At 39.8% G+C, this 144,179-nt stretch overlaps 1 long non-coding RNA gene across 1 annotated transcript; it reads left to right on the top strand.

The window, feature by feature from the left end:
• Nucleotides 1–1,398: 1,398 nt before the first annotated feature.
• LOC133253398 (uncharacterized) lies at nucleotides 1,399–90,500 on the top strand. Its single transcript, XR_009738294.1, has 4 exons — nucleotides 1,399–1,424; nucleotides 2,672–2,884; nucleotides 3,548–3,595; nucleotides 90,192–90,500. It is a non-coding gene; the product is annotated as an uncharacterized LOC133253398 (long non-coding RNA).
• Nucleotides 90,501–144,179: the final 53,679 nt, after the last annotated feature.

The raw sequence follows: 144,179 nt of genomic DNA on the forward strand, positions 1-144,179 counted from the left end.
AAAATACTGGCCTAGAGACCTCTTATGCCTCCTCTTAGCTATGAAAAGTGTGTGTGTTATTTGCATAGCCACTGCCATGGAATATTCTTAACCTCTATCCATTTTTGATGACCATGAGAAAATTTTATTTATCATATTGGTAAGGAATGGGAATATACATTGTTTAAGAAATGTGAATCTATTCACTAGAAAGTGGAGTATGGTCAAATTGAAGGTTAACTGTCACTGGAACAAATAGTTATTAAGTGGTGAGGGCATTCATTTTTTTTTGTTTCCCCTAAATAGGGGATTCTTCAACAGCATCCTCATATGAAGACTAATGCGATAACTAGAGAGTAATTGAAAACATCAAGGACCATCACAATAAAGCTCTTTACTCTGCGCCAGAGAATGTACTCTGCTTTATAGCTGCTAGCTCATTTAAACATCATAGAAACCCTATGAGGTAGACCTTATGAGACTCATTTAATTGTTAAGGAAACTTAAGATTCAAAGAGATTAAGTAATTTCTTAAAAGAGAGAAGCATCCTGGTTGAACAACTAGGATTTCTCCTCATATTTGCTTTAGCTAGTCCTGAGAAAACTAAGCAGCTTCTTCTACTCATAGTACAATGAGATATTTTAGTATTCTAGAATACAAATGGTATATTTATGATGAAAAGAGAATTCCTAGCCAAATGCTCTTCCTCATTGTTCTGAGGAATGGTAACAATGACGATGATGATGATAATAGTCTAATGTCTTGTGCTAAATATTTCCTACATCTTATTGCATTTGAGCTTTGCAATAATTCACTGAAGAATCATCAGCCCTACTTTAGAGATGAGAAACTGAGTCAGTGAGGTGAATGGCTTGCCCAAGTCCCTAGAGTATGTCTCTGACTCCCTAAACTGCAGACTTCTCTCTATATCATAGTGATGTTAACTTACCTGTTTCTTGAAAGAGTAGTCTTCTCAAGATTCGATCACTGGTGTCCTAAGCACTATCTACCCACTGTAGCATCCTTTTGTCTCTAACTTTTTTATGATGGGGGTATTGTGGGATGCAATAAACTTGCATTTGGAATGATTCTTTTGGGCTATGTTTGAGAACTTTTTCAAAGATTCTGTCTGGACAGTATCTTACGGATCCTTTTCTTCCAAAATATTGCCCTTTACTTCTGATTCATGCCACAGAAACAGAACATTTCTAAATAAACAAGCAGAAAGTACATCAGAATGACTTTATGCCTGAGTTTCTGATTGCTCAGATGACAACCCAGTTCTATCGCACCATGCATTATGTTTTGAATCATTTCCCTTAACCTAAGTATCTCTGGTAACCAAATTATAGTAACATCCCCAAGGCAACCTGAGGTTTGGAAACCAAGTGGGTAGTTCCGAATTCTTAGTGGACCATTCCAAGGCGTGCAACCAAGAGCTAAGGTCAGAGCCCGCTAGAAGAGGGTGGGGAAAGAGGCTGTGGGAAAGAGATTCATGGCTTTCCATTGTACTGGAATCTAACTGGAATGAGTGAAGGCAATTTCATTTAAGAATCCCTTCCCCCTGTCACCTCATTAACACCTCCAATGAAAGGCAGCTGTGAGACTGTTAACTCTTTGCTTGCACATTCTTGAAAGTGCTGTTGGCTGAGATCTCTTGTCCTTGTGAGAAGATACCCTGCTGTCACCAATCTGGGTATCTGTAGCATTGAAATAAAGGTTTTTCCAAGACTCATATTTATACCCCAATAGCACACCATTCTGTGGAGTGAGACATGCATTTCTGCCAGGTTTTGTATATTTTCAACTACTACTCCATAAGCTGCAGTATGTTGGGTTTTTTGAAATTTGGCTGCCTCAAATTCTTTTTGGAATTAAATGAGAGCGTATGTGAACATTCATTAAGTTATTAACTCATTCATTTACTTACACTTATTGTGAGTCACATTGGATGAGTGCCTGTTATAGGTCAGGTGACACGTCAATGTCAGGGGTCCAAACATTGTACCTTCCTTCAAGGAGTGTACTCTTGAATGTGAGTTTAAATCATTATTCCAGTGTCATGTGATAAAATCATGGCAAAAGTTACAATGGGAGCATAGAAAGGAGAGGCAGTAAAGCAGAGTCATCTAAGGGAGGCCAGGGAAGATGGGAGAGAAGGTATTGGGTTAGCCAAAATGCTTGTTCTGGTTTCTCCATAACAACTCCCAGAAAAATCCAAAAGAAATTTTGGCTAACCCAATACTTGTGCTGTTTTGGGCAATAAGTGGGAGTTAGCTATCTGGAGAAGAGCTGAGATGGAAAAGCAACCTGTGAAAAATCAGGAAAGGATGGTTTGGGCATGATGTTAGAGACCAGCTTCGTGTGCAGTGTAGTGGACGCTGTAGTCCACAGCCCAGACACCCTCTATGGGATGCAGATGCACATTCTCCCAGCTACTGGGAATGTTGATGGCTTGAAAAATCTCAGCTGAATCCCTTTAGGAAATTGCCCTCAACTAATTGCCTCTTCCCCGGGGACAGTATGCATCGAAGACACAGAGGTCTAAAGGCCAGTTCCCCTTACTTCAAGATAGATAATTCTGACTGCGTACCCAGTTAGAAGAGCTGGAGAGTTCCCAGTAAGATCTTCTGAAGCTTCTTTTGCAACTGTACCACATTTCACCTTCTCCCTGTGATCCTGCTCTCACAGCTGGTGTCCTCTGGCATCTGGTACAAGAGGGACTCAAAAAGCTCACATCTGGATGTGACACAACCTTTCTACTCTCATTGGGAGGACTTAATTTCAGGTCATACCTAGCTACCAAAGATGCTGGAAAGTGTCATTTCTAGCTTATGTGCATAGTCTCAACTCTATCACAGACAAGAGAGAAAACTTGCTTGGTGCACAACGCTTCCAGTACAGGTGAGCTATCTGGGGAGGGAAGCAGAAATCATTTCATGTTAAACAGAATGCTAAGCCAAGGTGTTAGAACTTGCTTCTGCAAATCATGGGGAGCCAGTGAGTAGTGCAGAGATTGGATAGTGAATAATTTACCAGAAGGAATTTTATTGTTAGGCGAGCCAAACAACTATACAACTCTTCCTGTGGCAATATTGTTTTATCATGGTATCTTTAGCAAAGGATAGGATCTCTGGTCTGAGCCTAGTTGATGTTTCTGCTCCCCACTTTCTTGTCACCTGAGGAAAAAAATGGACATTGCTCTGTCAGAACAACTGTGGATGAACTGTTCTCAACCTTTCTTTTTAAGAAGAATTGACAATGCAGTTTCCTCCCTCCTTCTCCCCAGAAGCACAGGTGCAGGGCCTAAGGGTGAGATTTAGCAAGTTTAAAAAAAAATAGAATGTCATCATCTACTTAGAGATGGAGATGGGATAATGTGGAAGAGTGAGGATTCGTCTTTTGGGTCTAGTCAAGAGATGTGGGCTTGGTCTTGTGCTGATTCTGTCTCTAGATTGATGACTTTTTTCACATTGCTTGGATTCTCTGTCACTCACCTTTAAGTTAAGTGACTTGATAGAATTAAGAAGTTGCCCTTCAGCTTAAAAACTTAACTGTATTTGATAGGCTTGAAACCTGAAGTTTGGAACCAGCTGACATTGGAGCTCTAGAAAGGTATGTAGAATTTAATTAAAGTTTCTATCTTAATTTTAGCAAAGTCAATCACTGCCTGACAACAAACAACAGTCTAGTAATCGTTCTGTGATCTCTCATAAACTGAGGAGATGAGTTTTATTTTTTTTTTCAGCCAATTCCGGATTCTGATTCCCCTGAATATTGAGCAAGGGGGAAATTTCAAGAGAAGGTCTCTGGTTGGTTCACAGCTGTAGGGCATATCGTATTACAAAGGCTTAGAAAGAGTTCACAGGAGATTGACTAACGTGTTCTTTCCTCATGTCTGCATGTGTGCTAAGTTGCTTCAATTGTGTCTGACTCTTTTCAACCCCATGGACTGTAGCCTACCAGGCTCCTGTGTCCATGGGATTCTCCAGGCAGGGATACTGGAGTGGGATGCCATTTCCTTCTCCAGGGGATCTTCCTGACCCAGGGACTGAACTTGAGTGTCTTATGTCTCCTGCACTGGGAAGCAGGTTCTTTAAAAGTAGTGCCACCTGGGAAGCCCCATTCTGATGTCTATGGGAAAGGGATTATGTGGGAAAGGAATTATGAGAGTTGGCATTTAACTTGGGAGCCAACCAGATTGCTCTGGATTGGCCTTGAGCTTGGGCAGCAGAACACACTCTCAGCTGCCTTGGGAGTAAAGACACATTTCCATTGTCTGGGCCCGTTTTAGAGAGGAAGTGGTTACAGTCGGTGATGGCAGTAGCTTAAGGAGATAAGGAAAACAGAGGTGAGCAATTCGGGCAGAATGCAATGAACTGAGCTGGAAATTCACTGGAATACCAGGAGTCCCATTGGCCAAAAGAACCACATGACCTCTTCTGCCGTCACGTGACCATGACACTCATTTCTCCACCTTAAAAAAAAAATAGGGTAGCACCTGCTAGAGGTTCAGTCTTAAGTGACTTCAGTCACCCATAGCTGTTGGCTGAAGGGCAAGAATCTTGTATTTGCAATTGGAATCAATGGGTAGCGAGGTGTGCACACAAACCGTCAATGCTTTGATGGCAAATCCTCCCTTTTCAGATAGTTTTGAAAGGCCAATTTACTTAGAAAGTCTTATTTCCCCCAGATTAGCAGTCACGTCAGCACTTCAAATGCTAGCAGGGAGCAAGAATCAGTATCATGTTTGTCTAGAATATGGGAGGTGTCAGACACCTGGGCCTCTGTTCATCCTGGGACACAGTACGGAGGGAATGGGGGCACAATGCAGTTCTTATTCTGAATCTGCATCCATCTGCACTCTGCAGCGGGCAGACAAAAGAGGATTGTTAGCACTTCAAGCTACCTTGACAGAGCCATCCCACTTGACTCTTTATTAATTGCTCCATCTGCTAAGTGAGCACTCTCTGACACAGGTTGGTCCAGCCCTCTTAAAGCCCTTCGTCTGCTTCCTATTGGTTCCACATGTGTTTGTATTTGTTCTCAGTAGGCAGAGATTCCAGAGAGAAAATGAACCGCTGCAGATCGATTGCAGTATCAGTCATGCAGAAGACGTGGTGCAGCGTGCCATTTGATTTTGATCTAGTTTTAACCCTTGCAAGACAATGGCCCTGGCTTCTTTGGTTTTGTTGACCTCAGTTTCTGTTTGAAGTCTCAGAGGCTAAAGGTAAGAGAAAAGGCAGTCTGAGGCTTGGAGGTGGCATTTCCCCTTTAAGTTGAAATCTTTTTCTATCTTTCTGAGACAGGGCAATAGAAAAGCCAGAAAGCATTCATGTGGTGTGTGTGTGTATGTAATAATGCTGCTGCAAAAATATATGCCTTGTTTTTGTAGCCAATGATAACTCCCCGCAAAAGTACACTGACAGCACCTTCAGACTCTGTGCCCACACTGACAAAAGACCGGCCAGCCCATCTCAACGGTTTACTTAGGCGACCTAGTATGATGTGTCTTTGTCCTTTCTTTTATTTTGTTTTAAAGAGATTCAATGAGATCGAGTTAAGGATGTAGTGTCTATTTCAGCCTCAGCTCTGCAATTTCCAGATTTAGCCTGGATTATGTTACAGCCCTCATGATACGGAGAGATTTTCCTATGGACAACATGGAGATAGAAGAGAGAAACAGGAAGGGTGTGGTGTCTCCTCGAAAACTTTCTTTATACTGGGGTCTGAGGGTTGCATGGATCTGTGTGTGTTTACATGTATGTGTGGATGTGTGTATGTGTGTGAGGGAGAGGGAGAAAAGGGAAAGAAGTACTGCACAGGAAACAAAGCTTTTGCTCCTTGATGTTGTGCCTTAACTTCTCAATCAGGATTTTTGAGCTCCCTACTATTTATTGAAACTCCAGGAACATAAAGATGGAGACCTTGGAGGGAGGCATGAGCCCTTGTCTCACTACACAGTGGAGAACCTGAGGTTTTGGAAGGACTTAGTACTTTCTTCAGAGAAGGCAATGGCACCCCACTCCACTATTCTTGCCTGGAAAATCCCATGGACTGAAGAGACTGGTAGGCTGGAGTCCATGGGATCGCTAGGAGTCAGACACGACTGAGCAACTTCACTTTCACTTTTCACTTTCATGCATTGGAGAAGGCAATGGCAACCCACTCCAGTGTTCTTGCCTGGAGAATCCCAGGGACGGGGGAGCCTGGTGGGCTGCCGTCTCTGGGGTGGCAGAGTCGGACACGACTGAAGCGACTTAGCAGCAGCAGTACTTTCTTGTTAACCCCTGAAATCTCATTTTCTGCCCTGTGCCCCTGACTTAGATTCTGAGCTCTACATTGCTGATTGAAGCTAGTCTGTCTGTCCCTCTCCTGTCCTGTCTTCCTTGGAAGGGAGAACTGTATCTCTTGGGATTCCTGCTGTTGGAGGCAACAGAAAATAGAGTCAAAACTGGCATACATAAAAAAGGTGTTTTACAAGTTTACAATACATGTGGGGGAGGGGGAGGACTAGCTTTGGCCACGCCTGCATTGTTAAATTGCTTCAGTCTTAAGTCGCTTCAGTCATGTCAGACTCTTTGTGAACCTATGGACTATAGCTCGCCAGGCTCCTCTGTCCATGGAATTCTCCAGGCAAGAATACTGGAGTGGGTTGCCATTTCCTTCTCCATGGCAGCGTTGAGGGACTCAAAGCCCTTAGGTGTTAGTCCATTTCTATCTTTGAATCATCTCTGCTCTTTCTAAGTCTTGCTTCCCTCTCAGACTCCATATGTTGGTATGATGACTGCATTAGTGCCTTCCAATTTCATGTCTGGGTAGAAAGAGAACTTTTTTTTTTTTTTTTTCCAGTGCCCTAGAAAATGTCTCACTGGGTCTGGCATGGATTAGTTCATTTGTACAAACAGGAACCAACCCTGCGGCCAGGGCATACAGTTCTCTGGCCTGGACTGAAGCTATCGTTTTCTTGGAGCTAGAGTAGAAATCAGTCTTAAGTTCATTAAGGAGAAGGTTTTGTTTTCCTAAGAGAAAAATGCGAGTACTGTTATCAAAGGAAGACAGAGCAGAGATGCCTGTCTAAAGAACAGTCCAAAGTCATAGAAGTTTAAAGAACAAAAAAGTAATTTGGTCAATTAGCGGCATTATGTACGTTGGTACATCTGTATGTATTATGTATGTATGTGTCATTTCTATTTCTTTCTCTCTGGTGTGTGTATGTGTACTCATAAGGACACTGGTCAAACATACTGATTTTGAAATCAGATATCCTGGGTTCAAATCTTAATTCCAACAGTTCATGGACTTTTGGATAAGTTACTTAAAATCTTGGATGGCTTAAAATTTAGGCCATAAAGAACTGTGATTGTGTTCAGTGAGTTCAGTCGCTCAGTGGTGTCCGACCCTTTGAAATGCCATGGACTGCAGCATGCCAGGATTCCTTGGGCATTAGCAACTCCCATAGCTTACACAAACTCATGTCCACTGAGACAGTGATGACACCCAACCATCTCATCCTCTGTTGTCCCCTTCTTTTCCCACCTTCAATCAATACCGGCATCAGGGTCTTTTCCAGTGAGTCAGTTCTTTGCATCAGGTGGCCAAAGTATTGGAGTTTCAGCTTCAGCATCAGTCCTTCCAGTGAATATTCAGGACTGATATCCTTTAGGATGAACTGGTTGGATCTCCTTGCAGTCCAAGGGACTCTCAAGAGTCTTCTCCAACACCACAGTTCAAAACATCAATTCTTTGGTGCTCAGCTTTCTTTATAGTCCAACTCTCATATCCATACATGACCACTGGAAAAACCATAGCCTTGACAAGATGGACATTTTTTGGCAAAGTAATGTCTCTATTTTTTAATATGCTGTCTAGGTTGTCATAGCTTTTCTTCCAAGGAGCAAGAGTCTTTTAATTTTGTGGCTGCAGTCACAATCTGCAGTGATTTTGGAGCTCAAAAAAAAAAAGTCTGTCACTGTTTGCACTGTGTCCCCGTCTATTTGCCATGAAGTGATGGCACCAGATGCCATGATCTTAGTTTTCTGAATGTTGAGCTTTAAGCCAACATTTTCGCTCTTCACTTTTATCAAGAGGCTCTTTAGTTCTTCTTCACTCTTGGCCATAAGGGTGGTATCATCTGCATATCTGAGGTTATTGATATTTCTCCTGGCAATCTTGATTCCAGCTTGTGCTTCATCCAGCCCAGCATTTTCATGGTGTACTCTGCATATAAGTTAAATAAAGAGGGTGATAATATACAGCCTTGATGTACTCCCTTCTGATTTGGAACCAGTCTGTTGTTCCATGTACAGTTCTAACTGCTGATCCTTGACCTGCATACAGATTTCTCAGAAGGTATATCAGGTGGTCTGGTATTCCCATCTCTTTCCGAATTTTCCACAGCTTGTTGTGATCCACACAGTCAAAGGCTTTGACGTAGTCAATAAAGCAGAAGTAGATGTTTTTCTGGAACTCTCTTGCTTTTTTGATGATCCATCAGATGTTGGCAATTTGGTCTCTGATTCCTCTGCCTTTTCTAAATCCAGCTTGAACATCTGGAAGTTCACGGTTCATATACTGTTGAACCATTGGCTTGGAGAATTTTGAACACTACTTTACTAGCATGTGAGATGAGTGCAATTGTATGGTAGTTTGAGCATTCTTTGGCATTGCCTTTCTTTGGGATTGGAATGAAAACTGACCTTTTCCAGTCCTGAGGCCACTGCTGAGTTTTCCAAATTTCCTGGCCTTTTGAGTGCAGCACTTTTGCAGCATCATCTTTTAGGATTTGAAATAGCTCAAATGGAATTCCATCACCTCCACTAGCTTTGTTCTTATTGATGCTTCCTAAGGCGCACTTGACTTCACATTCCAGGATGTCTGGCTCTAGGTGAGTGATCACACATTGTGTGATGAAGATCTTTTTTGTATAGTTCTTCCAGAGATAATTTAGGAGTTTGGAAATAACATATACACATACTGCGGTGCTCTTGCCTCGGGCACCTAAAGAGTTTGGTAAATATTTTGGTGCTGAAAGGTTAAAATGGCGTTAATAGAAACCTTTTTGAATATGTTTTGGGATTGGGGATAGATTATGGTATAAATTTATTGGCTGCTATTTAAATGAAAAAAATTACAATGCATTATAATGTTCGTTCTAATCAAGTAATGCTTGAAGATTGAATTTCAGACTGCAAATGTGGTGCACACATTTATTTCTGAATAAGACTTTGTGTCCCAGCTGTTGAAACATTTGTGGGAAGGTGAAAGATTTGTGGACTAATAGATATCTGTGGCAGTGCATAAGCTTAATACAGTAAAAGATGTTTTCACTGAAAAGATAAATCATTTCATTTTTCATATATACACAGTCATTCTGGGTTACACTTATGCAAAACATCCACCCATGAAGGGTCTCTGACAGTGGGAAAGAGGTACCTGGGAAAGAAAACCAGTTTCTCTTCCTGAAACACAAAAATGAGACAAGTAGAATTTTGGATAACTCTCAACATGCTAGCTGAGAGTACATCAAATGTTTTCAAGAAATTATTCGATTATCATGAAATACTATTTTTGCTTGTGGTGGAAATAAGAATAGACAAATGGGTTTTTTAAAAAGGTAGTTACCTGTTTCTTTAAAAATTATGCGATTTAACCCAACCAGTATGCTGAAGAAGTTGAAGTTGAATGGTTCTATGAAGAACTACAACACCTTCTAGAACTAACACCCCAAAAAGATGTCCTTTTCATATAGGGGGACTGGAATGCAAAAATAGAAGTAAAGAAATACCTCGAAAAACAGGCAAATGTGGCCTTGGAGTATAGAATGAAGCAGGGCAAAGGTTAATAGAGTTTTGCCAAGAGAATGCACTGGTCATGGCAAAAACCCTCTTCTAACAACACAAGAGAAGACTCTACACATGGACATCACCAGATGGTCAACACTGAAATCAGATTGATTATAGTCTTTGCAGCCAAAGATGGAGAAGTTACATACAGTCAGCAAAAACAAGACTAGGAGCTGAATGTGGCTCAGACCGTGAACTCCTTATTGCCAAATTCAGACTTAAACTAAAGAAAGTAGGGAAACCCACTAGACAATTCAGTATGACCTAAATCAAATCCCTTAAGATTATACAGTGGAAGTGACAAATAGATTGAAGGGATTAAATCTGATAGACAGAGTGCCTGAAGAACTATGGATGGAAGTTCATGACATTGTACAGGGGACAGGTATCAAGACCATCCCCATGGAAAAGAATGCAAAAAGGCAAAATGCTTGTCTGAGGAGGCCTTCTAAATAGCTGTGAAAAGAAGAGAAGCAAAAGGCAAAGGAGAAAAGAAAGATCAGTTCAGTTCAATACAGTCGCTCAGTCATGTCCGACTCTTTGATACCCCATGAATTACAGCACACCAGGCCTCCCTGTCCACCATCAACTCCCGGAGTTCACTCGAACTCATGTCCATCGAGTCAGTGATGCCATCCAGCAATCTCATCCTCTGTCGTCCCCTTCTCCTCCTGCCCCCAATCCCTCCCAGCATCAGAGTCTTTTCCAATGAGTCAACTCTTCACATGAGGTGGCCAAAGTACTGGAGTTTCAACTTTGGCATCATTCCTTCCAAAGAATACCCAGGACTGATCTCCTTTAGGATGGACTGGTTGGATCCCCTTGCAGTCCAAGGGACTCTCAAGAGTCTTCTCCAACACCACAGTTCAAAAGCATCAATTCTTCGGCACTCAGCATTCTTCACAGTCCAACTCTCACATCCATACATGACCACTGGAAAAACCATAGCCTTGACTAGACAGACCTTTGTTGGCAAAGTAATGTCTCTGCTTTTTAATATGCTATCTAGGTTGGTCATAACTTTCTTTCCAAGGAGTAAGCGTCTTTTAATTTCATGGCTGCAATCACCATCTGCAGTGATTTTGGAGCCCCAAAAAATAAAGTCTGACACTGTTTCCAATGTTTCCCCATCTATTTACCATGAAGTGATGGGACCAGATGCCATGATATTCGTTTTCTGAATGTTGAGCTTTAAGCCAACTTTTTCACTCTCCACTTTCACTTTCATCAAGAGGCTTTATAGTTGCTCTTCACTTTCTGCCATAAGGGTGGTGTCATCTGCATATCTGAGGTTATTGATATGTCTGCCAGCAATCTTGATTCCAGCTTGTGCTTCTTCCAGCCCAGCGTTTCTCATGATGTACTCTGCATATAAGTTCAATAAGCAGGGTGACCATATACAGCCTTGACGTACTCCTTTACCTATTTGGAACCAGTCTGTTGTTCAATGTCCAGTTCTAACTGTTGCTTCCTGACCTGCATACAAATTTCTCAAGAGGCAGGTCAGGTGGTCTGATATTCCCATCTCTTTCAGAATTTTCCACAGTTTACTGTGATCCACACAGTCAAAGACTTTGGCAAAGTCAATAAAGCAGAAATAGATGTTTTTCTGGAACTCTCTGCTTTTTCAATGATCCATTGGATGTTGGCAATTTGGTCTCTGATTCCTCTGTCTTTTCTAAAACCAGCTTGAACATCTGTAAGTTCACAGTTCCCATATTGCTGAAGCCTGGCTTGGATAATTTTGAGCATTACTTTACTAGTGTGTGAGATGAGTACAACTGTGTAGTTGTTCGAGCATATACCCATTTAAATGCTGAGTTTCAGAGAATAGCAAGGAGAGATAAGAAAGCCTTCCTCAATGATCAATGCAAAGAAATAGAGGAAAACAATAAATGGAAAAGACTACAGACCTCTTCAAGAAAATTAGAGATACCAAGGGAACATTTCATGCAAAGATGGGCACAATAAAGGGCACAAATGGTTTGGACCTAACATAAGCAGAAGATATTAAGAAGAGGTGGCAAGAATACACAGAAGAACTATACAAAAAAGATCTTCACAATCCTGACAATCACGATGGTGTGATCACTCACCTAGAGCCAGACATCCTGGAATGTGAAGTCAAGTGCGCCTTAGGAAGCATCAATAAGAACAAAGCTAGTGGAGGTGATGGAATTCCATTTGAGCTATTTCAAATCCCAAAAGATGATGCTGCAAAAGTGCTGCACTCAAAAGGCCAGGAAATTTGGAAAACTCAGCAGTGGCCTCAGGACTGGAAAAGGTCAGTTTTCATTCCAATCCCAAAGAAAGGCAATGCCAAAGAATGCTCAAACTACCATACAATTGCACTCATCTCACATGCTAGTAAAGTAGTGTTCAAAATTCTCCAAGCCAATGGTTCAACAGTATATGAACCGTGAACTTCCAGATGTTCAAGCTGGATTTAGAAAAGGCAGAGGAATCAGAGACCAAATTGCCAACATCTGATGGATCATCAAAAAAGCAAGAGAGTCCCAGAAAAACATCTACTTCTGCTTTATTGACTACGTCAAAGCCTTTGACTGTGTGGATCACAACAAGCTGTGGAAAATTCGGAAAGAGATGGGAATACCAGACCACCTGATATACCTTCTGAGAAATCTGTATGCAGGTCAAGGATCAGCAGTTAGAACTGTACATGGAACAACAGACTGGTTCCAAATCAGAAGGGAGTACATCAAGGCTGTATATTATCACCCTCTTTATTTAACTTATATGCAGAGTACACCATGAAAATGCTGGGCTGGATGAAGCACAAGCTGGAATCAAGATTGCCAGGAGAAATATCAATAACCTCAGATATGCAGATGATACCACCCTTATGGCCAAGAGTGAAGAAGAACTAAAGAGCCTCTTGATAAAAGTGAAGAGCGAAAATGTTGGCTTAAAGCTCAACATTCAGAAAACTAAGATCATGGCATCTGGTGCCATCACTTCATGGCAAATAGACGGGGACACAGTGCAAACAGTGACAGACTTTTTTTTTTTTTGAGCTCCAAAATCACTGCAGATTGTGACTGCAGCCACAAAATTAAAAGACTCTTGCTCCTTGGAAGAAAAGCTATGACAACCTAGACAGCATATTAAAAAATAGAGACATTACTTTGCCAAAAAATGTCCATCTTGTCAAGGCTATGGTTTTTCCAGTGGTCATGTATGGATATGAGAGTTGGACTATAAAGAAAGCTGAGCACCAAAGAATTGATGTTTTGAACTGTGGTGTTGGAGAAGACTCTTGAGAGTCCCTTGGACTGCAAGGAGATCCAACCAGTTCATCCTAAAGGATATCAGTCCTGAATATTCACTGGAAGGACTGATGCTGAAGCTGAAACTCCAATACTTTGGCTACCTGGTGCAAAGAACTGATTCATTTGAAAGAGTCTGATGCTGGGAAAGATTGAAGGGTGGAGGACAAGGGGACAACAGAGAATGAGATGGTTGGATGTCATCACCAACTCAATGGAAATGAGTTTGAATAAGCTAAGGGAGTTGGTTATGGACAGGGAAGCCTGGTGTGCTGCAGTCCATGGGGTCTCTAAGAGTCGGACATGACTGAGTGACTGAATTGAACCTCATCCCCCACTTTATCGTGTTTGGTAACCATAAGTTTGTTTTCTTGTCTGTGAGCCTAGTTCTGTCTTGTAAGTAATTTCATTTCCATCATTGTTTAGATTCCATGTGTAAGTGATATCATCTGATATTTGTGTTTCTGTCTGACTTACTTAACTTAGTATAATCTCTATGTCTATCCATATTCCTGAAAATGGCATTATTTCGTTATATTTTATGGCTTAGTAATATTCCACATATATAGGAATATTCATGCTGCTGCTGCTGCTAAGTCACGTCAGTCGTGTCTGACTCTGTGCGACCCCATAGACGGCAGCCCACAAGGCTCAGCCGTCCCTGGGATTCTCCAGGCAAGAACACTGGAGTGGGTTGCCATTTCCTTCTCCAATGCATGAAAGTGAAAAGTGAAAGTGAAGTCAGTCAGTCTTGTCCGACTGCTAGCGACCCCATGGACTGCAGCCCACCAGCCTCCTCCATCGATGGGATTTTCCAGGCAAGAGTACTGGAGTGGGGTGCCATTGCCTTCTCCTATGAATGTGCATATACACACCTAAACTTTATCCATTTATCGGTAGACATTTAGGTTGTATCCATGTCTTTGCTATTGTAAATTGTGTTGCTATGAGCATTGGGATGTATGTATCTTTTCGAATTAGAACTTTCATCTTTTCCAGATATATGTCAAGGAGTGAAACTGCAGGATCATATGGAAACTCTATTTTTAGTTTTTTAAGGGACCTCCATACTGTTCTCCATAGTGGTTGCACCAATTTATATTTTGCACCTCTTTTTTGAAGGAGAGGTAAAGGCATATTGAAAATAGATGTGCTTTCCATATAGAAGCAATTGTGGCCACTGTTTTAAAATGCACCAAAGAAGCAAAACTATCTTCAACAAGCCACTTAGCATGGCTGAAATCTGTTTCCCTATTTGAAAAATAGGGATAATAACCACTTCTAGGGTAGAGAAATAAGTAATATCAGACTTCTAAAGTGCCTAGAGCAATGGTATTTAGTCACCATTAATTCTATCTCCAAAGTTCTCCCCAATTCTATCATACATGGCAATTCCTGCAAATCTCTTCATGATCCTCTGAAACTCCCACTGATGTTCCCACCCAATGCTTCTGCTCTTTCCTTTATTTGAAACTTTTTCTCTTCACTGCTTAATCTATAAAACTTTATTCATACTCTAGGATATCAAGTCCCATTCCTTCGTCACTCCTGGACTTCTCTGGCCATCATGACTGCTTCATTTTCTAAATTCTGGCAGCTCTTGTGATTTATGCCATTATGTAACCATTTGTTTATAAGGGCTTCCCTGGTGGCTTAGGTGGTAAAGCGTCTGCCTGCAATGTGGGAGACCTGGGTTTGATCCCTGGATTGGGAGAAGGGAATGGCAACCCACTCCAGTATTCTTGCCTGGAGAATCCATGGACAGAGGAGCCTGTCGGTTATAGACTCCCGTGACTTTTGCATAGCCTTATGGAATCGTTTGGACTTCCCTGGTGGCTCAGGTGGTAAACAATATGCCTGCGATGCAGGAAACCAGGATCGATCCCTGGGTTGGGAAGAACCCCTGGAGAAGGGAATGGCTACCCTCTTCAGTATTTTCACCTGGAGAATTCCATAGACAGGAGAGCCTGGCAGGCTACAGTCCACGGGGTCGCAAAGAGTTGGATGCACCTGAGCGACTAACATTTCTACTTCACGGAATTATTTGATATTAATATTCTCTAATTTGTGAACTGCATGTCACCAGCTATGCTGTAAGCCCTTAAAAAATGGAGACAGTAGGACAGAATGGTGAAAAAACAAAAGACTTGAAAGATTGGCCACATGGCCTCAGCCGTTTTAGTCCTTAATGCTTACTAGCTGAGTGGACATGAGCAAGTCATTTAACTTTTCTGAACCTTAATTTCAGAATCATTAAAATGATAATATATATGCTTAGCATTGTTGTTATAAAGATCAGATAAGATTTACAGAGGAACATTCTTTTAAGTATTGTAAAGTATCACATAAGTATTTGGCCTGTTGTTATATGTTTAATGAGTATTCATTAAATAAATACTGGACACACAGGAAACATAAGAAACTAGATCTATTGAGTTTATTTGCAGGAACATGGATGTTCTTTTAATTTACCCCCCAAAAGGAAACTAAAATACCAGGGTTTTGGCGAAATCAACTTGATGGGTTCCAGTTAAACGACTCTACCATGTCCAATTACAATTCTAGTTTTTAATATAGTTCAGCAAGAGAAAAGACATGAGTGGTGGTTCAGTATTATTCTAAAATAGTTTCTGTTAAAAAGTTTCTTTTAGAGGGAACATTTTGGAGGAGCCTACATTTTGGTCAGCTGTTTCGTCTATGGACTGTTAATGTGGTTGCAATTGAGTGAACTTTCAAGCACATTATGGAGAAGTTTGTTTTACTCACACCCTACATGAAAAGTGTTCCATCCCAGCTCTAATGCTAATAGATTAAGTCCATCAGAGCAAGGTTAAAATCGCAAGATTGGAACTTGTCAGGCTCCATGCAAAACTATTCCATGCAAACCTCCAAAGAGCCGCCTGTTTATATTAGATTTAAATATTTCTAGGGAGAGAGAGCTATGAACTTTCCATGTCTATCACATTTATCTTTAAGAAGATCATCTCGTCGCACACCAAACTCTCACTGCCAAGTGAGACTTGTTTTCTTTTGTCCTAAATGGGGATATTGAACAGCTGGTCCATGTCATTTTTATGACAAGTTTCATACACTTGAATTCAGTTAATAGGTTGCCTCTCTTATTTTCCTTCATCCCAGCTTTCTTAACCTTCCTAGAGAGTTTTGTTTTTCTTTCCAAAAATCATTTTTATTACCATTTTCAGGGCTCAGAGAATTCAGGCCTTAAACTGGACAGAAAAATAAAGTAATTCTTGAGTTCCTGGCCAGTGTTTGTCATGACATTATTTCTTGCGTTCTTTGTATGTGTGTTTGACACTGGTGGTAATATGTCTGGACATCATATATTTTACTGTTGATTCAAATTCATGTCATGGACTGTGGCGTATTTCTTTCTTTGAAAAAAAATGGTTCTTCAGTTTTTTGTTTACATATTTTGGAATTTATAAATAAGCACATGAGGAAAAAAAATTACATACTCTCCATCTATTTAGGAATAGCCCCCCCAGTTAGATGCTGGCTTCATGACTTCTAGGGCACGAAAGGTTGGTTTTCTGTTAGGTTTGGCCTCTTCCTGCTGCAGGCCTTTATCTATAGCAGACTTGCTATGATCCAAGGTAGATAGTCGTGGCCCTTGGCAGTGGAAGAGTAAGTTGAAAAGTAATTGTGTATTATCAAGAACAAAAAGACACTAAGTTAATTCTGCAAATGGTGGAAAATGAATATTATCTTTATAGAGGGATTTTGTAAATATTAAATATACACGTACATATAATTTTTAGAAATATGTCTGAACATAGTAAGAACTGAATAAATGTTAACTGTTATTATTTCAGTTGTAATAGCTATTGTTCTTACTGCTCTTATTGTAGTCTTTGTCATCATCATGATTAAATGCTCCTACAGACTGAGCCTAGCTCTGAGGCCTGGGAAACTATCTCTAGAATCTTTTGGTTTGGTAGGAATGACAGATAAGAAATTTTATGATTGAAGTCTCCAGCAGATGTTTCATTCTAAACCAGAATGAAACAAAACACACAAACAATTCTTTGATCTGTATTAGCTTCTTAGTTTCCCTAAAATACCTGCCTCCAGGCTCAACTACACATTAAGTCTTTTGGTCATTCTCTGCTCTCCTACAGTAATTTATCTACTTCTTATTTCATTATCTCATTCATTGTTTTGTAAGCACTGAATATTTCCAGAAATAAAGATGATGTTCAGGGCCCCGTTTTTTCAATATCATTTATTATCTTTTTTTTTTTTTTTTTAATCCATTCATTCAAGAAGGAGGTTCTTCCCTTATTGGCCCACTTTTGATGGCTATAATTAAGCATTGGTCCCATGACGCTCCCAGAATTTGCAATATACCATTTGCTTTTTTATGATAATAAACCAATAGTCAGCCTCATCAAAACAGTGAAATAAATCAGTCAAGCTGGTTGTTAAATTTGAAACAGTATTTACATTGTCATCTTCGATTTGACATCCCTTCACTTTCTCCCATGTGACTTGGTAGGTCTCTTTTGAGAATTTTCTTTATTTCACACAGCTTCTATTCTTAGAGACATTTGACATTTTACACAGATAGATGGCAATGTGGTATGATCTACTCTCTATCCTTCTTCAATTTTGTCAGCTATCACATAGTACAGATTAGGGGATTTTGTTAATGGAAGAAAGGTCTTGATCTTTAGGGAAGCACTTGAAGAACTGAAAGGGAATCCACATGTATTTGGTGGTAAACTCTTCTTCCTCTCACTCTCCCTCACTCACTTTTTTTCCCTTGGGTTATGTCTTTGATTTTATGTTTATGAAGTGGAGAGTGACTGGGACAGGGAGTGCAGTGGGAAGTTATGGAATGGGATGATATATACACACATATACATGTGTATACACATATATATTATCCTGTTGATCTCTACTAATTTATAGACGATAATATCTGGAGCCACACTTTGCAAATGAGAAAACTTAGATGGAGGAGGATGATTAACTTGTCAGGGTCACCCAGCTACTGGGTGCAAGATCTGAAGGCAAAACCACATGTGTCTTACTCCTTCAGATGCTGGCTTCTCGAAGAAGCAAAGCCCAGATCTTAACAGAGAGTCCCACTGCTGGCTTTGTCTGCTGTGGTGGCTTGTGCACAGAAGGTGTTAAGAAAATGTGCCTGAAGTAGCTTTGAAGAAAGAATAGGGACAAGAATGTTTTAAAAGCTATCCGTTGATGAGGAGTCCTGGGAATTGAGAAATCCAATACCATGGGTGGGAAAGTCCAAAGCAATTACATCTGTGAGTGTTAAAAACGTGTTGTGTGCTTTCTTTCTCTGCTGAAGGAGAAGGCTGTTTACATTATGGGGGATTGTTCCGGTCTGTACCAAAGAGCTTGTTAAGGGTGACAGACAGGTTTGTGGCACGAATGTGCACTCCAAATTAGATGAATGGTGAAATGATGAAGCAATCAAATGGCAAAGCTTTTAGCAGACTGCAGTACATTGCCCTGTTTTGCTACCCCTAGGCCTGTTAGCATAAAAGAGGCTATAAAGATAAAGTGCACAATATTATTCAAGTCTCCGAGTTCAACAAACACAGGCAGCCGGCACTTGATGACGAGCATCCTCAGGATGACTCAAAGCTGCTTCACGCCCCCGAGGGCTGATTCAGAACCACCTTTCCCCTTACTAGGACAATATTTGGGGGTCTAGTGTGAATTAGGAAGAAGAAAGAGAAACACCTCGTTCATTTTGACTTCCCTCCTCTCCTTCTTTCACAGTGGTCAGGGGAAGGAGAGTTGGGTAGGCTAAACCTCCCCTTGGCATGAAGGAGTGAATGATGAGGGGTTTGGGTCTCAGTCTACTGGCTTCTCTCCATCAAGAAGGGAAAGGAAAGTGCCTCTCCCATTGCAGGGTGGGGGCTGCTCCTTAAGGGGAAAGAGATGAGACTCCAAAAGGAGACCCAAAGAACTGTTGGTCCAAACCTCTCATGTTAGATGTGAGATGCAGAGATAGTAGGTGACTTGTCGGAGGCTGCCCAGCTTGTCCATTTCAGTGCTGTTTCCCCACAAACATTTTAGAATGGGGGTGGGAGGATGATCTTTATATATCTTCTCCAATGGGATGTAACTCAGAAGCCCAAAATGTCACAGCATGGCATGCATGCTCAGTCATGAACAACCCTTTGCAACTCCATCAACTGTAGCCCACCAGGCTTCTCTGTTCATGGAATTTTCCAGGCAAGAATACTGGAATGAGTTGCTGTTTTCCTACTCCAGGGATTGAATCCACATATCTTGTATCTCCTGCATTGGCAGCCAGATTCTTTACCTCTGACACCAACTGGAACGCCCAATATGAGGACGTTACAAAGCTACTTTGGTTGAAGGAAGACATAGGAGTAAGGTGGCGGGTGGGGTCCTGGAATCCTATCCTCTCAGCCTCTCTTCACCCCTTTTGTCTTAGAAGATAGGCTTTAGAAACCCCAGGATTCTGGGGAAAGCTTCAGCACCAGAATATTTGATGTTTTGTTTTTCCCCCCTTTCCTGCCAATCCACTAAAAGTTATTTATTTAATTTTTCCCTGACTCTTCTCATCTTACCCAATGCAAACACTTTTCCCATTATGAATTCCACCTTTGCAGGGGCTGGTGCCACAATTACGGCTGAGCAGCCTTTGCTGACCTTGATCTTGTTATCCTGACCTGACAGCCAGAAATGGAGGCTTTGAGAGGTTAAGTGACAGCTAGGATGTGGCAGAGCTGGAACCTGACACCAGAGCTCTCTGATCCTGAACCCACGCTTGTGTCTTAATCCTGCTACTCTGCTTCCAGAACAGACGGCTGGGCTGTAGTTTTGCAAGTTGTCCGCCCTGTATCTTCAGATGTTTTTTTCCCTAGGAGGGGAAATGATGATAGTAGTCTAGATGAGATCTAGAGCTCTTTCTTCTTGAATGTTCTGCAGTTCAGTATGGATTATAGTTGAAGCTAATAGTTCACTTAAAAGGAAGGGAGACTGTCCTCCCTGAAATGTTTGGACGTTGAGATTCTGGAGGCAATGGCCCACATCTAGGAGTTTTTGCTTGATTGTCCTTTTTACAGATCATTTTTAATACAAAACCATGTGGAGGACCCTTTGTTCTTTACGAATCTGTTTGTAGTCTTCTATCTCTCCCATGCCCAACCACATTCTAAATTTGGTCTGTAACTGTGAGGGATCTATTTTATAGGGCTTATTAGAAATAACAGTCAAATAGTTCTATATGGTGCCAAGTCTTGCTGATGTAGGAGGCCCACCAATTTGCAGTAGCATGTAGCATGGTTAACAGTGGAGCCATCTCCATGAACCCATCTGTACGGGATGATGGCTGGTTCCTGACACCATACTCTCCTGGGACAAAGTGAATAATTCTGTCCAGTGGGCAGATGTTTGGTCCACAGAATGGCAAGCTCTATGAGAGTTAGTGAGCTCTTCTTTTTTTTTTTTTTTTGTAAAGTCCCCTTCCCCCATTCCACTGTCTCCATTTCACAAATCTGCTTTTAGAATATGCTTTGGAATTTGATAGGCACAGTGGAAGTGTGGGAGGAGATGGGGTTTAGGGCCTAGTTCCCTCCCTCACCCATTATGAACAGGAATGCTGATTACTGTCTGACTTAGCTGTTTGCTCTCAAGAAATAGGCATTCATCATTTATAGAACTGTGTGATTTGTCCTTCAGAAAGAAACAAAACCAAATCCCATTGCTATTTTTAGAGGTGTTTTTTTCTTGTTGTTGTTGGGGGGTGGTGGGCTGGGAGTAGGAAATGAAAGAACTCTGCAAGTAAGCCTGCCCAGCCAGGAAGACTCTCTGTGAGCTTTCCAAGTCAGTCCGCTGAAGTAGGAATTTGAAAGGCCCACCACAAATTGCTTTTCACTTCAACCAGAATGCTTATTATGATGCCCTGGCTCCATTCTGCTCTCCTCTGACTTACACATGAATTCAGTTACCCTGTATTTTAATTATATGTGTAGAGCAAATTTTGTGTTCTCTGACAACTCATAAACTTCCCAGAGATTCCCCCCAAACCATATTGTTCTTAAAATAGACTTTGCCTCCTATCCTTGGACCAAACGATACTCTCTCGACCCAGCCCTGGCTGGTATAAGTGCATTCAGGATCCTGGCAGGCACGTTCTCCTAAGCCACAGTGTAGTCCGAGTTAATCTTGTCCCTGGTCGTGGAGCCCTATTCCTAAAACACATCATACGTGACTCATGTGGTCAGTAACAGGCCCAAGGTGGATTTCAGTGGCATCCTTTGAGCCTGCAGGTGCTCATGTTTGAATCAAAACCTCGAGTTTCAGGGCGGCGTTTATTTTTGCTCATTAGCTGTGAAGAAAAAAACACAGGATTTCACATGCTTCCACCCCCAAGATATCTTTTCCTGTGCTCTGTGCCATCTCTTTGTGGTTGCAAAGTCACAGGATGTAACTTGTGTAATTACCTGAGAATTGTGATTTCAGCAGACCTGAAAGTCCAGCTGCAGTTCTAAATGTCACACAGAACTTCACACTGAGAAGCTGTGTAAAGAGACATAGTATATCTTATAGTGATTATACTGTACAATGACTCCTCCCTCCCCTCTTTTTTTTTTGCACAAAATTATTTGACTGTTATGGGAAGCAATATAATAAAGACATAAATCAGTCTCTGGCCACATCACAACTGCTTAAGTCTTCCTCCTGCTCTCTAAAAATACAGAAAAGAACATCATCCCTCTAGCAGATTGTTGATAAATCAGACACTAGCAATAATATTTCTGGTGACATGGCCATAAAATATGCATCCTGAATGCTTTCCTTCCTGAAATTTCACTAATTGTAACATAATTCACCAACACAATGTTTTTCTAAAATTCGCATAAACAGACCAGCTCAAAAGGCTGTTTTAATAAAGGAGTAATATCACAAGCCTGTATTTTTTTAGAAAGCAAACATTATTGACCCAGCTGAGTGTCATTGGCGGGTAAAGGGCCAGAGTTCTGGACTGCAGGGTTCTGAAGTGTTTCTTTAATTCACTGTGGCTCTCTGGGGGATGAACTTGTGATGTACATCTCAGACAACCCAAGGATCATAATGAAATAGTTTTAAACTGGTGGTGAATCTTGGAATTTATCCTTATGTCACTACACAATTGGATAGAAAGAGAAAAATCCAGCAGATCCTTTTTATCTTTGGTGTTCCTGGAGGCCAAATCACCACGGACAAATGTTTTGTAACCTCCTCCCCTTCACTCCAAAATCCATGACTTTGACAACTTGTTTAAATTTCGTGTACGGGTTTGTGAATATTTTCAAATTCCTGAGTCTTCGATAGTAATTCTCACTGATGAAACCTCTTTGGAAAGAGGAATTCAGAACAAAAACAGATGTTTAAAAATTCATGTGTTTGACAATAATTTTTCTTTAAAATAACAATAAAGCCCATAGGTCAATGTCAGGGAAGCTCATATCAGTGGTTCTGATGAGAAACACTTGGATATTTCTCGGATGGTGTATCTTAGCAGTAGAAGGGCTGATGACACCTGAAGATGAGTTGAGTTATGGCCCGTAGATAAGTAACTGGTTATCCAGTTTTCTTTTGCTCTGAGATTTGTTGAAAAGTCTCAGTTAAATGAGCCTGAAGGTTTCCAGGTATGCATGTGAGGTATGTGGAGATTGCTCACTGTCCAGAGAGCCACAGATTGGAGCCCCTGTGTGCAGCAGAGCATCGGCTTCTGCCATGTCCTGTGCTGGAAATTCTGGGTCAGGGCCTAGAGTTGTTCTGAAGTCTTTTCCTCTTGTGGTTGCTTGGTTTCTAATTTTGGTTTCTAATTGTACCAGCCATATTACCACAAGACCACAGATGTAAGGTGGCAATTGGACAAAAAGAAATAAGTCTGTCAGTTATCTCCCCTTCTCGTTAGATTAAATGACTACACTCTACATTAACCGTGAATTTTGAACCTGGAAAAGTATTTATATGCCATGTAGCTTATGTCCTCGGATTCTCCTCCATACTGCTCTTTAATCTAAGCATCCAAATGTCATTGATGAGAAATAATCCAAAGAATCAAAAGTACATGTTCAAGTTAAAGGAAGTTATTTTTATTTTAATTTTTTTCTATTTAGCCAGAAAAAAAGAGAGGTTAAGCTTGGTTCAGATGAAAAAGCATTTGGAGCTAGAAAGTACCATTCAGGTAATTTTTCAAGGTGTAGGTTTCTTCACATATAGAAAGAAGACTAGAGAAAATCTTCTAGTGCTAAGATTCTGTGGTTGGTTGGGGCTTGAGAAAATCAAATGGAATTTGACAAGAGGAGCAAAAGAATGCAAGTATGAGGGTAATTGTGCTGAAGTAAGAAATTGTAATGCTCGAGAATGAGCAGAGACCTGGAAACAGAGCCTTGAGTTGAGTTTTTCAAAAAGACATGAAACTCATGGGAAGTAGCATTGGTTCTTTTCCTCAGAAAATGGTGGAAGAAGTTATAAAGATATTTAAGAAATGAACTGAATACATGAAATAAAGATTGAAGTATAAACTTGACCAATGGAGATTAAGAATTTTTTTAGCTCCTAAGTATAGATCGGCTTCCAAGATGGTTCTGTGATAAAGAATCCACCTGCCAGGGCAGCAGACACAGGTTCGATCACTGGGTCAGGAAGATCCCCTGGAGAAGGAAATGGCAACCCACTTCAGTATTCTTTCCTGGAGAATCCCATGGACAGAGAAGACTGGTGGGCTACAGTCCATGGGGTTGCAGAATCGATCACTGCATAGAGATCAAACAGCAACAGCCGCAGAAAGACGGATACAACTTTGCTAGGGTGAAATTTTACTTTGTTCAATGTCTTCTCAGGATTTCTATTTGAAAACATTGATAGTACAAGGTAATTAATGGTCCAATTCAGATGTAATTGATGACTAGAAGGGAATTTCTTAGAGTAGTTACTTGAATGATGATGAAATGTTTGATCTTTGAGAATAAATTGCTCAAGTTGTTTATAAAATTTATAAAAAGAGTTATATATGCATTAATTTTCATTATTCCCCACCTAAGAGATGCCTAATACATTACATCCATTTCCTTCCACATCCAGTCATACACAATGGTTCCATGTATACTATGGAACCAGTGAAGTCAGAGAATAAAGCAAAATTGGGATGAATACTGCTAACCCAGTGATCAACAGGAAGGAAGCTAAAAACACTCCAGTTATATTATGACAAAACCCAAATACTTGGTTGTCTTTACTCATGAAATAAATTTGCCAAAATATAATTTACCCTCTTCTTCCCCTGTTCCTTACATGTCTAATGAAACATTTTGATATAAGCTTGGAATGGGCTGATATATATCGCCTGACAAATGTCACTCTATACAAATCTTATTTTGATCTTGATAATTTTGCATGAATGAAGATGTTGGTCATCCATATTGTATCGTCTCTATGCTCTGAGCTTTATGTTAGTTTCTTTACTATTCACAGTGATTTGCTAGATAGATATCCTTCCCATTTTATTGATGAAGAAACAGAGGTTCAGAGAATTAGTGTAACTTGCCCAAGATTACTCAGTCAATAGAGTTTGGAATAAAATGTACATGATGCCAAAATATTTAGACTTTCCAAGTTATTCATTGGAGCTCAAGGAATTCAGGAAAGACTGTGAATATAAGATCAACCATTTTCAAGGTGTTGGAGACATTTTCAAGCAAATCATTAACTCATCCCAAAGCCACTTTTTAGGAAGCTATTTATAGTTACATACCCAAGAAATGGTTTTCTTCTCCTAAAGTCATTTCTTCAGTGATCTCATGCCAGCAAAACCATACAAATGAGTATGATCCTGTTCTCTTAGACCCATGCTCTGAAATGTTTTGAATCCAACAATTATTGCATATATGGCCATAAAATATGTAGAAGAGGAAACAATTAAAACACATAACAGTTACTTTCTTAACCTGTGGTCAAATCAGCAACATCACCACCACCACAAAACCTCTCAAAACTGGAGTTAGAATCCTCAGAGGAATGGTTTTCAACCTTTTTTGTTCTAAGTAAGGAAGCAGGTATTTAAAGTACACTGCATATAAATTGCACTTTCTCATGGAAGTTCTGTACCAGAGGCTGACAAGCAGGGATCTAAGGAAATAATAGATTGAGAGCTACTGAAATGTGAATGAGCTTCAAAGGCATTCTGCTGTCTATTGGGAGGCTATGCTTTTGCTGAGATAGCCCCTTCCTTTGCTGATAAACTTAGGAAAGAGGAAGAAACAGACATACTCTCTTTCTGACTTCACAGCCTGACTTAGAACCGTAAGGACTTTTAGCTGGAAGGAATTTTTCCAGTCAACTCCTTCATGTTAGAGATAAGGCCTAGAGAGGTAAAGCAGCTTTCCCAAAGTGATAGAGTTAGTTAATGGAAGAGCTGGGGCAAGAAGCCGGAACTAATGAAGGCTCAGTTCACTGTGTTTTTGGATGAGCTTCGTGCTATGAATCCAAGGGAGAGGAGGCTTGGGCAGAGAGGGGGAGTAGTCTGTGATTTGAAGGCCAATCTAAAGCAGATGCAAGTGAAATAACAGGTTTCTAACAAGTTTCAGTGCCACTAAATAAGAAGAGGCAAAGTCACTAACCTTACAAATAGAAATTTATAAGCGTTGACTAAATTTGACCTTAAGGCAGTCATGCCTTGCTGTTTTCCAGCATCCCAAGAACATGCTCACACATGTCCACATACAGGCACACACAGCTCCACTTCAGACTCCTTTTTGTGAAAAGATGACCTGGAGACACACAGCAGGAAATGTGGATAAGATTTTCTAATAAATATTGCATTTTTTTAAAGAGTAAAAAATAATTTGATGTCATCAGTCATTTGCAGAAAAAATCTTAAATGATTCATACTTAAATACTTAAATAAAAGTATTTGCCTACAAATTAGAACTCCGTCACAGGTTAATCGTCCCCTGGAGGTTGGAAATACAAACTCTTTATCTTCTCAGAAGGCAGTCTTGCTTCCTGATTCCCACAGTCCTTCTTTCTTCCTGGGCACATGGGAGAATGAACTCTCTACCCTAGGAAGTTAGTCTTGGCCATCATAAAGCTTGCCTAGGATGAGGCAGTGAGAAAACTGTGTCACTACCGGACTGCTTGAGTCAATGTGTAAGTTTCCGTCATCCCCTCTTCCTGTTACATGGACCGACGGCTGCTTCACTAGCCCAAGACCCATCAAATTGACATGCCACAGAACAGAGCATCTGTCAACCTGGGACAGACATAGAATGTGAGCAAGAAGTAATGTTTTGTGGTTTACAGTACCTGCCAGTGGCGCAGACTCAAGAGATGGAGGTTTGACCTCTGGGTCAGGAAGATCCCCTAGAAGAAATGGCAACCCACTCCAGTATTCTTGCCTGGGAGATCCTGTGGACAGAGCCCAGCAGGCTACAGTCCATAGGGTTTCAAAAAATTGGACACAGCTTAGCGACTGAGAACACACAGAGCATGTTGAAATTCCACAAAGTATTCTTAAAAGCCAACTTGGTTTCTCATTTTAATAAAAGCCCAAAACAGACTTTTAAAGTCTTTTTCAACAGTTTGTACAGAATATAGTTATTCATTCACACAATATCTTTTTACTGACCACTTGCGCTGTGGCAGGTGCTGCGCTCAATTCTGGGGTTGTTATAATGCCAAAAGCATTTCTTGGAAATTCCAGAAGCAGTGGCACATGAGCCTTGTTTCCTTTACCAATGGTGCTTTCTTCTGTCATCATCAATAAATACACTTGTTCCCATAGACAGAAATCATTGAAAGACTCAATTATTCATTCTCAGTATAGATCTAAAGCTTTAAACATTCCTTTAGAGGGTTGATTGTAGTCCTAGTCTCAGTTTGGGCAAGGGAGCCTTTTGACAGTGCTTGCAGACAAGGCAGTGTCCACATTTGCAGGTCCTCCTTCTTGAATGGGGAGGACGCCCTGGGTTCTTGGCCCCCACATGCCTGGGGAGAAAGAACGCTCTGCCTAACTGCTGTGGCTTCACTTGAATCATTAGGCACCAAGTAAATTCTTAAAAAGAAGAAGGAAGGTAAAATCCTCACTGGCACATGGTGTGAGTCACAGTGTCATGGGGGTGAAGTAGCATGGGTATCTAGAGTCCAAAATCCCTGAAACATTGGTTGTTCAGGGATTGATGTTTGCTAGTGAAGTGACGTTGGGCAAGACACTTAATGTTAAGCTACCTATTCATGTGCAAAATATTGAGGATCATAATAATTATACCTCTTGACTCTGGGAAGTGCTTTATAAGCTATGAAATAATCTACGCTACTTCCGTTATTCCCTATCTATGAGATCCCTGACAGCAAAGTGCTGGTGATCCTTTTTAAACCTTTCATAGCTGTAGGACTGCACCTAACAATTAGTAGACGTTCATTACTACTAACAATATTTCACATTGTTGAAAAACTACTGCAATACTTAATAATAATGATAATCTCTGACCGCCTATCTTCTTGTACCTGACATTGTCCTAAACACTTTATTGAATTTTGATTTCTTATAGTGACTCCATATGGTGAATATTATTACCCTATTATACAGGTGAGCACACTGAGGCACACAGAGTAAGTGGCAGAGCTGGAATTAAAACCCACACTGACTGGCTAACTGCCAAAATTTTTTGCCTCTCTATAAGAACTGTGTATTGATTTACTTTTTATTCATTAGGAGAAATATAGGCAGAAAGAAAACAAATAGTTCTTATGTTGAATTAATAGGTACTTTTTAATTTTTTTATTTTAATTTTATTTCTTTATTGTTGACTGTGCTGGATCTTCCTTGCTGCACCTGGGCTTTCTCTAGTTGCAGAGAGCAGGCTCTGCTCACTAGTTGTGGTGAGTGGGCTCCTCGTTGCCATGGCTTCTCTTGTTGGGGAGCATGGGTTCTAGTAGCTGTGGCACGTGGGCTCAGTAATGATTCCTGGGCTCCAGAGGACAGGCTCAATAGTTGTGGTACACAGGGCTAAGCTGCTGTGTGGTATGTGGGATATTTCTGGATCAGATATAGAACCTATGCTTCCTGCATTGGCAGGTGGATTCTTTACCACTGAGCCACCAGGGAAACCCTGGGTACTTCTTTTAAATGAGTTTTTATCCAATATCAAACAAACAAAAATACTTCCCCCCAAAAACCCTTGAACCTCCCTCCCCCAAATCTCATTAATCCATGTAAAATCATACTGAGTCCTCTTCAGCCTTCCTTTCAGGTGGATGAGCCCTGGATGGTTGCTTATTTAGGATGCTGGTGTGAAGCTGAGGGCTCTTTGTCTTGGAGAATTTCATCTTAGAGACAAGAAGAGACAAGTTGTGAGTTGTCAGCTGTGCTTGAAAATTATCAATATTTATGCAAACCAATGGGTTTTAGTTGAATCTCTTGGCTGAAGCCTGCCTATCTTCTGTCACAGTGAGCTTATAATGACAGGAAATGAATAAATTAAAAGACTAGAAAGACCTACAGAACAGGCAACTGGCAGAACATTTCTGAAAACTTGGTAAGGAAGGGGAAAGGAAGATGAAAAAACTAGCTTTTCTTGAATGCAATTTCTGCTAGATCTGCATAAACTTATTTAAGCTTCAACCCAGTGAGTTAGGCAGGGCTAAACACATCTAGCACATAAGGAAGCTGAAGCTCAAAGAGGTTAAGCAGTGTTTCTAAGAAGCACTCTTTAGTGAGGTTCAAAAGCAGATTTCACCTACCTGCTCCAAATCCTGTGGATTTTTCATTCTGCTGCAGGTATATTCTACCTCTACTGCTGGTAGCCTTACCTGATTGTTATAACTAAACTGCAGAACTGGTTGTAAGGAGCTACTGGTAAGTCAGAAGACAACTACACAATGGCCAAGCAAATGTTGCTATTATGTTGGGGAGGGGGAAGAAAGAGCAACAAATGGGCTGAAAGAAAGAAGGAAAGACCCATGGATATCACAAACTCTGTGAGTCAGAGAAAAGCTTTTAAGCTTTTGCCAAAGTATAGAAAGAAGAAATGAGTACTCCTAAAGCGTGAATTTTTCAGAGTATAGGTTTCTGATTATAATAATCCTACTAAGAAGCAGAGGAAAGCTCCAGGAAACCTAGATAGCCCTTCTCCAAAGATAGCTGCTTGTTCTTTCCCCTTTGTCCATCCCACTCAACTCCCTTTCTTTTATTCAGGGTCACTGGTTTGGGACCTTTCTGCTCTCTCTGGACCATGAATTAGTCTTTGAGTTTTTAACCCCATCCTTTAATCAGTGGTCTGGCTAAGATTAAATTGCCCAAGATGTTTGGATCAGCATCACAAATGTTGATCCAGAGCTGGGACGTGGACCTTGATGAGGTTGTCAGTGCTCTGTGGTGGAGCAAGAAAAACTGTAATGAGCCAGTGAGCTATTCACAGCTAAACATATTCAATACGGACCATCTTTTATTGTAGATAATGTTCTTCTTCCTTGTATAATGTTTAGGTGTTTTTGGTTTTATGAAATGTTGATGAGATCAGTTCAGTTCACTTCAGTTCAGTTGCTCAGTCGTGTCTGACTCTTTGTGACCCCATGAACCACAGCACTCCAGGCCTCCCTGTCCATCACCAACTCCTAGAGTCCACCCAAACCCATGTGCATCGAGTCGGTGATGCCATCCAACCATCTCATCCTCTGTCGACCCCTTCTCCTGCCTTCAATCTTTCCCAGCATCAGGGTCTTTTCAAATTAGTCAGCTCTTCGCATGAGGTGGCCAAAATATTGGAGTTTCATCTTCAACATCAGTCCTTCCAATGAACACCCAGGGCTGATCTCCCTTAGGATGGACTGGTTGGATCTCCTTGCAGTCCAAGGGACTCTCAAGAGTCTTCTCCAATACCACAGTTCAAAAGCATCAATTCTTCCACACTCAGCTTTCTTCACAGTCCAACTCTCACATCCATACATGACCACTGGAAAGACCATAGCCTTGACGAGACAGACCTTTGTTGGCAAAGTAATGTCTCTGCTTTTGAACATGCTGTCTAGGTTGGTCATAACTTTCCTTCCAAGGAGTAAGCGTCTTTTAATTTCATGGCTGCAATCACCATCTGCAGTGATTTTGGAGCCCCCAAAATAAAGTCTGACACTGTTTCCACTGTTTCCCCATCTATTTGCCATGAAGTGATGGGACCAGATGCCATGATCTTAGTTTTCTGAATGTTGAGCTTTAAGGCAACTTTTTCACTATCCTCTTTCACCTTCATCAAGAAGCTTTTTAGTTCCTATTCACTTTCTGCCATAAGGGTGGTGTCATCTGGTTCCTCTGCCTTTTCTAAAACCAGCTTGAACATCTGGAATTTCACGGTTCACATATTGCTGAAGCCTGGCTTGGAGTATTTTAAGCATTTACTTTACTAGTGTGAGAGATGAGTACAATTGTGCGGTAGTTTGAGCATTCTTTGACATTGCCTTTCTTTGGGATTGGAATGAAAACTGACCTTTTCCAGTCCTGTGGCCACTGCTGAGTTTTCCAAATTTGCTGGCATAGTGAGTGCAGCACTTTCACAGTGTCAACGTTCAAGATTTGAAATAGCTCAACTGGAATTGCATACCTCCACTGGTGAGATCAGATTATTTCATATTAAAAGAAATCTCAGTGGGTTTTGTAATCCTTTCTTAGTCAATTTCAGGCAGTCATTTGTCTGATCCATTTGTAAGAGTCTGGAGATAGAAACCGATGAAAACTCAGAAAAGTATCTTAGTGAGGGAGCAACTGGCATGTTTGATAGATGAGTCGTAGGTTGTTTAGAGATTAAATTAACAGTTATAAATTACTATACAAGCAACAGAGATTTACTGTACAGCTCCCGGAACTGTATTCAATGCCTTGTAATAACCTGTAATGGAAGTAATTTTAGTAAACTAAATCACTTTTCTGTACACCTGAAAGTAACACAATATTGTAAATCAATTCTATTTCAATTTTTAAAAAATTAAAGAAAAAAATTTAAAGATTTAATTCAGTTAAGTCACTCAGTCATGTCTGACTCTTTGCGACCCCATGAATTGCAGCACGCTAGGCCTCCCTGTCCATCACCAACTCCCGGAGTTCACCCAAACTCATGTCCATTGAGTCGGTGATGCCATCCAGCCATCTCATCGTCTGTCATCCCCTTCTCCTCCTGCCCCCAATTATATTATTGTAATTATATATATAAACATCCTACTCTAGCATCTGGTGTATTATTGGTATTTGAGCAAATACTTAAGAAGTCTTCTTTTTCTCCTTTAACTCTCTTGTCTTTGAGGTAGATCTGTGCATTGTATAACTTTTAGCCTTCCTGGCCCTGACCTACTAAATGTCAGTTCAAACTCCCAGTTTCACTTTTGATGACAAAAAGATCCTCACACTTTGGTCAACCTTCCCAACGGATGGTATCATCATCAAAATGAGAATTACTGAAGGCCCAGTAAGGATTGCCTAGAAAACCTTATAATGACTTATCACTATCCTCCACTCCCACTATAGATGCACAAACACGTGTAGATACAGATGATATCACCCAATCTGGGTCACCAGACATTGACTATAATACCATACTTAAACCAGGTAATACCCATGACACCCTTAAAATTAGAGTGAACATGTGATTTGGAAAATATTTTTCTCATAAAACGTTTATAAATGAATCTAAGCTTTGTCACCATTTAATGTTATAACCAGTCTTTGTTTCAGGAATTGCTTCTGCTTTGAGTCCTACCATGATAGAATCAATTTCCTCTGTGCTGCGTTCCAGAGGAAGGTATATACTGGAATGAGCCAACGTTTGTGAAACATCTCTTAGAGAGTCTGCCCATGTAGCTGGTAACTAGATGAATGGCCATTGCTCAAATACAGTATCAAATGTGTTTAATTGAATTCAGTATCAAATGTATTCTACTGGGGACTATCCAAAGGATGCCCACGTGGATGCAGGAGAGAAGTTCAGACTCATTTATGTACCACTCACCCATAAACCCCCAAATCCACATCCAATATCAAGAAGGTGAATTTACCTCCTTTCCACACAGTTCTCTAGTTGAATGTTGCGTCTTCATTTGTTTGGTCTTATTTTACCTTTGCACAATAAAATTGACTCTATTTTGAACCAGTTTTGCCTGTTCCTGAGATTATGTTGAAAGAAGAAAGGGTATATTAATTTCCTTTTTCTTGAACCCTGTGAGAGTTGATCCTTTCCATGCCTGAGCCTAAATGCTTTTCACCTGTTTTCTTTTCTGAGTTTAGGTCAGGGGTGAGCATGGAGGAGGTGAGGACCTGCAACGTTTTTTCTCCTTCTGCCCCAAAGTCTATACACACACTCACAAGATTGGTTCAGAGATCTTAGATCAGATGATCCATTGGTTCAGAGATCTTAGAACACACAGAATAGGCATGAAAGAACTCAGAGTTTAGGCACTGTCAAGAGTCCAGCTGCACGGGGGCTCAGCGATCTAAGCATGGAAGAAGAAAATCTATAGTTACTGTGCTCAGCCCTGTACTCGGTACTTTTAGTACATTATCTCATTCTCTCTCCAAAGAACTCCGGGGTGTTATTATGAGAAACTAGAGGAGGGGGAAGCCAAAGCCTAGCCTTTGTTGACCACAACACAACTAGCTCTTGTTGTCAACACCTTTATATAAATTCACGGCTCTCTGAGACAATTACATGATTGTCTTTTTGCAGATGTGGAAATGGAAACTCAGAGGGGTTAAATATCTCATGCAGGATCCCCAAGTGAGAAATGAATAAAGAGAGATTTTGAACCCTGTTTGCTGACTTGTGCATTTTTACTGTTTTGGATATTTACCTCTTGCTCGTGTTTTTGTTTTTGTTTTTTTTTTGTTTTTTGGTATTTGCTAGTATATTATTCCATATATGTATTATATTTACTAGTATGTTATTCCATATAAAGTTCCTAACGGGATAGATCTCCCCCCCTTTTTATATTAGAGCATAGTTTACTAACAATTTTGTGTTAGTTTCATGTGTTCAGCAATATGATTCCGTTATACATATACATGTATACATTCTTTATCAAATTCTTTTCCCATTTAGATTATTATGGAATATTGAGCAGTCCATGCCCTGTGCTATACAGTTGGTCCTGTTGGTTATCTATTTTAGATATAGCAGTGTGTACATGTCAATATGAAACTCCCAATCTAATCTCCCCCCACCCATCCCTCCCTCCCTCCTTGTAACCATAAGATCATTTTCTAAGTGCCTGAATCTGTGTTCTATAAATACATTCATTTGCATCATTATTTTTTAGATTCCACTTATAACCGATATCATATTTGTCTTTGTCTGACTTACTTCACTTAGTATGATAATCTCCAAGTTCATTCATGTTGCTGTAAAAGGCATCATTTCATTTTTTTTAATGTCTGGGTAATGTTCCATTGTGTGTGTGTGTGTGTGTGTGTGTGTGTGTATACATATATATATATGTATATACACACCACATCTTCTTTATCCATTCCTCTGTTGATGGATATTTAAGTTACTTCTATGTCTTGGCTATTGTAAACAGCACTGCAGTGAACATTGGGGAGCATGTGTCCTTTTGAACGTTTTTTTCTGGATATACGCCCAGGAGTGGAATTGCTAGATCATATGGTAGCTATAATTTTAGTTCCTTAAGGAACCTCCACAGTGTCTTGCTCATTTTTAAAGAAGTATGTTTTCACCTGATGCTTTTGCTTTTCATTAAATGGTATCCTTATATTTATCAGTGTACATTCTCTATTCCTTAGAATACATTTACAGGCCTGCTTGGCCAATATGGGTTTTTGTGCTTTGGCATGCATTTGAAACCAATTTACCTAAGTCTCCACTTCTTGGTATAAACCTAAAAGTGATTTATTTTTCCCCTAGTTTTCCAACTGTGTTGTGTTGAAAAAATTGTACTTTCTAAAGGCGGCATCTTTCTTAATGCCATCTTGAACAGATCCTACCAATTTCAGCTTCTTTTGTCATTTGGGAAATCTCATCCTGACATTTATTTACTTTTAAACTTTAGCCTCAAACTTGCTTTGAAACATTTCCTCTCCTCCCCCACCCCACTCCAGAATAAGTGGGTCCATTTATGGTTGAGTGGATACAGTTATAATGAGGATGGAAGGAGATGAAGGGATGCCAGAGTTGCTCTTTTACACCCTCCATGCCTACCAAGGTGATCATACATCTTGGTTGTCCAGGACTAGTTTCAGTTTGTACCTATTTAACAGTTTGTACCCATTAATAGCAACTTCCTTCTATCTCAAATTTACCCTGCTTGTGTGACAAATTATAAGACCACCCAACCTCTTCCTCTTCTCTGTTCTGCCCATCTGTTGTCAGAGTGTGGAGGTGGGATAGGAAGGCAGACATTGACATCTCCTTGGTGAGGCTGGTTGATCAGATTCCATCCATGGACTCTGCTACACATCTCCAAGTGCTTGTGCACTGCTGGGTGAATTGTTTGTCTCTTCCAAGGACCTGCAGAAGCTTCCCACTCCAGGTTCCCTGATTTGGGAGCTTTGATTCCAGCCTGTCTTCCTCCACATAGAATCAGATTTTGTCTCCTACAATGCACTGCATGATAGCTTCTGGCAAAGCATTCCTCTCCAACTAGGAAGAAGTAGTGTACAACATTTTTATAATGAGGCAGGAGGAATGAACCTGTATTTGCCAATGCTACCCTCCCACAGAAATTCAACTTCCCTTAGCCCTCAGCCTTCCTTCCATAGTGACTGGTGTGGAAGGAGAGAGGGGTGTCATATGCAGGGCTGCCTCTGATGTGGTGCCTCTTGGTTAAATCTTAGGCAAGTGGCTGGCTTCTAATTCTTTGAAACTAGAATGTGGGGAATTTACCTGTCATGTGCTCAAACTGCACCTTAGCTGAAACCTAGAGAGACAGGTGAAGTCTTCCTTTACCTCGATATGTATTACTAACAAGTACCAGCTTTCATGCATATGGCAGCATCAGTCGTATTGGCACACCAGCCATGCTGTCGTGGTGAAGTTCAGTGGGAAGTGGTACGCTGCTAGTTCCATTTTTGTTCTCCACTCACCTTTTAAAATTTTGCTTTCCTCTAATGATTTTAGTTACAATTTAGAAATGGTGTGGCTCCTTCCTTCCTAGTAGTCTTGGCAACAAAAGACTCTTTTTTTTAATTTGAAAATTAAAATGTTATTTATTTAATTAAAAAATTGAAGTATAATTGTTTTACAATACTGTGTTAGTTTCTGGTGTATATTTCCCTGTTCTATAGCGTCAGACCTTGTTGTTTCATACATAGTAGAGTGTATCTGTCAAACTCTTAATTTATCAACCCCCTTCCTCTTTGGTAGCTATAAGTTTGTTTTCTGTGTCTGTGAGTCTGCTTCTTTTCTAAGTAGTTCATTTATATCCTATTTCATTTAAGTATCATGTGATATTTGTCTTTGTCTGTCTGACGTTATTTAGTATGATAATCCATCCATGTTGCTGCAAATGGCATCATTTTATTATTTTTTATGTCTGAATAATATTCCTTTGTATATCTACACCTCATTTTCTTTACCTCTTCATTTGCCAGTGGACACTTAGGTTGTATCCATGTTTTAGCTATTGTAAACAGTGCTGCTATGAATGTAGGGGTGCATATATCTTTTTGAATTTAAATTTTCAGTTTTTCTGAATATACCCTCAGGAGTGGGATCATATAGCATTTTTAAGGAATTCCATACTGTTCTCCATAAATGGCTTCATGGCTTCACCAATTACATTCTAAGCAACAGTGTAGCAGAGTTCTCTTTTCTCCTGACCCTCCCCAGCATTTATTACTAGTAGAATTTTTGATGATGGCCATGGCCTGCCGTCTATGGGGTCGCACAGAGTTGGACATGACTGAAGCGACTTAGCAACAGTAGCAGCAGCATTCTGACCATTGTTAGATGATACCTTATTATATTTTTGATTTGCATTTCTCTAATAAACAGCAATGTTGAATATCTCTTCCAAGTATCTGTTAGCTTTTTATATCTGTATATAAAAAGACATTTTCTTTTCTTGACAAGCCACTTCAGACAATTAACAATATAGCTTAAGAAAACAGAAAAAACAAGAGTAGATCTAAGGGCTTCTGCTGCTGCTAAGTCGCCTCAGTCATGTCTGACTCCGTGCGACCCCATAGACGGCAGCCCACCAGGCTCCCCAATCCCTGGGATTCTCCAGGCAAGAACACTGGAGGGGGTTGCCATTTCCTTCTCCAAAGCATGAAAGTGAAAAGTGAAAGTGAAGTCACTCAGTCGTGTCTGACTCTTCGCGACCCCATGGACCACAGCCCACCAGGCTCCCCCGTCCGCTTCTCCTTAAATACCAGCAGTCAACATGGCCAGCTTTCTTTTCCCTATGATTTCTCTAAAACCAGATTAAAAGTTCCTCAAATGGCAGGAGCCATGTCTTATCTGTCTTGGCATTTCTGGTGGCTAGCACATTGTCTGACACCTTAGAGCTATTAAAAAATAATTTCCCCAGTTACTTTTTTATTTGTACCATCCACCAGGGCCTAGCACAATATTGTGTATATATTAAGTGCTGAGCAGTTTTATTATTGTTGAAATACTGTGGAGTCCATTTGCTTCTTTTAGATTGCTTTAAAAAAGAAAGAGTTCATTTAGAGAATGAAACACATTTCTCACAAGTTTGCTTTCTTTGCACTAATGCCAGAACATTATCATGGGAAGAGCCTTGAACAGGGCTTGGAAAATGGTCTTCACACCTCAGTCCCTTTTAGAGACCCCCTTGGATGCCAGTGTTTCTGTCTAAGCAGCCATTGGAAACTTTCTTTTTATTAATTCTTCAGCGCATGCCCCTTCCTTTGTTAGCACTGTTCTCCCCTCTTCCCCCATCCCCAATCCCTGCAGGACTCCCAGGTGGGAGCGGCCTGGTCAGGAGTCAGGCTCAAGGCTTCAACTGGACTCATAAATGTGGAAATAACAAAATGTGTTCCCTGAAGCTTTGCAGTGTTGTCAGGAAATGGGCTGCTTGCATGCTGCACCTCCACGGATCTGGAAATTCTGCCCAGCTTGGGTTGACTCCAGAAAAAAAAGTTTAAAAGTGTTCAGGGAAGAGAGGAATTAAAGCGGGCCATTAGCTGGAGACACTAGTACTCCTGCTGAGTCTGTGTCTTGGCCGGCTCCTTGGAAGGGAGCAATGCTGGTTGGGGTGGAGAGAGAGAGAGACTGTGTGTGTGTGTGTGTGTGTGTGTGTGTGTGTGATGGACTGTGGCAGCGACATTTGCATTTCTAAGATTGGGGCTTTGCACAAACTTTCCTTCCTGCATTTTTCTTATCCTAGATTCCTGCGTGCCATCTTTGGGAAGGAGTTGAGGGTAAGTATTATTTCTGGTTGGAAGACAGCAAGGCACAGAGAGGAATAAACTTGGAATGCCTTCATGAGTAGATGTTAGCTCTTAACTGGCTTAGCATTAGCCTGGCCTAGGATTTCAATAAATGTGTGGATTAAGTGTCTGAGTAAAAGTGATTTCTCTGATGGTTCCTAGTGTCAAAGGCAAGGCCTGAGGGCAGCTTTAAGTCTCTTTGGGTACCCTGAGCTCTGCAGATGATCTCGGAGGCACGAATGATGGAACACAGCACCGATTTTCCTCAACTATGTTGCTGACACAAACTCTTCCTCAGATTCTAAAATCAGGAAGGACTGCTCTGATTTTTGCAAAGGTCAAAATTGAGTTTTCAGGTCAGATAATGGAGCTTTTGTCTGAGGAAGATGGAGTTTTTGTTGGTGAAACATAAATTTAAAATTGTTTTCCATCTTGGTGGCTGTTGCTGTTCTCCTCACCACCAGGGCTGTGCGACCCAGAAGGGAGGGTGTGAGGACCAGTGGCCTGGAAGTCTGGTGACCTCTAGCCTTTGCCTTAATTCAGGCCCTAAGGAAATGAGTTCAAAAGGCTAACCAGTTACCTGGCAGAAGCGCTGTCATTTCTAGACAGTTGGTGTTGTTTCTGTTAGCTGCTTCTCAGGAATTCCACAAATTGATGGAATTTGACCATCAATCCAGTGAAAAAAAAAGAAGCAACTGGGGCTTCGGCCTTAGGGTAAATGCATTTCATTATATTTTTCCATGATACAGTTTAGGAAGGATTTGGGGGAGGGGTGGTTTTTCCACTGTCCAAAGGAGCCTCCACTGTGAGAGTCTCTTGACCCACATTTCTTGTGTTCAGATCCTGGCTCTGTCACTTACAAACTATGTGACCTTGAGCAAGTTACTGATCCCTGGGAGTCTCAGCTTCCTCAAATGGAAAAGTGGGGATGATAATAAAACTTAAGTCACAGGCCTGTTATGTGGCTTTAATGAATTAATGCATGTAAAATTCTTAAAATGGACTTCCCTGGTGGCTCAGTGGTAAAGAATCTGCGAGCAATGTAGGAGATGCGGGTTCAATCCCTGGGTCAGGAAGATCCCCCTGGAGAAAGAAATGGCAACCCACTCTAGTACTCTTGCCTGAGAAATCCATGGACAGAGGAGTCTGGCAGGCTACAGCCCATGTGGTCACAAATAGTTGACTTAGTGATTCAACAACAACAATAACACAGTTCTTAAAACAGTGTATATGTGCTAGCTAAGTTTATTGTCATTTTGCTGAAGCACCATCAATCACAAAACTTGACATGGGGGCCAAAATAGGTATTTTTCAAAACTGACACTTTTGTAGAGAGTCCTGTGTGGAGGCTGGAAAATGAACTAGTTGAACTCTCCAGGTTTTCTTAGCAATAATAGGCGCCTGTGAAAATGCTGATTTCAGTCTTTGTTACCTTCACAACTAGTTATTGAACTATTCTTGGCTCTCATATCGCAGGTTCTTTATAGAGCAAACTGTACTAGTGCTCCATATAATCTCCAGGCAATTTGAGTACATTGGTTAATATTTTTGAAATCCTCAAGTGAAAGGCTCAAAGTGTCTTTTCAAGAACACATCTCTGTGCATCTCTTCTGCTTTGAGTGCCAGTTATGAAACTGAAGCTGGGATTAAACTGTAGAATGTCAGCAAATGGTTTGGAGTCTTCTGGAGTAAATTCTTGCACTGTAAGCACTTGTCTCTAAATTATTTTTTAGAAAGGTGGGAGGGAGTTGGCTCACATCACCCAGGGAAGGCAATTTTCCATGAACACTGCTATCCCAATGCACGACAGGAAACTTATTGAAAAGTTAGTGGGTTGGAGAAAAACAGTAGCTAGCTCGACAGAGAGTGTCAAGAGAAGACAGGGAAAGAATGAAGAGGGCAAGACATTACCCAGAGAGCAACATTACTTAACGTTGCTCTGTGTAAGGAGAATTCTCTGTGAAGTCATGGCTGGGAATGTTTAGTGTCTAGAAGGGAGTTCACGTACATGCACACACACCCACAGTCAGGCACACACACATCTGGCACTTGAATTGCAGATAACCTAACCCAATACTCACCTTGGCATGGCTACAGAAGTAATATTTTTACCAGGATGATCTGTTGTTAAATAATTCCTCCACTGCCTTAGTCATGCTTTACTTTAACTTGAGACAGACAGGTCTTCTTTCTTTTAAACTCATTTGAATGTGCACAGCTTTCTGATTTGATCTAGGAACAGAGAATACTATCACTTCTGAATGCCAGAGTTATTCATGTACTCATAGAATGTAAAAGCAACCAAATGCCCATATCAAAGAACTATATTTAGTAAAATAGATAGGCCTATCTTTTATGAGTTCCATTGAATCACCAGAATTGGTCATCACAGAATCACTTATAGAAACAGAATTAGAAAACAGTGGTGAAGTCAGCATATTGCTTTGGACACATAATAACATTATTCAGCTAAATCAATGATTTACTGAAGAAAATAGGAGTTAGAGTACATCTGATATTGCTATTTTATCCTTATTTTATTAGAATTTCTTTTGAAGACCTGTAAGTAATTTGGTATTTGTCCATTGGATTTCCATAAGTGGTGAAATAATGATGACTTTTTTGAGGGCCTATGTCTCAAGCATTATATTTAGTGTGATTTAGCTATAGTGTTAAAGCAGTGGTTCTCAAAGTGAGTGACCTTGATGTATTAGCATCACTTGGAAACTTGTTAGAAATTCAAATTCTTTTAAAAAAATTTATTGAAGTATAATTTAAAACATTGTTTTAATTTCTTTTGTAGAGCAAAGTGATTCAGTTATACATATATATTATTTTTCATATTATTTTCTAAATGTTTATTACAATGGTTATTGAATATACTTCAGTGTACTCTTAATATATAGTAGGACTTCATTTTTTATTCATTTTATATATAATAGTTTGCATCTGCTAATCCAAACTCCCAATGCATCCCTGCCTATCACCATCCACCCTCCGACCTTGCCGACCATAAGTACGCTCTCTGTATCTGTGAGTTATCTGTGAGTCTGTCTGTGTTTCCCAGATAAGTTCGTCTGTGTCATGTTTTAGATTCTACATATCAGTGCTGTCACATGGTATTTGTCTTTGTCTTCCTGACTTACTTCACTTAGTGTGATAATGGCTAGGTCCAGCCATGTTGCTGTAATTGGCATTATTTCATCTTTTATGACTGAGTAGAGTCGGACACGACTCAGAGCCTTCACTTTCACTTTTCACTTTCATGCATTGGAGAAGGAAATGGCAACCCACTCCAGTGTTTTTGCCTGGAGAATCCCAGGGACGGGGGAGCCTGGTGGGCTGCCGTCTATAGGGTCGCACAGAGTCGGACACGACTGAGGTGGCTTAGCAGCAGCAGCAGCAGCCGCAGTATTCCATTATAGGTATATGTGTGTACACAAACACACACACACATCACATCATCTTTATCCATTCATGTAAATGGATATTTATTTAGGTTATTTCCATGTTTTGTCTACTGTAAACAGTGTTGCTATGAATATAAGGGTACATCTATTTTTTTGAATTAGAGTTTTGTCCAGATACATGCCCAGGAATGGGATTGCAGGACCTTATGGGAACTCTATTTTTAGTTTTTTAAGGAACCTTCATACTGTTTTCCAAGGTGGCTGTACCAATTTACATTCCTAGCAACAGTGTAGAAGGGTTCCATTTCCTTCACACCATCTCCAACACTTTTTTATTTATAGACTTTTTAATGATGACAATTCTGACTGGTGTGAGGTGATACCTTGTTGTAGTTTTGATTTGCATTTCTCTCATAATTAATGATGATATTGAGCATCTTTTCATATGCCTAATGGTCATCTGTAAGTCTTCTTTGGAGAATTGTCTATTTAGATTTTCTGCTCACTTTTTATTGGGTGGATTGACTTTTTGTTATTGAGCTGCATAGGCTTTTTTTATATTTTGCACTTTAAACCTTTGTCAGGTACATAATTTACATATGTTTTCTCCCAGTCTGTAGGCTGTGTTTTCATTTTGTTTATGGTTTCCTTTGCTGTGAAAAACCTAATAAGGTTGACTAGTTTTCATTTTGAAATTTTTGCTGTGGTAGTAATACAAATTCTCAGGCCTCAGATATACTGCATAAGACACTCTGGGGAGGGAGCCTGGTAATGTGCATTTTAATAAGCCCCCCTGGGTGGTTCTGATACATGCTCATATTTAAGAATTAGTGAGGTAGTTAAGATAACTAACTACTGAACAGTAGGTAGATAACTACTCTCACTACTGATCTTAAGTTAGCTTGTTATAACAAAGAGATTTAACAGGTATATCATCTAATTTAAGTCTTGCCAAAACTAATGAAGAATGATTCTCACACCCACTACATAACTGAGAGTTGTTGTTCAGTAACTAAGTTGTGTCCAACTCTTTGAGACTCCCTGGACTACAGCACAGCAGGCTTCTCTGTTCTTCACTGTCTCCCAGAGTTTGCTCAAACTCATGTCCATTGAGTTGATGATACCACACAACCAAGTCATCCTCTGTCACCTGCTTCTCCTCCTGTCCTCAATCTTTCCAAGTATCAGGGTCTTTTCCAATGAGTCAGCTCTTTGCAGCAGGTGGCCAAAGTATTGGAGCTTCTGAGAGAATTAAGAGATTAAATTCACATGGCTAGATTCCATTCCAAGCCAATATTTCTTCATTCTTTTCACTAGTCTGTGGGACCAACAACTGTATCCCTCTACAAAGACAAATTTATTTAAAAATGATTTACAGAATTTTAGATATATAGGTAATCCAGACAGAGAACTAGATATATTATTTGCCTTTGTTCCACAGAATCTGTTTCTTTCATTAATTTGCCACATGAACTGAATAAATAACTTAGAATCTTACTTCCCTCATTTGAAATAGGATAATAATGGTTCATCTCACCATGTGTCTGGTGAGAACAAAGGAGATGACTTCCAGGGGACTTGGAGCTCCTCAGATAATACTATGTCATTTGGTTGTATTTTACTAACTATATAACAACATGAAAAGTTGCATAAAAATGAAATTTCCTCAGTAAGGCATCTTTGAATATGCCAGAGAAGGCTCAATATAAAATATTACAACCCCTAATTGGAGCAAAAATAACATTTTTTGATGCAAACCATATCCTCCAATGCAGTATGTTTTGCCAAGGAGCAATAGGAGAACTCTCTGGAAATCATGCATCATAGAACAAATGCTTCAATGGGAAAAGAAAGGATCAAGGGTTATGCATTTCAGAGGCACAGCAGCAAAATTACTATTATTATTGTGAATACAGGAATTTCAATAATACAGGTGCATTTTGGCTGTAAGTATATGGTTATAACACCTTAGCATCCCCTGACTGTATCCAATATTTGATTGCACTGAGTTTTTCCTAAAAACAATAGCCTTAATTTCCCAAACATAACTAGCATGTTTCTTAATACAGGCTTTTTTTTACATATTTACTTTAAAAAAAATTTTTTTTTAATGTCTTTCATGTAAAATTCTATGGATAACAGATGTTTGATTTTAGCTTCTTAGTCTCTAACTGGGAATTTTTTTTTCTTTTTTTTTTAAATTTAATTTAATTTTTTAACTTTACAATATTGTATTGGTTTTGCCATATATCAAAATGATTCATTTTGATACATATTTTCAATCAACTTTTTTTTTAACCTTTTGTTAAACACACAAAAGTCCCATACTTTTCAAACTAGACACTAAGCTATAAGTACAATGATTCTTTTTCTACTTCCATATTAGTTTGCAAAAGAGCATCATTTTAAATAATTATGTTACTTTTTAAATCAGTTGGATTAAAACAACTTCAGTTCAGTTGCTCAGTCATGACCAACTCTTTGCAACCCCATGAATTGCATCAAGTCCGGCCTCCCTGTCCATTACCAACTCCTGGAGTTCACTCAAACTCACGTCCATGGAGTGAGTGATGCCATCCAGCCATCTTATCCTCTGTCATCCCCTTCTCCTCCTGCCCCTAATCCCTCCAGCTTCAGAGTCTTTTCCAATGAGTCAACTCTTCGCATGAGGTGGCCAAAGTACTGGAGTTTCAACTTTAGCATCATTCCTTCCAAAGAACAACCAGGACTGATCTCCTTTAGAATGGACTGGTTGGATCTCCTTGCAGTCCAAGGGACTCTCAAGAGTCTTCTCCAACACCACAGTTCAAAAGCATCAATTCTTCGGCTCTCAACTTTCTTCACAGTCCAACTCTCACATCCGTACATTACTATTGGAAAAACCATAGCCTTGGCTGGACAGACCTTTGTTGGCAAAGTAATGTCTCTGCCTTTGAATATGCTATCTAGGTTGGTCATAACTTTCTTTCCAAGGAGTAAGCGTCTTTTAATTTCATGGCTGCAATCACCATCTGCAGTGATTCTGAAGCCCTAAAAAATAAAGTCTGACACTGTTTCCACTGTTTCCCCATCTATTTTCCATGAAGTGATGGGACCAGATGCCATGATCTTTGTTTTCTGAATGTTGAGCTTTAGGCCAACTTTTTCACTCTCCTCTTTCACTTTCATCAAGAGGCTTTTTAGTTCCTCTTCACTTTCTGCTATAAGGGTAGTGTCATCTGCATATCTGAGGTTATTGATATTTCTCTGGCAATCTTGATTCCAGCTTGTGCTTCTTCCAGTCCAGCATTTCTCATGATGTACTCTGCATAGAAGTTAAATAAGCCGGGTGACAATATACAGCCTTGACATACTCCTTTTCCTATTTGGAACCAGTCTGTTGTTCCATGTCCAGTTCTAACTGTTGCTTCCTGACCTACATATAGGTTTCTCAAGAAGCAGGTCAGGTGGTCTGGTATTCCCATCTCTTTCAGAATTTTCCACAGTTTATTGTGATCCACACAGTCAAAGGCTTTGGCATAGTATATAAAGCAGAAATAGATGTTTTTCTGGAATTCTCTTGTTTTTTCGATGATCCAATGGATGTTGGCAATTTGATCTCTGGTTCCTCTGCCTTTCCTAAAACCAGCTTGAACATCTGGAAGTTCATGGTTCACGTACTGCTGAAGCCTGGCTTGGAGAATTTTGAGCATTACTTTACTAGTGTGTGAGATGAGTGTAATTTTGTGGTAGTTTGAGTATTCTTTGGCATTGCCTTTCTTTGGGATTGGAATGAAAACTGACCTTTTCCAGTCCTGTGGCCACTGCTGAGTTTTCCAAATTTGCTGGCATATTGAGTGCAGCACTTTCACAGCATCATTTTTCAGGATTTGAAATAGCTCAACTGGAATTCCATCACCTCCACTGGCTTTATTCATAGTGATGCTTTCTAAGGCCCACTTGACTTCACATTCCAGGATGTCTGGCTCTAGGGTGAGTGATCACACCATTGTGATTATCTTGGTTATGAAGATCTTTTTTGTAAAGTTCTTCTGTGTATTCTTGCCATCTCTTCTTAATATCTTCTGGTTCTGTTAGATCCATACTATTTGTGTCCTTTATTGTGCCCATCTTTGCATGAAATGTTCCCTTGGTATCTCTAATTTTCTTTAAGAGATCTGTAAACAACTTAGGTAGATGAAAATGTGTTGCCAGAAAAAAAGATACCTAAATAAGTTTATGGTTAGAATCATTAAGAGTCACACACCTGTGTTTTAAGACTTAAAATTGTTGTTTGTTGCTGTTTAGTCAGTAAGTCGTGTCTGACTCTTTGTGACTCCATGAGCTGTAGCCCACAAGGCTCCTCTGTCCGTGGAATTCTCCAGGCTAGAATACTGGAGTAGGTTGCCATTTCCTCCTCCAGGGAATCTTCCCAACCCAAGGATCAAACTCACGTTTCCTGCTTGGCAGGGTGATTCTTTACCACTGAGCCAAAAGTTACATATAGGGATAAATTTTTGGATTTTTAAAAGTTCAGAAAGTGAAAACATGGACTCGCATTTCCTGAGGCTCGCTGATTGAAGCAGCATAGCTTTTAGTGAATTCAAGGAGAACTTGATTTCAATGTATAGTAGAGAGCAGGGAAACACTGGGGCATAGAAGTTGCAAACCCAAAGGGTTATAGAGGCCAGCAAGCTAAGTGTGCCATGTGGACTTGACATGTTTTGAGGTATGGTAGGGACAGTGGCAAAGCCAAGGGGTTTGTAGGGGACCTTGCATCTCAGCTCTAGTTGGTTGTTGCCACGTGAAACATATGTCTTAAAAGAGCTAGAGATATGATTTTCTATGTGACTTACTAATTTTCAAATGTTAATCCCCAGGCTTTTGTAACAGTATGGTTACTGACATACAAACCAAATGAAGCTCATTTGTGAGCTAGGTTTGGCTCAAATACTGCCAGTTTATACCCTCAGGTGTAACAGAGGTGGTGTGTGTGTGTGTGTGCAGGCAGACAAGGTAGGGTAGCACTGGTGATGGGGTTATATTTAATGTGTTGATTAAATATGTACATAGATAATTTTGGATAACTGGAAGCTAGTGTGATATAGTCTTTAACTTTGCTTTTATTTTAGGAAGGGTTGTGCTGGGTGTTAGTTGCTTAGTCATGTCTAACTCTTTGTGACCCCATGGACTGAAGCCCAACAGCCTCCTCTGTCCATGGAATTCTCCAGGCAAGAATACTGGAGTGGGTTGCCACTTCCTTCTCCAGGGGAACTTTCTGACCCAGGGATCGAGTCCATGTCTCCTGCATCGTAAGGATGGGCACATCTAAATCCCAACTCAACACTCATGATATATTCTTATGGAGTCATAAAAAGAGGTGAATTGAACCATTCTCTATTATTTTGACTGATTAATTAGGGTCATGTCAGTTGCTAGGGTATAACCACAAAAAAACCCTCCAAATCCCACTGCTGGGCATACACACTGAGGAAACCAGAAGGGAAAGAGACACATGTACCCCAATGTTCATCGCAGCACTGTTTATAATAGCCAGGACATGGAAGCAACCTAGATGTCCATCAGCAGATGAATGGATAAGAAAGCTATGGTACATATACACAATGGAGTATTACTCAGCCATTAAAAAGAATACATTTGAATCAGTTCTAATGAGGTGGATGAAACTGGAGCCTATTATACAGAGTGAAGTAAGCCAGAAAGAAAAACACCAATACAGTATACTAACGCATATATATGGAATTTAGAAAGATGGTAACAATAACCCTGTATATGAGACAGCAAAAGAGACACTGATGTATAGAACAGTCTTATGGACTCTGTGGGAGAGGGAGAGGGTGGGAAGATTTGGGAGAATGGCATTGAAACATGTAAAATATCATGTATGAAACGAGATGCCAGTCCAGGTTCGATGCACGATACTGGATGCTTGGGGCTGGTGCACTGGGACGATCCAGAGGGATGGTATGGGGAGGGAAGAGGGAGGAGGGTTCAGGATGGGGAACACATGTATACCTGTGGCGGATTCATTTCGATATTTGGCAAAACTAATACAATATTGTAAAGTTTAAAAATAAAATTAAATTAAAAAGAAAGAAATGATAATAAAAAGAAAAAACAAACAAACAAAAAACCCTCCAAAGCTTAACTGAAGTTTAATACATTTAAATTGGTTTTGAGTTAGGTTGGTAACAAGTGTAGGCGCAAACACAAGTTTGTATTTGTAATTGAGTTGTCCAGTAGACATCCTTAGGGCATGATTTCACCATAAGATATGGAAATAGGGACAAAATGCCCTTTTAATTTTCATTCCACTGGGGAGACCTACATAATTTAGTCATGGCAGTGTTCTGCTACTTGTGGTTGGTGCGGTTCCTTTTGCTCATAAAAATAAAAACCATTTCACATCATCTCGATTGTCTCGTAAATGTAAATCAAAGCCGGGGCGGGGGGTGGGGGGAGCTATAAAACAAAACAAACATAAATACCCACATGATGGGCTAAGAAATAATGGACTGGGATTATTCCTTAACGTACTTAAGTATGGTACTTTGCATAACAGATATACCTCTCCTTAGTCAATAGATGGATTCTTAAAAAGTTACTTGTAAATCAATTGTGCAAAATGAAATCTTGTATTTTAAATGCATTAGATAAGTTTGTTATTTAAAGGAAAGCTAGCATGAATCTTTTTGGAAAGCAAAAAAAAAAAAGTCTGTTTTTAAAATGAAATTTCAATTCTAATATATCTTGGCTCCAATTTCATGGAGCCACTGAGTGTATTAGTTCAACTGCTGTACTCATCCTCTTTCTTCTCTAGTGCATTGTACCTGAAGACCTCAAAAGCCTTTGTGAGTAATGTGTTTTGAGTGTTGCTTTTACATTCAAGTTAGATTTATATATCCATGAGTACTTGAATCAAATATAGAAATGCTTAATAAGTTTGCAAACAAATGAATTTGTAGGCAGAGGAGAGGCTATATCTGAGTCAAAGTTGTTGCATCTGTACATTTGAGGCAAGGCTCTATGGACTCTAATAAAATGGTCTTTAATCCCTATTTTACACTATGTAGAATTGAAAAGATTAGACCAAGAGGTCATGCCTACCTCTACATTTGGTTCCTGCTGCTAGAAATTAAGTCCATACCATAATAAGTAGATGTGAATTCAGCCCATAGCACCATCTCTTTAAAAATTCACATGCAAACAAAGGATGCATAGGTATGGAAGACAGGAGGGTAGAATGTAGATAAGGGGTGGGTTTGCATTGTAGCAGTTCAGTTCAGTTCAGTTCATTTCAGTCGCTCAGTCGTGTCCGACTCTTTGCAACCCCATGAATCGCAGCACACCAGGCCTCCCTGTCTATCACCAACTCCCGGAGTTTACCCAAATTCATGTCCATTGAGTTAGTGATGTCATCCAGCCATCTCATCCTCTGTTGTCCCCTTCTCTGCCTGCCCCAGTCCCTCCCAGCATCAGGGTCTTTTAAAATGAGTCAACTCTTCGCATGAGGTGGCTAAAGTATTGGAATTTCAGCTTCAGCATCAGTCCTTCCAAAGAACACCCAGGACTAATCTCCTTTAGGATGGACTGGTTGGATCTCCTTGCAGTCCAAGGGAATCTCAAGAGTCTTCTCCAACACCACAGTTCAAAAGCATCAATTCTTCCGTGCTCAGCTTTCTTCACAGTCCAACTCTCACATCCATATATGACCACTGGAAAAACCATAGCCTTGACTAGACAGACCTTTGTTAGCAAAGTAATGTCTCTGTTTTTGAATATGCTATCTAGGTTGGTCATAACTTTCCTTAGCAGTAGAGAATGTCAATCTGAACATTAAATGTGACCATGATGTAAAGGGGAGAACACCTTCACTGCTGGGGAATTTAAATGCACTCTGTGAAATCTTTCAGCCTTGAGTGATCTTCATAGCTGTTCTTATTTTTTCCTCTGCTTCTTCTTTTTATTAATTCTTCTTCAGAAAAAATCTGCTGTTGCAGAGTAGTTGAGCATTTTCCTTTGTTACCTTAACACCAGCCAGGTGTTTGGATTTCACTTTCCATCCAAGTAGTTCATCAAGGTATTTTTCAAAAGAAAGACAATTTCCTCTTTGAAATTTTTCAAATAATAGAACTTTCACCCCCACATCAAAAGAAACAAGAGACTCCTACTTCAAATTAGCTGAGTATAATGAAGAAACCTTAGAAATGATGATTAGATCAGGGAGAATCTCCTAGATCCTAAGTATAGGAAAAGTGGCCTGGTAAAGATTAGAGGAAAAACTGGAAGGTGGTGAAGTCAGTTGATCTCTGGTCCTTCCTTGCTCTCTCTGAGGCTACATGCCTTTCGTATCACATTATCTATTCACACTTTCCCATTTCTCTTTAAACAGGCTAGGTCTGCTTCTTTATGTGAATAGCTACTCCACAGCTCCCAAATTCATAGAAGCTAGTTCCAGACACCATCTCAGATTTTCTAATATCCTCTGCGCCCTTCCAAATTCCCTGGTGAGAGAATCTGATTGACAGCGTTGACTCCCATGCCCATCAGCCATGGAGGGAATGGGGGATAAAAAAATGCAAGGTTCATGTGGTAAAAATAAAGGCTGTATGTGCTTAACACTGAGAGTGGAAAAGGGATAGATTTTAGAGAACAGGGTGAGCTGGGTTCACTCTTATATAGCAGTCAATAGCAGATATTATCTGTAGATATTTGTAGATAATATTAAATATGGCATTGCTATAAGGTATCCCAGGAAGTCCAGAGCATGAAGGCATGATGAGAGGTCTTGAAAGTAAAAGAAAGAAAATGAGAGAAAAAATAACCTTGATTCCAACCAGTAGTTCATGTAAAGGTAGAGCATCATGAAAGGAAACAAATTGAAAATAACTTCAAAAGGCAATATGGTTTTTCGACAAGAAGAAGGTAAAGTGCAGACATGAATTAAGCCAATTTTACCTGTGAGAAACTGAGGGAATAGCTTCTCTTCTATGCACTGAGTGTCATGGGAGATAAGGGCTCAAGAGGGACTAACACAGAGTGTCAGAAGCATGAAAAGTCATGGGGGAAGAGGCCAAGTGCAGGCAGAAGGCTTAAGGAAGCTTCCTTGATGACTTTTACCTTTTCCTGCCACCTCTCTGTAAAACCGGAAGAGGAAATAAGCCCTGGTTAGAAAGCAAAGAGGAACTAAAGGGCCTCTTGATGTAGGTGAAAGAGGTGAGTGAAAATGTTGGCTTACGACTCAACATTCAAAACACAAAGATCATGGCATCTGGTTCCATCACTTCATGGCAAATACATGGGTACTGTGACAGACTGTATTATCTAGAAACTGTGATAGACTTTATTATCTTGGGCTCCAAAATCACAGTGGACAGTGACTGATGCCATGAAATTAAAACGTGCTTGCTCCTTAGCTATGACAAGCCTAGACGGCATATTAAAAAGGAGAGACATTACTCTGCTGACAAAGGTCTGTCTAGTCAAAGCTATGGTTTTTCCAGTATTCATGTATGGATATGAGAGTTGGACCATAAAGAAGGCTGAGCACTGAAGAATTAATGCTTTTGAACTGTGGTGTTGGGGAAGACTCTTCAGAGTCCCTTGAACTTCAAGGAGATCAAACCAGTCAATCCTAAAGAAAATCAACCCTGAATATTCATTGGAAGGATTGATGCTAAAGCTGAAGCTCCAATACTTTGGCTACCTGATATGAAGAGCCAACTTATTGGAAAAGTTCCTGATGCTGGGAAAGATAGAAGGCAGGAGGAGAAGGGAGGGACAGAGGACAAGATGGTTGGAGGGCATCCTTGACTCAACAGACATGAGTTTGAGCAAGCTCTGGGAGATGATGAAGGACAGGGAAGCCTGGTGTGCTGCAGTCAATGCGGGTAGCAAAGAGTCAGACACAACCGAGTGACTGGACAACAAGAAATAAACATTTTGTTAGTATTTAACCATTTAACAAATGACCATAATTATGATGTGTCATCGCATTACCAATGGGAGATATTCTCTTTGGGGTAAATGGGAGCCAGGAGAAGCTAAGACAGATTCACGAACTCTTACACAAGCTCCTCCTTTCTTCTGTTGTTGCTGCTGTTTAGTCACTCAATTGTGTCTTTGCAACCACAGGGACTGTAGCATACCAGGCTGCTCTGTCCACTGGATTTCCTGGGAAAGAATACTGCAGTAGGTTGCCAGTTTTTTCTCCAGGGCGTCTTCTGCATCCAGTGATCGAACTAGCATCCCCAGTATTGGCAGGCGGCTTCTTTACCACTAAGCCATCAGAGAAGCCCTTCTTCTATTAGATGGCATTCAGTTCAGTTCAGTCGCTCAGTCGTGTCCGACTCTTTGCGACCCCATGAAGCGTAGCATGCCAGGCCTCCCTGTCCATCACCAACTCCTGGAGTTTACCCAAACTCATGTCCATTGAGTCAATGATGCCACCCAACCATCTCATCCTCTGTTGCTGCCTTCTCCTCCTGCCCTCAATCTTTCCCAGCATCAGGGTCTTTTCCAATGAGTAGCTCTTCACATCAGGTGGCCAAAGTATTGGAGTTTCAGCTTCAACATCAGTCCTTCCAATGAACATTAAGGATTTATCTCCTTTATGATGGACTGGTTGGATCTCCTTGCAGTTCAAGGGATGCTCAAGAGTCTTCTCCAACAGCACAGTTCAAAGGCATCAATTGTTTGGTGCTCAGCTTTCTTTGTAGTCCAACTCTCACATCCACACATGACTACTGGAAAAACCATAGCCTTGACTAGATGGACCTTTGCTGACAAAGTAATGTCTCTGCTTTTTAATATACTGTCTAGATTGGTCATAACTTTCCTTCCAAGGAGTAAGCATCTTTTATTTTTATTTATTTAATTTTAATTTTATTTTATTTTTAGACTTTACAAAATTGTATTAGTTTTGCCAAATATCAAAATGAATGCACCACAGGTATACATGTGTTCCCCATCCTGAACCCTCCACCCTCCTCCCTCCCCATACCATCCCTCTGGGTCGTCCCAGTGCACTAGCCCCAAGCATCCAGTATTGTGCATCAAACCTGGACTGGCATCTCGTTTCATACATGATATTATACATTTTTCAATGCCATTCTCCCAAATCTTCCCACCCTCTCCCTGTCCAACAGAGTCCATAAGACTGTTCTATACATCAGTGTCTCTTTTGCTGTCTCGTATACAGGGTTATTGTTACCATCTTTCTAAACTCCATATATATGCGTTAGTATACTGTATTGGTGTTTTTCTTTCTAGCTTACTTCACTCTGTATAATAGGCTCCAGTTTCATCCACCTCATTAGAACTGATTCAAATGTATTCTTTTTAATGGCTGAGTAATACTCCATTGTGTATCTGTACCACAGCTTTCTTATCCATTCATCTGCTGATGGACATCTAGGTTGCTTCCATGTCCTGGCTATTATAAACAGTGCTGCGATGAACATTGGGGTACATGTGTCTCTTTCCCTTCTGGTTTCCTCAGTGTGTATGCCCAGCAGTGGGATACACTGCAGTTCTATTTCCAGTTTTTTAAGGAATCTCCACACTGTTCTCCATAGTGGCTGTACTAGTTTGCATTCCCACCAACAGTGTAAGAGGGTTCCCTTTTCTCCACACCCTCTCCAGCATTTATTACTTGTAGACTTTTGGATCGCAGCCATTCTGACTGGTGTGAAATGGTACCTCATAGTGGTTTTGATTTGCATTTCTCTGATAATGAGTGATGTTGAGCATCTTTTCATGTGTTTGTTAGCCATCTGTATGTCTTCTTTGGAGAAATGTCTATTAGTTCTTTGGCCCATTTTTTGATTGGGTCATTTATTTTTCTGGGGTCGAGCTGTGGGAGTTGCTTGTATATTTTTGAGATTAGTTGTTTGTCAGTTGCTTCATTTGCTATTATTTTCTCCCATTCTGAAGGCTGTCTTTTCACCTTGCTAATAGTTTCCTTTGATGTGCAGAGGCTTTTAAGTTTAATTAGGTCCCATTTGTTTATTTTTGCTTTTATTTCCAATATTCTTGGAGGTGGGTCATAAAGGATCCTGCTGTGATGTATGTCAGATAGTGTTTTGCCTATGTTCTCCTCTAGGAGTTTTATAGTTTCTGGTCTTACGTTTAGATCTTTAATCCATTTTGAGTTTATTTTTGTGTATGGTGTTAGAAAGTGTTCTAGTTTCATTCTTTTACAAGTGGTTGACCAGATTTCCCAGCACCACTTGTTAAAGAGATTGTCTTTAATCCATTGTATATTCTTGCCTCCTTTGTCAAAGATAAGGTGTCCATATGTGCATGGATTTATCTCTGGGCTTTCTATTTTGTTCCATTGATCTATATTTCTGTCTTTGTGCCAGTACCATACTGTCTTGATAACTGTGGCTTTGTAGTAGAGCCTGAAGTCAGGTAGGTTGATTCCTCCAGTTCCATTCTTCTTTCTCAAGATAGCTTTGGCTATTCAAGGTTTTTTGTATTTCCATACAAATTGTGAAATTATTTATTCTAGCTCTGTGAAGAATACTGTTGGTAGCTTGATAGGGATTGCATTGAATCTATAAATTGCTTTGGGTAGTATACTCATTTTCACTATATTGATTCTTCCAATCCATGAACATGGTATATTTCTCCATCTATTAGTGTCCTCTTTGATTTCTTTCACCAGTTTTTTATAGTTTTCTATATATAGGTCTTTAGTTTCTCTAGGTAGATACATTCCTAAGTATTTTATTCTTTCCGTTGCAATGGTGAATGGAATTGTTTCCTTAATTTCTCTTTCTGTTTTCTCATTATTAGTGTATAGGAATGCAAGGGATTTCTGTGTGTTGATTTTATATCCTGCAACTTTACTATAGTCATTGATTAGTTCTAGTAATTTTCTGGTGGAGTCTTTAGGGTTTTCTATGTAGAGGATCATGTCATCTGCAAACAGTGAGAGTTTTACTTCTTCTTTTCCAATTTGGATTCCTTTTATTTCTTTTTCTGCTCTGATTGCTGTGGCCAAAACTTCCAAAACTATGTTGAATAGTAATGGTGAAAGTGGGCACCCTTGTCTTGTTCCTGACTTTAGAGGAAATGCTTTCAATTTTTCACCATTGAGGATAATGTTTGCTGTGGGTTTGTCATATATAGCTTTTATTATGTTGAGGTATGTTCCTTCTATTCCTGCTTTCTGGAGTGTTTTTATCATAAATGGGTGTTGAATTTTGTCAAAGGCTTTCTCTGCATCTATTGAGATAATCATATGGTTTTTATTTTTCAATTTGTTAATGTGGTGTATTACATTGATTGATTTGCGGATATTGAAGAATCCTTGCGTCCCTGGGATAAAGCCCACTTGGTCATGGTGTATGATCTTTTTAATGTGTTGCTGGATTCTGATTGCTAGAATTTTGTTAAGGATTTTTGCATCTATGTTCATCAGTGATATTGGCCTGTAGTTTCCTTTTTTTGTGGCATCTTTGTCAGGTTTTGGTATTAGAGTGATGGTGGCCTCATAGAATGAGTTTGGAAGTTTACCTTCCTCTGCAATTTTCTGGAAGAGTTTGAGTAGGATAGATGTTAGCTCTTCTCTAAATTTTTGGTAGAATTCAGCTGTGAAGCTGTCTGGACCTGGGCTTTTGTTTGCTGGAAGATTTTTGATTACAGTTTCAATTTCCGTGTTTGTGATGTGTCTGTTAAGATTTTCTATTTCTTCCTGGTCGAGTTTTGGAAAGTTGTACTTTTCTAGGAATTTGTCCATTTCTTCCACATTGTCCATTTTATTGGAATAAAATTGTTGATAGTAGTCTCTTATGATCCTTTGTATTTCTGTGTTGTCTTTTGTGATCTCTCCATTTTCATTTCTAATTTTATTGATTTGATTTTCCTCCCCTTGTTTCTTGATGAGTCTGGCTAATGGTTTGTCAATTTTATTTATCCTTTCAAAGAACCAGCTTTTGGCTTTGTTGATTTTTGCTATGGTCTCTTTTGTTTCTTTTGCATTTATTTCTGCCCTAATTTTTAAGATTTCTTTCCTTCTACTAACCCTGGGGTTCTTCATTTCTTCCTTTTCTAGTTGCTTTAGGTGTAGAGTTAGGTTATTTATTTGACTTTTTTCTTGTTTCTTGAGGTATGCCTGTATTGCTATGAGCTTTCTCCTTAGGACTGCTTTTACAGTGTCCCACAGGTTTTGGGTAGTTGTGTTTTCATTTTCATTCGTTTCTATGCAAATTTTGATTTCTTTTTTGATTTCTTCTGTGATTTGTTGGTTATTCAGCAGTGTGTTGTTCAGCCTCCATATGTTGGAACTTTTAATAGTTTTTCTCCTGTAATTGAGATCTAATCTTACTGCATTGTGGTCAGAAAAGATGCTTGGAATGATTTCAATTTTTTTGAATTTGCCAAGGCTAGATTTATGGCCGAGGATGTGATCTATCCTGGAGAAGGTTCCATGTGTGCTTGAGAAAAAGGTGAAATTCACTGTTTTGGGATGAAATGTCCTATAGATATCAATTAGGTCTAACTGGTCTATTGTATCATTTAAAGTTTGTGTTTTCTTGTTAATTTTCTGTTTAGTTGATCTATCCATAGGTGTGAGTGGGGTATTAAAGTCTCCCACTATTATCGTGTTATTGTTAATTTCTCCTTTCATACTTGTTAGCATTTGTCTTACATATTGCGGTGCTCCCGTGTTGGGTGCATATATATTTATAATTGTTATATCTTCTTCTTGGATTGATCCTTTGATCATTATGTAGTGACCGTCTTTGTCTCTTTTCACAGCCTTTGTTTTAAAGTCTATTTTATCTGATATGAGTATTGCTACTCCTGCTTTCTTTGGTCCCTATTTGCATGGAAAATCTTTTTCCAGCCCTTCACTTTCAGTCTGTATGTGTCCCCTGTTTTCAGGTGGGTCTCTTGTAGACAACATATGTAGGGGTCTTGTTTTTGTATCCTTTCAGCCAGTCTTTGTCTTTTGGTTGGGGCATTCAACCCATTTACGTTTAAGGTAATTACTGATAAGTATGATCCCATTGCCATTTACTTTATTGTTTTGGGTTCGAATTTATACACAGTTTTTGTGTTTCCTGTCTAGGGAATATCCTTTAGTATTTCTTGGAGAGCTGGTTTGGTGGTGCTGAATTCTCTCAGCTTTCACTTGTCTGAAAAGCTTTTGATTTCTCCTTCATACTTGAATGAGATCCTTGCTGGGTACAATAATCTGGGCTGTAGGTTATTTTCTTTCATCACTTTAAGTATGTCTTGCCATTCCCTCCTGGCTTGAAGAGTTTCTATTGAAAGATCAGCTGTTATCCTTATGGGAATTCCCTTGTGTGTTATTTGTTGTTTTTCCCTTGCTGCTTTTAATCTTTGTGTTTGATCTTTGTTAATTTGATTAATATGTGTCTTAGGGTGTTTCACCTTGGGTTTATCCTGTTTAGGACTCTCTGGGTTTCTTGGACTTGGGTGATTATTTTCTTCTCCATTTTAGGGAAGTTTTCAACTATTATCTCCTCAAGTATTTTCTCATGGTCTTTCTTTTTGTCTTCTTCTTCTGGGACCCCTATGATTCGAATGTTGTAGCGTTTAATATTGTCCTGGAGGTCTCTGAGATTGTCCTCATTTCTTTTAATTCGTTTTTCTTTTATCCTCTCTGATTCACTTATTTCTACCATTCTATCTTCTAATTCACTAATCCTATCTTCTGCCTCTGTTATTCTACTATTTGTTGCCTCCAGAGTGTTTTTAATTTCATTTATTGCATTATTCATTATATATTGACTCTTTTTAATTTCTTCTAGGTCCTTGTTAAACCTTTCTTGCATCTTCTCAATCCTTGTCTCCAGGCTATTTATCTGTGATTCCATTTTAATTTCAAGATTTTGGATCAATTTCACTATCATTATTCGGAATTCTTTATCAGGTAGATTCCCTATCTCTTCCTCTTTTGTTTGGTTTGGTGGGCATTTATCCTGTTCCTTTATCTGCTGGGTATTCCTCTGTCTCTTCATCTTGTTTGAATTGCTGAGTTTGGGGTGTCCTTTCTGTATTCTGGCAGTTTGTGGAGTTCTCTTTTTTGTGACATTTCCTCACTGTGTGTGGGTTTGTACAGGTGGCTTGTCAAGGTTTCCTGGTTAGGGAAGCTTGTGTCGGTGTTCTGGTGGGTGGAGCTGTATTTCTTCTCTCTGAAGTGCAATGAAGTGTCCAGTAATGAATTATGAGATGTCTATGGTTTTGGGGTGACTTTGGGCAGCCTGTGTCTTGAAGCTCAGGGCTGTGTTCCTTTGTTGCTGGAGAATTTGCTTGGTATGTCTTGCCCTGGAACTTGTTGGCCCTTGTGTGGTGCTTGGTTTCAGTGTCGGTATGGAGGCGTTTGATGAGCTCCTCCTTTCGAAGACTTGGGTTGCTTTTCTGGGTGCCTGATGTCCTCTGCCGGCATTCAGAAGTTGTTTTGTGGAATTTACTCGGCATTTAAATGTTCTTTTGATGAATTTGTGGGGAGGAAAGTGTTCTCCCCGTCCTACTCCTCTGCCATCTTGGCTCCTCCCCACAAGCATCTTTTAATTTAATGACAGCAATCACAATGTACAGTGATTTTGGAGACCAGAACATTAAAGTCAGCCACCGTTTCCACTGTTTCCCCATTTATTTGCCATTAAGTGATGGGACCAGATGCCATGATCTTAGTTTTCTGAATGTTGAGCTTTAAACCAAAATTTTCACTCTCCTCTTTCACTTACGTCAAGAGGCTCTTTAGTTCTTGTTCACTTTCCACCATAAGGGTGGTGTCATCTGCATACCTGAGGTTATTGTTATTTTTCCCAGCAATCATGATTCTAGCTTGTGCTTCTTCCAGCCCAGCGTTTCCCATGATGTACCCTGCATATAAGTTAAACAAGCAGGGTAACAATATACAGCCTCGACATACTCCTTTTCATATTTGGAATCAGTCTGTTGTTCCACATCCATTTCTAACTGCTCCTTCCTGACCTGCATATCGGTTTCTCAAGAAGCAGGTCAGGTGGTCTGGTATTCCCATCTCTTTCAGAATTTTCCACAGTTTCTTGTGATCCACACAGTCAAAGGCTTTGGGATAGTCAATAAAACAGAAATAGATGCTTTTCTGGAACTCTCTTGCTTTTTCAATGATCCATTGGATGTTGGCAATTTGATCTCTGGTTCTTCTGCCTTTTCTAAAACCAGCTTGAACATCTGGAAGTTCATGGTTCACATATTGCTGAAGCCTGGCTTGGAGAATATTTAGCATTACTTTACTAGTGTGTGAGATGAGGGCAATTGTGCGGTAGTTTGAGCTTTCTTTGGCACTGCCTTTCTTTGGGATTAGAATGAAAACTGACCTTTTCCAGTCCTGTGGCCACTGCTGAGTTTTCCAAATTTGCTGACATATTGACTGCAGTACTTCATAGCATCATCTTTTAGGATTTGAAATAGCTCACCTGGAATTCCTGTCGTTTTTGAGGTTGCATCCAAGTACTGCATTTTGGATCTTTTGTTGACTATGATGGCTACTCCATTTCTTTTAAGGGATTCCTGCCCACAGGCAATGGCACCCCACTCCAGTACTCTTGCCTGGAAAATCCCATGGATGGAGGAGCCTGGTACCCTGCAGTCCATGGGGTCGCTAAGAGTCAGACACTACTGAGCGACTTCACTTTCACTTTTCACTTTCATGCATTGGATAAGGAAATGGCGACCCACTCCAGTGTTCTTGCCTGGAGAATCCCAGGGACGGGGGAGCCTGGTGGGCTGCCATCTATGGGGTTGCACAGAGTCGGACAGGACTGAAGTGACTTAGCAGCAGCAGCAGCAGCCCACAGTAGTAGATATAATGGTCATCTGAGTTAAATTCACCCATTCCCATCCATCTTAATTTGCTGATTCCTAGAATGTTGATGTTCACTCTTGCCATCTCCTATTTGATCACTTCCAATTTGCCTTGATTCATGGACCTAACATTCCAGGTTCCTATGCAATATTGCTCTTTACAGCATCCATCCTTGCTTCTATCACCAGTCACATCCACAAATGGGTGTTGTTTTTGCTTTGTTTCCATTGCTTCATTCTTTCTGGAGTTATTTCTCCACTGATCTCCAGTAGTATACTGGGCACATACTGACCTGGGCAGTTCTTCTTTCAGTATCCTATCATTTTGCATTTTCATACTGTTCATGGGGTTCTCAAGGCAAGAATACTGAAGTGGTTTTCCATTCGCTTCTCCAGTGGACCACATTCTGTCAGACCTTTCCACCATGACTTCTCCATCTTGGGTGGTCCCACATGGCATGGCTTAGTTTCATTGAGTTAGACAACCTGTGGTCCATGTGATCAGATTGGCTAGTTGTCTATGATTGTGGTTTCAGTCTGTCTGCCCTCTGATGCCTTCTCCAACAGCCTACTGTCTTACTTGGGTTTCTCTTACCTTGGACATGGGGTATCTCTTCACGGCTGGACCAGTAAAGTGCAGCCGCTGCTCCTTACCTTGGACGTGGGGTAGCTCCTATCAGCCACCGCCCTTCAGCTTGGGTGTGGGGTAGGGACGCCTGGCCACTCCTTGGACGTGGGGTAGCTCCTGTGCCTTTCCACAGCTGCTGCTCCTGTGCCGTTGCGCAGGCACCACTTCTGTCACGGTAATCCAAGTCTATGCCCCGACAAGTAATGCTGAAGAAGCTGAAGTTGAACAGTTCTTTGAAGACCTAAAAGACCTTTTAGAACTAATACGCCAAAAATATGTCCTTTTCATTATAGGGGACTGGAATGAAAAAATAGGAAGTCAAGAAATACCTGGAGTAACAGGCAAAATTGGCCTTGGAGTACACAATGAAGCAGGGCAAAGACTAATAGAGTTTTGTCAAGAGAACTCACTGGTCATAGCAAACACCCTCTTCCAACAACACAAGAGAAGACTCTACACATGGACATCACCAGATGGTCAATACCAAAATCAGATTGATTATATTCTTTGCAGCCAAAGATGGAGAAGTTCTATACAGTCAGCAAAAACAAGACCAGGAGCTGACTGTGGCTCAGATCATGAACTCCTTATTGCCAAATTCAGACTTAAATTGAAAAAAGTGTGGAAAACTGCTACACCATTCAGGTATGACCTAAATCAAATCCCTTATGATTATACAGTAGAAGTGAGAAATAGATTTAAGGAACTAGATCTGATAGATGGAGTGCCTGATGAACTATGGATGGAGGTTCTTGACATTGTTCAGGAGACAGGGATCAAGACCATCCCCAAGAAAAATAAATACAAAAAAGCAAAATGGCTGTCTGGGGAGGCCTTACAAATAGCTGTGAAAAGAAGAGAAGTGAAAAAGCAAAGGAGAAAAGGAAAGATATACCCATTTGAATGCAGAGTTCCAAAGAATAGCAAGGAGAGGTAAGAAAGCCTTCCCCAGCAATCAATGCAAAGAAATAGAAGAAATAGAATAGGAAAGACTAGAGGTCTCTTCATGAAAATGAGAGATACCAAGAGAACATTTCATGCAAAGATGGGCTTAATAAAATAAATGGTATGGACCTAATAGAAGCAGAAGATATTAAGAAGAGGTGGCAAGAATACACGGAAGAGCTATAAAAAAAAATATCTTCACGACCCGGATAATCATGATGGTGTGATCACTCACCTAGATCCAGACATCCTGGAATGAGAAGTCAAGTGGGCCTTAGGAAGTATTACTATGAACAAAGCTAGTGGAGGTGATGGAATTCCAGTTGAGCTATTTCAAATCCTGAAAGATGATGCTGTGAAAGTGCTGCACTCAATATGCCAGCAAATTTGGAAAACTCAGCAGTGGCCACAGGACTGGAAAAGGTCAGTTTTCATCCCAATCCCAAAGAAAGGCAATGTCAAAGAATGCTCTAACTACCACACAACTGGACTCATATCAGTTCAGTTCAGTTCAGTCACTCAGTCGTGTCTGACTCTTTGCGACCCCATGAATTGCAGCATGTCAGGCCTCCCTATCCATCACCAACTCTCAGAGTTCACCCAAACTCCTGTCCATCGTGTCGGTGATGCCATCCAGCCATCTCATCCTCTGTTGTCCCCTTCTTTTCCTGCCTCCAATCCCTCCCAAAATCAGGGTCTTTTCCAATGAGTCAACACTTCACATGAGGTGGCCAAAGTATTGGAGTTTCAGCTTTAGCATCAGTCCTTCCAATGAACACCCAGGACTGATCTCTTTTAGAATGGACTGGTTGAATCTCCTTACAGTCCAAGGAACTCTCAAGAGTCTTCTCCAACACCACAGTTCAAAAGCATCAATTCTTCTGTGCTCAGCTTTCTTCACAGTCCAACTTTCTCATTCATACATGACCACTGGAAAAACCATAGCCCTGACTAGAGGGACCTTTGTTGGCAAAGTAATATCTCTGCTTTTGAATACGCTATCTAAAGTAATGCTCAAAATTCTTGAAGTCAGGCTTCAGCAATACGTGAACCATGAACTTCCAGATGTTCAAGCTGGTTTTAGAAAAGGCAAAGAAACCATAGATCAAATTGCCAACATCCTATGGATCATCAAAAAAGCAAAAAGTTCCAGGAAAATATCCATTTCTGCTTTATTGACTATGCCAAATCCTTTGACTGTGTGGATCACAATAAACTGTGGAAAATTCTGAAAGAGATGGGAATACCAGACCACCTGACCTGCCTTTTGAAAAACCTGTATGCAGGCCAGGAAGCAGCAGTTAGAACTGGACATGGGACAACAGACTGGTTCCAAATAGGAAAAGGAGTATGTCAAGGCTGTATATTGTTACCCTGCTTATGTAACTTCTATGCAGAAGTACATCATGAGAAACGCTGGGCTGGATGATGCACAAGCTGGAATCAAGACTGCCAGGAGAAATATCAATAACCTTAGGTATGCAGATGACACCACTCTTATGGCAGAAAGTGAAGAAGAAGGAAAGAGCCTCTTGATGAAAGTGAAAGAGGAGAGTGAAAAAGTTGGTTTAAACTCAACATTCAGAAAACTAAGATCATGGCATCTGGTCCCATCACTTCATGGCAAATAAATGGGGAAACAGTGGAAACAGTGTCAGACTTTAATTTTTTGGGCTCCAAAATCACTACAGATGATGACTGCAGCCATGAAATTAAAAGATGCTTACTCCTTGGAAGGAAAGTTATGACCAATCTAGACAGCATATTAAAAAGCAGAGACATTACTTTGTCAGCAAAGGTCCATCTAATCAAGGCTATGGTTTTTCCAGTAGTCATGTATAAGTGTGAAAGTTGGACGATAAAGAAAGCTGAGCGCAGAAGTATTGATGCTTTTGAACTGTGATGTTGGAGAAGATTCTTGAGAGTCCCTTGAACTTCAAGGAGATCCAACCTGTCCATCCAAAAGGAAATCAGTCCTGGGTGTTCATTGGAAGGACTGTTGTTTAAGCTGAAAGTCCAGGATTTTGGCCACCTGATATGAAGAGCTGACTCATTTGAAAATACCCTGATGTTGGGAAAGATTGAAGACAGGAGGAGAGGGGGACAACAAAGGATCAGATGGTTAAGTGGCATCACTGACTCAATGGACATGAGTTTGGTTAAACTGCAGGAGTTGGTGATGGACAGGGAGGACTGGTGTGCTGGGATTCATGGGGTTCGAAGAGTTGTACATGACTGAGTGACCGAACTAAAGTGAACTTAACGTGGAATTCCATCCCCTCCACTAGCTTTGTTCATAGTGATACTTCCAAAGCCCACTTGACTTCACATTCCAGCATGTCTGGCTCTAGGTCAGTGATCACACCATCATGATTATCTGGGTCATGAAGATCTTTTTTGTACAGTTCTTCTGTGTATTCTTGCCACCTCTTCCTAATATCTTCTGCTTCTGTTAGGTCCATACCATTTCTGTCCTTTATTGAGCCCATCTTTGCATGAAATATTCCCTTGGTATCTCTCATATTCCGGAAGAGATCTTTAATCTTTCCTATTCTATTGTTTTCTTCTATTTCTTTGCATTGATTGCTGAGGAAGTCTTTCTTACCTCTCCTTGCTATTCTTTGGAACTCTGCATTCAGATGCTTATATCTTTCCTTTTCTCCTTTGCTTTTTGCTTCTCTTCTTTTCACAGCTATTTGTAAGGCCTCCTCAGACAGACATTTTACTTTTTTGTATTCCTTTTTTTTTTTGAGGGTTATCTTGATCCCTGCCTTCTGTACAATGTCATGAACCTCCATCCCTCTTTTTACAAATGGAGCCGTGCATCTTGAGCTCCAAATTTTGGAGGCAAAATATATCAAATTTTTCCTTGAATATTGTTTTAGTAATGTCCAAAATTTGCTAACAAACCCAATTTCACTTTTATAGCACATTGGCTGGTGAACACTAAAAAAATAATGCAGACCTCATCTTACTCCACTAGGGATTCAACCTGGCCTATTTGAATTTGAATGTTCTCTGGGCTCAGGTCACATAAAGATATTATCATCACCTCATTGTTCAGAGCACCTGGCTAGGGAACCTGGAGTGTGAACAATTGCTGAATGACAAATGCTGTAAGCACCAGCCTGCCTTGCCTAATTATACAGCTGTCATGGTGCACTGGGCAATTTTTCTTTCCAGGATCTCCTCCCCTCTGCCTGGCTTCAAACCACAGAGTAAAGAGAAGAATCCACAGAGTCTGCATTAGGGTTTTTGGAGCGACCACAATGGAATCAGTATCAGGCTGCAGGAGACGCAGAAGCCATTTCTAGAGTGCGGTTGACTCGTATGTTGCACTTGGGTTGTCCTATGCGTCAGACAAAGGTGCTGTTAATCAGGGCCATGTGTATAGAGGACTTTGACTCAGGCTCCCTGGATCATTTGCTCTGTGTTCAGTTCCTAGCTTTGTCCTATACCTCTTTAAAGTGGCAGAAAGGAGATTGTGACTCTACATGGTTTGTCAAAGAGCTGAGGTAGCGGGGTGGGGGCGGGGGGGGGGCAAAGTTGAAAGTTCAAGTCCTAAGCTTTCTAAGATATTGTCGGGACCAGTAAAGCACTGGGCACTGTTGCAAGAGTGCCTGGAAGTATAAACCAAGGGCAGGGGAAGACTTTCTTTGGAGGTGACTTTAACCTATATTATGAATCTTGATTATTTGCTTTCATTGGGAACCATTGTAAACCTCTTGTGATGCTGAGAGCGTAATCATAGAAAGAAAAGTTCCTACCACCATGGGCAGTATAAAAAGGCCTTTGCAGATAGGCAACACTACGTGGTTCAAGTTGATGGAAATCTGTGGATTCTGGCCAAAAAATGGCCAGAGATTAGTAAACAGACTACATCTTCTGTACCTTGTTTATTTCCATTTAACTGTGTATTGGTTCTTGCCTGCCTGTTGGTGCTTATCTTAGAAAGCTAGTAGCAGAAGATGGGACTGGTGATATTATTCGTCTCCTGACATTGGTTTTAAAGTATTCCTCAGGTGATCAGCTTTAGGATTCAGAATAGTATTAACCATGTATTATATTTTCTTCTATTTTCTTACGATCCATTAACTACACCCTACATACTAGAGAAGCTTCATAAACACTTGCTAATTAGCATGTGACAAAATGTTTTATTAAAGTCATAATGTCAACAAACATGTGTGTGTGTGTGTATAATTTCCATTTACTCAATTCTTCAGTTAATATGTATTTACTAGGCATCTACTTGTGCTAGGATTTTTGCTCAAATCTGGAATGTATTAAGTTGTAAGAAATTATTACAATATTGAATTTGACAGAAATTCTGTAATGTAATAATCTAAATATATATTGACCAAACTATGATTGCTTATTCCAACATTATACTTATTTAGGAGTTACCATTTTGTTCTTGCATGAGTATACCCAAATTCAATTATGCAGAGACTCAGAGAATGAAAACTTAGTTTTCTTGTGGAAACAATACATTTTCCCTCCCTTCTTTCTGCTTCTCTTTATATTATCTGACTTTAATCTGTGGTTTATTCTCCTAACATATCAAAGACTATGAATACCAGAGGGTCACATACCTTTTTTTCCTTGAATTTTTTTTTTTATGCAATACACTTAACTTCCTTAAACCACTATTTTTCATTTTAAGTCTAAGGAACTTTTATGATTCCAATGTTTTTGAAAAGCTTCCCTGGAAGCTCAGTGAAGCTATGGGTAAACCCAAGCCAACATATGTAAGATGGGTGCTGCTTGGCAGGTGTATTTTAAAGGGAGCATTCACAAAACTCCTTGTTTCTTCCTCCATTCTCCTGCTTGGAACACGGCTTTGGTGTGTGGAGTCCTAGCAGCCATTTTGAATCATGAGTAGAAGCCCCACTTCCTAGGAATGATGGCATAAAAGTGAGATGAAAAGAGCCATTGTATCAGCTGAGATGCCTATCTCCCTGACTTCTTCATGTGAGGGAGGAAACTTCTGTTGTCTTGTTTCAGTAACTTTGTTTTGGGTTTCCTGTCACTCAATTGAATCTAATTATAACAGATGCTTCAGTTCAGTTGAGTTCAGTCGCTCAGTCATGACTGACTCTTTGCGACCCCGTGAACCGCAGTACGCCAGGCTTCCCAGTCCATCACCAACTCCGGGAGTTAATCCAAACTCACATCCATCGAGTCGGTGATGCCATCCAGCCATCTCATCTTCTGTCGTCCCCTTCTCCTCCTGCCCGCAATCCCTCCAAGCTTCAGAGTCTTTTCCAATGAGTCAACTCTTTGCATGAAGTGGCCAAAGTATTGGAGTTTCTTCTTCAGCATCAGTCCTTCCAATGAACACCCAGGGCTGATCTCCTTTAGGATGGACTGGTTGGATCTCCTCGCAGTCCAAGGGACTCTCAAGAGTCTTCTCCATACTGCCTTTCAACAGCATCAATTCTTCTGTGCTCAGCTTTCTTCACAGTCCAACTCTCACATCCATATATGACCACTGGAAAAACCATAGCCTTGACTAGACGGACCTTTGTTGGCAAAGTAATGTCTCTGCTTTTTAATATGCCATCTAGATTGGTCATAACTTTCCTTCCAAGGAGTAAGCATCTTTTAATTTCATGGCTGCAATCACCATCTGGAGTGATTTTGAAGCCCCCCAAAATAAAGTCTGACACTGTATCTACTGTTTCCCCATCTATTTTCCATGAAGTGATGGGACCAGATGCCATGATCTTAGTTTTCTGAATGTTGAACTTTAAGCCAACTTTTTCAGTCTCCACTTTCACTTTCATCAAGAGGTTTTTAAGTTCATCTTCACTTTCTGCTATAAGGGTGGTGTCATCTGCATATCTGAGGTTATTGATATTTCTCCCGGCAATCTTGATTCCAGCTGTGCTTCTTCCAGCCCAGCATTTCCCATGATGTACTCTGCATATAAGTTAAATAAGCCGGGTAACAATATACAGCTTTGACGTACTCCTTTTCCTATTTGGAACCAGTCTGTTGTTCCATGTCCAGTTCTAACTGTTGCTTCCTGACCTGCATACAGGTTCCTCAAGAGGGAGGTCAGGTGGTCTGTATGCCCATCTCTTTCAGAATTTTCCACTGTTTATTGTGATCCACACAGTCAGAGGCTTTGGCATAGTCAATAAAGCAGAAATAGATGTTTTCTGGAACTCTCTTGCTTTTCCGACGATCCAGCGGATGTTGGCAATCTGATCTCTGGTTCCTCTGCATTTTCTAAAACCAGCTTGAACATCTGGAAGTTCATGGTTCAAGTATTGCTGAAGCCTGGCTTGGAGAATTTTGAGCATTACTTTACCAGTGTGTGGCATGAGTCCAGTTGTGCGATAGTTTGAGCATTCTTTGCCATTGCCTTTCTTTGGGATCAGAATGAAAACTGACCTTTTCCAGTCCTGTGGCCACTGCTGAGTTTTCCAAATTTGCTGGCATATTGAATGCAGCACTTTCACAGCATCATCTTTCAGGATTTGAAACAGCTCAACTGGAATTCTGTCACCTCCACTAGCTTTGTTCATAGTGATGCTTTCTAAGGCCCACTTCACTTTACATTCCAGGATGTCTGGCTCTAGATGAGTGATCATACCATCATGATTACCTGGGTTGCGAAGATCTTTTTTGTCCAGTTATTCTGTGTATTCTTTCTACCTCTTCTTAATATCTTCTGCTTCTGTGAGGTCCATACCATTTCTGTCCTTTATTGAGACCATCTTTGCATGAAATGTTCCCTTGGTATTTCCAATTTTCTTGAAGAGATCTCTTGTCTTTCTCATTCTGTTGTTTTCCTCTATTTCCTTGCATTGATCACTGAGGAAGGCTTTCTTATCTCTCCTTGTTATCCTTTGGAACTCTGCATCCAAATGGGTATATCTTTCCTTTTCTCCCTTGCTTTTCACTTCTCTTCTTTTCACAGCTATTTGTAAGGCCTCCCCAGACAGCCATTCTGCTTTTTTGCATTTCTTTTCCATGGGGATGGTTTTGGTCCCTGTCTCCTGTACAATGTCATGAACCTCCGTCTATAGTTCTTCAGGCACTCTGTCTATCAGATTTAGTCCCTTAAATCTATTTCTCACTGCCACTGTATAATCATAAGGGATTTGATTTAGGTCATACTTGAATATTCTAGTGGTTTTCCCTACTTTCTTCAACTTAAGTCTGAATTAGGCAATAAGGAGTTCATGATCTGAGACACAGTGAGCTCCCGGTTTTGTTTTTGCTGACTGTATAGAGCTTCTCCATCTTTGGCTGCAAAGAATATAATCAATCTGATTTTGGTGTTGCCCATCTGGTGATGTCCATGTGTAGAGTCTTCTCTTATGTTGTTGGAAGAGGGTGTTTGTTATGACCAGTGCGTTCTCTTGACAAAAGTCTATTAGCCTTTGCCCTGCTTCATTCCGTATTCCAAGACCAAATTTGCCTGTTACTCCAGGTGTTTCTTGACTTCCTACTTTTGCATTCCAGTCCCCTATAATGAAAAGGACATCTTTTTTGGGTGTTAGTTCTAAAAGGTTTTGTAGGTCTTCATAGAACCGTTCAACTTCAGCTTCTTCAGCGTTACCTGTTGGGGGAGAAGGCTTGGATTATTGTGATATTGAATGGTTTGCCTTGGAAATGAACAGAGATCTTTCTGTTGTTTTTGAGATTGCATCCAATTACTGCATTTCAGGCTCTTTTTTTGACTATGATGGCTACTCCATTTCTTCTAAGGGATTCTTGCCCACAGTAGTAGATATAATGGTCATCTGAGTTAAATTCACCCATTCCAGTCCATTTTAGTTTGCTGATTCCTAGAATGTCGATGTTCACTCTTGCCATCTCCAGTTTGACCACTTCCAGTTTGCCTTGATTCATGGACCTAACATTCCTGGTTCCTATGCAATATTGCTCTTTACAGCATCGGACCTTGCTTCTATCATCAGTCACATTCACAACTAGGTATTGTTTTTGCTTCTCTGCATCCCTTCATTTTTTCTGGAGTTATTTCTCCATTGATCTCCAGTAGCCTATTGGGCATCTACCGACCTGGGGCGTTCCTCTTTCAGTATCCTATCATTTTGCCTTTTCATACTGTTCATGGGGTTCTCAAGGCAAGAATACTGAAGTGGTTTGCCATTCCCTTCTCCAGTGAACCACATTCTGTCAGACCTCTTCACCGTGACCTGCCCGTCTTGGGTGGCCCCACATGGCATGGCTTAGTTTCATTGAGTTTTACTGTCTCATAATTTATGCTACTGTTGTTGTTTAGTCACTCAGTCATGTCTGACTTTTTTGTGACCTCATAGACTGTAGCCCACCAGGCTCCTCTGTCCATGGGATTTCCAGGCAAAAATAATGGAGTGGGTTGCCATTTCTGTCTTAGAGGGATCTTCCCAACCGAGAGACTGAACCCACATCTTCTGCATTGGCAGGCATATTCTTTACCACTGAGCCACCTGAGAAGCCCATATTTATGCTGGCATTAATATTTAAAGTTTTAATATTTAAATGTAAAAAAAGTCATGAAAAAAATGTTCCTCAGCACTGAAAGCTGGAGATAGAGTTATTCAAATGCCTGAAACTATGAGAAATTCTTAGTGGATTTAATGGAGGTTATATAAAAAGTATTCCCCCACCCCAAGGCAGAATACTAACTGCAGTGGAGTTTTGTGGGTTTGTAAAAAACAAGAACAAGAAATCCTGGACCTTAAGGACACTGGTAGAATTTGGCAAAAACCGACTGGAGACAGAGAGGGGTGTAAAATGATGAAGAAAGCAGCAACTGGGGTCAGCAGAATTGAGGTGAGAGTTTTGGGTGGCTGGATGAACTGATCAGAAGCTTCTAGAAGCACTGGTGACAGCTGCTCTGGAAAAGTCATTTCCTGAAACTGAAGTGATCTTAATTGATGCAGCAGGAAGCTTAATGGAGAAATCTGACCTGCAGATTCATGGATGTAAGTTGTCATTGTTCATTTGGTCAGTCATGTCTGACTCTGCAACCTCATGGACTGCAACATGCTAGGCTTCCCTGTCCTTAACTATCTCTCAGAGTTGGCTCAAACTCATGTCCACTGAGTCAATGATGCCATCCAACAATCTCATCCTCTGTCTCCCCCTTCTCCTTTTGCCTTCAGTCTTTCCCAGGTTCAGAGTCTTTTCCAGTGAGTCAGCTCTTCACATCAGGTGGCCAAGAAATGGAGTTTGAACTTCGGCATCAGTCCTTCCAATGAATATTCTTGGTTGACTTCCTTTAGGATTGACTGGTTTGATTTCCCTGCTGTCCAAGAGACTGTCAAGGGGTAGTTATATCGAAATGCCAGCTTTTGCAGGTGTAGTGGTTCTAGAGAAGCAGCTTCCTGAGAGAGTATGTTTCTTCCCTGATGTGGTGTGAGCTGCTGATAAGAATCGAGCCTGGGATCTTCAGGCACTGGATGCAGAGGGTTGACATAAATGGTAAAGGAACTCTCCTTGAACAGTTAGGGAGATTATTCCTGTTCCTGGAAGGATGTAGCCTCACAGCTGGTCTGATCTTGGAATAACAGCCTTACCAGGAACTCAGGTTGAAACCCATTCCCCTACCTCTGTCACTATGACCTTCAAGCCCATCACCTGGAAGTCTGAAATGTATCCTCTAACTGAAGCGGAGACAAATCCTCCACCCTATTTCTGAGGGAAATATCAGCCCTGGATAAGCTTCTTACTATTTCAATATGAGAAACTAGAGGGAAAAATGGATCCTGTAAATAATTCTGAATCATAAAGAAATGAGCATATAGTTTAAATAATCTGAATCTTAAATCTGAATGATCTGAATCTTAAATATTTTGAGTGTGTTCTTTTTAGCTTTCCTTTATTGTAAATTTAAATTTTTGTCTAAGTAATGTATTTAGTGATAGTTTAAAGATTTATAATTCCCCTCTCCTTTCCTCCTTTGCCAGTTCTCATTCCTCTAAGTCAAGCGCCTATAACTCTTACTAGCTGCGTCCAAATGTAACCACCACATTATGCTGTTCATTTTTAAGGTTTAGATATTATTTCCTATTGTTGGATATAAGTTCTTTCGCCCACATCTCTCACTGCAGTCATAGCAGCGCTTTATTAACCAGGATTCACACTATTCTGAGTATGTAAATAATGTTCACCGTGGAGCCACTTTTGTATCGTTTGTATTATTTTCTTTTTTGTACAACTTTGTGTTTTAGCTAGAGGTAATAATTACCTTCTTTCTGTTTATTTGCTTAGCATCTATGACTAAGTTATCACTAAACTCTCCAAATAAAAAGTAAATCTCCTTATTTTAGGCAAGCAGTTTTGGCACAGGCCTTCTGGTCACTCCATTCTCCTGTCCCCATCTAGGTTCCTTGTACAGTTGTCATCCTGGGCTCCCCCTCTACCATTTTTCTGGATTTCCCATAGTTTCTAACTGTATGGGACTTCCAGTTTCCTAATTTCTGTTTCTATCTTTCATGGTTTATGTCTATGTTTTGATAGAGCACACCCACAAATGACTTCTTGCAAAGAACAAGAGAGAGCATTTTTTTTTGAGGCCCAGAGAGTCTGAAACTGTCTTTATTTGGCTTCAACAAATGATTTATAATTTGGCTGGAATGAAGGTTCTGACTTGGAAATAATTGCCGAAAGAATTTGGAAGACCCATGTGCATGTGTGCTCAGACCTTCCTCCTTTATCATTTATCTCCGGATGTTGCTAAGTCAAATGCCATTCTCACTTGCCATTCTTCTAAAGCAACCTGCTATTTTTGGGTGGGACCTTTTGGCTCTTCTCTTTCTTCCTGGTGTCCTGAATTTCACAAAGATGTTTCACATCGTGGGTCTATTCTTTATAGGACACTTGGACTTTCATAATCTAGAAACCCATTTTCCGTAAAGAGGGAACTTTGTATTGTATTGTTTCTCTGATAATTACTTGCTCTTTATAAGTTAAAAATTTCCTCTTTCTGAAATGCCTATTATTTTGATGTTGGACCTCTGGGATCCCTTGTCTGATTGTACTAATTTTCTTTCTTCCTATTTCTCATATTTTCTTGTGTGCTTGCTTTACTTTCTGGAGACTTCCTCAGCTATCTCATTATCTTCCTCCCCCCTCCCCCCCCCCTTTTTTTTTTTAACATTTTTAAGTTAATTGTTCTCTGAGAGTTCCCCTCTAAATGGCAACGTGTTCTTATTTCATGATGCAGAGATCTCCTCTGATTAGAGACTAATAATACTGCTTTTTAAATTTGAAAGTCTTTTTCTGCTTGCTGCATTGTCTTTATTTCCTCCCAGTATATTTTATTTATTTATTTTGGTGGATCTTTCTTGTTAGATGCTTTTCTCCAATATGTGGTGAACTTCAGCCATATATTCACATTTAAAGTGAGGAGGCCTGTAGGCTGGTGGGCTCTAAGTATCACTATATGAAGCTGTTTTGGGGGGAATCATTTCTGTGAGGAAGCCCCCAGGTTCTTGCCTGGATATTGGAGGTTTCATAGCTTAACACATATTGTTTGCTCGGATCCTCAACCCCATTCTCAGCATGGTATCTCATGTTCACCTTCAGCTATGCCTGAGGTCTCAGGATATGGGTTCTGGCTGATTTTCTTTCTCCAGGACATAATCTCCTCTAGGAGCATCCTTTAGGGAAGGATAAGGTTCTTGACTGAATATATGGAGTGTCGGAGCACATCTGTGGGAGAGATGTTCAAGTATTTCTTCTGTTTTTAATTTTACCTTACAATTCTGCTTTTGCAATACCTGGATGAATCAATTTATGAGACTCTCTAGGGTTGAGGGGTACAAAATTATCTCGTTGGTTCATTTTGTTATTTTCCCGCAGTCTTAGGTTTCAGCTTTTTTAATTCACCGTACACACAGTTAGGATCATACTATTGATGCAGAAAAGCATATTTTAAAAATTAGTAAAGGAAAAAGAAATACATTATATAAACTATTTTTTGATCTTGCATCTATTAGTAAAACATGGGTTCAATAAAATAAAATCTGCAAGATGAGATGATAATACAATAGATTTGAAACTGGAGCTGGTTTGAAAGATGAGCAGAAACTTGAAATGAGTTACAAGAAAAAAAATAGCTAAAGTAAACATTTAAGAACAGCATTAAAAAAGGCAATAAGAGTATAAATAACACCACTGTAAATTTAACCAAAATTATTGAATATATAGTGGGCTTCCCTGGTGGCTCAGCCAGTAAAGAATCTGCCTGCAATATAGGAGCTGCTAAGCTGCTAAATCACTTCAGTCGTGTCTGACTCTGTGCGACCCCATAGATGGCAGCCCACCAGGTTCCCCCGTCCCTGGGATTCTCCAGGCAAGAACACTGGAGTGGGTTGCCATGTACTTCTCCAATGCATGAAAGTGAAAAGTGAAAGGGGAGTCACTCAGTCGTATCCGACTCTTAGCGACCCCATGGACTGCAGCCTACCAGGCTCCTCTGTCCATAGAATTTTCCAGGCAAGAGTACTGGAATAGGGTGCCATTGCCTTCTCCGGCAATATAGGAGACCTGGGTTCAATATCTGGGTCGGGAAAATCCCTTGAGAAGTGAATGGATGCTAGATATATGCTATCATAGATAAAAATCTTCCAGGATTCTGAGATAATGACCAAGAAATAAGAGATGAAATAAGTAATTTGAAGGGTATATTACCGAGATCCCACTTATAGAAAGTAAGTGTTACTGAAGGAGATGTCAGAATGAGTAGAAAGGAAGACATAATTAAAAAACTAAAGAACACTTGGCTGGGCTAGTAAATACAGCTCTGATTTTGCAAACTGTATGAACTCAACAAATCACAGGAAATATTAATGAAAATATCTCAACACATAAATGTATTCTGATCAAAGTCTTAAACTTTAAGATAAAAAACAAAACAAAACAAAGAATAATCTGATATGCATCTAGAAAGACAAGACTGGTCATCTACATAAGAAAAAAAAGCCAAGACATCCAGCCTCAGATTTTTCTTCTGTAGTAAGAAGCACCATAAGACTATAAAGTGATTTTCTAAGAGTTTTAAAGGGGAGAAAAGGTTGTAACAGAAGATTTCTATGCCATAGCAAGGTTTTATTCACATACAAAAGTAACATAAACACTTTATTGGCTATACAATGACTCACTCCCATGGCATAAATTACATGTGCACAAAGTTTCCTAACAACTAAGAGATGAATCAGTTCAGTTCAGTTCAGTCGCTCAGTCATGTCCAACTCTTTGCGACCCCATGAACCGCAGCACGCCAGGCCTCCCTGTCCATCACCAACTCCTGGAGTTTACCCAAACTCATGTCCATTGAATTGGTGATGCCATCTAACCATCTCATCCTCTGTCGTCCCCTTCTCTTTCTGCCTTCAATCTTTCCCAACATCAGGGTCCTTTTAAATGTCAGCTCTTTGCATCAAGTGACCAAAATACTGGAGTTTCAGCTTCAACATCAGTCCTTCCAGTGAACATCCAGGACTGATTTCCCCTAGGGTGGACGGGTTGGATCTCCTTGCAGTCCAAGAGATGAATAGCAGACACAAACTCAAGAATAAGGAATTAATGAAATACAGAAAGAAGAGGGCTATTATCATGGAAAATATTGACCTTAAATGGTAAATTAAATAAACAATAAAATGTTAATAATTCTTAAAATACATGTTTAATGTAAGAGTGACTCTTTGAAAGCAAGAAACTAGACCTCAAACACTGGATTATACCACAAAAAGTGGTAGGAAGAAGTGAAAGTTGTCACTTTCTCATCTAAGGAATCTATCTAAAGTTAATAATTAGAGGAAAACACATTTTTATGCACAGTTGAAAAATGTGCAACCGCTAGGTTAATTTCCTTATAAATATTGAGAATGGGGAGAGGGAGAGACATAACCTGGATAAAATAGAAAGCAAACAAAACATCAAGGGAGGATTGAAAACACAGAACATATCAAAATTGACAGAGCACAAAACTTGTATGGAAACATGTGCTATAATGGAAAACTCTGCCTTGTCTCCAGACAGCATACCTTTCTGGATTGTTTAACTCTAGCCTTGCATTTTCTTTGTGTTATTTTACAACTCTAAGTTGTAGCTAAATAATAGCAAAGCAAATTAATTCTTGTCTATAAGCATGCAAATTCTGTCCTGACCTGGACAAACTGCTTTTCTAGGTCTCCCCCTTTCCCCACAAAACATTACTTTGCCTCCATTTATACATTCATGTCAATATCTCTGATCCGTAATATCTGTTCTTCCTTCAGATCCTCTTTTGAACTGGTCATGACTATGTCTGTGTCCCTCATGAGTTAAATAATATCTTTAACTCCTGCTCCTTTCTCTGTTTCCCTGGGAGTCAGGATTGAACTTGTTTGGAAATTTTTCTTTTGGTGAAACTAATTATTTTAGATTAGTATATATTGAACAGAATCTTGGGCATGTCAGACAGAAAAAACAGGGTGGGTAATATTGCTATATGACTGACAAGAATTGATGGCAACTAATAATAAACAGTTTGGGTTTCCTGAGTGACTCAGATGGTAGAGTTTGCCTGTAATGCAGGAGACCCCGGTTCAATCCCTAGGTCAGAAAGATCTCCTGGAGAAAGGAATGGCTACCTACTCCATAATTCTCAACTAGAGAATTCCATGGACAGAAGAGCCTGGTGGGCTGATGTCCATGGGGTCACAAGGGGTTGGACACAACAGAGGAACTAACACTTTCACTTTTTTCAATAATAAATAGTAAAAAGAAAGTCAATGTAAGTATTTGAATTTTCAATCTGCAGTGAATTTATAATGAGTTCTAAATATATTATTAAAATAGATAATGCAGAAAATGTCAAAAAGCAAGGAGAACTGATGAGGTATAATAGTAGTATGAATCTCTATTATACCTCTCCTTTGTACTTGAGGCATGAAACCAGCAGAATAAATAAATAAATATCCAAGTAATACTATTGAGAATATTGATTTATTGGTCATATATAGAACTTTGCATTCTATAAATGGGTAATGACATAGCCTTGAAGTTTTCCCTCTGGTAAAGGAACTTTGCAGTCTCAGAAAGTTTGATGGAACCAGAAGAACAGAACCCACTAATTTCATTTAAAAATATATATACTCAACTGACAACCTCATCGTACCCTGAGTCTTAATAGGTTCTCAAATATTATCTTTAACTTTCTCAGCTTGGCCCTCATTGAAGCCATCCTAATGACTAATAGATTGATAAATAAATCCAAGAGATGTTTCTATGAAAAAAAAAAATAGAAATTTGTTCAGTTCAGTTCAGTTCAGTTGCTCAGTTGTGTCCGACTCTTTGTGACCCCAGGAACCGCAGCATGCTAGGCCTCCCTGTCCATCACCAACTCCTGGAGTTTACCCAAACTCATGTCCATTGAGTCAGTGATGCCGTCTAACCATCTCATCCTCTCTCGTCCCCTTCTCCTACTGCCTTCAATCTTTCCCAACATCAGGGTCTTTTCAAATGAGCCAGCTCTTCGCATTAGGTGGCCAAAATATTGGAGTTTCAGCTTCAACATCAGTCCTTTCAATGAACACCCAGGACTTAAAGGATTTCCTTTAAGATGGACTGATTGGGTCTCCTTGCAGTCCAAGGGACTCTCAAGAGTCTTCTCCAACACCACAGTTCAAAAGCACCAATTTTTCTGTGCTCAATATCACTGATGAACATAGATGCAAAAATCCTTAACAAAATTCTACCAACCAGAATCCAGCAACACATTAAAAAGATCATACACCATGACCAAGTGGGCTTTATCCCAGGGATGCAAGGATTCTTCAATATCTGCAAATCAATCAATGTAATACACCACGTTAACAAATTGAAAAATAAAAACCATATGATTATCTCAATAGATGCAGAGAAAGCCTTTGACAAAATTCAACACCCATTTATGATAAAAACTCTCCAGAAAGCAGGAATAGAAGGAACATACCTCAACATAATAAAAGCTATATATGACAAACCCACAGCAAACATTATCCTCAATGGTGAAAAATTGAAAGCATTTCCTCTAAAGTCAGGAACAAGACAAGGGTGCCCACTTTCACCATTACTATTCAACATAGTTTTGGAAGTTCTGTGCTCAGCTTTCTTTATAGTCCAACTCTCACATCCATACATGACTACTGGAAAAACCATAGCCTTGACTAGATAGATGGGCCTTTGTTGATAAAGTAATGTCTCTGCTTTTTAATATGCTGTCTAGGTTGGTCATAACTTTCCTTTCAAGGAGTAAGCATCTTTTAATTTCATGGCTGCAATCACCATCTGCAATGACTTTGGAGCCCCCAAAAATAAAGTCAGCCCCTGTTTCCCCATCTAAAATAGATAACCCCTAGATAATACAATAAAAATAAAAATAGAAAATAAAATGACCTTGTGTATATTTATTTCTTGTTTAATTTGAAATGAAGAATGCAGATGGTAGCTAGACTTATCCTGGTGATCATTTTGCAGTGTTTAGAATTATAAGATCACTATGCTGTGTAACAGGAACTAACACAATGTTGTAGGTTAATTATGCTTCCAGAAATAAACAGAATCAAACACATAGAAAAAGAGATCAGATTGACTGTTACTAGAGGCATTGGTTGGGAAGGGGTGAAATTTGACAAGAAAAGTAAAGAACATGATATATATACAATGATTTATGCCAAAGAAGCTTTATTAGAGCAATGGTTTTAAGTTATAAAACTGAAATAATCAAAATGTTCAACAGGCTATTATATTATACTGTATTTTTATTTATGTAATCAAATCTTATCCTGCCATTAAGAAAAATATTGTAGAGAAATAATTAGTAACATGGAAAATATCCACAGTAGGTTATTAAGTAGAAATATATGACTGAAAAGTGGAGGGTATAATTTTGTATTTGTAAAAGATATAAATATGTGTATAAAATATGAGAAAATATATACCAAAATATTACAAATCTATTTTTTTCTGAATAGAGATTAAAAATTTGTTTTCTTTACATTCAACTGTATGTTCTAATTTTAAACTATAAAGACAGATGATGAAAATGTTTAAACTTGATACCCCATTAGTCATGTCCTCTGTTTTCTCCTTGCTCCACTTTCCTTTCCTTAGGAGTTTGTCTGGATCACTCATGAGTGAGTGAGTGGGCACCTTGGCATCTCTTGTCAGGTAACAGCTGATGGGGCCAGAAGTACACAGTTGCCCCAAGCTGGGCTCATTAGACCCTCTGTCCTGAGAATTTCAGATTTGGAAGAACCAGTCAGTTGGGTTTCCCTTGTGGCTCAGATGGTAAAGAATCTGCCTGTGATGCAGGAAACTTGGGTTTGATCCCTGGGTTGGGAAGATCCCCTGGAGAAGGAATGGCTACCCACTCCAGTATTCTTGCCTGGAGAATCCCATGGACAGAGGAACCTGGCGGGCTACAGTCCATGGGGTCTTAAAGAGTCAGAAATGACTGAACAACTAACACACCCTTGTAGTCAGTTAACTGTGAGAAGAAGGAAAATAGAAAAAGAAATAGAAAAAGCTGGGGAGCTGGGAGCTGTCATTGGAGTGCAGCTATTCAGCAGTTAGCTGAATAATTATTAGTTAGCTGAATAATAGCTATTCAGCTATTAGCACTGAGCAAGCAGGTGAGTTGGTCTGCAAAAAAAATAATTGACAACAAAACAATGTATGCCATTTATTGTGTGTTCATCATGTGACAGGTGTTCTTGTAAGTAAGCACCCTCTGTGAATCAAGTCATTCATAGGCAAGTCAAACCCTTGAGGTAGATTTTTTTTTTTACTACCGTTTTTCTCATTTTATATATGAAGAAACTAAGGCACAGAGAGATGAGATGAATTGAAGAAGGATACAGAGGTCAGAGAGATGAATGACCACACGATCTCAGGAAAAACGGGAGGAGAAGCGTGACTCCCTTGGGCCTCTGTGCTTTGCAGGTCTTAGTTCTCGTTCCTTGTGGGACCCAGTTTTATTCCCCAGCATCTGGTTCCAAGAAATGCCTCTGATTCCTTAAGCTATACTACTTGTCCTTTACAAGCCTGAATGGATAACAGCCTCATGAGGTCTACTTAACTGTGGCTAAGAGGGAATGGATGCTGTGGGTGATTATATATATATTTATATATATATGATTATATATATAATTATATATATGATTATATATAAAGTGTCTTTGATATGTTTGAATTTTTTCATTTTACTTTTCAATACAGCCAAAAACTGGGAATAAGCTCTGTATGATCAGTGGCATCTGTTCTCTCAATTCACAAATAATTATAAAGAATATTCAGAATATGCCCATTAAGGAGAAGGTACTCATTGAAAAATAGTACTTGACAGATTAAATCTCTAGCTACTCTTTCTCTTCCCCACCTGATGCATAGTCATGTCAATGTTTATACACAATTTTAGGGAGAGCTAACATATTTTAGGGTGGTTACCAACTTCCAGAGCTGCTTTTTTTTTAAATTGCATTTTCTTTAGTTTACATATTGGATGCATGTTGAATTAACTTCATCTAACCAGAATGATAATAAACATTTTACTATATCCATCTTCTAGACTAGCTTTGTCAGTTTCTGGATACAAGGCAATTGGTGGTGGTCAAAAGAGCATTGCTAGGAAAGGAATACAAAGATGGGAGCCTCATAAATTACTTTTAATGGCATCAAAAATACTTTTGTTGTTGTTTAGTCACTAAGTCATGTCTGACTCTTTTGCAACCCTATGGACTCTAGACTGCCGAGGTCCTCTGTCCATGGGATTTTTCAGGCAAGAATACTGAAGTGAGTTGCCATTTCCTTTTCCAGGAGATCTTCCTGACCCAGGGACCAAACCCGCGTCTCTTGCATCTCCTGCACTGGCAGGCATATTCTTTACCAGTGAACCACATGGGAAGCCTCGAAATACTTTTATAAGTTGTGAAAACTGGATAAGAAACTTGCTTCTTTGAGATCAACACTTGGATTCTTCTTCCTAGATTTTTATGATATACTGGGCTGTGAAGTTTTTTTTTTTTAATGCAGGATTTTAATTCTGGAGATAATTTGTGTTTGAGAGTGGTGAAATTATTGAAAAATGATTAGTATTTGCCTTGGAGAATTGGGTAGTGTTTCTTTCCCTTATTTTGGTATAAAAATGGCCTGTAAAACAGCTGGATGGCTATTCTTACCTAGAGGACTCAAAGAATATTTAGTGGCCAAATATTCAGATGAAAACGGAAGCTTTCAGTTAATCATCTGGATGTTTTGTCTACATGAGGGAAAAATTTGTGGATGTTTCCAAATGTTGGAAAAAAAAATATTTGGGAACATCCAGATGTTTGACCTAGTGCAGTTCAAATATCCAGTTGTTGGACCAAATTTTCCCAACCGCATGTTTTGGCATCAAGTAAACCCAGCCACGGTTACAGGAATTCAAAATTGCTACCAAGTGTCACAGAAAATTATTTGGGGGAAAACATAGTGCACCAAAGTGTGAAGGTTCTAGATGAACATAATTATTAAGAGTGGGAAGAATAGAGGAGGGGATTATACTACTGACCAATTAGGTGGTGTCACTCTTGAGTATTAGTCGCTCAGTCGTTGTCCAGCTCTTTGCGACCCCATGGACTGTGGCCTGCCAGGCTCCTGTGTCCATGGAATTCTCCAGGCAAGAATACTGGAGTGGGTTGCCATCCCCTTCTCCAGGGGATCTTCCCAACCCAGGGACTGAACCCAGGTCTCCTGCATTGTGGGCAGATTCTTTACCATCTGAGCCACCAGGGAAGCCAGGTTGCATCATTACTAAATTGTCAGAAATAATGTTCTCTTGTGGAGGGTCTAATAATTAGGAATAACAAACATAAGCTGGTGGCCCTTACTAATTAAAAGGAAGCCAGTAGCACTTGCAGTGTTTACAAAACTTGAAAGATGTGGAAAGGGACATCCTCTGCTTTGAAATGAGTTGAAAATTCTAAGCTTCATGGAAAGGAGCTAGGAGAGTTTAGTTTTCTCCACTCATTTTATTGGGCTCAGACTAATGTGACCCTGAAGTGTCTCCAATTACAATGTTCTTAACTTGTGGGAATCAGCCTAATAAAAATACTGTAAAGAAATATAGCTCATCCTGCAGCTGTGGGCCGGCTGTGTGCATTACCATGGTGCAGGAGTAAGGGTCGGTCTCCAAAGAGCAGATTCCATTTTCTGCACGGCAGTAACATGAACTTGAATGGAGGCGTTAAATAAGAAGACAATGTTGGGATTCTGATTAAGATCCTAAAATCTGATTTTTAGCCAACTTGTTATTGGCGAAGAACAGCAATGCCATAAATAAAATAGCCACAGATGGGTCTGGATATCTGTTATGAGCAACCATCAAGAAAATGCTTTTATTTTAATTGATTGATACTGAACAAAAGTAGTATTCAGCCAAAACCTTACTGCTAGTCCTGTTGTAATTATTTTTTTAACCAGTTCACCACTGCATTCCAGGGGAATGTCAAGACCTCCTATGGAGGTGCCTGGTACAATGTCTGCACCTGATATGTGTTTGGCTTTGCATACCACGCCTGAAATTGTTCAAGAAATTAATCTCTCTTTTAGTTACAAAAGCATAGCTTGTTAGAAAGTAACCTAGATGTGATATGTGTTTCTTTTTTCAAGCTAACAGTCTTCAGAGAACCTGGGGTTGGGTTAAATTCAGGAATAATATGGGCTGTCATTGTTTGTAGGATGGGAATGACTGTTTGAAAGCCAGTGTTGACTTTCCAAGGAATTTATCTAGAGAATGGAGGAGGAATTGCTTTTCTGAAGAATTAGACTCTGGCTTAATTTGAAAAAGTGTCTTAAAAAACTCTTCATACTACAGCTAAAGTTACCCAAGTATGATTCAATTTATATATATATATATATATATATATATTTGTGTGTGTGTGTGTGTGTGTGTGTGCACCTATCTATATGGGCTTCCCTGATAGCTCAGCTAGTAGGGTCAGGAAGATCCCCTTGAGAAGGGATAGGCTACCCACTCCAGTATTCCTGGGCTTCCGTGGTAGCTTAGGTGGTAAAGAATCCACCTACAATGAGGGAGACCGGGGTTCAATTCCTGGGTTGGGAAGATCCCCTGGAGAAGGGAATGGCCACCCACTCCAGTAATCTGGTCTGGAGAATTCCATGGAGAGAGGAGCTTGGCAGGCTTGGCAGTCCATGGGTCGCAAAGAATCAGACATGACTGAGTGACTTTCACTTCATTTCACACACACACACACACACACACACATATATGCATATACACACATGGGCTACATCATTGTAATGCTCTCCATTATTTATATGCCAATGATAACATCCAACATTGTTTAATTTTAACAGAAACAGGAAACATGACTTTGGTTCTGATAATGTTTTCATGGGAGGCGGAGGAAGAAATACAATGAGTAGACAAATTTTTTGGTACCAAGTGAGATGCTAGCCATGATTTTTTCCTCTGATGAGAATGGTGCTTTATACCTTTACATACCAACTAACTGGAAAAATATTCCTACAATACTGTATCTAGATTTGTTATAAGAGAACTGGAAATGATGAGGATCAGTGAGAGACCGTGGGCATTATTGGGAATGCATATTATAGTGGATAAGGGCAAACTAGAGGCAAGTGGCTTGGGTGAGAATCTGGGTTTTAGCTCTTCTGGCTGTTGGACCTCATAAGCGCTTTAAGCCTCAGTTTTCTCATCTGCAAAATGGGGATGATAATAGGAGTCCTAGTTCCTAGGTTTGCAGCAAAGATTTTAAAAAGGGGTACAAGTAAAGCTCTTAGATCAGTGCCACATATGCAAAGATCTTCTGAAGCCAAAGTACACAAACCCAAGAGCATTGAATCAAAAGGTGTGTGAATCTCAGATGGGAATAATGGGAACAGAAGAAGCTATATAATAAGATGTTATGATCAGAAATAAAATGAGACATGTTTTGACACTTAATGACATTCTAAAAAATTGGGTGGCAGCGAGATGCACACATGTGTCTGCAGAAAATGTGGTGAGGAGGTGGGGGGAGGGTTGGGCAAGGCAGATCAATCTCACAGCTTTCAATTAGCAGCCCGTGGGCGGGGGAGAAGTTCACAGGGAAGGAACTGGCTGATATTATTATTATTTTTTGATGCAGCATTCCAGAAAACATAATCAATGGCATCCGTCCAGTTCCCATTTAGTAACCAAAGAAGTAGCTGCAGCTGTTTTTTGTGCCTGGTGGTGCCAGTTTGATAGTGTATAATCATATTTGCATAAAGATAAAAAGGAAGGTGTTATAGAACACAGTTAAGCCTATGGTTTCACCATGAATTAAAGGTAATTTCAGACTAATTAGGTATAATTTGTTAAGGAATTCTTCCCAGCAATGATGACTCTGATTTTGTAATTACAGGACAATGCTTACTGTGGCTTTCAAGGCAGGGGAAAGCACACCCGAGGGGGTCATGTCCCACACTAGGAGGATCTAATGGTGCCACAAAAGACAGGTGTTTTGTCAGATTTCAGCCACACACTTTCACACCTGCAACGCATTAACCACAGCAGCAACATTAATGAAGGCCAGGTGCCTGTTTTCTAGCTCAAATGAGAAACTGGCAGGAAGTTTGCTGTTTGCTACCTGAGGGCTACCTCAGTCTCTGAAAGCCGGCCTTCTGGGTGATGGAGACGCTGAGCAGGGTGAGTAGGCTTTGGGGTGGCTTGGCCCTAGTCCCTTTTCTCCTGAGTGGGAGGATGGATGTATTGCAATGTTGACCTTCGTGGGGTGGTAGTTCCCTGTTTTCTCACCCACTGCGTCACTCACCAGATTAAGCCATAAGATGGTGGGCAAGACTCTTATAGCACGAAGGGTCCTCTGGCTTTCTGAGCTGCTACCCTTTTCCTGTGGAATTCAGCCTCTAAGAGCCCTGAAAAGAACTGAGCTGCACAATCTACGGAATGGATTTCTGGAAAGTGCAGTGTTATCAGCTGCTACCAGGGAAAGTTTGATTATAGTTACTTGAGTCTTTTCAGACTTGAAGTTTTGCCATTCTATCCGGAAATGAGTAATGGAGGCCTTGAGCGAGCGTTTTCATTTTAATAAAACACAAGGTTTTCATTGTGTGTGGCTATGTCGTTGTAATGCTCTCTGCTATGAAATATAAAATCTTTGTGTCCCTCCCTTAAACAAATCCCTTAGCAGCAGAGAATTCCCCTGCTCTTTTTCTCTACTTTCCTTTGTTTCGTGACTTTTAGCTGCCGTTGTTTGCTCCTTGTATTGTCCAGCAGTTAAGTGAAAAGTTAATATTGTCTCAAAAAAACCACACAGAAACCACACACTTGAATTGAAAGTGGAGAAAAGAATGGGCAAGGTCTGGGTTCTCAGCAGCAGGAATATAATTATCAGACTCATTACAAGTGACTTCTGTCCGGTGAGAGTCCTCTAACAAAACAGCCTCTTTATCTTGGGAGATGGAAGGGTGGACAAATATCAAAATGTTTAATGCTGTATTTAAACCAGCACTAATTAAGCTGGAAAAGAATGGAATTGTAGACTTTTAGAGCAGCAGATGTAAATCTTGGACTGGGAAGGAGCTCTCAACGCTGGAGTTTTTTAACTCTTAAATCCCTGAAGTAAATGCATTGTCATCTGGGCCAAACCTGCAGAACCTATCTATTGAAGTGACCTGCTAGGAACCCAGATCCAAATCATTCTTTCCCACTAATTTTGCAGTGTTTTTCAAGGTGCATTCCGAGTGAACTTGAGAGAAATTTTTAAGAGGCACTCCAGAGGTACCAGTATGGCTGGATGGGGAGGTGTTTCGAGAAACTCAGGACTTGGATTTTCCCTCTCTCCCACATTCTCCTAACCCACAAGGAAAGCAGTTTTATTTTCTAATTTATGAATTGGAAAATTTTATTTCTTAGAGCAGTTTCAGATCAAAGAGAAGTTTTAGAGAAGTTTTAAATCAAAGAGAAGGTATAGAGATTTCCCATGTACCCCCCTGCCCCCCAACATATATAGACTCCCCCATTATCAACATCACCCCCTGCCCCGTGCGGTCCATTTATTACAGCTGGTGAACCTATACTGACACACCATAATCATCTAAACTCCACAGTTTACATTAAGGTTCACTCTGGGTGTTGTGCATTCTATGGGTTTGAACAGATACATAAAAACATGAATCCACCATTATAGTATCATACAGAGAAGTTTCTCCACCTTAAAAATCCACTGTGCTCTGCCTATTCAACCCCTGCCGCCCAATCCCAGGAAACCATTGATTATTTTACTGTCTCAGTAGTTCTGCTTTTTCTGTAATGTCATATATTAGTTGGAATTATACCATATATCATCTTTCAGATTGGCTACTTTCACTTTTAATATGAATTTAAGGTTCCTCTGCATCTGTTAATGAGCTGCTAGCTTTTTTTTTTTTTTTTCTCTTTTTAGCACTAAATACTTTTCCATTGTGTTGTCTGGATGTACCACAGTTTACCCAGTCTATGAAGGACAGCGTGGTTGCCTCCAAATTTGGGCACTTATGAATAAACCCAGTATAAACATCCATGTCTAAGGTTTCCTGTGGACATAAGTTTCAACTCCTTTGGGTAAACACAAGGAGCACAATTACTAGACCATAGAGTAAGAGTATTCTTAGTTTTGTAATAAACTTCCCAGCTGTCTTCCAAAGATTTTCCTCTCCTCTGTTTCTTCCTTTTCTTTATTTTACCACTTTAAGCTTTTGCTGATGGTGCCCTGCAATTTTTAGCAGTATTTGAAAAGTGAATATCATCAAAAGCCCCCTACCAAATTCATAAACAGATTGGTGATTAAGATAGATGGGAGTGGGTGGTGGGTGATGAAATGAAGGTGGTTTAAGAAAAAGATATATTTTTTTTGTATCTTCACCAGCATTGAGAGTTCTGTATTTTCACTAGCATTTGATATTGTCATTTTATTTCCTTACTGAGTTAGCTCTGACTTTGGGTGCAGTGTTTTATAGGAGTGGTGAACCAGAACATCCTTGCTGTGTTCCTTTTGATTTCTTTTATTGATTTGTCATTCATTAAAGACTTCATATGAAGAATGGTGGTAGCTGCTAAAAACTAGCTTGAAAATCTTCTCTTATGGCAGAAACCCACTGTTATCTGAACTCAAGCATTCAAGCAAATCCAAATGCTTTTGGAGGACTATGTTGGCCATACATGCAGATTGTTCTGAAGGCCGCTTCTGGGCAGAGGTGTTGAGGTTTCTCATAAAGTAACAAATGATGTTTTTGGTGCTTTTTGCAAGCCTATTCTAAAGCAAATGAGTGTCTTTTCCATGAACACTTATGGTAGTTTAGACTAGAGGTACTCAGCCTAGAGCTCAATTTCAAACTAACCTCTTCTCCAAACTTAACAGAAGTCTCAAATTGATGTTTAAGAGATTGTCTCACACCTTGCTAATTGATGTGTGGTGTATGAATCTGTAAGAATAATCTAATGTGGGAGCTTGGTAGAAACGAGGAATCTCAGACCCTAACGCTGATGTGCTGAGTCAACTCATTTGTGTATTAAATTTTGCCCAGCACTGGTCTATGAAATTCTGTGACCATGTGTTCCTCTAGATCAGACATTTTTAATTTGAGACTCTCTTGATCCACAAATCTGTCTCAAGCTTATAAACTCCCTGCTATTGAAGGCAAAATTGAATCTGTGTGAGGGCATATGTGTTTGTGTTTACAACCATAATCCATTTTTTGGTGGGCAGGTTTCATACACTTTCAACTTTTAAAAATATTACAAACTATTTGCAAAGAAAGAATTACTACAAGTACTTGGCAAGTACTACTCCTATGCTAGGTCAGAACTCTAGACTTAGAAATGCTGCCATAAAATTATAATTGAACTGAATTTTTGCAGCTGCTGCTGAATATAGGTAAAGTGAAATCATTTTTTGTATCGTCAGCAATTGCTTGTTCAAATTTGTCCAAGTGTGGTCCAATATCACTTCTTAGAGTTTTAGGGCACTAAAATGAGTTCCTGATTAAATATACGTGTTTTTTTTAATCAGAAAATGAATGCTGTACAAATCAGTATCCCACTGCTGTTCTTCCATTTTATTTACTACTAATGCTGCAAGTTGGGATGACATAAGTAGGGTACTCATTTAACAAAACTTTCCAAAGGCATAAATGTGGGGGCAGATCTGTGATGTAGTTAATGACTATCACACAGAGGTGGTAACAGTTGAACTGTGCTGGGAGGATAAGAAGAATCCCTTTTCAGGCATGAAAAACTAGAAGGATGTTATGAATTCAGAGACCTAAGAACTAAACGACAAACCTATTGTGGGTTCTCTGTGTCTTTTTGGCTATTCTCTATTCTGCATCAAGTACAGAGCCAGGTGACAGGAGCTTGGCTTGCCAAATGGACAAGCCAATTTAACAAATTCTGAATGCCAACTATGTGGTAATGTGGAATTGTAGTTAAGAAAAGAGAAGTCATAAGTCAGTCTGTCTGGGTTCCCGTTTCCCCTCCACCACACAAAGCTATGGGACCTCTGGCAAATTTCTTCTTCTTCTTCTTTTTTTTTTTTCTGGCAAGTTTCTTTATCTCCTCATGCCTCAGTGTTTCTCAAATATAAACTAGGGATAATAATGATGCCTAACTCATAGGGCTCTGATAAGGGTTACTTCGGTTAATGTATGTAAGCCCTTAAAACAGTGACTAGCACTTACTAAGCACTCAATAGTGATTCTATGTACCATACAGTTTTTCAGGCTCTGAGAAAATGGTGAAGAAAAACACCATTCCAGCCCTAATGAGTCTTACCAGCAAAATTAGGCATTAAATACTTAGTTTTACAGTTAGTTACTTTGTCTTGGCATATGAACTATGAATGGAGAAGTACCAGGTGGCTTTAGGAGGACCTGTTAGCTACTCTAATGAGTTTAGGTTCAGGATGTAGTTGAAATGGAGAGACATGCAGATCCAGTGGGCAGTTGTGCCTGAATCCAGCATCCAGATCCAGCCCAGCCAGTGTTGGGTGAAGGGAATGAGATGAAACTGACAAGATAGACAGGGCCTGCATCACAGAGCCTTGTGAAAGATTTTAGCCTTGAAGGACTGTGAAATGTCCAAAAGTTAAAACCTAAAGTCAAGGGTGTGAGATGATTGTGTTTTCATTTTGGATGAACCATTCCAACAGGCATGTGGGAAATGGGTCAAAAGTGAAATGAGTGAATATTAGATACTCTCCATATCTTATATACTAATACTTTCCTCTATAGGCCTGTTCCTATTTATTTCAGAAGGAAATTCACTTGTGCTTATTAAGACAAAGGTTCTATACTTCTCTGTTGATACTTTAAAAGTATTTTGAAATCCTTTGAGGTGTCTGGAGTGGGGCTAGATAGACTCTTACTTATGCTTTCCTAAGAAAGAATGCAAAATATGATATAAGCTGATGGTTGAGATATACAAACTTTGTCACCACCCTCCCCACCCCCCCGCCACTTAAACTGTGTAGGTGGTGATGGAGAACAACTAACATCAGAAAACCTTGCTCTTGTTTTCCCTTGGAAGTGCAAGAAGTAAAGAGTCCATGGATCCAGAACCTCTAGTTTCTTGTTCTTTGTAGGGGTTTCCCACATTCAGTCTTAATTCAAGCCTTCATCTTCTTTATCTCATTCTGGAGGGGATGGCATGATGACAATTGTTATTTCACCCCCAAAGAAAGACTACAGTTAGAATTAAAAGAGGGGCTCAAACTTATCAAGTAGGTTGTAATATTTGGAGTAATAAAGTGATAATCACAAGTGATTGTCACAGGGGCTACCATTCATTGACCACCTACAAGGTGCTTCCCAGGTGGCGCAGTTGTGAAGAATCTGCCTGCCAGTGCAGGCGAGGCAAGAGATGTAGGCTCAATCCCTCAGTCAGGAAGATCCTTTGGAGGAGAAAATGGTTCCTACTCCAGGATTTTTGTCTGGAGAATTCCATGGATGGAGGGGCCTGGCATGCTGCAGTCCATGGTGGTCGCAGAGTTGGACAAAATTGAGTAACAGAGCATGCACACATCCTAGGTGCTACATCCATCTTCTGAGCATTATTATTCCCCATTCCCTAAGAAATAAAGGCAATATATTGTTAATGTCGGCTCTGATCCTAAAGCAGCACCGACGCCTTGATTTCACATGATTCTCCCGGCTCGGTTCCACCCTACCCCCAAGAATCCCATGCCTCTCTGTTTCCACCTAGAACTGCCTGTCCTTAAATATTGTTTGTCTTCACTTTTTCTCCTCCAAACCATTTTCTTCTGCCCTTACTCTGTACCCTTGGGCCGTTTTCCTTAAGGTGATGGCCAAGGAATCAGAGAAAGGAATGCAATACTGAATATGAGTGTTCTCTTTCCTTTTGCCTATGGATCACCTGGGGATACAGTGAGGGAACCCCAGGGTGTGCCTCTCAGAGACAGGCAACCCAGCACAGGAGGGACACAAGGTTTTTCAGACCCCATAAAATGAAACCCTGGGTGTGGCATCAACTGATCGATATGTGGAATTTCCCATTGCTCGGCCATCTTTTTTTTCCTTAAGCAAATAAGATGTGGGCCTTAGGCTCTTGGCCCTCTCCCAGCCCGAGTTTGTACCCCTGAAGTCCTGAGCTGAATTGTGCCATCTCTCAGTGACGCTTAATTGTTTTTAATTATCCCTCCACTGAAGCTGAACCATCCTTCACCCAGGTCACAGCACAGAACATGGCTCATAAGTTTTACGAGCCACCTTGTGTATCCTGCCCATGTATGCAGCCACCTTTCCTGACAGTGAGCCATCCATCAGGCAGGTCCCCTGTCCTGACAGGGTCTGGATGCTCAGAGCTGGGGCGGGCTGTGATCTGTGTTAGTATGTTGACCACCATTATACTGAGAAGCTGGGGACTGGGCTGGAGACTCAAATTTCATATCTATAGATAGTTGTATGATTTGTGAATTTGAGCTTTGAAATGTCCTTTTTCCCCCACCCATGGTCATCAGATTTGACAAACTATAGGGGTTTGGGATTTCCTAAGTCCAGTTGTTTCTCTACTAACCTATGAGTTCTCCTTCTGAGATTTTAGTGAGATCCTGGGCGCAGGTCCAAGTCCTCACTTGAACACCATACTTAGGGAATAAATGAAAAGCCCAGGGTTTAGGGGCAGCTTGCTTAGAGAGGGTCATTACTAACAAGTGGATTTGCACTTAGATGTGAACTCTAAAATGCGACACAAACGAACCTATCTACAAAATAAAAACAGACTCACAGACACAAAGAACAGACTTGTGGTTGCCGAGTCACGGGCGTGGAGGGGTGGATTAGGAGTTTGGGGTTAGCAGATATAAACTATTACATATAGAATGGATAAACTGCAAAGTCCCACTGTATAGCACAGGGAATTATATTCAGTATCCTGTAATAAACCACAATGGAAAAGGAAAAAAAAAAAAAACAAAAACCCAACTGGGTTTGGCAAAAACCTGTAAGATCCAAAATGTACTTCCTGTTGACCCTACTGGTGGCTCAGATGGTAAAGAATTTGCCTGCAATGCAGAAGACCCAAGTTTGATCTGTGGGTTGGAAAGATCCCCTGGAGAAGGCAATGCCTACCCACTCCAGTATTCTTGCTGGAGAATCCCATGCACAGAGGAGTCTGGTGGGCTATAGTCCATGGAGTCACAAAGAATCTAATACGACTGAACAGCTATCACTTTGACCCTTCTCAGAATCTGAAATCTCTCTATTCCTTTCTTTCTCAGTCTATAAATCTTGGTAGAGGGTTACTAATCAGAGGAGCTAAGTGGCTTAATTCTGAGAATTTTGGCTTTTCTTCTTTTTTCCTCTAGACTGACCATGAAGGCATCCAGGATTATGGAGCTGTTATTTGAGGATGCTAGGTAAAGACCTGGCTGATGGACAACCCTCACCTCAAGTTGACTAGATAAACTGGTTAACTTAAGTAGCCTGAGATAAAAATAGTGATTCCCAAAGAGAGGTGTAAAGCAAGATGGCTATTGGAGGTCACTAAATGAATGCATTTTTATTCTAATCTAGTATTTATTTTAATATTCCCTTCTATTCTTTGCAAGTGATACTAGTTTCCAGGTAGTAGGGATGAAAAGTTCCTATTAAAAATTCATGAATTTAAGTTAAAAATCAAGTTAGTAAAATAAAACAAATAATAAAAATATGATATCCATGACAACCGATCAAAAATCATGAAGGATGGTACATGAATTACTGAATTTCTGGACACATGGAGATGTGAGGGGGCTAATAAGAGCTATGAGAAGGTGCCCTAGGGAGCTGTAGGTACAGGGCACCCAGTGATGTGGGATGGGAATGAAGGACAGCACAAGTGACTGAGACCAGTAAGCCTGCTCACTCTTGGAATAGGACTAATGTAAGAAGGGAGGGTGGAGAAGGCAATGGCAACCCACTCCAGTACTCTTGCCTGGAAAAATCCCATGGATGGAGGAGCCTGGTAGGCTGCAGTCCATGGGGTCGCTAAGAGTCAGACATGACTTAGCAACTTCACTTTCACTTTTCACTTTCATGCATTGGAGAAGGAAATGGCAACCCACTCCAGTGTTTTTGCCTGGAGAATCCCAGGGACGGAGGAACATCGATGGGGTCACACAGAGTCAGACACAACTGAAGCTACTTAGCAGCAGCAGCAGAAGGGGAGGGGAGCCTGGCAGGCCTGGTGTAATGAGAGAAACCCCCAGTATCCTGAGATCCAGCTCCCCTGGAACTGGATCTCCAGCCCTGGGATTTCTCCACCTGCCTGCTTCCCCACCCTTGCCTCCACTTTAACTGCCTCTTGTTCATGTCCACCAGAGGAAGAGATTTCTCAAGGCTTTGAGAGTTTCAGATAAAATGATTTGGATGCCCAAATTGGTCCACAGCAACTGTCCTATTCCCTGGAAATAAGGCCTATTCTCACTTGCTTCCTGTGTCCTTTCAAATGTCACTGGAAGAGGAAGGGGACTTGGCAGAAGGATGTATTTGGTTTTGGCAGCAGCACCCAAAAACCATGGTTCGCCTGACTGTACAAACCGTGGGAGTGTCCTCTCACTCTGAACCCACATGCATCTCTGGGAACCAGGGCGTGAGGGTATGGGTATGGGCATGGATATGTGTGTTTGTGTAAAGGGTGAAAAAGAATCTTTGCTGGAATAAAGAAAGGAATGCAACGGGGAATCAGCTCAATAGCCAACCTGAGGGAGCGGGGGAAGGGAGAACTCCAGGACTCCCTTCCAAATCAGTAAATGCAAATTGCAGCAGGAGCCTGACCTTTTACTGTAACTGATGTCAGCTGCACGTTGTAACCTCATGCCATTAATTATAACTCAGCATACTTCGGGTGGGCTCCCCTATTGGCCTTGGTTCCCTCTCCCTCCCTCCCCACCTCCTCCCTCCTCATCCCCACCCCCACTGAAAGGCTCAGGTTGCAGGCTGCACTCAGAGATGAAATGTTTTGATAAATAATGAGTTTTATACAGCCAGAGTCCACTCTGTACATTTGAATTTTTCTTTTCACGAAAGAGATTTTCTTGTATTGGAGCCTGAGATAACATGAGAGGGCCCGTTCCCTGCCCTCCCATCCCCCCAATTTAGGAACAACTTAGATGTACAGACTCCACAGCAAAAAAAGGAAAACATTCATCAAGTGAGGCTGGAATGGAATAAAGCATCACTCATCTTCCTTTTGGGAAAAGTTTGCAAGTATTTTGTTGCATGATTGGGAGCCTGGAAAGGAGTAACTTAAAAGTAGATCTAAAAATTACAATCTGGAGTCTGTGCACAGGTCAGGAAAGAAATTTGTATCACATGTCTAAGAAGAATTTTTAAATTCTGGACCCATCTTTCTGTTTCCTTTTTTGGTGAGTTTGCTAGAAAATCAGTGTTCACTTTGTATGAGAATCTTCCTTTTTCTAGATCAAGCATGAAAAACTACAGACATTTCATACAGACAGTGATGGCTGCGTGGGCTGTGACATGTGAGACCCACAGGTCCCTTTGCTTAGGGAAGCCTTCCACTTGGTTTAATGCTCTGCTCTTACCATACTGAAACTCTTGATAATTTTAAACAAATGGCTCCATGTGTCAGCTTGAATATTATATTATTATAATATATATATATATATATATGAATATTATATTATTCAGCCACTCCTGAAGAGGAGCATTGGAAAGCAAAGCATATAAATGGTAGGTAGAGCTAATGCAAAACTTTGAAAATAGGTTGATGTCTCTTAGGCCAAGATTTTTTCAGGAAATAGTTGTATTTTGAATAAAATATGTATTGAGGCTTATCTTCCTCTGAAAAGTCTAAAGTTGCACAATTAACTGAGCCATTTTTCACATTCTGAATAATTAGCCAGAGGGCACCAGATTTTCTCTACTTTGCTTTGCTTAATTGGTCTAAAGTTTTTTAAATATTTTCCTATTTTAGTTCATCAGTTCATTTAGTACATAAACATTTAATATGATGAGGATGGTATTTTAAAATTGCCATAGAAATGGCAAAGAATGAAACACAGCCATACCCATAAAAATGTTTCTCTCTAGAGATATCAAAACATTAAAAAAAATCCCCAACAACAACAAAACATATAACAATAACTTGAAAGAATAAATGCATTAATTGAGCTATAACAGTGTTCTGGGAGAACAGGATAAATCTGATTGGGAGGGTGAGGAGAGGCAGGGCAAATAAATTGTCCTATCTAATTTCAACTTATAGAGAATGGGCCAAAGAATATTCTGAGGGCATAGAATGACTTCAAGTGGGGATATGGCAGAATTGTGGGTAAATTCAAACACCATTGGCTAGAGCCAAGGGCCTACTGTTTGAGATACAGGAGGAAGATACCACTGGAAATTAGGCTAGGGCCAGCCAGCTGTTGTGTGGACCATTTGTTTAGTGACAAGTGCTCGTGGAACCAGGGCAATGGGAGGGATGCTCATAGCGGTCAGCTACCTTTATACAGAGAAAAAAAATGTATCATAGAAACTATAACTCTAGACTTATCAGGTTATTGACATAATGAGCCAAGAGATGCCATGCAGGGATATTGGAAGCCCCAAAACAGAATTACAGTGCCTTCTATAATTGTGGAGGTCAGTTCTCAGCGTGACCTTACTGGGAGGTGAAGAAGGAATATAAAAAACAAAAAACTGCTTATAGTTATAAAAATAGCAATGTACAAACTGTATATACATTACATTTATGTATCTTGCACATAAAATAGAAGAATGGAAAGATGGATGGATTGAAGCTGGTATGAAGCAGACCAAAATTTAATCATGGCATTATCTTTGCAAGCTGAGGTTATAGGTATTTATAAATTTTGCTTAAAAAAAATTGGACATTATTTGACCATTTGTTTCAGGAAAATAATTCAATAATTCACTGGGTACATTTTGATGGTGGGATTTCAACTAGTAAAAATCTCATTTTAAATTTTGGATATAGAATTTACTATTGCTCCAGAATTACTTGGAAAAGAATGTAAAGAGTTCTGTTTTTCTTATGAAACATAGTCAGGGAGATGAATTACTTTTCCATGCCATGAACTCGGCTGAAAAGAGAGATGCAGTATCAGCGGTGACATGACTGCTCATTTGGGGATGGTCCACTCAACCGACATGAACAATTTCCTGTGTTGTGTCTTGGGCCAAAAAGCTATTGAAAGAATATGATCTCAAGAAAGTAATATCTTCTGTGAAATATCAACTATTGACAATATATTCAGCAGGCTTATATATTGATTTGATTTTAGTCCAGGGTCACATACTGAACTCCTGATGCTTTTAATTGCATTACCTTAGTTTCTAGTTCCTAACCTATGGTTTTTAGTTGATTGGTTATTTTGATAAACATCTATGTATTGGACCAGATCATATGGTATTATGGGTGGTTCAACTTTTAAGAACTTCTTAGTAAATTCTTTTGATGGGTAATCATGAATTGCTTACATTCGGCCTTATTGGCTTTACAATTTCCTCAGTACATTCACATATTCTGAAATATTTAAGAGCAAGTTGGGGACATTTTTCCCTCTTAACCTCTAAGTACTATAGTTTTTATTTCTTGGAACAAGGACATTCTCTTATAAAACCACAGTACCATTATAAAACCAGAAAATTCAGCACTGATACAATGTGATTATTTAATTCACAGTCCAAATTCATTCTGTTGTCACTTGTCTCAATATCTTTTTCAACAAACTTTTCCTGGCATAGGATCCAGTCCAGAGTCATGCTCTATTTATATTTCTGTAGTCTAATTTGGAGTGGTTATTTAGCCTTTCTTTGTCTTCCTTGACCTTGTCATATTTTAAGAGTTCAGGCCAGTTGTTTTGAAGAATAACCCAATTTGGGTGTGTCTGATATTCCCTTATGATTAGATTCAGTTTATGCTTTTTGTAAGAGATACCGCAGAAGTGATATTTTGTCCTACTCAGTACATCCTATCAGTTGCCAGGTGATGTCAGTTTGTCCTCTTGTCAATGATGTTACTTTTAATCCTTGATTAAGGTGGAATCAAGTTTCTCTACAGCTATCATTTTGCCTTTATAATTAGGAATTTGTGGAGCGAAGCTTCAAGACCATGTAAATATCTTGGTCCTCATCAAACTTCACTCATGCATTGATGATTTTCTAACCCTATTATTTTGCATTCCGTTATTGGTTGACATTGAAAACATAAGAAAGTTTCCCTTCTCCATGTGTTTATTCATTAATTTACTAGTATTAGCTTCATATTCACTAAGTTTTGATCTTTACAATGGCTGTTTTATGGGGTTCAACTTGATACTTATTGCTATGCTTTTAGAATTGGAGGCATGTCATGCATGTATCTTTATATCCAGTTATATTTGCAATATCAAAACTATTTGCCTATTTGATGAATATACATATATTTTTATTGATAGTTTAAAATTATTGCACTCTCTCTCACCTGGTGACTGTTAGTCAACAATTTCACTTATCAGTATAGAAATCTCTACATATTCTCTTTACCTGAAATAAAGTATTTTACTCAGCCTATTTGAAACAGCTGCAAGACCTCAGTTTAGTCTTTGTTTTAGGCAGTGTGAGTTGTAGATATATAGATATGATCAATGTCTTTACTGTCCATTTGAATATTTTGTTTATTTATGCTCTAAATAAATGCTCTACTTTTAAAACTTAGTTGTTTTGATAACCAAGATTTTAGGGAAGTTAGAAATAATTTGAGCTCATCTAGAAATAAATGCAGAAAACAAACTTCTTCAGTCAGTTTATCTGCATATTTATGTTCAGTTCAGTTCAGTCGCTCAGTTGTGTCCAATTCTTTGTGACCCCATGAATCGCAGCACGCCAGGCTTCCCTGTCCATCACCAACTCCTGGAGTTTACCCAAACTCATGTCCATTGTGTCGGTGATGCCATCCAGCCATCTCATCCTCTGAAGTCCCCTTCTCCTCCTGCCCCCAATTCCTCCCAGCATCAGGGTTTTTCCAATGAGTCAAATCTTCACATGAGGTGGCCAAAGTACTGGAGTTTCAGCTTCAGCATCAGTCCTTCCAATGAACACCCAGGACTGGTCTCCTTTAGGATAGACTGGTTGGATCTCCTTGCAGTCCAAGGGACTCTCAAGAGTCTTCTCCAGCACCACAGTTCAAAGGCATCAATTCTTCGGCACTCAGCTTTCTTCACAGTCCAATTCTCACATCCATACAGAACCACTGGAAAAACCATAGCCTTGAGAGTCCCTTGGACTGCAAGGAGATCTAATCTGTCCATTCTAAAGGAGATCAGCCCTGGGTGTTCTTTGGAAGGAATGATGCTAAAGCTGAAACTCCAGTACTTTGGCCACCTGATGTGAAGAGTTGACTCATTGGAAAAGACTCTGATGCTGGGAGGGATTGGGGGCAGGAGGAGAAGGGGATGACAGAGGATGAGATGGCTGGATGGCATCACCAACTTGATGGACGTGAGTTTGAGTGAACTCTGGGAGATGGTGATGGACAGGGAGACCTGGCATACTGCGATTCATGGGGTTGCGAAGAGTCAGACACGACTGAGAGACTGAACTGAACTGAACTGACTAGATGGACCTTTGTTGGCAAAGTAATATCTCTGCTTTTGAATCTAGGTTGGTTATAACTTTCCTTCCAAGGAGTAAGCATCTTTTAATTTCATGGCTGCAACCACAATCTACAGTGATTTTTGGAGCCCCCCAAAATAAAGTCTCTCACTTTTTGCACTGTTTCCCCATCTATTTTCCATGAAGTGATGGGACCAGATGCCATGATCTTAGTTTTCTGAATGTTGAGGTTTAAGCCAACTTTTTCACTCTCCTCTTTCACTTTTGTCAAGAGGCTTTTCAGTTCCTCTTCACTTTCTGCCATAAGGGTGGTGTCATCTGCATATCTGAGGTTATTGATATTTCTCCAGGCAATCTTGATTCCAGCTTGAGCTTCTTCCAGCCCAGCATTTCTCATGATGCACTCTGCATATAAGTTCAATAAGCAGGGTGACAATATACAGCCTTGATGTACTCCTTTTCTTATTTGGAACCAGTCTGTTGTTCCATGTCCAGTTCTAACTGTTGCTTTCTGACCTGCATATACGTTTCTCAAGAGGCAGGTCAGGTGGTCTGGTATTCCCATCTCTTTCAGAATTTTCCACAGTTTATTGTGATCCACACATTTATATTAGATCATAGCAGTGTTCAAAATACTACTATACATAATTATTTAGAAGCATTGTCATCAAATCGAATGAATTGGCTTTAAAGCTTTTGTTCTCATGTCTGCAAGCTAAGTTATTTAAAAAGTTAGAAGTACATAAGACTGTTTTGAAGATGCTACATGTGGTCTTTTAAAAACTTTTTTTCAGAGTTGCATCTCCCGGATAGTGGGGTTTATGTATTTAAAGGAAGAAAACAGTCAAGACAGTTTCACACGTATTAGCTAACAGGCAGGCTAGTTTCATGACACATCTGTGAAAGGTGGGGTGTGAATCATTATCCATCACTTGTCACTTTCCTGTGAAGAATGAGGTGTACGAAATGGTCTAGCCAGAAAATACCGACATACAAGGGCACTTGTGGTGGATCCCTTGAATGAAAGAATGAAGCAAAAAGGGAGGAGGTTCAGAATCGGGAGAGGCAAGAGGCAAGATGAGAAGGAGCAACGCATCTTGATGAATGAATTAGAAGCTGGTTCTAATTCTGCTTGTGGGAACCTTAACCTAGAATGAAATGCTGGTGCAAGTACTTTACCATCTTCAGGGGTGTGTTCGTGCCATTTAAAAAAACTGACCCAAACTGGATTCTCAAGGACCTCTGAGTCTCAGTTTCCAAACTGTAAAAGAAAGAAAATTCCTATTTACAAAGTTGTTGTCTAGACTCTGGACCTGGTGCCTATTAGGCACTCAAAAGCATTTCTTTCAGCCCTACCCTTTTTGCTGTCAGTAACAACCTACATGGTTTTCTAACTTGCTGTGCTTCCTGACACGGCTTATGCCGTAGTTCTACTAACAGATGTTTGAGTCCGTCGCTGGTCCCGTTGTTGCTTGTCCTGGCTGAAGGTGGTTTGCACAGGAAGCAGTGGCTTAGCGTCCAGGAGAGAAATTGTGAAGGGACAGCAGTGGCATTAGGCAGGAACCTGGATGAGCAGCTTGAGTGGTAGCAGTTTGGCCACAACCCCACAAATGAGGAAGATCCCATTGTTGGAAGATCCTTGGAAGATGAAAAAAAATTCTTTGTAAACTTGTTTTCAACAGTAGAATGGGAAGAGAAGAAGGTTGAAAGGTAGAGCATAGTATGATGGAGGAAAAGTCTTAGAATTGCTGGGGGCAGTTACTAGAAGCAATGAACTAGATGATAGAATCAGTGGAGAGAAAGAAGAATGGAACCTCTCTGAGAAAGAAGGCATTGATGCAGAAATTAATATATCCAAGTTCAACTGCTCAATTCCTTGCTGAACTTTAGTTAACAGCAGATCTTCTGGGTTGAGATATTTTGTTCAAATAGCCACATTTTCTAAAAATCCAATTTTGATATAAGGTGAAAGGCTTCAGTCCTAACATGACAAACAGAGCCAGATCTCATCTATCAGACTTTGGATATTAAGCTTGTCTGTGGCAGGGAAATTTATTTCACACACATACTAATTTGCATCTGAGTTTTGCCTGATTTTCTCTGACATAAAAATTTTTAAAAATTTGCCTATGGTGGAAAAAAATTGTTCAAATTGCAAGATTATTGGAGCCATTCTTAAAGTGAGATTTATAGGGAAAAACATGTTGGGAGCAGAAGGACTAGATTTTGGTCCTTGGGCAGTTACCAATTAGTTGTGAAACTGCAAATGTCCTCTCCTTTTGTTGAATAAATGTGATGAACACAGTATTGAAGTGTCGTTCAGATTTGAGGGTGGAAGATGCTAGGCTTCTGCCCCGACCTCAGTGAGGAGCCATAGATTACTGTGATAATTATACTAACATTGGGAGTAAGCTGGCTAGAGAGCTCTGCTCTCTTTGATGTCACCTGATCAACTTGGACATTCTATTATTTGGAATGTTTGGAATAAAAATATTATTTTCTTAAGTAGTCTTATTTTCCTTGTCAGGTGAATTTATAGCAGTCAGAGGCATTATCAAACATCTGAAAAATACATTGTGTAGATTTGAGAGCTCATACACGCAATTGCACCCTCATCTGTTCACTTAAACACTTTCTCCATATTCTGCCTGTGTGCCACAGGGAAATTGGAAAATGTCATTAGAATGACTCAGAAACAGGGGCCTTGGCTTGTCAACTAATTTATAGCTTCTCTAAAGTTTTTAAAGTATATGCTTTCTTTTGATATTTCCAATAAACATTATGAAATGTATAAATTAGAATCCCAGATATTAAAGACTTCATTATATCTTCCTTTCCAATTGCTTTTTGAACAAGTGGTAAAAAAAAACCATCACTGGAAAGCTATGAATCTTCAAAAATCTGTTTAGAGATTATCATTGTGCAATACACACTGAACATCATTTCATTTTATCTTTTCACTTGCTACATTATACTACTTCTTAAAACTATCTCCTTTGGGTTTAAACCTATTTAACCTTTTGGTTTGGAAATGATAACTGAATGAAGCAACCACATTCCTCTTTTTCTTTGAACATGATTTTTATTCTTGTGATATCAATCTTTCTTCCTTCTGTGCAATAACTTAAGTTGTGTAATGTGGAAAGAACTAGCTAGGAGATTCAAAGACTTCTGGTTTTATTTGCACTATGCTCTCTATTGTTAAGCAAATCATTTAAGCTCTGTCAACTCTTATCTCCAATGTGGTGTGATGGAATAAGATAAAATGTATGGTTCCTTCTCCTCTGATATCCTTTGATTTTACTAGTCTTTGGCTATGGACAAATTGAACTGAGTTTCATACTCAATAAGACAGTTTAATCAGTATGAAAGGCAGTCTGGATAATTAATCTCCACAATGCCTTTATTCTCAACAGTATGGTGAAAATTCTCTTTCTCTTTGGTTTAGCTGCATAATTTCTTGAATTCTACTGAATTCTATCCAGAACAACTTTACAGTAGAATTTCAAATTTCAATTTCCACATAATCTCATTGTCATTCTACTTCATTCACTTCTAATCCTGATCTCAGATCCTTTTTTTTTTTTTTTTTGCTTCATCTAACAGTCTTCTGGGTCTCCGAACTCCTATGGAATTGGCCACAGCCTTAACAATGAACATGCCCATTCCATTGAGAGTATTGCTTTGGTTCTGGTTCCTGTTTTTATTGCATGCTAAATGTGTTCACTGAGTTCATTCATGGGACTCATGTGGAAGCTTCTATGACTACTTTTAAACCAGCTGTTTCTTTTCCTTCATCTCTTTAAACCATGGGGGAATTGCTTGGAATATCAAATTTATTTCCCGGCAATTCCTGGCATGGGGCGACATTGAAATAGAGCGTGCACTCAACTTTCCTAGATGAGGGGAATAAGAACGAATAACAAAACTTTGATACCACTGTGAGTGGTAAAATACACATAACATAAAACTTACAATTTGAACCATTTTTAGGTATATAATTCTGTGGCATTAGGTATATTCACATTGTGCAACCATCACTTTAATTTCCTGGACTTTTCCATCTTCCCAAACTAAATTTTATACCCATTAAACAATAACCTCCCATTCCTCTGTCCCCTCAACCCCTGGAAACCACCCTTCTGTTTGTGGTCTCCATGAATTTGACTGCTCTAGGTACCTCTTATATAAGTGAAATCATACTTTGTCCTTTTGTGAGTGGCTTTATTTCACTTAGTAGGTCTTCAAGCTTCAGCCACATTTTAGCATGTCAGAATTTCATTTTTTAAAAGTCTGTTGTATGGTTGTTCCACATTTTATCTATCCATTTATTTGTTTGTGGATTGGATTGTTTCTTCTTTAATTATTATACCTTAATTATTCATTGGGTTGTTATGAATAATGATGTGCTGAACACTGGTGTGCAAATACTGTTCAAGTCCCTGCTTTCAGGTCTTTTTGGGTATATACCCAGCATAGAATTGTTGGCTCATACGGTAATTCTATGATTGAAATTTTTAAGGAACTTGCATACTGTTTTCTACAAAGGCCATACCATTTTACATTCCCACCAGCAACACATGAGTTTATGATTATTGTTCTTTCTTCCATTCCCCTTCCCTTCTTCCTCCATCTCTCCCTTTTCTTCCCACTTTCTTCTATCTCAACCGAAGCTTGCAAGTTACTCACCACTGAATTTAGGAAGTTGAATTGCTTTATTAGTACAACTCAGTGATAAGTTATTTCTGAAGATGGTCAGGAAGGTAAGGTGAACCCCAGATTTTGAGAAAACAGTGGAATCAGTCCATACCTATTATGATTTTATGTGCCCAGGAACTTAGCTAAGTCTCAGACTGTATCAATAGTGTCAACACAAAAACTAAAAATAGACCTACCATATGACCCTGCAATCACAGTCCTGGGCATATATTCGAAGAAAAACATCCATCTGAACGGATATATGCACCCCAATGCTCACTGCAGCATTGTTTACAATAGCCAAGACATGGAAACCATCTAAATGTCTACCGGCAGAGGAATGGATAAAGAAAATGTGGTACATATATACAATGGAATGTTACTTAGCCATTGAAAAAAATGAAATAATGCCATTTGTAGCAAAAAGGATGGACATAGAGAGTGTCATACTGAGTAAAGTCAGACAGAGAAGGAGAAATATTGTATGACATTCCTTTTGAGGAATCTAAAAAGAAATTATATAAATGAACTTACTTTCAAAGCAGAAACAGACTTACAGACTTTGAGAATGAGCTTCTGGTTGTGGGGCTGAAGGATGGGGGAAAGGACGGGGGTGAAGTTAGAGCGTTTGGGAAGCACATGTACACATTGCTATACTTAAAATGGATAACCATCAAGGACCAACTCTGTAGTACGTGGAACTCTGCTTAATGTTATGTGGCAGCCTGGATGGGACGGGAGTTTGGGGTAGAATGGATACATGCGTATGTATGGCTGAGTCCCTTTGCTGTTCACTTGAAACTATCACAACACTGTTAATCAGCTGTACCTAAATACAAAAAAAAAAGTTTTCAAAAACAATGTCAATACACAAAGAGGGAGACCAGTTTGTAAGAAGCTATATTAAGGCTATAAAATAGTTTCTTTTACAACCTGAATGTTTAAGGGATAGTTATGTCCCAGATCCTTTTCAAATCTATTAGCAATGAATTTTGTTCTGTATATAATATTTCTTCTCAACAATTGATAACCCAGGAAAGCAAACTCTCTGAAAGTGAGGACTCAAGGGAGGAGTTTACAATCACCAACTTTAACACACACACAAAAAAATTCATCAAAATCTTAAATGATCTCAGGATGTTGGACTTAGAGGAGACTTCAGAGACATCTAATTCAACCCATTCATTTAAAAGTGCGAAAGTGTTAGTCGCTCAGTCATGTCCAACTCTTTGAGAGCCCATGGACTGTAGCCTGCCAGGCTCCTCTGTCCATGGAATTTTCTGGGCAAGAATAGTGGAGTGGATTGTCATTTCTTTCTCCAGGGGAATCTTCCCAACCCAGGGCTTGAATCTCCTGCATTGCAGGCAGATTCTTTACCATCTGAGCCACCAGGGAAGCCCTATTCATTTAAAACACAGAGAAACTGAGACCCAGAACGGGTCTGGTGATAAGAGCTCAAATTTAAGACTTTATACTCTGTCTATTGTGTTTTTTTTTCCTACCAAAATATCTAAGTTGAATTCTTAAGAATTCTGATATAACCTATCCTTAATACCAAAGAACACCTAAAACGTACAGTTTAATTGAAACTCCAGTGTCCCCCCTTTATAAAGGCATACATGGAGAAATCAAAGTATAAACTTACAGCTAGTACAAACACATACAAAAATATATTTAATTTTCTCAAATTATATTGTTGTTGATAATGCCAATTGGTACCGATATTTTTGTAATCTTTATCAAATATATTGATACCATGTTGATGAAGCTATATCATGGGACCCTTCTTCTGGAACAATCTAAGTACAAATACAGTGATGATTCTGGACTTTGCTTTGCATGGGAATTTCAGTGAGTGCTAGCCTACAGAAACAAACTGTGTCATAAGATCAGACTTCTAAAAAAACAAGTTGCAAGTTGCAGTGGTATGAAGATAAGGAATAGTTTTAGACTGAGCAATGGAGATAGTTAAGTTGATGAGGGTTATCGGGTTAAATTGCTGCTTTAAATGTGGTTGATTCCAAGGGCTAAGCAAGCCAGCAATAATGAGCTTTTGCCTATGGATAGTGTCTTTAATTCTTGCCTGTTTGTGGGAAGCATGAGATTCTATTCAGTGAAACATTAAATTAGCAATAGCTGAGCAAGTGGATAAAGGAAGTATGTATCTAACTAAATATTTAAAATAAGAGTGAAATACATTATTGAAAATATTGACAGCTTATTTAAAAGTCTGTAAGTGATTATAATAAAGCCAGTAATTTTCTATTCAAATTCAGCCTCCTCAAGACAGAGACATTACTGGTGTTTGTTTGGCAATGCTAAAAGGAATTGAAGAAACCCAGAAAGAACGTCTAATATCTCTAATAATACTAGCTTCACATCCTATCTAGATTTGTTCTTAGATGGAGACTATTTTAAATTAAAAGCATGTTCAGGGCATTTGCGTGGTATCATCTTAAAAAGGTAAATAAAAGATGTTTATATCATAATTCAAACAAAAAATGTCTCAAGACTGAGACCACTTCCTTTTTAATGACATAGATATTCCTCAGCGCAATCTCCATATGTAAGTTTTTTCAATTATAAAAGAAGGATGACGATACTCAAATAGTTTTCTCATGAGAATAACGTATGAGTCCTATCATAAGTTATGAGTTCACCAGCGTAAACTTCAGTCCTCTCTTTTGGATGTTTTAATAAATGATGCTAAAAACACAACACAATAATTAGTCAAGATTATAACCCATTTGCTATCCAGAAAGTGTCAGCCTTGTAAATAACATTCTGTTCAGAGATTCTTTTGGTTTGTTCTTATGTCTACTCTCCTATTTTTTGCTTCTTTTTTTATGTTGTTTTCACTGTCTTTTACTAGCATTAATCCAAGAGATTTAGCCTGGGTTAATATCTGCTAAAAACAAAGAGGATTAACAGATAAACCGAGCCTTGTCTCATTTGCCCACACATTATTGGCATTTAAACTATGATAGCCATGTTACAAATATCTTTTGGATATCTCAAGTTTTAAAACACATCAAATATCTCTGATTATTAATTACTCTGTTGATAATATCCATAATAGAGTGTGAATTATAGTTATTTAATATAAAAGCATTTTCAGTTTTATACTGTCCCTTCTCTGGCTTTATTACATTATGATTGACAAATAAAAATTGTATAAATTTATACAACATGATTTTTTAAAAGTGTGTGAAATGATTTAATATACACATACATTGGAAAGTGATTATCACAATGAAGTTAATTAATACATCCATCACCTCACAGACTTAGCTTTTTTGTATTTGTGGTATCACACTTACAATCAACTCTCAGTGAATTTCAGATATACATACAATATTATCAACTATAATCACCACGTTTTTGTTTAAAACCCTGAAGCTTATTCATCTTGTAACTTAAGGTCCCTGTTTTGTATTTTGTGTACTTCCCACAGTCAGCTTTGATTAGAGTGATTGTGTTAAAATTTGAGTTTTGTTAAGTCACCATTTAAAGCATATTTGGGTAACATTGTTGATACGAGCAGCAAAGCAGTCAATCTCTGCTAATTCAAGTCCATGTAAATGAAGTGAAGTCAAAGTTGCTCAGTCGTGTCCAACTCTTTGCAACCCCATGGACTATACAGTCCATGGAATTCTCCAGGCCAGAATACTGGAGTGGGTAGCCTTTCCCTTCTCCAGGGAGTATTCCCCACAATTACATTCTTGGAAAAGTAGAAACTATGGACCATTTGCTTGACTCTTTTAAATATTAAGGAAGAAATGAAGACAATCTGAAGTTATCCTTGAAATATTTTTTTTAAAAATCCTCAAAGGGTAGACATATGAACCTCTCTATAGCCTAGAACTGTGAACATGTTCTTAACATATTTGGTTTCTATTATCTCAAATACACACTGATACCATTATAGTTCAATAAATCAAATTTAAGATTGAAAATTTTTTTAATTTCTGTATTCATAGCTAAACTTGTAAAACTTATAAAATTTTCTTTCAAAATTTCTACTATGGACTATTAAAATCTTTTTTAAAGGAAATGCTCCATGTTCAGTTTTTATTAGATATTGTGATTATATATAATCTCTTCATTTAAAAATATTTTAAGATTTTGTTCAGTGTTTTTAAAATAATTTTATATTTTTAAAGCCAAGCATATCATTCAAGGAAAAGACTAGGTCATAATTTTAGAGAGCTACACTCACTGAAAGTAGGTAGTATCTGGAGGCATTGCATTAGAAAAGTCCATAGTAGTTTTGGCAATAGGTAGTTTTTACATAGTAGTTTTGACTAGGTCATAGACATAGTATATATATATATAAGATCTGATGCTGTGGATTAATTTAGAAGATTTTTTTTATAAAGAAAAATAAGTCTCTCATTTACAGAATCCCTTTAAGATTGCCAAAACTACGATGGACTTTTCTAATATAATGCCTCCAGGTACTACCTTCAGTGAGTATAGCTCTCTAAAATTATATGGTAAAGGAAATAGAAGGATTTTCCTCCAATATGCTTTTTAAAGTTCTACAGAAACTTCAGTACGAGGAGGCAAAGTGAAATGTCTAGCTTTTTTTTTTTTTTTTGCTTTTTGCTTTTACTGGGTGTTACTTTTCCTTGGCATTCTCTTATCTATACTTGGCTAGCATTCCTGAACTTCTTAACTATAAAATCTGAATTTCCAAACTGCTTATTCATTCTCCTGGATTCTTTGTTTTTAATGTTGGTTTTTTATTTTTACCATGAACCTATTTTATCTGCTCTGAACTGAAAGCAACACATTCTTATTGTTTAGTTTTATTTGGGTTCATATCCTTCTCATCCTTCATTCCTTATTCTCTAGTGTTCTTGCCACATTTTTGTGTTTCCACTTATCACATAGCAGGGTTCACTGTATTCAGAAAAAACAAACTCTCAAAAAGTCAGTTGTTTGAAAAGTAGGGGAGAATCATTTTTTCTCTTTTAAAACTCTTGAAGACCTATTGAGGCTTGTATTATTCAGAGCTGTTTCAGATTCTTTGAGGACATTGTTTAACCACATCCCATTTATTATACTCTTCCCCAAGCAGGAAGCCATACAGGAGCCCTCACAGGAGGAGTTGAAATATTATTGTAGCAAGATAGGATGATATTCCTCATCATGGCTGGCGTGTCTTGGCAAGGAGTATTTTATTTATTTTATTTTTGCATTTTTCTCACTGTAAATATACTGAGTACCAAATGTGGATCTTAGGCTGGAATGTAGTAAGTACAAATCATGTTTTTTATTTGGGGTCAGAGCTCTCCCCATCTTTAGAGAAAAAGGAAAGCAGTGTTGTCAAGACAGGACATCTTTTCAACACTGCTATAAAACTGAACATTCATCCATCCATCCATTCCCAGAATGTGTCAGACTCTATTGTAGGCATGGTGATGGAGAGATATTTAAGACATGGCTCTTGTTCTGAAGAATCTTCTTGACAAACTGGAAAGATAGGCATGTGAACATACAATGCAAAATGCCCACGAAATGGTGTACCCAAGATGTCGTGGGAGTGTATTTCCGTCCACACACTTTTGTGAAATGCTCCAGAGAGTTCTTAACATATAATCTCATGTAGTAATTGCTTTGTGTAACCTCTAGTTTGAAGAAGATGATTTATGATCTTCTAAATCCTTTATTTCAAAGCGCAGGGCAAGCCAGACAGATGTGAGGGTTTGGGCATTAGGTCTGTGGCGTTGGGTGCTGGGTAGACAGTGGATGTCCTTATTCCCATTTATGCCTGTGGCCATCAGAGTTACCAGCCTATGTTGACCTTGGCTTAACTTCTAGGTCTGTGGCCCTTAGGCAAACCCCAAGTTGGTCAGCCTTATTTTCAGGGTTTTGGATGATCACGAAGGTGGTGATGTGTCACTGCAGAGGCAGTTGTGGTAGCTGGAGATGCCTCTCTTTCTCCATTACCAGGGCCACACTGCATGTCTCTTGCCACTGTTCAGTTAAGGGGCTCACCTCCTCTGAGCTTGACACCTCTGTGCTCTTCACACCAACTTGCCCTAAGTGAGAATTTCTTACCAAAGTTCTTTTAGGAAGCAGGTTGAGTATTTATAGATGTGAAGACCTGTGGCTTGGGCTAAAATTCTGTGTTTCAGAGAAAAGCAGCACCAAAGAAAGACTGAACTTTTCTCTCAGGGGACTTTCTCTGTGACTTTTCAAAAAAATAACTAGGTTGGCACAATCATCATGACTGGCTCCCTCATCTACGAGGCTGAATTTTGACTAAATACATTCACTTCATTTTGCTGAATGGTAAGAATGTTCAAGTTAGATCTCATCTTCACGTTGTGTGAAGAACCATTAAGAAAACTCTCTTCCACTCCTCAGCCCTGCTTGTCATCTCTCCTCCCTTTTTAAGAAAATCCAGTGTCCACCAGAGGTTACTGAGGGAAAGTGTTGTCAATGAATAGGAGCAGTGAAGTTCCAGAGAAAACTGAAGAGAGAAAATAGTTGACCATTTGTTTTGGTTGATAGAAATGTGCTTTGACTCAACTGACTTTATTTCTTCTCACTCTCAGGGATTAAAAGTCTAGAATGTTTTGCAGAGTCCAGCGTCTCACAAGCAAACGGAACTACTTTCCCTCTCATCCTTCCATTTCTTCAAAAGATAGGCATCCTGAGGTCTAAAATGATTATCTGGGAGAAAATGAAGGAAATTTTATTATAAAATAAGCATTCAAAGTTAAACTGAACATGAGTTTTCCTCTGGTCCAAGGGTAGCCTCTGCTTGTCTGTTAAGTCAATTTAGTCATGTCCAACTCTGTGCAACCCCAAGGACTGTAGCCCTCCAGTCGCCTCTGTCCATGGTATTCTCCAGGAAGAATACAGGAGTGGGTTGCCATGCACTCCTCCAGGGGATCTTCCCTATCCAGAGATCGAACCTGTGTCTCTTATGTCTACCTGCATTGGCAGGTGGGTTCTTTACCATTAGCGTCACCTGGGAAGCCCAGCCTCTGGTTATGAAATACTTTTATGGAAGGTCTGGCAGGGTTGTGCACCCCAGCACCTAGAATAGCTCTTATATGTTCACTTCAATTGCTCAATTGTGTCCGACTCTTTGTGACCCCATGAACCACAGCACGCCAGGCCTCCCTGTCCATCACCAACTCCCGGAGTTTACCCAAACCCATGTCCATTGAGTCGGCGATGCCATCCAACCATCTCATCCTCTGCTGTCCCCTTCTTCTCTTGCCCTCAATCTTTCCCAGCATCAGGATCTTTTCAAATTAGTCAACTCTTTGCATCAGGTGGCCAAAGTATTGGAGTTTCAGCTTCAACATCTGTTTCAGCTTCAACATCTGAACACCCAGGACTGATCTCCTTTAGGATGGACAGGTTGGATCTCCTTGCAGTCCAAGGGACTCTCAAGAGTCTTCTCCAACACCATAGTTCAAAAGCATCAAGTCTTCAGTGCTCAGATTTCTTCACAGTCCAACTCTCACATCCATGACCACTGGAAAAACCATAGCCTTGACTAGACGGACCTTTGTTGGCAAAGTAACGTCTCTGCTTTTTACTATGCTGTCTAGGTTGGTCATAACTTTCCTCCCAAGGAGTAAGCGTCTTTTAATTTCATGGCTGCAATCACCATCTGGAGTAACTTTGAAGCCCAGAAAAATAAAGTCAGCCACTGTTTCCACTGTTTCCCCATCTATTTCCCATGAAGTGCTGGGACCAGATGCCATGATCTTAGTTTTCTTAATGATGAGCTTTAAGCCAACTTTTTCACTCTCCTCTTTCACTTTCATCAAGAGGCTCTTTAGTTCTTCTTCACTTTTTGCCATAAGGTTGATATCATCTGCATATCTGAGGTTATTGATATTCCTCCTGGCAATCTTGATTCCAGCTTGTGCTTCCTCCAGCCCAGCGTTTCTCATGATGTACTCTGCATATAAGTTAAATAAGCAGAGTGACAATATAGAGCCTTGACATACTCCTTTTCCTATTTGGAACCAGTCTGTTGTTCCATGTCCAACTTATATGAACAGGTCCACATTTGTCTACAACAGAAGCACTTTGTTTTTTCCTAATTACTACCATCTACCTTTTGAGAAACTCTGTTTCCTATTTAATGGGATTAATCTTACCTCATCTCCATTATCTTAGTAATATATGGAACTGAACCACAAGCCATGGTTGATTGTCAAGTTTTGACCAGTGAACATGGCCCTTTCATGTGCAGAGTGTTAATACCTCCTGAACTCTGAACTAATCCATTTAGGCTCAGAGTAATGCACCAGATGTGTCACAGAAAAGTTCAGCATGGCTAATGGTACTCCACATCCTCCTGAAAGGCCAGATGATGGTAGTCTCTGCAAGCGTGTGCACCTTCTCCAAGTATTCCTACCACTGTGGTACCAGACATGCTGGCATGCTTATTTATGTCCAGCCAATAGCCGTTGAATCACATACACATGCACACACACACTTATTTTGAAAACAAGTGTCCATTAAATAATAGGGAGCAAGAGAAACTGCCCATAATTTGCAAGGCAGCTTCTTTCACAGTTAAGTTAGTACCTCTAATTCTTATGTAGAACTATGCTGGTTCTTTTCGTTCATCTCCTTGCTTTTGTAGCCATTCCCTTAAATACACAGTGACCCCTCCAGAAACTTGAAATGGATGCATCTGAAGGGCACCATTTATCATTTTAGCCAGGGCCCATCCACCACTCCAGTTCCTGAGCAATAGGGAAGAGGGAGACAGATCATTCTTCACGTGATGCCTTCATTCATTCAGTATGAGTCACTGCTGTTAGAAGTTGCAACTCAAAAAATAATGTGTCCTGTGTATCTTCTGCTTCCCCATTTATTTAGTCTATTCTTTTCTGTACTATGAGCAAGTAGGCTGATGTTTGACTCTGTCTCTAATGAGAGCATTTGGCCACATATGAATGGCCATTCAGTTATCAGGTAAAGACAAGTCCTGATGTCCCAGCCTTACTTGTATGAGAGCAGAAGGAAATTTCATATTATTTGGGAAACAACATTTGGTAGAAGATAACTAAACTTGGAGTCTTAAGTTATCTCTTTGGGTTTTCATCTCGCTAATTGCCAGCTGGGGAAAGCTTGGTCAAGAACCTGGACCACATCAATCTGAATTTCCTAACTCAGTGTGAGGAATAATGAGAGAATAGTAATAGCTAAAATGTGTTGAGCATCTCCTGCTTATGTATTTGAACTTGCTGAAAACTCACTCAATCCTATTAGATAGGTACTTTTAGAATTCCCATTGAATGGATGAAGATATACATTTATCTCATTTAATGAGGCACAGCCATAGTTCAGTTGGTAAAGAATACACCTGAAATGCAGGAGACCCTGGTTTTCAGGGTCTCCTGAAAACCAGGCTACCCACTCCAGTATTCTTGGGCTTCCCGGTGGCTCAGCTGGTAAAGAATCTGCCTGCAGTGTAGGAGACCTGGGTTCAATCCCTGGGTTAGGAAGATCCTCTGGAGAAGGGAAAGGCTTCAGTATTCTGGCCTAGAGAATTCCATGAACTATACAGTCCATGGGTTGCATACAGTCGGACACTACTGAATGACTTTCACTTTCAGAGGATGGAGTAACTTGCTCAGAATCATACAGGTATGAGTGAAAGATCCAGGATTTGACTTCTGCATGTCTAGATTGGGAATCAAGAATTTCATCACTGTGTTTTGAATGAACAGACATTGTATAGTAAGGCAGCACAAGGTATAAAACAAATACCAACTCGTGGTATGGATTCTAGTTTGATTGCTAACGCTAAGAAAGTGAAGAAGGTAATCTCACCTTCAGGCCACCCTATGTCTCTATTTCCTGGACTAAGGACCTAGGAATTTTCTCTTGTATCAATCTGAAAATTGGAGATGCTTTCAAAGGCAGGTATGAACTATTGAGAAACTCTCAATTTCCAGTCTGAGCCTTTGTGACCTAGGGGAAATTTGCCTGCCCGACCTTGTCCTTGGTGCTCAGTTATCAAATGTTCCCAGGGGCTCTTCCCAGCAGACTTCCATGGTTCAGTTCCCTCAAAAACGCACTTTTGGCCCCTTCTCTCTCAGAGCCAAATTTTCTCAGAAACTTGTCTTCTGACTCATTCTCTCCGACTCTGAAGTCTTACCTATTTATTTGCTTGCTGATATCATGTCAAGGCCACATACTTAGGATCCTAAGTTGGGTAGACCAAACTTGGGCTAACAGGATAATTTGTTAGGTGAGTTCTCCCAGGCAACTCAAAAGAGTTTACTAGAGGTCTTTTGGGACAACTAGTGGAAAGAACACAAGATATGGAGGCAGACTTTGGTTCAGATTCTGTTTCTTCCTGGCTCTGTGCCCTGAGACAAATGATTTCATATCACTGACTCTCAATTTCCTTATCTCTAAAGTGGGGATGGGGCTTCCTAGGTGGCTCAGTGGTAAAGAATCTGCCTGCAATGCAGGGGATGCAGGTTCGATCCCTGGGTCAGGATGATCCCCTGGAGAAGGAAATGGCAACCCACTCCAGTATTCTTGCCTGGGAAATCCCATCTACAGAAGAGCCAGGCAGGCTACAGTCAATGGGGTCACAAGAGTCAGACACGACTTAGCAACTAAAAACAACAATGAAATAGGGATGATAATAACTGTAGCTCTAATATACTGAGTGTGTGTCAGTATTTGTGGGAACTGAGCTATGCATATAGATTATCTCACTTTTTTTATGATAGCATCCTTATACGGTAGGTTTAGTAGTCAGTGTGGGTCAGGCCTGAGTCTTTGAGAGGAGAAACAAATTAGCTACAGTCTGACAGCCAGTAAATGTTGAAGCTGGACTTCAAGGTCTGGCGGGAGAGCTTATGTTCTTATCTTTCCCTCACTACTTACTGCCCTCTTCATATTATATGCACTAATAGCATCTTAAAATACTTGTGCAATTTAATGAAATAATGTGTATTATGTCTCTAGCATACAGTCAAGCACATTTTCTTAAGAAATAGCAGACGTCTTTCCTCTGCGCCTTTCCCAGGGGCCCCTCGGTGATGGGAAAATCAGCTTTGGCAGGCAAGACAGGGGAGCTATTTTTGGCTTGGTGAGTGGGGCTGGAGGGGAGGAGAGCTGGGAGATTTCTGCATCTCAAATCAAACCAGGCTGGCAGCTTTCAACTCTTTCTATACATAGGCCTAGCTGGCCAGCCTTGTTGGTTATGTCTTTCTTTAGAATCTTGTGTCCTTTTTTGAACCTTGTAATCTGAGAAAGAGTGAACAACTGGAGGACAAATGAAAAAGATTAATGGATTAAAGCATATTTGTAAAAAATTCCTATAGGAATTGGGGCTACTTAGCCTGGAGAAGAGAAGATGGGGGATAGAATTCTTTGACTATGTAAAGGATTATATTATTGATCATGGCAACATGTGTGTGTCTCAAGGTGAGAGGTTGGGCCTGATGACAGCCACATCCTTTCAAAATCTAAAATTTCACATCTATGAAAATGAAGAATGGAGCATACTCTAAGGATTTGTGGACAGTGGAAACCTGATAAGAACTTTTTTGTCCTTTGGCTCTTTAGGTATGTTACTGGTCTTTCCTTCTTCCAGTGTTTGCATCCTGTCTATTTAAGTGGGAAAGAGTCATCTGTATTGTGTGTCCCAAAATACAGCTTTTTGAACCATTCATTGATGTGAAAATAATTCTGTGATTGTTTTTATAATAAGGCATTGCTGGTGCTGCTGCTAAGTTGCTTCAGTTGTGTCCAACTCTGTGCGACGCCATAGACGGCAGCCCACCAGGCTCCCCCATCCCTGGGATTCTCTAGGCAAGAACACTGGAGTGGGTTGCCGGTTCCTTGTCCAATGCCTGAAAGTGAAAAGTGAAAGTGAAAGTGAAGTCATGTCTGAGTCTTAGCAACCCCATGGACTGCAGCCTACCAGGCTCCTCTGTCTATAGGATTTTCCAGGCAAGAGTACTGGAGTGGGGTGCCATTGCCTTTTCCAAATAAGGCATAGTTTTCCCTTTAAAAAAAATATAAGTATATATTTTGTATTCTGTGAATAATGATTGTACATGAAGCCATTTTAGCCATTTATACCTTCATGTCAAAGAGTTTAACATCTCTGTTTAGCTGAATAAGCATAAGTTAAAAAAAAAAAACAAAATAAAAATATTACAAGAGCATTACTTCAGTAAAACCAAAGGGGTTAGAAAAATACAGAAAACTTGGGTGACTAAGTGGCAATATGAAGGCAATGGTACCATTCAGAAGAGGAGATGAAGGGAGTCCAGGGGCAGTTAGGAGACTACAACATGGCAATGATGCTTTTTCATGGTTTATCAGTCATTTAGTCAACAATTACATACCAAGCAATGAGACAGATGCTGGAAGCACAAAGGTTAATAAGACATGGTCCTGCTGCTAACTCACTTCAGTCGTGTCCAGCTCTGTGCTATCCCATAGATGGAAGCCAACCAGGCTCCCCCATCCCTGGGATTCTCCAGGCAAGAGTACTGGAGTGGGTTGCCATTTCCTTCTCCAATGCATGAAAGTGAAAAGTGAAAGTGAATTTGCTCAGTCGTGTCTGACTCTCAGCGACCTCATGGACTGCAGCCTACCAGGCTCTGCTGCCCATGGGATTTTCCAGGCAAGAGTACTGGAGTGCCATTGCCTTCTCCTACTTGACAGTAAATTAAGGTAGCATCGGATGCTATAACTGACTAAATTTATATGCATAAGTGTTCCAATGCAAAATCATTGCCTGTTATATTGGTTTCTGATAGATGATCCTGGTCAGTGAAACGCTCTTCTCTGTGTCTTCCTTGAAGGACCAAGTCTCCTTCAAATTTACATCTCCACCATCTACTGAAACCCTGTTTTCTCTGACGTTCAGCTAATAGATGAGGGAATCGAGAACCTCTAGTGACATGGGATTCATTTCACTTTAGGGCTTTCCTGGTGGCCCAAATAGTACAGAATCTGCCAGCAATGCAGGATAGAGATTGGGGTTCAATCCTGGGTCAGGAAGATCCCCTGGAGAAGGGAATGGCAACCCACTCCAGTATTCTTTCCTGGGAAATCCAATGGGTAGAGGAGCCTGGCGGGCTACAGTTCATGGGTTAGCAAAGAGTCAGTCATGACTGAGCGACTAACAGTTTCACTTTACTTTGGCTGATGTCCCATTTTGACAATCAGTTACCTGGCCACAGCTAAGAGCAAGTGTGACTGGGAGATATATTCTAAGCTTGGCCATAAAGAAAAGGAATTAGAGTTTTGGTGAATAGCTAGTATTCTCACCAACCTAGAACTAATTGTGTGAAAAGAGTTGTTAGCATTCACATGAAATTTGCTTGTTCTACCATGCCAATTCTGCACAGAAAAAAACTTGAGTTCAGTGCAAGGACATTATACGTATGATTTAACTTCCCAAAAGATTTACAAATGATAGGTTCTATCCATCACTCTTCCCTTCTCCTTTGTTTTACCCACCTTGCTTGGGTTGGGAACTACTCTGTCTCCTACATATACTCTGGGCTAGAAGGAAGCCTGTTGCCTGTTTTAGTATGGCCCTTGAAGTAAGAAGGCTTTTTTATTTTTGAATGGTTGAAAAAAAACCCAAGAAGAATAATATATTGTAACCTTTAAGATAACCTTCAGATCAGATCGGATCAGTCGCTCAGTCATGTCTGACTCTGCGACCCCATGAATCGCAGCACGCCAGGCCTCCCTGTCCATCACCAACTCCCGGAGTTCACTCAGACTCACGTCCATCGAGTCAGTGATGCCATCCAGCCATCTCATCCTCTGTCGTCCCCTTCTCCTCCTGCCCCCAATCCCTCCCAGCATCAGAGTCTTTTCCAATGAGTCAACTCTTCGCATGAGGTGGCCAAAGTACTGGAGTTTCAGCTTTAGCATCATTCCCTCCAAAGAAATACCAGGGCTGATCTCCTTCAGAATGGACTGGTTGGATCTCCTTGCAGTTCAAGGGACTCTCAAGAGTCTTCTCCAATACCACAGTTCAAAAGCATCAATTCTTCAGCACTCAGCCTTCTTCACAGTCCAACTCTCACATCCATACATGACCACAGGAAAAACCAGAGCCTTGACTAGACGGACCTTTGTTGGCAAAGTAATGTCTCTGCTTTTGAATATGCTATCTAGGTTGGTCATAACTTTCCTTCCAAGGAGTAAGCATCTTTTAATTTCATGGTTGCGGTCACCATCTGCAGTGATTTTGGAGCCCAGAAAAATAAAGTCTGACACTGTTTCCACTGTTTCCCCATCTATTTCCCATGAAGTGGTGGGACCGGATGCCATGACCTTCGTTTTGTGAATCTTGAGCTTCAAGCCAACTTTTTCACTCTCCACTTTCACTTTCACCAAGAGGCTTTTAGTTCCTCTTCACTTTCTGCCATAAGGGTGGTGTCATCTGCATATCTGAGGTTATTGATATTTCTCCAGGCAATCTTGATTGCAGCTTGTGTTTCTTCCAGTCCAGCGTTTCTCATGATGTACTCTGCATAGAAGTTAAATAAGCCGGGTGACAATATACAGCTTTGACGAACTCCTTTTCCTATTTGGAACCAGTCTGTTGTTCCATGTCCAGTTCTAACTGTTGCTTCCTGACATGCATACAAATTTCTCAAGAGGCAGATCAGATGCTCTGGTATTCCCATCTCTTGAAGAATTTTCCACAGTTTATTGTGATCCACACAGTCAAAGGCTTTCGCATAGTCAATAAAGCAGAAATAGATGTTTTTCTGGAACTCTCTTGCTCTTTCTATGATCCAGCGGGTGTTGGAAATTTGATCTCTGGTTCCTCTGCCTTTTCTAAAACCAGCTTGAACATCAGGAAGTTCACGGTTCACATATTGCTGAAGCCTGGCTTGGAGAATTTTGAGCATTACTTTACTAGCGTGTGAGATGAGTGCAATTGTGCGGTAGTTTGAGCATTCTTTGGCATTGCCTTTCTTTGGGATTGGAATGAAAACCGACCTTTTCCAGTCCTGTGTTCACTGCTGAGTTCTCCAAATTTGCTGGCATATTGAGTGCAGCACTTTCACAGCATCATCTTTCAGCATTTGGAATAGCTCAACTGGAATTCCATCACCTCCACTAGCTTTGTTTGTAGTGATGCTTTCTAAGGCCCACTTGACTTCACATTTCAGGATGTCTGGCTCTAGGTCAGTGATCACACCATCATGATTATCTGGGTCATGAAGATCTTTTTTGTAAAGTCCTTCTGTGTATAAAACCTTAATTTTTAAGATAACCTTAAAAATTACACAAATATAAATTTAAGCATCCATAAAGTCTCACTGAAACACAGCTGTGCTCCTTTGTTTGTGTATTGTCTATGGCTACTTCTGCCTATCACTACAGGGTTAAGTAGTATTTTGAACCCATCTTTACTGTCTTGTCAGTCATAGAAACAGTTTGCAGACCACTAGTCTAGCTCACAATACAGTAGAGAGTCCCTTTTGTGAGACACAGGTATGATAAATAAGCTCTGGGATGCTACAAACATAGTAGGAAAGGGGACAAGACCAGGTAAGTTAATACCAGGCTCTTGACCTCTCATACCAGTAATGAGACAGATAAGAGAAAGATGATCAAAGTTCAGAGAAGAGACTAACATTATATCCAAGGCCCATGCCTAATAATTCATTTTTACGTTGGTCCTCTTTCACTTTATATTTGTGTACCTGCTCGATTACCTTAGACTGCTGGGTTTCATCTTTTTATCCTCTCCAATATATACAGCAGAGCCTATGTTCAACGTGTCCTCAGAAAATATTGAGTGAATGAACGGAGGGAGTCTGGGCTATTGCTCATTTGCATGGCACTTTTGTGCTAATTGAGAAAAAATGAAATTTGGGCCTACGCAGCCCCATGGGCAAATGACTTGACAAAAAGGTAATCTGGATTGCCCCACCGTTTGCCCTCCAGTCTAGCACCTTGTACAGGAAAGTACTTGCACAGAGGAGTATGGTGCCCTTGAATGGAGTAACAAGCACATTTCTATTGGGCAAGACCTTCAGCGCACAGACAACTTATCGAGATTCTGACTGACACTATTCTATACACATGGCATCTATTCTGCCTGAATGGCTCCAAAGTAGAGCAATGCAAGGTCATTTTTAGGCTGCTTGCCTCCAGCCATGCAAGCTGCTGGAGAGAAAGATAACTCCTCAATATCCACATACTGATTAACTTTTCAGCTTAAATTATGACCAAATACACCCTTTAGAGGAAAAGGTTATATGGCATACAAATAGTTCCTGCCAGATACTAGAGTTGTGTAGAAATCAGAGCCTATATGAATACCTTGGTGCTATTCTATTTGGATGCATGCCACAAAAAATAACCTGAAGTAGTGCTGGATTAGTATCAATAAATCATCTATTTAGCTTGACACTGCAATGTACCAATTTCTTTCCTTTGTAAGCTTAAGTGCTCTTCAAAGCCAGACAACTTTAAAGCCCTAATTTGAACTGTATCCTCATGTAGGCCTAAAGGATGACCGAAAACTAGTTCTAACCAAAGATTAGGGCAAGGGGTTCAATTTCTGCTGGACTGAAATAACTGACGTTTCAGTGATCCCAATGCAATACCCCTGAACCTAATAGGATTTTGGAAAGACTTACATGAATTTTTCTAGTATATTATTTCTTCCCACATATGTCCAAACTGCTTGTCATTCCACTGACTCCTCTACCCACCCCCTTTTCCTTGTTTCTCTCCTCTATTAACTTATCCTTCATTTGTACCCATGTTACTCTAACGAGCTAGTTTTTATACTCTGGGTATGTTATTAAGCCCTTGATAGTGACCCCAGAATGAAGAGCTTGGTGATTAGTTGGCTACAGCATTATGTAGGAGAGAAAAAAGGATTCCCTGGTGTGAAAGAAACTTAGAACATATGAGCTTAAACAAAAGACCTTTCATATCCTAATGGCCACTCTAAGGTGTGGGAACATACTCAGTGTACAGTGTCAAACAAGCCTCAGAACCTCTTTTGGTGGAAGAACAATGTTCTGGAGACCACACTTCACTGTACGGGGTTGGGTTTGTTTATCCCCTGTTTTTTCAGAGCCAGGAGAAAGCAACATGTCAGGGACAAAACAGTGTCAGGAAAAAAATTAACAATGGTTATTTACTCATAAACTTGCATCAAGGGAACTCATTTGTAGTCACTTTTGTTTCAGCAGATCTCATAGAAAGGTGTTAGAAAGGAGAATGCATTTTATAGGCTCAAAAGAAGTACAGTGGTAGTCTTTGGTTGGCAAGAATTCTCCTTGAGTAGGATTTTGTAAGTGGAAAAGCTTTCTAATTGGGCTTCAGGTCTGTTTGGCCTTTCATGGTTGACTACAAGGGGCAAGTAAGCAGTGGGGGCCATCTGAAGAGAGGGAAAACCAGTGGACGGGACCAGTGGGGTGCTTTGCCATTAAGCTTCTATATTATTTATTCTGACAGTCAGCTTCTGAGATGTGACAAGGGATCAGATGACTTGATACTGAGTCAAAGTTAAAGAAAACGCTTCTATGTGGCAGGCACTGTGCTAGTTCCATGATGTTACCTTTCCCTGGGCACCTGTACTGAATCTAATGACACCAGACTTCTGGGGAGACATTATCTTGTGCATTTACACACGAGATGACATTGAACAGCTGTCTAAGTTTATGACAAGGAGGACTCAGTATTCAGTCTCTAGTCCATCTGGCCTGAAATATCTTCCTAATATGCCAACTTGTTTCTTCTATTGAATCCTGGTGAATTTAGAATCTACAGGATTTGACATTATTGTATCTTCCATATGTCACCAAAACAGTGAACTCCAAAGGAAGGCCAAATTTTGGTTATGCGGAAATATTGTTGAATCAATAATCGCTTGTGGCAGATGAGTTCTTACTTTTTTTTTTTTTCCCTTTTTTTGCCACACTAGTCTTTTTGGAAAGAGGTTTGTGTGTGGTTTGTTGTTGTTGTGATATTTATTGTGGCAATATTTGAACTAAATTGTTCCTTAGGCCTTTGAAGTTTCTCACTAAATATTTCATAAAGGATTGAGGTAACACTTGAAATAAGGAAAAAGAAGTTGGAATGTTCTTTGCTTGGCTTCCAAGGTTATTAATGACTGAGTTCAACACCACTTTTCCAACCATCCTCTGCATCTTTCCCTCTCTTCTACAACTCGTACCTTCTTCTTCAGAAAAGGCATCTTCCTTTACCTTACAGAAAATTTGTTCTCATTTCTATTCTGTTCCTACCCTATCTCCACTTCCTTTATTTCTTCTTGGCCTTCTCCATCATTCAGACCTCAGCTCAAGCCTTTATGAAAGCACTGTGGAGTAGTGAACAGAATAAAGAAAGCTAGCCCTTTTATAGAGAAGCATCTTTTTGATTATGGAAAATTCCACATAAAAGTAGAGTGAATTACGTACTTGTCATAAATAATGGTCACTCAGCTTTAGTGTCTATAAACATTTTGCATGTCTTGATGAATCTATTTGTTCCTACCATGGTTGTCTCCCTTTCCTGCTAGTACAATGATGAATAGAAGCAGTCAGAGGAGACGTCTTGGCTATTTCTTCATCTTGGAGGAGAATTGTTCAATATTTATCATTAGTTACACTGATCATAGGGTTTTGCTGATACTATTATATCAAATTGAGAACTATTTCCTCTTTCTAGTTTTGAGAGTTGTTAAGGCTATGGTTTTTCCAGTAGTCATGTATGGATGTGAGAGTTGGACTGTGAAGAAAGCTGAGCACCGAAGAATTGATGCTTTTGAACTGTGTGTTGGAGAAGACTCTTGAGAGTCCCTTGGACTGCAAGGAGATCCAACCAGTCCATTCTAAAGGAGATCAGTTCTGGGTGTTCTTTGGAAGGAATGATGCTAAAGCTGAAACTCCAATACTTTGGCCACCTGATGCGAAGTGTTGACTCATTGGAAAAGACTCTGATGCTGGGAGGGATTGGGAGCAGGAGGAGAAGGGGACGACAGAGGATGAGATGGCTGGATGGCATCACCGACTTGATGGACATGAGTTTGAGTGAACTCTGGGAGTTGGTGATGGACAGGGAGGCCTGGTGTGCTGCGATTCATGGGGTCGCAAAGAGTCGGACATGACTAAGCGACTGAACTGAACTGAATGTTGCCTGGCATTGAATTTTGGCAAACGCTTTATGTACATCTATAAAGAGATCATATAGCTTTTTTTGGTTTGTTTTTTAGTCTGTTAAGTGTGTATTTTATTGATAAAGTGCAGACTAATCTCTCATTCTTTGGACAAACCCAACATGGGCATAAGGTAATACCTCTTTTGTATATTGCTGGGTTTGATGCCCTAATACATTACTAAGGATTTTTGTATAAGTTACATTCCATTAGGTGTTTTGCTGTATTATAATTTTTAAATCAGCTTTTGGTATCAGGATAATAATATGGATACTACAGTAAGTTAGTATTCCCCAAAGCTGTTTTCTGAAATAATTTTTATAAGATTGGTATTATTTCTTCCTCAAATCTTTGAAATAATTCACTGGCAAAACTATCCTGACTTGAAATTTCCTTGAGAAGTTTAGGAAAAAATATAAATTCAATTTCCTTGCCAGATATAAGTGCATTCATTCATATTAGGCAATTAATATACCCATATTTTTCCTGCTTCTTAACTGTCAGTTTTAGAATGTTGTGATTTTAAGGAAAACTATCTGTTTAAGTTGTCAATCTTGGCATAAAATCATTTTCCTGTGCTCACAAAATTAGTAAGTTGTAGATGAGCAAAGTAACTCAGATCTTTGGAACTCATGTCCAGTGTTTTATCTACTATTCTACTGTATGACACAAATGATTGCTTAATTAACTTGGTTAATATCTGTTGATCTCCTACCGTGTACCCAAATTTTGCTATGCTATGGAAATGCTGATGATTATGATGACATCTTCTGGCCTCAGAAATCCCATAATCTGATATAAGAGAGAAGAACTTTTTAAATAAAATATGGGTTTTCTGATACAAAGTAAAGGGCTACGATAAATTGAATATCCCAGAAGGGAAAGTGATTACCTAACTCTGGAAATAGAAGGATCAGGAAAGGGTTTATAGAGAGGACAATATTTGTACTAGGCCTTAAACGAATTGCAGAAATATCTCAGGCAGCGGAAAGTGAACATATAAAGGAACAGTGTATGAAAGGAAAGATGGTGGTGGAAAGTGAGTGTATAAAGGAATTTGATTTGATTTGAACACTTTGATTTGAGCACAGGGCAAGCTGTGCTCAAGGAAGAATGACAAATCTGGGCCAGTGGAGCTGTACTCAGAGTTTAAGAGGCAGATAGAGGTCAGGTTTTGAAGGGTCTAGTCTCATAGGTTGCCCAACAGTTAATACGTGGGAAGCTGGTGGGATTCTTTAAGTACAGAAGTAACACAATCAAGATAAGAAGATGGATAAAACTGGCAGTCCCTCTCAAAAATGAGTATGGAACAAGGGATGTTTGTTAAAATGAAGATTCCTGAGTCCAGTCCCAGACTTACCGAAGAGTCTCACTGGGAGCAGGCCAGGAAATATGTAGGTTGTGCCTCTCAGATGAGTCTTGATAGACACTAAGATTAGAAAATGAATTGGAGCAGAGCATCGACTTTCAAACCATCCTATGGGACAGGTTCTACTGAACTTTCTTCAAACAAAGCATCTCCTTTTTGTTTTCTCTATTGAACATTCCCATAAGATTTTAGGTTGACCAAGAATTTCCATAGCTAAAAACAGTTTGACAAACCATGGGACCAAAAGTTGGTGAAACTATTGTTTGGTAAGTTGTTTGGAAGGTGTGGCAGTGCTTTCTAAGTGCCTGTGAAGAGTGCTGGGGGGGATGGAGAAAACAGGGATGGATTCAGACATCACTTCTAAGGCAAAATTAACAAAACTTGAAGAGGGCCTGCGGAGAGTGAAGAGGCAGAGTGACTCTATTACTCCCAGTAACATTACTCCCAGTATTACTCCCAGAATTACTCCCAGTAACATTACTGGGTTGAAGTCTCTAGAGCCAATATTTGTGTTTATTTTTCACTTTTTGATTTCTACCAACTCAACAATGATGGCAAAAAAGCACTATGTATAAATTATAAGATTCTTATATGTTTCCAGGTTGCCAGTTTATTCACCATAAGCCACTTGCTTAGTGGGTTAATCCTCAAACTGACTGTTTATCAGGCAGTATTACGACCTCTCATTTTAAGGATCCTAGATTTGCTTTAAAAGTAAATGTCTCTTTAAGCTAGAGAATGGGTAGGCCTGAACTAAAAAACTATGTTGTTATAATGATTCAGTGCCAAAAATTCTACTCTTTTCTGGGACAGGGAGCCAAATATATAGCTCTGTTCTTGAGCAGGAAGAATTCATAATCAAAATAAAATAATAAAAAACCTTAGAGTTTAAAGTAAATAATTTTAAAAGTTTGGAAAGGAGACTGTTTTCATGATCTTCAAGTCTTCTCATTTTGTTTTGTTTGTTTACTTGTTATTTTTAAAGCAAGTGAACAGCTGGCTTAAGTTTGGCCTGCTGACCAGAATAGAGCAAGTTGGACCCTTATCATTTTGGCTCACTTACGGCTCAGAGGTTCCTAATAGCACCAACTGGATAAAAGAGGATCACCGGGACTTGCAATATTGGATTGTGACAAATAAGTGACCCCTTGAGAAAATCGATAAAATATCTATCTGCTACTTATATGAACAGGAGGAGCCATGCAAAACACACTGAGCTTTACTAATGCAAAATTAAGTAGATAGACTTATGTCTTTGGCATTAGTGAAATAGACTCCTCTGGCCAAAACATCCCATATCATTAAAACCTTCATGACAGATGAGAAGAAATAAAAATCTGTTATTATATGTATCTATCAATTACCCTAAACAACACTGTTGATTAAATTTCTTATCAAAATATAACCTTAGTGCAAATGCCTAGAAGGTAGTAATGGGATCACCTCAACTTGATTCTTTCAGATGAATTTAAATGTACCAATACTTTAGGTCTCTGAATAAAAGAGCAATCAAGAAATCAGATGTTACCACATCACAGAGACAAGGTTTAGTCAGATAAATTCCCTCCACTTATACCCTATGAAGGGAATCAGGGTACAGCTCTGCTGCTTCTTAGAGATGTGATATTGGCAAAATTTCTGAATTTAGTCTTAGTTTCCTAATCTGTAAAACAGAGTCAAAGCACTCTCTGAAGAATAAAGATGTTATAAAGTATAAAAGACAAAATACACGGCCTCTTTAACATTCAACAAATTTGTTTCTTAATGTTAGTTTCTGATTGCCAAGATGGGTGACCTAGAAGCTGAACATGGAAATGTTTTCCCTTGTGCTAGTATGAAGACTGATTCAACTATTCTTTTGAAATCATATTTCCCCAGGTCTGCAGGTTTTGTGGTTTTTTGTTCTTCCTTCTAAATAATTTATGGAAAACTAAATTAGAACAATAACGATTGCCAAGAATTGTGAGAGCTTTACAATCTATAAAGCACTTTCATAGACCTTGTCTTTTTGGATCTTCACACAGTATTTTAAGGCGATACTTTTATCTCCCAGTTTATAACACTGACACCAAGGCTCAGAGTGATAATAACTTATGTAAGATCATATAACAAATACTGAGTCCAAGGCACTCGAGTTTTCTAACTCAATATAAAATGTGTTTCTCTTATGTATCTTTTCAGATTTAAGTTCTAGGTAGCCATGAAACTTGTCATCCAAATTGGGGTTTGTTTGGGAGTGAAAGGAGGAGCTATTAAAAATTACAAGGACCACAGAGATAAACTGGGGCTGTTAAGCAAACAGGAATGTGGGTCCTCCTTGATGAAGTTCAAATTTCATGAGACGGGATGGCCTCTCAATCAGCTTTATTTTTAGACTAACATCAGCAGATTAAAAGCAGTACTTTTAAACTGAAACTTAGAGAAAAGGGTTCTAGGAAAGGAAAGTAAATACAAAAATATTTACTTTTTGGTCATAGGACAAGAGAACACAAAATAATTATCGAATTTCAAATTGCATTTCATCCCCTTGTGGAAGAGACATATTTTGTCATTTACCCTTCCTTAGTCAGATTCCCTGGTATATAATTTGGGTCAGTGGTGAAAATATCCACAGAAGGAAAGTATCACACTCTATATTAACAAAATCACTGAATACACATTGAAAGACTTTGTAAAACCGTAATAAGCAGGATTTCAAAGCAACTTTAATAAACAGGGTTTCAAAGCAGCCTGTGCTTGTTTAGCCAGTACATAAGGATCCAGAGCTGGTGGCATCACCTACTCGATGAACATGAGTTTAAGCAAGCTTTCGGAGTTGTGATGGACAGGGAAGCCTGGTGTGCTGCAGTCCATGGGTTCACAAAGAATCAGACACAACTCAGCGAGTGAACTAAAGGGTCCAGAGAAACTACCTACAGGGATCTTTAAAGATTAAAGATTAACTGTATCTGTTCTCTACTTTTCTTTATTAGTAATGAGCCAAAAAATACAGAGAATCTATAATATCACAATAGAACATATAAGGATAATGAAGGATTTCCTAAGAATCCTTCTCAATGAAAGACTCATGAGCTGAGAGTGATGTCAGTTGCCTATGGATGCTGCTGGGGGCCTCTTACCTCTTTTCCTCCCTTTTTCTTCCATTCCTTGCTTCCTTCTTTCCTTCCCCCTCCTTTCTTTTCTTCTTCCTTCCTTGGCGTTTTTCCTTCTTTTCTCCTAGAGCCTAAAACTGTAGTTGGTACTTACTAGGAGTCTGATGATACATACTAATTGATCTATTCCTGATTTTTTTTTTTTTTAAAGCAGCTGACCAGTTCTATAGTCTTTCAAAAATTATCCCTAGGGCCCTCAAACTTAGATCATCCTTCCCAGCAGGATGGGTAGCACAGCATAGGTCATGAAGGCATATCTGGTCTCTTACTGAGGTCATGAAGAGCCATTGAGTGTCGTCTGACAATCACCAAGCACCTCATCAAGGGAGAGCCAAGGCATAGATGACCCGTTATTTCTTGCCTATTGGGAAACTTCTAGTCTTCATGAAAACAGCATGTACTGCTTGATCAAAAAAGTTTGTTCTGGTTTTTCTGTAATATTTTATGGAAAAATCCAAATGAACTTTATGGCCAACCCAACACATCTCTTCAATAAAAGGGATTTTAGGGCATGCGGGGTGGAGAGAAGGGTGGAAAGTGTTTCTAAACTTAAAAAAGAAAGAAGGAAAAATAGAAATAAGTAGCTGAGAAAGCTACATATTCCACTTTATCTGTCTCTTGCCCCCTTCAGTGACCTGACCAAACAGTGAATGGAAGGGATCAGACAGGTAATGTGCATAACGGAGCATCAACTTTCCTTGAGTTTTTGAATTCTCGTTCCACATTTCCTCCTTGTGTAACCTTGGCAGATGACTTAAACCATCTGTGAAATGAGCATAGCAAGTCTTCCTCTCAAGGTGTTCTTCTGGGGATTAAATGAGGGGACACAAATAAGACCCCAGAATAGAGATTTGCACATAGTAAAAATTAAAACAATTATGACATCATTCATTTTATAAGGAGGTCATTTTTCTTTGGTGTTCATGAAGTTCCTAAGAGTCATGCCTCATATCTAGGCAAGCCGTGTTGCTCCTTGGGGTAATATTCTTGTAGACATGGTCCCAAGGAAGCCTAAACCCCAAATGCTTACCCCCTGTACTCACCAGAGCCCAAAAAGTCTTCAACAGGGAACAAAATCTCTCACTCCTCAAATGCCTACTGCTGCTGCTGCTGCTGCTAAGTCGCTTCAGTCATGTCTGACTCTGTGCGACCCTATGAACTGCAGCCTACCAGGCTCCTCCATTCATGGGATTTTCCAGGCAAGAGTACTAGAGTGGGGTGCCGTTGCCTTCACCGTCAAATGCCTAAAGAGGGAACTATACAGACTCTGGCCTGAGTCCAAAAAGGACTTAAGAAAGGACAATTGTGATTCAAAAGCCACAGGGTCTAGGTGTTTCCTGGGAGTGAGAACAAAAGTCAGAAGGCAAGAGGGAGAATGCAAAAAGGATCACATCCCATGGTACTGAGACAAAGCTGAACCTCCTCAAAATTTCACTTACATCCACCTACCTCAGGTATTTCATTCACCTAAAGCACAAGAAAGTGTGAGAAGGAAAAACTAATGGCAGTTCACAGGGTATTTTCAGGACAAAGAAGATTCCCAGGGCTGCAGATTTCCCAAGTGACACCTGGGGATAAGTTGGTGTAGGTGAATGAATATTCCATTGTTGTTTTGAGGATTTCTTTGTAAGTAGCTTGCTTCAGGTATGAAGGTGATGTCAGTCAGGAAAAAACCCAAGTGAATCCTAAGACTTACTGCTCCAATTAAGCAGGAAGACACGTTAGAGCATGAAAGATTGGGTAATAATTCATACCTGTTGTGCTTCAATAGTAACTCTGAGCCTAAATACAGCTCACCCCCACTTAAGCATGAATTCTTTTTACACAATAGCTCAAGGCCTTGAATATTTAATTGCATTCTTTTTTTTCTTCAAGAAGATGACTTACAAGGAAATGGTGAAAAATAATCTCCCTGGAAGAAAAAGTTCATACATCATGAAAAATAAATCTGGGCAAATTGAGTTATGAAAGATCTATTCCAGTATGAACCGAAGCTTTGAAGTCCTTTTCCTGTTCAAAAACAAAAACTCAACTTCCCAGATGATACATTTACAGCACAATAGGCTTTTGGGTATCACAGGAGCCTGCAGTCAATCTGGGCTTCCAGGTCATCCTGGGTTTAAACCTCACTTACTGTCACTCTCCCTTCAAAGTTCCTGGCACTTCTGTGCAGAGGAGGAGCTTTCAGAGGCTTTAAAAAATGTGTTGCTTTGGGGGAGGAAGTACCTTGCTTTTTCAGTTCACAGCAGCTGGCTGGTTTGTGTGTAAGCTATGCCCAGGTTCTTTCTAAGAAAGGATTCTTGGAATAAGGGCCTGGAAGGCCACGCTCTACTGACCAGGAGGTAGGATTCTGTAAAGACTGTGAGTGTGGAGTTTGGAATCTGATGGTCTGGGTTCAAACCCAGTTCTGCTAATTCCCTAGCAGGATGACCTTACTTATTCTTTGAGACTGAACTTCCTCAACTGTAAAGAAAACAACTTTATCTGGTAGGGTTCCAGTGGAAAGTAGAATGGGGAAATGCAAATAAAGGGCACAGTATGTTGTGGAGAGTAAAATGAACTATCAAGGAGAGGTAGCTAGTAGGGTTAATTCTAGGACATCTTGGACTGTAAAATATTTGAAGTTCTTTCGCCCAACAGTTGAACTGAACTACAGTTAGAAGAGATTTCCTCATTTGTGTGAAAACGAAAAAACGTGAAGGCCTTCTAATGGCAAGGGACCAAGCTATCCAGGCACAAAGAGGAAACTGTGGTCATCTGTGCTCCAGTAACTTGACTCTAGTGGAGGAGATGTGACTTGGACCTGAATAACAATAATACCAAGTAGAAAGTGGTAAGGGTATCAGAAAATGTGGGTAAAGTATTCAAAGGAGGGGGTGATTATAATACACTAAGTTCCCTACATACGTTCCCTTCACACCGTGAACTTTTGAAGATGCGAACACGTGTCCCATCAACGTCAGGTATGACTGAAATTGCAGCTGGCCCTGTGTCTTCTGCTGCTAACTATCCCTCAGCTCTACCCTACCGCCTCTCCCTCCTCCAGCCAGCAACTCTTCTTACCTGTTCATTCAATGCGAGCCACTGTATGCCAGCTATTGTACTGTACTACTGCACTTCTCAGGTTACTGTACCAAAAGATTGAAAATGTGTTCTTTATTTTTTTGGTGTTTTTTTAATGTATTATTTATGTGTAAAGAATTATAAGTCTATTATAGTATAGTACTCTATAGCCAACTGTGTTAGTTGGGTACCTAGGCTAACTTTGTTGGACTTACGAACAAATTGGACTTTCAAACGTGGAACTCGTTCATAGGCATGGGACTTACTGAAAGAAGTCAGAGAAGACTTTGCAGATAAGGACACTGTAGCATGTGTCTCTGTGATCTTAATATTTTTACATTAGGGCTCATATAATTCTATTGACTTGAAAATTTCAGGTGGAAAGGATCCACATTATACAGTACAAAAATTCTGGACATATCTTAACAGTGTTCAACATGTATTCTCTGATTACAGTAACCTAGGGCCATAAAGTCAGTATCCATTTAATATGAGAATCAAGTTGGCTTTCCCCAGAGGACAGTTGGCTGTCTGCCCAGTGGTCTGTGCAGTCACATACTTTTACGAACTTCCCTAGTTAGAAAAGAAGGGAAGGGAAGTAGAAGAAGCAAGAGGGGAAGCAGTGCTAATCTTTTGTTTGTAGAAATTCTGCATTCTGGCAAGAAAATCTGCTCCTGTTCTTAGGGAATATGGTCCTGGGTCCTGTTCTTGGTGGGAACAGTGAGATCCAGTGTCTTGCTCTTTCTCTTCTTTTTCTACTTCTCTCTTCATCCTTTCTCTCATTATTTGCCATGCTACTCATTCTTTTGTTCATTCATACATCAAGTTTCTAGTCTTAGAACCAAGGTGACACTGGAGGTGAGATGAATAAAGCAAGATTCTTTGTTCTAATCATCCTAGGGAGGATGGCCAGGAACTGCTTTCTCACAGAATCTAGGAAATGGAGTTCCTATATAAAATGCCTCAAAAAGCTGACTTTTCCTCTCTCCTATTTCTACATACCCACACCTATAATTTTATGTGGGGCTTCTTCATACTTCTAGCTTTTCATGCTAAGTAAGCAGCTTTGCTTATATCTAAAAGTATTTTAAAATTTCAGCATCAAAAGTGATTCTTTCTGATGGTGCTGGACAGAAGAGGGAAATGAGGGCTGAGTTGGGAAAAACTGGTTGTAAACATATTTTGAAACAATAACACAGAAGTAAAATTTGGTCTAGTTGTAGAAGGGAAGAATAAATGCAGTTTTCCATCTGTTCTCTACTCATAGAGCAGATTTTAGTAGGCTACTACTCATAGTAGGCTGATTTTTTATATAGGGGGACCACTATTGACGTGGTATATTGTGAGAGAATTTGAAGAGTATGAAAAAGGTTCCAGTCCAAAATAATTTCTTCCTTTGATTTCTGAAAGCTCAAAAAATAAACAATTCTTGTCTTAATTACTGCCCCCTATTTGGTCAATTTTCTTTTTTTTTGAAAATGATACTCCTCTAGGCAGAATAAGAAATCAATCCCAAAATCTTGAGAAAACTCTTAAAATTGCCTTCCTCCAGAGTTGAGAAAGATGCCCAAACTCTGAACTCTTAATGTAACAAATTGGAGTTTTGCTCTTTGTACATATGAGCTAATCCCATCCATGTGACTATGTGTAACTAGGAGAGTACAGACTACTGGATTAAATTGCACAGATATGACGCCGGGTCATGTCCTCAATGAAAAGTAAAAAGGAAAAGGAATACTTAAGTGAAGAATAGTAGAAACTGAACATGTTCATGTGAAATGTATAGACAGTTGTACCAGTTCATTTTTTGGCCTCTGATTATCAGGATAACTGCCTCATTTGTCTCTTTCACTTTACATGTGGGGAGATGGTATTGGATTATAACGAGGATTGTTATGGTCTTTAAACCACTAATACAGAGCTTGTCCAGTTTTGCAAGTTAGATTAGTTGACAAGAGGCAGAAAGTTAGAATATATTTGCATTCATTGGTTCAGTTGAGTTTCTTGCTGAAGTATGTTGTACCATATTATCTTGTCACTATTTTGTAACTGACATATGCCCAATTGCCTTATATACTTGAGAAGCAACTGTCGTTTTATCTTGAAGAACAATTAAGTCCTCTGAAGGCTAAATGTTTCCAAGGAAGAAAAAAAAAAGCCAGACTACAGTTTAATTTATTGAAAGTTATTTATAATTTAGTACTTACTGTCCTGAAAATGCCTGTCCCCTTGGAAATATGATTCAGATGCCCTGAACTAAGGAAACATTTTCCTTTTTCCTGTGTAAAATATGAAACAAAAGACAACTGAAAAACACTTCATTAAAACAGTTCCTTTGTCCTTTTGACAATGAAAATTGAAGAGAGACATGCCAGTTTGGCTATGTGGGTGGTCCTCTTTCTATGCTAACCTTAACATGACCTCACAAAAATCACTGAAAGTTATTTGATGGTTCTAAAGATTTAAAAAATATGTGTTGAAAGGCAATAGTAACATGCACTGAGGGATTTCAAAATGCCATCTATTAAAAACGAGGTTCCAAGAGCAAAATGATTTGCCCAAGAACCTCTGCTCTGCCCAAATCTTGTGTTCTTGTCTATTTTCTCATGTGGGCAAGCCTTTCTGTGGTCAGGTCATATTCCCTGTTCACGTGCTTCTGCCTTTGAAGGCCCCCACAGGCCAGTTTTGCCACCAGTTGCATGTAATTGGTCTAAGTCGATATATGTATGATACATATCAGATGAACTTAAAATATATTCTCTATAGGAGGGGGGGTTTGCGGGGGGGTTCAGTAATTCTAGAACATTCCTCATCTCATAACATCCTGAACTTCATAGTGCAGCACAAAGGAGGGTTTGATTATCTGAAGAAAATTAAAAATCAGATACAGTGCTTTGTTTCTTTTCTTTTTCTTCTGTTTTTAATGTTTTATACTCCTTTTAGTTTTTAATTTCCTAGGATTGCCTGAGGAAGGTCAGACTAGTTACCAGGAAAACTTCTTTCCGATTAATTTCTTTTGCCAGTCAGACAATTTAGTTTAACAGTTTTGAAAAATGAAAGCATGAACCATGTATTTTGCCTTTGGTTAATATTTTCTGTTAAATGAAATTTGACATTTTACCTCTAACTCTATTTAAAATGATGCCATCCAAAAATATCATGTGTCCCAAACTATCAAAAAAGTCAATCTCTTTTTGCGCTATTATAAAGTAGTTTGGTTGTAGAAGAACCAAAAATAATAAGCCAAAGCATTCTTGTTTCAGGTGATACATTCCTGCTAAGTAGCATATAAGGAACTTACAAGGATGTCCTTGTGAAGTCTTAAGAAATGTATCCTTACTGAAATGTCACCAGATTTAAAAATAAGAAAACTATTCCATAACCGTCCTGTGAAATGGAGTTACTGTAATATGTACTTATTAGCACATTGCACACCTTTTGTTATTCAACTTGTTGTGAATCATGCTTACAGAATGTTTGGCAGTACTTTGATTTTAAGTTCCCAAATGAGTATTCAACTTAGATTAATTAAGACTGTTATTTCATGGAGTATAAATACAACTGCTTATTAAAACATATTTATTGAGGGCAAACAATTATGTAATAGAAACCAGCTACAGAATAGAATAATATGACTGATGAAAAAGGCAATTGATTACAAACGACATAATTACTGAGGGTTAAAAGTGATGCAATTGATATGACTTGTTATTTCTCAAGTAGGCTTTAATAAGCATTTTGATAATTATTTAATGTGCAATAACTCACTTATTACATCCAAACAAAGAGTTACTTTCCAACTTGGTACACGTGGCATTAACAGGGCTTAAGGGAGTTGAGAAACTTATAACGTTACCCTTAGTTAGGATTGAGGAAGAACATTGACAAAGACTGTTAATTAAGTGTTACTGATTATATTTTATTTTAGGAAATGGAAAGGAAAAAAAACAAGGTCTTTGATTGGAGCCTTTTGCCAACACTCTGACAAATGAGGAGTCACACACAAGACAGGGGCCCCTTGGTTTGCATGGGGAGGATCTCAGACTGCCATTTGATTTTTCTGTGACTTGCTCTTTCCTAAGGAATTCCCTAAGAAATTATTTCATTACCATTGTCACTCCTGAGGGGGTTTACCAGAGATTAGTAGCTTTGTTTTAACTCTGGCATAAAATGAATATTTTCCCCCAACTTCCCTCCAGTTCCTTAGTTTCCACAGTAATATGATATGCACAGCAGTACTGAAGAGGGGGAGAGACTCAAAGAGGCACAATCAGTAATTTATGACCTCAGTTTTAGGCTATGGAAATAAGAAATATGTTATAAAGTTAAAACAGTGTGTATGGAATTAAGCCTTTCCCAAGGGTTTGTGGGCCCAGGGATAGGAGTTGGAGTGAGAAAGGGCAAAACATTATGAAGACAATTTTCTTTTCTATTTGGTGCATCAGAATCCATTATCAATAAATATTTTTCAAGACATACAGCAATTTGCTTTCTTCAAGCAAAATGTTTCCTTTTTCTCAAACCTAGTTGTGAACACTATTCTCCAACATTCCAGGGTTTCTGGAACATTTCTTGGCAGAGGACTCTTACCCGTTCTAAATATTACTTACTGCTCTTTTCCTAAAGAATATGCGGGAAAGATTGGCTTTTATCCAATGGTGAGGGGAAATTGTACATATGATTATGTGTGTGTTTGTGTTCCTAGAGGATATTTGTAAAATGCTTTCATTTAGGAGTTTTTTCTTTAAGATAAAGATAGTCATGTTATCTCATCTATAGTTTGACAATATGGATGGAGGGTCCTGAATCTTAGAGTTGACCAAATAATTGAGGCATCTCAAAATGGCCCTTTACTGGATATTAGGATGCCCTTCCAGATGTTCACTGGATTTAGAAAAGGCAGAGGAACCAGAGACCAAATTGCCAGCAGCTGTTGGATCATAGAAAAAGCAAGAGAATTCCAGAAAAACATATACTTCCGCTTCATTGACTATGCTAAAGCCGTTGACTATGTGGATCACAATAAACTGTGGAAAATTCTTTAAGAAATGGGAATACCAGACCACCTTACCTGCCTCCTGAGAAACCAGTATGCAGGTCAGGAAGCAACAGTTAGAACCTGACATGAAACAGCAGACTGGTTCCAAATCGGGAAAGGAGTGCATCAAAACTGTATATTGTTACCCTGCTTATTTAACTTATATGCAAAATGCATCATGTGAAATGCTGGGCTGGATGAAGCACAAGCCAGAATCAAGATGGCTGGGAGACATATCAATGACCTCAGATATACAGATGACACGACCCATATAGCAGAAAGTGAAGAGAAACTAAACAGCCTCTTGTTGAAGGTGAAAGAGGACAGTGAAAAAGCTGGCTTAAAACTCAACATTCAAAAAACTAAGATCATGACATCTGGTCCGATCATTTCATGGAAAACAGATGGGGAAACAATGGAAACAGTGACAGACTTTATTTTGGGGGGCTCCAAAATCACTGCAGATGGTGATTGCAGCCATGAAATTAACAGACCCTTGCTCCTTGGAAGAAAAGCTATGACCAACCTCGACAGCATATTAAAAAGCAGAGACATTACTTTGCTGAAAAAGATCCATCTGATCAAAGCTATGGTTTATTAGTAGTCATATATGGATGTGAGAGTTGGACCAGATAGAAGCTGAGCATCAATGAATTGATGCTTTTGAACTTTGGTGTGGGAGAAGACTCTTGAGAATCCCTTGGACTGCAAAGAAATCCAAGCAGGCTATCCTAAAGATAATCAATCCTGAATATTCATTGGAAGTATTGATGCTAAAGCTGAAGCTTCAATACTTTGGCCACCTGATGCAAAGAACTCATCGGATAAGAGTCTGATGCTGGGAAAGATTGAAGGCAGGAGGAAAATGGGATGACAGAGGATGAGATGGTTGGATGGCATCACCGACTCAATGGACATGAGTTTGAGCAAACTCTGGGAGACGGTGAAGGACAGTGAAGCCTGGCGTGCTGCAGTCCATGGGGTCGCAAAGAGTCAGACACCACTGAGCGACTGAACAGCAACAATAATGGCCACAGCTTTTATCCTTTGAAGGGTGTTATGCAGCACAAAAGTAAGCTTGATAAATTACGGTGTGTGTGTGTGTATAGCAATCCTGTGCTCTTTTGTGTCACTTCTCTGTGGCTCTCCTCGCCTACAAGTGTTAACAGCTTTAGAGGTATTGGATTCAGATCACGAAAATCATTCCCTTACTCCCTCTTGCTTACACACATACATGTGTGCCCATGTGGACTCATTCACTTAAGAGGTAACTGTTAATTGAGTCTAGATACCCTTCTTCCATACTCAATTCATAATTTTAAAAAGTATCTGTTTGGTGTTGTGTTCCTCCTGGGCTCTAAGGACAGAAAAACACTGCAGTGGTTGTGAGCACTGACTTTGGGTCCAACAGCACTGGGTTGGGGTCTCTATTTTAAATCCTGTGTTTTTACTATCTTGGCAAACCTGTTTAAATGCTATAGGACACAGAGGCCAGAATACTGTAGTGGGTAACCATTTCCCTTCTCCAGGGGATCTTCCCAACCCAGGGATCGAACCCAGTTCTCCCGCATTGCAGGCGGATTCTTTACCAGCTGAGCCACTGGGGGAGCCCAAGAATACTGGAGTGGGTAGCCTATACCTTCTCCAGGAGATCTTGCAGAGAGTATCCTTGTCTACAACTCACGGTTGTTCTAGACCATAAATTAGGTGATTTATGTAAAGCATTTACTTAGCACAGTGCCATCCATAGAGTAAGTGTCCCATAAATTGTAGAACAGTTGTTGCTGCTGTTATTGAAGAAAAAGCCACTTCATATAATCACTGACTATCATCAGATCTATATCTAGGTGTGATAAGCTAGGTCAGCTTCCTCTTTCTCATCAGGGTCAAGGCTTTTAAGAGCTATTTTCCTCCTTGATATGCATATCCACCTCTGACTTCACAGGTTCAACTCAATTTTGTTAGCTCTCTCCAGGACACCTTGCTAGTGCAATGGGCTATAGAGTGAGGAATAACCTACTCCACTTTTTTTTTTTTTAACTGTATCCATATGTGAAAAATCTTCACTCTTCAAGATTTTCCTTGTTCATATGACAAATAGCTTGCTCTGAAAGTTGTAGGAGGGAAAAGTAAGGCTGGGCAAAAAGTGGAGAGGGAAAGGGGTTGACAACAGAATTTATCAGGGGCTGCCTTACTCATCTTTTAATCCTCACTGTATTTCCTTTGCCTGGGGCATGGGCACTTAATATGCTTTAGCTGATCTGAACACAGATCTGAGTGAACACTTCTCAAAATGTGCTAGGCCATTGCCCTCTGAACTGGTTTGTAAGACTTCCAGCATAGAAGGATACATACCTAGGTCTTCAGTGTGACTGCAAGAGTAGCTGAAAGCAGGGCCATTCTCATTTCTCTCTACTCTAGAGCAGCACATCATAGAAACTGTGCATTTATAGGTAACTTATTAAAAAATTGTGACTCATTGGTTTCACATCAACATAAGGAGAATGGAAGTTGTTTTGTCTTCTATTCCCTTTAAAAGCAAGTTAGGTACTTATCATAGTATCAATTTATATGTGTGTCAAACCCAATCTGCCAATTCCTCCCATCCCACTTTCCCCCTTGGGATCTACATATTTGTTCTCTATCTCTGTATCTCTATTTGTGCTTTGCAAATAAGATCATCTATACCACTTTTCTAGATTCTGCATATATGGTTAATACATAATATCTGTTTTTCCCTTTCTGACTTCACTCTGTTTGGCACTCTCTAGGTCTGTCCACATCTTTACAAACGACCCAATTTCTTTATATATAAAACAGATAACTAATGAAAACATACTGTATGGCACAGGGAACTCTACTCAAGGCACTGTGGTGACCTGAATGGGAAGGAAGTCCAGAAGAGAGGGAATGTACGTACATGTATGGCTGAATTATTTTGCTGTACAGTAGAAACTACAACATTGTAAAGCAACTATACTCCAATAAAATTTAATTTTATAAAACAAGGGATCTTAAGTTTGGATTACACACTTGAGGAGTTCTGTGAGTCCAATGAAAGTATTGCCAAAAATTTGGGTGTGTGTGCATTTTGTGGGGGAAAGGAATTAGTTTTAAATTAGATTCTCAGGGGGGTTATCTGCCTTTAAATTGCCACTGAAATTTACAAACGATTCATTGAAGGCAGGGACAAAGAGAAGTGCTCAATTCTAGTGAAAGAACCCCATCCATGAGAGTTTATCTCAACTGCTCATGCTTAAATTCCAGGTGTGGGAAGCTACTGAATTTTTCTGTCAATATATATAATTTTTGAAATATGGCCTATGGGTGGATATTAAATACTTGAACCAACTGGAAGGATTCGGTATGAATTAGAAATAAGACAGAGTGGGGCTATGATGAAGGTCTGTAGAATGAAATCAAATTTTGGTGATAAGGAACATCTGAAACCAGAACAAGTATGTTATAGATTGATGAGGCAAAGAGCTGGCCTCAAGAAGGATGTTTGTGGGTTATTCACCAGGTGCTGTCTCTCCTGGAGGCATGGCCAAGAACTCTGCACTCTTTAAAAATGTGATTCACTCTTAAGAAACTTCGGGATATTAAAAACTACTAGAGGCAGAGTGGGAGGACTTACAGAAAGAGCACACCAGCAAATGATGTTAGAAACAACATTTTTATTTCTCAGCTTTCACACTGGGGCCTCTGCTCATCACTCTGATATTGACAGATGGGAGAGCCTGTATTTCACGCAGACAACTTTCACAGATATAGCTCAGGTCTATGTCTGCTTGCTTTACAGAAAATATTAATGTGTGTTTTGCAAATAAGCCATGTGAGCGCCTGCAAAACCTATTTCCCCCCGAGTGAGAAAAAAAATATGGCAAGTGTGGCTCAGTGGAAGGTGTGTAATTCTTAGAATGGAAAAGAGATAGGTCTGAGTACCAATTTCACTGCTAAACAGCTGGGTGGAACTGAAAGAGAGTCTTGCCAAACCTCAATTGCTCCACTTGTAAATCAGGGATATTAATACTTAATTCTGGAGCTGTTGTAAGGTTTGGTGGTTCATGTCTAGCTTCATGAATAGTAGGCAGTTAATAAATGGCAACTATTATTATCTTTAATATGAAAAGTATTATTATTAATTTATTTGTATGCCATTAGGCAATGAAGAGTTTCATATAAGTAAATTTTAGGGAACAGAAACTTTTCTTTAAAAGGCTAGATATTGGCTACTTGCTAAAATATTTATCATGTAACTTTCCCTTCTTTCAGAGTATAGGAATGTCACATTTTATCTTTTCTCAGTTCAGTTCAGTCCCTCAGTTGTGTCCGACTCTTTGCGACCCCATGAACCACAGCACGCCAGGCCTCCCTGTCCATCACCAACTCCCAAAGTCCAACCAAACCCATGTCCATTGAGTCAGTGATGCCATCCAACCATCTCATCTTCTGCTGTCCCCTTCTCCTCCTGCCCTCAATCTTTCCCAGCATCAGGGTCTTTTCAAATGAGTCAGCTCTTCACATCAGGTGGCCAAAGTATTGGAGTTTCATCTTTAGCATCAGTCCTTCCAATGAATACCCAGGGCTGATCTCCTTCAGAATGGACTGGTTGGATCTCCTTGCAGTCCAAGGGACTCTCAAGAGTGTTCTCCAACACCACAGTTCAAAAGCATCAATTCTTCGGTGCTCAGCCTTATTTATAGCCCAACTCTCACATCCATACATGACCACAGGAAAAACCATACCCTTGACGAGATGGACCTTAGTTGGCAAAGTAATGTCTCTGCTTTTTAATATGCTGTCTAGGTTGGTCAGAACTTTCCTTCCAAGGAGTAAGTGTCTTTTAATTTCATGGCTGCAATCACCATCTGTAGTGATTTTGGAGCCCAGAAAAAAAGAGTAAGCCACTGTTTCCACTGTTTCTCCATCTATTTGCCATGAAGTGATGGGACCAGATGCCATGATCTTCATTTTCTGAATGTTGAGCTTTAAGCCAACTTTTTCACTCTCCTCTTTCACTTTCTTCAAGAGGCTCTTTAGTTCTTCTTCACTTTCTGCCATAAAGGTGGTGTCATCTGCATATCTGAGGTTATTGATATTTATCCCAGCAATCTTGATTCCAGCTTGTGCTTCTTCCAGCCCAATGTTTCTCATGATGTACTCTGCATATAAGTTAAATAAGCAGGGTGACAATATACAGTCTTGACGTACTCCTTTTCCTATTTGGAACCAGTCTGCTATTCCATGTCCAGATCTAACTGTTGCTTCCTGACCTGCATACAGGTTTCTCAAGAGGCAGGTCAGGTGGTCTGGTATTCCCATCTCTTTCAGAATTTATTAATCTACTACTGTGGGCAGGAATCCCTTAGAAGATAGGAGTAGCCATCATGGTCAACAAAAGAGTCCAAAATGCAGTAGTTGGATGCAATCTCAAAAATGACAGAATGATCTCTGTTCAATTCCAAGGGAAACCATTGAATATCACGGTAATCCAAGTCTACGCCCTGACCAGTAATGCTGAAGAAGTTGAAGTTGAACAGTTCTATGAAGACCTAAGAGACCTTCTAGAACTAACACACAAAAAAAGAGATCCTTTTCATTATAGGGGTCTGGAATGCAAAAGTAGGAAGTCAAGAAACACTGAGTTCAGTTCAGTATAGTCACTCAGTCGTGTCTGACTCTTTGCGACCCCATGAATTACAGCACGCCAGGCCTCTCTGTCCATCACCAACTCCCAGAGTTGACTGAGACGCACGTGCATCGAGTCAGTGATGCTATCCAGCCATCTCATCCTCTGTCGTCCCCTTCTCCTCCTGCCCCCAATCCCTCCCAGCATCAGAGTCTTTTCCAATGAGTCAACTCTTCACATGAGGTGGCCAAAGTACTGGAGTTTCAGCTTTAGCATCACTCCTTCCAAAGAAATCCCAAGGCTGATCTCCTTCAGAATGACTGGTTAGATCTCCTTGCAGTTCAAGGGACTCTCAAGAGTCTTCTACAATACCACAGTTTAAAAGCATTAATTCTTCAGCGCTCAGCCTTCTTCACAGTCCAACTCTCACATCCATACATGACCACAGGAAAAACCATGGCCTTGACTAGACGAACCTTTGTTGGCAAAGTAATGTCTCTGCTTTTGAATATGCTATCTAGGTTGGTCATAACTTTCCTTCCAAGGAGTAAGCGTCTTTCAATTTCGTGGCTGCAGTCACCATCTGCAGTGATTTTGGAGCCCCCCAAAAATAAAGTCTGACACTGTTTCCACTGTTTCCCCGTCTATTTCCCATGAAGTGATGGGACCAGATGCCATGATCTTCGTTTTCTGAATGTTGAGCTTTAAGCCAACTTTTTCACTCTCCACTTTCACTTTCATCAAGAGGCTTTTGAGTTCCTCTTCACTTTCTGCCATAAGGGTGGTGTCATCTGCATATCTGAGGTTATTGATATTTCTCCCAGCAATCTTGATTCCAGCTTGTGCTTCTTCCAGTCCAGCATATCTCATGATGCACTCTGCATATAAGTTAAATAAACAGGGTGACAATATACAGCCTTGATGTACTCCTTTTCCTATTTGGAACCAGTCTGTTGTTTCATGTACAGTTCTAATTTTTGCTTCCTGACCTGCATACAAATTTCCCAAGAGGCAGATCAGGTGGTCTGCTATTCCCATCTCTTTCAGAATTTTCCACAGTTTATTGTGATCCACACAGTCAAAGGCTTTGGCATAGTCAATAAAGCAGAAATAGATGTTTTTCTGGAACTCTCTTGCTTTTTCTATGATCCAGCGGATGTTGGCAATTTGATCTCTGGTTCCTCTGCCTTTTCTAAAACCAGCTTGAACATCAGGAAGTTCACGGTTCACATATTGCTGAAGCCTGGCTTGGAGAATTTTGAGCATTACTTTACTAGTGTGTGAGATGAGTGCAGTTGTGCGGTAGTTTGAGCATTCTTTGCCATTGCCTTTCTTTGGGATTGGAATGAAAACTGACCTTTTCCCGTCCTGTGGCCACTGCTGAGTTCTCCAAACTTGCTGGCATATTGAGTGAGCACTTCACAGCATCATCTTTCAGGATTTGGAATAGCTCAACTGGGATTCAATCACCTCCACTAGCTTTGTTTGTAGTGATGCTTTCTAAGGCCCACTTGACTTCACATTTCAGGATGTCTGGCTCTAGGTCAGTGATCACACCATCATGATTATCTGGTTTGGAAGATCTTTTTTGTACAGTTCTTCTGTGTATTCTTGCCATCTGTTCTTAATATCTTCTGCTTCTGTTAGGTCCCTATCATTTCTGTCCTTTACTGAGCCCATCTTTGCATTAAATATTCCCTTGGTATCTCTAATTTTCTTGAAGAGATCTCTAATATTTCCCATTATGTTGTTTTCCTCTATTTCTTAGCACTGATTGCTGAGGAAGGCTTTCTTATCTCTCCTTGCTATTCTTTGGAACTCTGCATCCAGATGCTTATATCTTTCCTTTTCTCCTTTGCTTTTTGCTTCTCTTCTTTTCACAGCTATTTGTAAGGCCTCCCCAGACATCCATTTTGCTTTTTTGCATTTCTTTTCCGTAGGCATGGTCTTGATCCCTGTCTCCTGTACAATGTCATGAACCTCATTCCATAGTTCATCAGGCACTCTATCTATCAGATCTAGGCCCTTAAATCTATTTGTCACTTCCACTGTATAATCATAAGAGATTTGATTTAGGTCATACCTGAATGGTCTAGTGGTTTTTCCTACTTTCTTCAATTTAAGTCTGAATTTGGCAATAAGGAGTTCATGATCTGAGCCACAGTCAGCTCCTGGTCTTGTTTTTGCTGACTGTATAGAGCTTCTCCATCTTTGGCTGCAAAGAATATAATCAATCTGATTTCGGTGTTGACCATCTGGTGATATCCATGTATAGAGTCTTCTCTTGTGTTGTTGGAAGAGGGTGTTTGTTATGACCAGTGCATTCTCTCGGCAAAACTCTAATAGCCTTTGCCCTGCTTCATTCCGTATTCCAAGGCCAGATTTCTGTTACCCCAGGTGTTTCTTGACTTCCTACTTTTGCATTCCAGTCCCCTATAATGAAAAGGACATCTTTTTTGGGTGTTAGTTCTAAAAGGTCTTGTAGGTCTTCATAGAACCATTCAACTTCAGCTTCTTCAGTGTTATTGGTTGGTGCATGGACTTGGATTACTGTGATACTGAATGGTTTGCCTTGGAAATGAACAGAGATCATTCTGTCATTTTTGAGATTGCATCCAAGTACTGCATTTCGGACTCTTTTGTTGACCATGATGGCTATTCCATTTCTTCTGAGGGATTCTTGCCCGCAGTAGTAGATATAATGGTCATCGGAGTTAAATTCACCCATTCCAGTCCATTTTAGTTTGCTGATTCCTAGAATGTCAACGTTCACTCTTGCCATCTCCTGTTTGACCACTTCCAATTTGCCTTGATTCATGGACCTGACATTCCAGGTTCCTATGCAATATTGCTCTTTACAGCATCGGACCTTGCTTCTATCACCAGTCACATCCACAGCTGGGTATTCTTTTTGCTTTGGCTCCATCCCTTCATTCTTTCTGGAGTTATTTCTTCACTGATCTCCAGTAGCATATTGGACACCTACTGACCTGGGGAGTTCCTCTTTCAGTATCCTATCATTTTGCCTTTTCATACTGTTCATGGGATTCTCAAGGCAAGAATACTAAGTGGTTGGCCATTCCCTTCTCCAATGGACCACATTCTGTCAATACTCTCCCCCATGACCCGCCCATCTTGGGTTGCCCCATGGGCTTGGCTTTGTTTCATTGAGTTAGACAAGGCTGTGGTCCTAGTGTGATTAGATTGACTAGTTTTCTGTGAGTATGGTTTCAGTGTATCTGCCCTCTGATGCCCTCTTGCAACACCTACCTTCTTACCTGGGTTTCTCTTACCTTGGGCATGGGGTATTTCTTCACGGCTGCTCCAGTAAAGTGCAGCCACTGCTCCTTATCTTAGACGAGGGGTATTTCCTCACTGCCACTCTTCCTGACCTTCAATGTGGGCTAGCTCCTCTAGGCCCTCCTGCGCCCGTGCAGCCACGGGCAGAAACACTGAAGTAACAGGCAAATTTGGCCTTGGTGTACAGAATGAAGCAGGGCAAATGCTAATAGAGTTCTGCCAAGAGAATGCACTGGTCGTAGCAAACACCCTCTTCCAACAACACAAGACACTACACATGGACATCATCAGATGGTCGACACCGAAATCAGACTGATTATATTCTTTGCAGCCAAAGATGGAGAAGCTCTATACAGTCAGCAAAAACAAGACTGGGAGCTGACTGTGGCTCAGATCATGAACTCCTTATTCCCAAATACAGACTGAAATTGATGAAAGTGGAGAAAACCACTAGACTACTCAGGTATGATCTAAATCAAAGTCCTTATGACTATACATTGTAGGTGATAAATATATTCAAGGGACTAGATCTGATAGCCAGAGTGCCTGATGAACTATAGACAGAGGTTTGTGACATTGTTCAGGAGACAGGGATCAAGACCATCCCCAAGAAAAAGAAATGCAAAAAAGCGAAATGGCTGTCTGTGGAGGCCTTACAAATAGCTGTGAAAAAAAGGGAAGTGAAAAGCAAAGGAGAAAAGGAAAGATATACCCATTTGAATGCAGAGTTCCAAAGAATAGCAAGGAGAGATAAGAAAGACTTCCTCAGCGATCAGTGCAAAGAAATAGAGGAAAACAACATAATAGGAAAACCTAGAGATCTCTTCAAGAAAATTAAAGATACCAAGGGAACATTTCATGCAAAGATGGGCTAGGTAAAGGACAGAAATGGTAGGGACCTAACAGAAGCAGAAGATATTAAGAAGAGGTGGCAAGAATACACAGAAGATTAGTTGTTTGTCAGTTGCTTCATTTGCTATTATTTTCTCCCATTCTGAAGGCTGTCTTTTCACCTTGCTAATAGTTTCCTTTGATGTGCAGAAGCTTTTAAGGTTAATTAGGTCCCATTTGTTTATTTTTGCTTTTATTTCCAATATTCTGGGAGGTGGGTCATAGAGGATCCTGCTGTGATGTATGTCAGAGAGTGTTTTGCCTATGTTCTCCTCTAGGAGTTTTATAGTTTCTGGTCTTACGTTTAGATCTTTAATCCATTTTGAGTTTATTTTTGTGTATGGTGTTAGAAAGTGTTCTAGTTTCATTCTTTTACAAGTGGTTGACCAGATTTCCCAGCACCACTTGTTAAAGAGATTGTCTTTAATCCCTTGTATATTCTTGCCTCCTTTGTCAAAGATAAGGTGTCCATATGTGCGTGGATTTATCTCTGGGCTTTCTATTTTGTTCCATTGATCTATATTTCTTATAGCAAATGAAGCAACTGACAAACAACTAATCTCAAAAATATGCAAGCAACTCCTACAGTTCAACTCCAGAAAAATAAATGACCCAATCAAAAAATGGGCCAAAGAACTAAATAGACATTTCTCCAAAGAAGACATACAGATGGCTAACAAACACATGAAAAGATGCTCAACATCACTCATTATTAGAGAAATGCAAATCAAAACCACTATGAGGTACCATTTCACACCAGTCAGAATGGCTGCAATCCAAAAGTCTACAAATAATAAATGCTGGAGAGGATGTGGAGAAAAGGGAACCCTCTTACACTGTTGGTGGGAATGCAAACTAGTACAGCCACTATGGAGAACAGTGTGGAGATTCCTTAAAAAACTGGAAATAGAACTGCCTTATGATCCAGCAATCCCACTGCTGGGCATACACACTGAGGAAACCAGAAGGGAAAGAGACACGTGTACCCCAATGTTCATTGCAGCACTGTTTATAATAGCCAGGACATGGAAGCAAGCTAGATGTCCATCAGCAGATGAATGGATAAGAAAGCTGTGGTACATATACACAATGGAGTATTACTCAGCCATTAAAAAGAATACATTTGAATCAGTTCAAATGAGGTGGATGAAACTGGAGCCTATTATACAGAGTGAAGTAAGCCAGAAGGAAAAACATCAATACAGTATACTAACGCATATATATGGAATTTAGAAAGATGGTAACAATAACCCTGTATACGAGATAGCAAAAGAGACACTGATGTATAGAACAGTCTTATGGACTCTGTGGGAGAGGGAGAGGGTGGGAAGATTTGGGAGAATGACATTGAAACATGTAAAATATCATGTAAGAAACGAGTTGCCAGTCCAGGTTCGAGGCACGATACTGGATGC

The sequence above is a fragment of the Bos javanicus genome, chromosome 8 (assembly GCF_032452875.1).
Source record: "Bos javanicus breed banteng chromosome 8, ARS-OSU_banteng_1.0, whole genome shotgun sequence".
In the NCBI taxonomy this organism is placed as follows: Eukaryota; Metazoa; Chordata; class Mammalia; order Artiodactyla; family Bovidae; genus Bos; species Bos javanicus.